Below are 141,566 nucleotides of genomic sequence, written 5' to 3'. Positions count from 1 at the left end.
GGAAACGATGTGGCCAAGAAATTTACCGGAGCTTACGCCGAAGGCGCATTTTTCGGCATTGAGACGGAGTTTGTGTTTTTTGAGAATTTCGAAGGTTTCGGCGAGGTGGGATAAATGATCGCTGGCAACCATGCTTTTGACTACCATGTCGTCAATGTAGGCCGTCATGGTGTCACCGAGCAAACGCTCAAACATCTTGGTTATCATTCGCTGAAAGGTGGCACCAGCATTTTTCAGGCTGAAGGGCATAACGAGATACCCAAAGATCCCGTGAGGGGTGATGAAGGCTGTATTTTCAACATCGCCTTCGCTCATGGCAATCTGATGGTAGCCCCGGTAGGCGTCCAGGAAGCTGAGTCGGGCGTGGCCGGCCGTGGTGTCGACGAGCTGGTCGATCCGAGGGAGGGGGAAGAACTCTTTCGGGCAAGCGTCATTGAGGTTGGAATAATCAACGCAGACTCGCCACTTACCATTTTTCTTTTTGACCACGACGGTGTTTGTTAACCATCTAGGGTATTGCACTTCTCGGATAGCCTTTGCATTTAGGAGCCAGTTGACTTCGTCTAAGACGGCCTCGGAGTGGATCGGGGAGGATCGCCGTGCTTTTTGCACAACGGGGCGTTTGACTTGGTCAATGTTGAGCTCATGGCAGATAAACGAGGAGTCGACCCCGAGCATTTCATATGGGGTCCATGCGAATACTTCAATGTTCCTTTTAAGGAAATCGAACGTCTCGCTCTGGTCGGAATCGCTGAGTGAGGAACCGATGAGAAAGAAACGAGAGCCATCTTCGGTGATTGGAAAGGTGACGAGGTCTTCTTCGGATTTCTCGTCGGCCGGTCTGCCGACGTCTTCTAGAACTGGGGCCTCGGGAACCTCGATGAGGTTGACCCGGGAGGTCTTCTTACTGCTTCGGACCGCGTTGACATAACATATTTTGGCTGCGGTTTGATCTCCCTATACGTCTTCTTGTCGCCCATTGGCGCCGATGAAACGGACCACCTGGTGATAAGTGGAGGCGATAGCCTTTAGCTTGTGTAGCCAGGTACGCCCAACGATTGCGTTGTATGGGCTAGGAACATTGACCACCACAAATTCCATGTCGAGGACCACCGAACCGGCACAAACGGGGAGAGTGATCATACCAAAGGGCCATGCCGGGGCTCCGCTGAACCCAATGAGGGGGACTTCAGAGGGACGGAGGTCGATATCCGAGAGTTTCAGGTCTTTAAATAGAGAGTAGTACATGACCTCGGCAGAGCTGCCTTGATCAACGAGGATGCGTCGGACGTTAAAGGTTTCGATACGCAGCGTGATCACGAGGGCGTCGTTATGAGGTAGTTGGACGCGGTTGAGGTCCTTTTCGGTAAAGGTGATGTTCCACTTGGAGCCGTCGTCTGTTTTTGGGCGCTTGGGCTCGAGAATAACTATCATGACGCACTTGGAGGAAGTGGCGTCATTCAGTTCGGCACGAAGGACGCAAGCGGCTTCGGAATTGAGAGGGCCATGAATAACATGGATCGTTTGAACTTCTTCTTCGGTGTTGCCTTCTATGCGCTGCGCCCGGGCCCTGGTTTTTTCGTGGTCAATGAGGTTACCAAGGTGACCCTCCGCGACAAGCTGCTCTATTAAGACTTAAAGGGTTTGCAAGTGGTGGTGAAGTGACCTTGTTCATTGTGGTAATTGCACCGAACGATAGGGTTTTTGATCTTCCCATTTTCGGTTCCAAGCTTCTGATTTGGAAAGGAGAAAAAGGGCTGATCCTTTACTTGGTCTATGATCCGGTAGATAGGAATGGTAAAGACGGTCTTTTCGGCGTTGAAATCATTTGGCTTTGGTCACTTCCTTGGGGACTGCTTAATGTTGTTGACCTGTTTCTTCGAGATCGAAACGGGTATGAGAGCAGGGGCGGGGACCGAAGCAGATGCTATTTTTGAACTTGTGGATTTCCCGATGCCCCTATCGGCCTTGGACTCAATGAGCTGGCACCAGACCTCGATACGGGTCATGAGGTCCTTCATGGAGCTGGGCTTGTGGCGGGCGAGATCGTCGTAGACTTGTTCGCCTTGGGAGGTTAGGCCGAGATGAGACCATCACAGCCTTCTATTTCGTTAAACAACTCCCAATAGCGACCGACGTACTATCGGAGTGTTTCGTCGTTTCGTTTTCGGAGAGCGAGGAGAGAATCGATTTCCTTCTCGTGCTTGTTACTCGTAACGAACCGAGCTATGAAGGCATCGCAAAGGGTGTCGAAAGAGGAAATCGACCATGCTGGGAGCTGGTTGAACCATGTGAGGCCCAGGTTGCCGAGACTTGCAGGGAAGACCTTACATAAGAAAGCATCGTCCGAAGGCTCGTTTCGGAGAAAAAGGGACATGACGAGCTTGTACTGTACCAGATGAGTGTATGCCTCGGTCTTGCCGTCGTACTTGGCAAACTTGGGCTGGGTAAATCCTTTCGGGGGGGTGACCGAGTCAATTTCTCTCGTGAAGGGAAAGGTCGTGAATCTTTCGAGTCTGGCATCGCAGTGAGGTCGGATCGAACGGTCGAAACCGTCTGGACGCTCGGGCGCGGTGCGCTTTTTCAGTGCAAGTTGATCCAGCCTCTCATACTCCTTTCTCTTCGGAATGATGCTTGATGACTTACGGGGGGAGCGCTCGTGGTTTCTTCGGCTATCCCAGGGGGAAGGCTCGAGGCGCTCTGTGACTGGGCTTCTGTTACGGGCTTCCTTGGTGGGCCTGGTGATGCTTGGGGTGGATTCACGCCGTTCCCTGCCGATCCGAACCGAATGAGTGGAAGAAGCAGAGACGCTTCCTGCTCCGAGTCTTTCGAAGGCGGATAACTTCCGACGAGGTTGATTAGGAGAACGAGAACGCTCTCTGTGCCTTGCTTCCCGGTTGGTTCGGCCGTCAAGTGGCTCCAAACGGTCTTTGACTGAGGGTCGGGGCCGGTGTTCCACCAGGCGGCCTCCTTCGCGGCTGCGGGAAGGGCTGTGATGGTGTCTTCTTCCGCCGCGGCTTCTAGAGGATTGAGATGGAGGGATCTGCAAGAGATGCTTTATCTCTACCAGCTCATCTCGAATGTGTTTGTCCCATTCTACAACCGTTGATAGGTCGTCGATTTTCCTTTCAAGGTGTCGGATGTAGGAGTGGAGCTCAGAGGATGGAGTGCCGTCTGGTGTTGAGGTTTCGGCTCCGATTCTGAGGGACAAATGAGCTTTTCCCTGGGCGTTGGCTCCGCCAGGGGTCAGGTCATGGCCTCCGAGAGGGCTGAATCCTAGGGTAGTGTCGCTACGGTGCGTTTCTTTGAGTTCCACCATATCTGGATGGCCTTTTGGAGAACGGGAGATGAACACTCAAGATGAGGCTAGGTCCCCAGCAGAGTCGCCAATTGTAAGGGTTCGATTTGACGGGACCTTGACCTGAATTAGTATTCCTCCTCCGTTGCTCCGTTCCCTTGACTCTGGACCTGTAATAAGTCACTAAGGCTAGAGTAGCCCAGTGACCCTCCGACGATCAAGTCAGATCTCAGGGGAAGTTATAGGTCTAGGGTTAGAGAAGAATGACATACCTCTCGAAGATGAGTATCCCTTTGTATTTATAGACCTAGGTTTGCTCGCCCTCCAAGCTAGCGCGTGGAAGATACGCTCGAGTAACCGCCTCGAGTGACGTCATATGTGACGACAGGAGCGAAACGGTTACGGAGCACATGATCAGATCTGGCCATAATGATTGCGTCTGCCACGTATCCCCTTTTGATCCCTTCTGGCATAACAAACTCTCCTTGCGCGAGCTCTGTGCGAACGTCTACGCAATTATATTGCGTGTTGCTGGCAATTTACCGAGGTTGGCACAGAAGGATCCTCTACCGAACGATTATCCGAACAATACGTCACGACCCATTTGTATTGAATTTCGGAATAGAATCCCTACCTAGACCTCGGTTCCCGGCGTCTGGCACGGTTACCGGGCTCGTGACCGAAGCCACCACATGAAATAAGCTGCTTATTTTTTAATAAAGTTTTTGGAACGGGTTAGTCCTCATAAGGTTAGACACCTTTTCAAAAGGGTCAACACCTTTTGGCACAGTAGGCGTCCCATGTCAGGCGAGTACAATAGCACAGACTCTCCCGTTTATAAGAAAAGCTATAATAGTGGATTGCATTGCAACTTATAACAAGTAGAATGTTATAGGTAAGGTGGGATATAAATTTGTTAGTACATCTCAAGTTATGCAAAAGTTAATTATTCAAAAGCGAAAACCGAAAAACATTTATTAAATTGTTTTTGGTCCGTACTCAAAAGCATAACTGTTCCAAATAATTTGACACAAATTCCGATAAAATTAAATTAATAACCTCAATAAATACTCCAACACGCTGCCTACTGCATGAGGTGGGTCTTCGTTCTACTAATACTTTGAAAAACGGATAACAAAAAGAAAAAGGAAAAGAGAAAACAAAAAGAACACGAATTTCTCTTTTCCGAAAAAAGAAACACTTTGATGGGTGACTTTTATCTGACGTGCTTTCGAAATTTTAGACAAAATGAATATGAGATTTTGATGTTTTTGTCATAATACGTGGGAAATTACCATTCCAAAAAGTAAGCATCAAACGATGTGGCCAACGTTGAATTCGTCGGTTATAAAGTGGACCAATTTTGGACATCACTCTCATCCCCCTAAATAAGCCACCACGCGTATGGTTGGACCATTATACAGATGGTACCTAACATGGACATTACCAAGGAACTAGGACAATCACATGAATCACACGCTATCATGCGGAGTAGAGACCTAAATGCCCATAATAACCTTGGTGATAAACAGTCAGTGGCGGAGTCGGGATTTAAATAGAGTTTATCAATGAGAGGCCACTAGTAATATTGTCGCATGTTGTTCATTGTACGAATAAAAATGTTAAAGCGTAAAGTTAGGTTTTGTGTAGGAAGCAGGTCGGCTCAGGAGGATGCTCCAAGAGGTTCAGGCTCTGGTTTCTGAGTTCTCCTTGGTGCAGGTCATTTTTTGCTATCGGGAGGCTAACGGGGTTGTTGATTTGTTAGCCAATAATGCAGTAGTCACTCGGGGTGTTTTTGCTTTATATCGCTCTGCTCCCGATTTTTTGTTCTCAGCTTTGTGTCATGATTAGAGAGGAACATTAGTTCCACGTTTTGTAAAAACCTATCACTCTTGTACTCCTTTTAATCTAATACAACCTCTGTTGTTGGCTTAAAAAAAAAAAAAAAGAAGCTAGGCTTTGTCTTGGATTTTATGTTCTGTTAAAAATATTAAAGGCTTGGTTCAAGTATCTCTTGGACTTTAAATGAAACTCATTGAGATATTTTTTTGATGATCTCAACCGTTAATTTTTGAATCGCTATTTTTTCATAATTTACTTAAAAATCAAGCAATTCGATTATGATGAACGCTTAATCGGCTTCTCCAAGTGTAAAATAAATTTTATTTTCGGAGTTGTGGCTGGCATGTGCCACGCCCGCTCCACATACCTCCAACCGTTGTTATAATCCTTAAGATTGTACAAACTATACATGGGAATTTTGTAACTTCTCATATGATTGATGCATATAAATAATAAAGCAATGTTCATCGTTCTATTGATGACCATTCTAAGTTTAATGTCATCTAATTATGCTTAAGTAATGATTATTAGATGGTAGTATGAGTCAGAATTCATGTGGTGGCCGACAACGATCGTGGATGACTTTAAACTTATTTTATCGGCTTATTTTAAATAATAGTAAGCCGACAACAACGATCGCGGGAGGGAAGGAAGTGTTCGGAGTTTACTTTTATTTTAAATAATAAATAAAGGGCTAGGAGTTTATTATATATTACTATATGAGGTAGAATGATCTCTTCTATCAATTGACGGAAAAAAAAGAAAAAGAAAAGTTAGATGAACTTAGCCAAAGATCCAATTAAGAGAGTCAGCTCCATTTTGCAATAATGGCAATTTTGTGGCAATTAATAGATCACGGGCATGGTTATAAGCTCGACTATGGCTATTGACGGGTTGTTAACGATTCGCTATCGTTTCTTGTGTGGGGCCCACCTCAAGTCAGACATATATATAATCCAAAGACGTTTATTTTGTACAGTAATTTTGATGTAAGTGATATTCTCGACAAATTCTAGAAAGTGACAGATTCCATCATCACTTAAGTGGGCCAATAAAAGCCCATTAAAGGTTTCAACTGGATGGTCCAGATGATGTAATTTCAAAGTGAGACTAGTTAAATGGAAGTTGAGAATCCTAGGCCTGGCACATGTTTTTAACTCCCATTCAAATGTTGAAATTTATCATTTACACCTTACGAATTCTACCTATCTATCACCGTTATCAAACGAAGTCTTTGTAGACAGAATCTTTTGGGGTTTGGATTTCCTTGGAATTTCTCATGTTCAATAGACTCCTTTTGTATAGTTGATGCCCGATGTTGATAAAAACATCCACCCCGATAAGTTTATCCTAAGGGGTGGGGAGAGTTTCGCTGAGACCCAGGGGTCTTAGCTTATTTGCCGAATAAGTAGTTCAGGCACTTGGGGGGAATCAAATACCAAGTTAGAGTGGAGCCGGATTAGCTTATCACCCTTCTCCCCCTTCCTTCTCCTTCCACGAGACGGATGGGGTCTGGCAAGTTTTTCTAGCGAGCCTTCCCGGCGGCTTTAGTGGGTCTATTGAGATTTGAATTCAGGCCCAAGAAGCCACCATACTTTGGCCTTGGACTCATTCATGAGTTTTGGTCCATGTTTGACATGGATGGATCAGCACTTCAAAGGGATATCTGGGGACGCTAGGCCCATTGTGGGATTTGTAGTTTCAGAGCACATTTTTCTGGGTTCTTCAAAAGGCTTCATGGAGACCCGATTAGAAATGAATTGAATTACTATCGTATCATTAAAGACCCTTACGGCCATGTCATCGACACCCGGAGGAAAATGAACCCTCTAAACTCTTTCTTGGATAGACGCAATAAATCTGAATCACCCGATTTTCTCTTTTCTAACTCGTTTTTTTTTTTTTCTTTTCTTTCCCAATTGAAAGATACTAACGCTATTAGGGTCCACAATGTTCACTACAAGTTACAGTGCATATGTGTGGTGAAGTCAAGGTTTTGACAATCAATGGATGAATCAATGGTTTAAGTACATACTCGTCTCGAAGCTACACAAAACTTAAGAGTTCAAATCCTCTGAACGTCTGTTCCCGGACATTTCCGGCTGTTAGATCAAGTTGGAATTTTGAGGAATGTGCACCAAGGAGAAAACTAGGTCCAGCTTTAGTGGCCAAAGAGCAGAAGAAATTTCAAAAAGAAATCTTCTGGAGGTTGAACTTGATTGAACGCCGCATGAGCCAGATAGACCAAGACTGCTGATTTATTAAAACAAACACTTATAGTATATACATCAACTAGATACCATAAGAGGAGAAAAGCTTCTTTTTTGAAATAAAAGACATTATGGTAGGACACTTCAAACTGGGTGAGAAATGGATAAACAGGATGGAAGGGTAGACCTTTTATGGGACCTTCATCAAGACCATACTTGAAAATATAGAGATGTTGAAGGTTTTGACACATTTGGACACATCTAGAAAGAATGGTTAACTCAAAAAGATGACACTGAAGGTGGACAGGGAGATTGACTGGGTGGAAACAGAAAATCATGGGAAAACAACCAGGAACAAAGGAATGTGGTTTTATTTTTGAAAACTGGCATTTATTTTTTATGTATTCATTATAAATACATAAAAAATGCATTTATAAATGCCATTATTTATTTATTTATAATTATTTATAATGGCAACATGCCCTACTGGCAACAGAAGATTAGACAAGTCACCACAGGTCCAGACGAAGACCTCCAATTTGCTTTTTGGACAACTCGCAGCAACAGATGTCTTCCTAATCCTGATGGTTCTATTACTTGGAGAAAGGAGTATCACACCATATTCCTTTCAGCATATCAAGAGTCCCCAAGCATTGAGATTCACAGTAGAAATTATCTGGTCATGACTCAAACAATGTGTTCACTCAATGGATTGACACCTGCAGAAGTTCCCTCATCTCTCCTCCATTATAAGTATGCAAACTGGAAATTCAATGATACTTATCCGGAAGAATGGCGCCAAAATATCCGTTATCTTTTGGAACAGTATTACTTGACTGACAGAGATGAAGAAAGTAATTCAGATGATCCAGAGTGACAAGGGTGAAAATTATTGGTGTTTACTGTTTGTTGTTGTATCATATTATTGGTGTATACTGTAATATAAAGTGTGGTAGTATTGTCCTCTTTCCGGAGATGGGTGAAAGTCTTGTAATAGTAATAAATGCCTGTAAGTCTGTAAACTAAGTCTTAGGTCTTAGGTAATAAATACTGTAACCTAAAGTCTTTGTAGTAAATGCATGCCCAGTAACAAAAACAGTAAAAAAATGGACGGGCACCAATTATATAAACTATGTGTAAGCCTCCTTACTCCGTCTATAAAAGGAGAGCTTCATCTTTGTAAAAATCAAGCTAATGAAAGCCAGTGTCTTCTTAATATATCATGCATGCCCAGTAACAAAAGTCCTATGCAGTAGAAAAATAGACGGGCACCAATTATGCAAACTCTGTGTAAGCCTCCTTATTCCGTCTATAAAAGGAGAGCTTCACTTCTGTAAAAATCAAGCTAATGAAAGCCAGTGTCTTTTTAATATATCCTGTGTCTTGTATTCTCTTCGATCCTAACCTACTTAGTGTTTGTACCCACTTGGTGTCTGTAAACTTGGTATCAGAGCAAGTTTACAGACACCAAGTGGGTACAAACACTAAGTAGGTTAGGATCGAAGAGAATACAAGACACATGATATATTAAGAAGATACTGGCTTTCATTAGCTTGATTTTTACAGAGGTGAAGATCTCCTTTTATAGACGGAGTAAGGAGGCTTACACATAGTTTACATAATTGGTGCCCGTCCATTTTTCTACTGCATAGGACTTTTGTTACTGGGCATGCATTTACTACAAAAACTTTAGGTTACAGTATTTATTACCTAAGACTTAGTTTACAGACTTACAGACATTTATTACTATTACAAGACTTTCACCCCTCTCCGAAAAGAGGACAATACTACCACACTTTATATTACAGTACACACCAATAATATGATACAACAACAAACAGTAAACACCAATAATTTTCACCCTTGTCACTCTGGATCATCTGAACTACTTTGTAACGCTCCGAATTTTGGGTACGTTAAATAAGTAATTTTATTGAAAATAAACTGAGTCTGGCTCTTTATTACAACAAAACTTAAAAGAAGTACTTTTATTACACAAGGAAAGGGAACTAAGGTTCCTAACTACATCTTCGTCTGCTCCTCCATCTGAGCCAGCTCTTCAGCTCCAAAGGCCTTCGATGTGTACAGCTTACCTTGTTCATCTACAAAGTCTGACACATTATACCAGCGTCGCCACCGATATAATATGTCAGGGTCACCAAAAGGCAACACCGTGAGCTACGAAAGCTCAATAGAAAAATCCTTACCCACTAACCCATAACTTAAAACAACAGGAAAATAATAATACATCGATTTCCACATGATACATATATACGCAGTTAATCATTGACACATCCACATTCATTAATCATCTATCGTTAGTGTCCAAAATTTTCGGGTTTCTCCTACGCGACTCATCGTAGATCGTGTCAACATTTTCACATACCAATTCATCTTTCAAAAATCATTTGTTTAACTCACACAATTTTGCATTGGCTCCGTACCGCGGATAACCAAGCTACACACCCAACCTCACAATGGTTCCGTTTTTCTCGGATCCCATTGGAACACACACAAAACACACTCCACACAATGGGCTACCACGTCCGGCCACATTGCGGTTTCCAAAACATTTCCTTTCAAACCAAAATTTATTTTTAACACACCCAATCTCGGTTCCGCCGCGCCGGTCTCCCGAGTATCCTCACAATGGTTCCGCCGCGCCGGGTTCCCATTGGCACACAATTGCATTGGCTCCTCTCCGCGGATAACCAAGCCATACTTCACCATGGTTCCGCCGGTCCGGGTTCCCATGGGAACGCACACAACCTCACAATGGTTCCGCTATTCCGGATCTCCATTGGAACACACACAACCTCACAATGGTTCCGCTTTTCCCGGATTCCCATTGGAACACACACAACCTCACAATGGTTTCGCTTTTCCCGGATTTCCATTGGAACACACACACACCTCACACAATGGGCAAGTCCGGCCACATTGCGGATTCCAAAACTTTTCACTCTTTTCAAATCTTTCTTTTATACACGCACACACACACAACTCACATAATGCCACCCAAAATCGGTCATTATGTAGTTTCAAAATATTTTCTCCTCGAAAAACATTTCCTTCCATTAACCACACCCTAGGTGTCATGTTTTTACTTTCTCGGTTTTCGTGTCTCGTTTACATGTAAAGACTCCGCGGTAGGACAAACGTAAGCAAGAATCATCCTAACAAGATCATCCAATTCCATATTACTCATCCCGCTCAATTACTACTTATAGCATAACGCCACATGTACGGACGCCCTTGGAGTGTATCACTTATGCTTATTCAAAGCACAACGCCACATGTACGGACGTCTTTGGAGTGAAATCACTTATGCTTTATCACATACCACAAGTAATACAAACAACTCATATACGCATACTCATAACTATCTTAAAGATCAAAATACGAATACTTCTAATCAAACAATAAGTACGTAAGGATGAACTACATATAATTAGCGGTTCAAAATAACAACGTTATACTTGAGACGGAAAGTAAATAAAGATAACCTACTTTATACTTGGGGTGGAAGGTAAGGAGATCCTACATTATACTTAGGAATAGGGATAAGGAATTCCTACCTTACTTCTTGGCGGTAGTCGGCTACGGAAGGTTAGTCGGCTACGGAAAGTACGTCGGTGGTCGGGCGGAGTAACTTCCTACGGTGGTCTCCGGTAGCTTCGGAAGAGAAAGGTTTCTCTCGAAACTTCTTCTTGACTAACACTACTCTACTTTATGGATCGAAGGGTGGTCGAGTGGCGGTTTAGTGGCGGCTTAGGTTGAGTTTCTTGAAGAACTCAAGAACAAAGTAAGAACAAAGAAAGAACACAATTTTTCTAGAGAGAGAAGTTGCTAGGTGAAGGTGTGAGTTGAATGAGAAGCATGGGGTGCTATTTATAGGCAAAATTCTTGGCTCTTCCTCTCTCTCTATGGCCGGCCCTCTCTCTCTCTAAATCCTCCATGGATTTGCTCCATTAAGTCATCAAATCACTTCACATGTCAAGCCATGCTTTGTCCAATCCAAATCTTAGGTATAAGGCTATGTAATCAACTAAGATCTTAGGCTTTTTAGGTGAATCTAGGTAATTATAATCTAGGTTTAGCTTGTAGTCAAGGTCTAATGCTAATAAAGGCTAGGATTGTGTCATAAAGGTCCATCATAGGTTGTCATTAGGCAAAATAGTCTTAGGCCTAATAAGGTAGCTTGCAAGGCTAGGTTTAGTCCTTGGATTTGATCTTTGGGAGATTTGTTGGAAGAAAGGGGACAATGGTAGAAGATTTGGGAACTAAACAATCCTAGAAGTACAATGGGGGAGTTATGTTTGGCTAGGAGAAAGATTCACCAAGGATGAAGAAAGATCAAGGAAGGATCATGAAAGTACAATCCCATCTTCTTCTATCTTTCCTCCTCCTCCTCCTCTCTCTCTCTCTCTCTCTCTCTCTCTCTCTCTCTCTCGGCATTCTCTCTATCCCTCTCTCTCAAGTACACACACATACATGTATATATATATATATATATATACACACACAAATGCAAGAAAGAATAAGAAAGGTACAAAGTACAAGATTTTCAAAATCAAATACCCATTAAAGAAATCCAATTAGGCACATGCCCCTTTAAATAAATAAACTAGTGTACTCTAGGAAGATCAACTCCCCAATAAATTAATCCAATTGGGTACAAAACCCTAATACAAAATAATAAAAGAGTACTTAGAAAAACTTAGGTTTTAAGGCTACTAAGTACTTACCAAATAAAATATGGTACTTCGTCACATGGGAATTTAGGAAAAATGACTATTTTAATGGACCCATGTACTAGTTGAAAGAATAATCCTTTTACCCAATGGATAATAAATCCCCTAACATTTATTGTCCAATGGATAATAGCTACTAGGAAACTTTTATAGTAAAATAATCAAAAAGTACTTTACAAAAGTCTATTTTTTTAAGATACTAGTACTTTGTTTAAATCTTTCATTAAACCCTTATAATATAAAAAATTGGGTTTCTATTATCCAATGAATAATAGTTCCCCTAACTTTTATTGTCCAAAGGACAAAGAATAAAGCCAAATTAATAAAAGGAAATAAATAAGTAATTTCTAGGGTTGAAAAGGTTGACTAGTCAAATCAACTTTATTGGAAGGTTCCCTAGTCACATCGGTACTTTATTTGGTCAAAAGACTCTATTATCCAAGGGTCACTAACTTCCCTAACGGTTATTACCCAATGGGTAATAATTTCCCTTGCGGTTAATAACCATTGGACAAAAGAGTACAAATACCTTTTCTTTTAAAATAAGATTTTGAAAGACTACATGTACTTTTATAATAAAAAGTTTATTATCCAATGGACAAAAATTACCCTTGTGGTTTTTAACCAATAGATATTGGAGGGGTGGGAGAATTCTCAATAAACAAAGAATAAATGTACTTTGCACATGTGTTTTTAAACCCATTAAAATACTATATCCTTGTACTTATCAAAATATTTTAAAGGAAAGCCTATTGTCCAATGGATAAAAATTACCCTAACCATTATGGTCCAATGGGTAAAGGCAAAGGTTCAAAAGGTCCAAAAGGTCCAAAAGGTTCAACTAGTAACTAGGTGAGTTGGTTGCTCGGTTCCTCCAAGCAGTCGGTTGGAAATTAACTATATTGGTCACGTAGGGTTTCTAGTCGAGAGTCAACCACTGACCAAAATCTAACTATAACGGAAATTAACAAGAAATCATATAGCCACTCAAGAGAAAATAAGTAATTCAAATAAAATTCAAATATTTAACGAAATTTTTACTGACCAAAATTCAGGGGCGTTACATACTTTCTTCATCTCTGTCAGTCAAGTAATACTGTTCCAAAAGATAGAGGATATTTTGGCGTCATTTTTCCGGATAAGTATCATTGAATTTCCAGTTTGCAGACTCATAATGGAGGAGAGATAAGGGAACTTCTGCAGGTGTCAATCCATTGAGTGAACACATTGTTTGAGTCATGACCAGATAATTTCCATTGTGGACTCAATGCTTGGGGACTCTTGATATGCTGAAAGGAATATGGTGTGATACTCCTTCTCCAAGTAATAGAACCATCAGGATTAGGAAGACATCTGTTGTTGCGAGTTGTCCAAAAAGCAAATTGGAGGTCTTCGTCTGGACCTGTGGTGACTTGTCTGATCTTCTGTTGCCAATAGGGTATGTTGCCAAAGAGCAGAAGAAATTTCAAAAAGAAATCTTCTGGAGGTTGAACTTGATTGAACGCCGCATGAGCCAGATAGACCAAGACTGCTGATTTATTAAAACAAACACTTATAGTATATACATCAACTAGATACCATAAGAGGAGAAAAGCTTCTTTTTTGAAATAAAAGACATTATGGTAGGACACTTCAAACTGGGTGAGAAATGGATAAACAGGATGGAAGGGTAGACCTTTTATGGGACCTTCATCAAGACCATACTTGAAAATATAGAGATGTTGAAGGTTTTGACACATTTGGACACATCTAGAAAGAATGGTTAACTCAAAAAGATGACACTGAAGGTGGACAGGGAGATTGACTGGGTGGAAACAGGAAATCATGGGAAAGCAACCAGAAACAAAGGAATGTGGTTTTATTTTTGAAAACTGGTTGATTTCTCTTTTGAGCCTTGACAAAAAAATTAGGGAGGACATTTGTTTTTCCTTTTATATGAACAGCATCAAAACTCCAATTGGAAAACCAATTTGCCCATCTGAGTAACTGTGCCTTTGGAAGATGCTTCTGTTTGAACTTGAGCATACTGGGGAAACTCATACCAAGGAGCCTTCTTTTTTCTTTTGTGGAGGTGAACTACAAAAGAGCCTTCGTTGCCATCCTTTGTTTTTTTTTTTAATCAGAAGGAAATGATTCGTGTTAGATAAAGCTCATCGGCACTTACAAAGGATTCCATGCAAAATACGAGGATAAAAATATAAACAACAAAGCACCAAAAATAAAAGGGCCATCTCCTCCGGCTAGACATGAGCCTCCTTAGATCACTGGATAAAGGCTTACATGCTGGCTTAATAGCTTTACTACTACTGATGGCGAAAGGGAGAAAAGTTGGGCTAGTTGCTGGAAAGGGAAAGAAAAAGGATCATTTGGAGAGAGAGAGAGAGAGAGAGAGAGAGAGAGAATTCCTCTTTTCCATCTGTTGAAGCAATGCTTTTGTGATACAAGACACTTGATTGCAGGAACACAAAAGAATTTGGGAAAGATTTGTATCCTAAAAGCATGTTTGAGTATCACGAGGGAAGCAATACTAGTTCAAAGGACCGGTAGAAATCTGTGAAGTTTCTTTAAAATGCTAAAAACAGCTGCCCATGCAAAACTAATGAATTCATTGTTTTCTTGTAGTATTATTTGTTGTACTTTTCATATTTTCCCTTTAAACCCTTCAGAAGCCATTATGCAACAGATTCAATGGAGTCATTCCTGAGCACACTTTCCAATTGGAAGCATAGCTTGGTAGGAAAAATAGAAGAAATAACATTTCCATAGTATTGTCAATTTATGCCATTCCATGAAGTTCTTATAGAGCTCCTTTCCTACAAAGCACGGAATGAAAGATTGTTCATCTGCGTTGCAACACTAGCATGTCAATAGTTCTGACTTTGGCATCCAGCCCGGGGCGAGCGGGACCCCGCTTGCCCGGGACAGCACCAATCCCCAGTTGCCATTCTAGATGCTCTGAAGTTTGAAAGAATGTGTCATATCCTATTTTGAATCACAAGGATATGCCTATACCTGTACTACTATTTTTTGAGGCAGCCAAAAATCAAAGACCATACAATTGGCTTTTCTTTATCCAGGTTATCCCCAAATTTTGGGGAAAGATTCTCCACATAAAAGGCAAACAGATTCAAATAAAAAAGTACAGAACCTTTGACTATTTAATCAAAGGTATATATGCCAGAAGTATTCACAACCACAAATAACCATTTTTGCCTGAAATTACATCACACATTCACACTTTCTTTCTGGCACCTAATCGAAACAATAGAAGCAACAATACCCACTTGAAAAATTACACTAAGAACTCAGGAAGCACATCCCAAGTATCCTGAAACAGGGCTGAGCGGATAAACAAGAAAGTACAAAGAAAACAAGGAAAGAACCGAAAAAAACAGAAAAAAGGATTTACGTAGCAAACAATATCAAGATCCTGTGAATATTCATCTCTTTGGCTGCGTAATTTCTTTCTGTATTTATCGGCCCTAATTGCCCATATTCACCTGCAATGATCCATCTTTCATCAATTTCAAACTCAGATTCTTGTACCGCTCACGTGAATATTGCCTTGATGCTTTTCTCCAATCTGTGCCGGCCTTCATCATCGTAGCAAACTCCTCATAACTTATACGTCCATCCTGCAAACACAAGAAACGGAATTAGGAATTGAACCAAACATTAAAAATCTTGCCACATCAAATGGAATCCATATAATATGCTAAAGTGGCAAGATCACAAGCAGTGGAGGCTTCTGAAGCATCTCACTTCACAATATTTTCCTACATTTTCATTACCTTCCCATGCTGTTCAGAAATCCAAAGCATAGCATAAAAGATCACTATGATATAACTCGACGTCTAATATCCAAACTTCTACTGTAATCCATGCTAAACCGGAAATCCAAAGTGAACACAAACAAAAACTAATACAACTAATACAGACCTTGTCAGTGTCCACATCCTGCATGATGGCATTGATGACTTCTTCATTGTTAGTCTCAACTTCATCAGCCAAGGCATCCGTTAGTTCCTCAATCTCTATATACCCACTTTGGTTTTTATCGAAGAATTCAAAGGCCTTGTGAAGGTGATCCTCGTTGCCCATCTTTCTGAGGTGAACAGAAATAGCCACAAACTCTCCATAGTCTAAATGTCCGTCCTTGTCTACATCACCCTATAAAACCAACATGAATAAATTCAGTGAAATGAAGAATTAACGATATATTACTAGAAGAATTGACTTCCAGTGTCTAAATAGTATGTTAACCACAGTTAGCAGCGGCCTTATGGTAATTGGTGGCTACCCCTTTATCAATAACGTCTGTACGTCGGTACAGTTTCACATTAGACTGCCCAAGACCACGGCATAGGGAGCCTCGGTCACAATTACAGTGGATTCTTAAATCTTCTAACATACTTCTAGACAATATGTAAATGCCTGGCCTGAATTAGAAACCTCTTCCACCTATTTTCTCATACAAATGGAGGAAGGTACTCACAGCTTCCATAAGAATCAGGAGATCTGAATCAGGAATCTGCTGGCCAAACTTCTGCAACCCAACTCTTAGCTCATCAATGTTGATCTTCCCTCTGTTGCTAGTATCCATCAATTGAAATCCCTCCTTTAACCCAGCTGCTTCCTCCACTGACAGATGCTCAGCAATCACCTGTTAATTGCCAAAGTATTTTCAGTACTGAAATGCATTTGCAGAACTGTGTACACACTAAGACCGACTGACGCTGACAAACAATCTTGAACGGCAAAGTAACCAAGACTAGGAGATATCTGCTTATTCAATTCAAGCACTGAAACATTACCTTAAGAGCTCGTTTCTTAAGTTTGTTCATCACAGAAAATTGCTTGAGCCTTGCTCTCACGGTTTCACCTAAAGAAACATTTGGAGCCTTTTTGGCATTTTGTAACCAAGGATGATCTGAAATTGAACAAGTGAGTCATGGTTTAGGTTTTTAAGAAAATGATACTACGCAATTTTTATTAAGGAGATTACTTATTTTGCTATGCATTGTTTACATAGAAAAAATCCACACGCTACCTAGCACTTGCTGAGCAGTAAGCCGGCGCTGAGGATCAGGGTCAAGCATCTTCTTTACAAGGTCTTTTGCATTGTCTGAAACTTTGGGCCATGGATCCCTTTTAAAATCTACAACGGAACGAATGATTGCTTGAGCAACTCCTTGTTCAGTCTCTGCACAGTTAAAAGAATAGGTTTTTAAACAACAAAGGAAACCAGAACAATTCCTCTAATGTTTCATATAACGGCATACTGCAGCATAAACATTCATGCAGCCAACATAAATAGATTCATAATGTTATGGAAAATTCCAGTTGTCATTCAAACAAAGTGTAGGGGTTTCTCTGATTCTAACACTGATAATATTTGCAACACTCGGGAAAAGTATAAATCCTCTTTTCCCCGAATATGTCCTCAAGCAATCCCATGGGGGTAAAAAGGAATATACCAATCAAAAGGAAGACCACTGGATGGAAAACACTTAAAAGAAGGAACACACTTCATTGCTTTGAACTACAGCAATGTATGCGTAATTTTGTCACACGACTTTTATAAAAAGGAACTCTACAATTTTCCTATTTTGCACATGAAGGCTACAACGAAAATGTATTTTTCAGGCTACGACCTCGAGAAAATGAAAAATTGTAGTCAAATATTTTGAAAACAAAGACTGACCTGCCCAAAAAGGAGGGACACCACAAAGTAAGATATAAAGGATTACTCCAGCGCTCCAGACATCTACTTCTGGACCGTAATTCCGTTTTAGCACTTCAGGAGCCATGTAATAAGGACTTCCCACAATTTCATTAAATATCTGACCTGTTCCAAATTCAACAAATTCAGCCATCATAAATGAAGATTAACTATGAAGTCTATGATGGTCAACAACCAAATGAAAGAAGTGAACGGGTATCGAAAGACATTACCAGGTTTAAAAAATACTGACAGCCCAAAATCAATTGCCTTAAGGGCAGCCGTTTCCTTCTTATTTGCAAACAAGAAGTTCTCAGGTTTGAGATCCCGATGCATGACCCCATGCTTGTGACACATCTGCAACACAACAAAAGGACTATAATTGCATTTCTAGAAGCATGTCCAAAAGTCAAATCATTCGAGGAATAGTAGAAGGAAAATGGAAACAATCTTTTCTGAAGCAAGAAGAAAAACTGGAAACAGCCAATAGAACAGTTGACTTCATTGAGACCAAAGCAATGCCATGAATAAAGCCCAAACCAAACAGTTAAAGGAAAACTAAAGACAATGAAGCAAAACCTATCAAAAGGAAGTTAACTACAATAGAATTGGAATTTGGAAAAGGTTGCATATTTTGCAACAAGGCCACAATTAACTGACTTTTCACAATCTATCATGGGAGATAGAAGTCTTGGCATGGAACTAAGACATGCTAAACTTTTGGGGTCACCCAAAATCAGCTGATAAGTTATTTTCATATGGGTAAACTGAAAAGCGAAAAATACCAGGTACAGACATTTACATCAACTAGGACTTGAATTCCCTCCATTCCAACAACTAACCCATAGAAGCCGGCAACACAATGTACCATCTTAGAAACCAAGGTCATCGGCAGGAAACAACTGAAACGAAATCAAAACTTCCAACATTGGCTGCAGACAGACGTGAACTTTTTGGGTTCTCAGTAAGGACTTCTATTGAATTCCCCTTTGCACATAAACAGACATATCCACTTAGGCGTGTATATTATCTCCAAGCTTATAATCATATAGAACTAACCATGATCCTCCAGTTGCAAATATGGAAACATACATCAAATAAGAAAAATTTAGGAAAATAGAATGCAGGTCGTAGCAATAATACTAAAACAAATACTGACTCCCATATAGACCAGAGTGATGAAAGATCCAGGCCGTCCAAAACCAATAACATGACATCAATAACTAAAGAAAGATCTTCACCTGAATAACTTCAACAATCGTCCGAGTCACAAAAGCAGCCGCCCTTTCGGTGTAATGCCCCCGTGCAACGATCCGATCGAACAGTTCCCCTCCCTCACAAAGCTCCATCACCAAGTGAACTGCATTATCATCCTCATAAGTGTCCTTCAAGGTCACGATATTTGGGTGCGTCGGCAAACACTTCATGATCTCAACCTCTCTCCTCACATCCTCTATATCCACTCTAGTCCTCAGCTTATTCTTCGATATTGATTTACAAGCAAACACTTCCCCAGAAGATCTATCAGTACACAAGTATGTGATCCCGAATTCGCCCCGGCCCAGCTCACGGCCCAGCTCGTAGGTCTGCTCAATTTCATGGCCAGTTGGTTCGTCCAATACATAGGTTTTGTATCCAACATTTCCAACTGGACGGGTCGCTATATAGTCAATAGCAAATGGGTTTGGTTTCTTTTTGCCCTTTTTCTTGTCTGAATCAAAAGATGGTGAAACACAACAATTACCCATCAATCAAAACCTTCAAATTCTTAACTTTCTTTGTTTGATGAATTTTCTTCCCAGATCAAAATCTGAACTACCAAACCCTTGTCTTTTTGACTAACAAATAGATGAAGATGTATCAAGCCCTAATCTTTTTTTCCAAGAAAACATAGAAATCAAGGAAAACAAAACCTGGGTTTTCTTCCAAATCAAAACTTGAGGTTTGACACACCAACCTTGAACTCTCAGATCTTTGGAACCCAATTGTAAATCTCGATGAGAGAGAGAGAGAGAGAGGCACGATTGCAAGATGTAGACTTCAGGCTGTCAATTGAGGAAATTGGCTACACAATGAATTGTGGGGAGGTTAAGAGGAGATTTTAAGGGAGGGAAAGAGAAGGGTTTGGAGAAGGGGACGAGAGGAGGAATATAAGCGTGTGAATCTCATCATGTAGACCACGGAGAGAGAGAGAGATGTGCAGAAAGGTCAAACCAATTCGTGGAGACTTCCCTCCTCTTCATTCTCTCTCCTCCAGAGAGAGAGAGAGAGAGAGAGAGAGAGAGACTTGTTCTATATGCTTTCTTCAGTTTCTTGTTGTTTACCAAAAATCAAAAATGGTTTTCCAAACGGGAAAATTTCAAAATGACACCTAAACTTCGCACCAAATGTTACAGAGACATTTAAATTTAAGTTTATTTCAATTAAATATCTATATTAACAAAATTCTCAAATTTAGACCCCCGCCGTTATATTCCGTCCAAAAAATTGACACCGCATCTCTTACCTGTTTACCTGGCCCCATTGCATATGTTTCCAACAGGGAACGATGCACTCAAGCCAAACTCCTCACTTTACCTCACGTTTCGGAAGGAAAATGATCTTAACCTAATTGATTTTCCTCCATTTCTCTCTCTACAAATTTGGCTATTGTTCTACCATCTCCCTCACTTCAACCCTAAACCTGAAGCCCTTCCTCCTCCCTTGTTCAACAGATGATGAAAAGAACTAAGGGCCAATTTGACTTTAAAAGCCAAATAGTAACTTATTTTTTGTCTATTCAAAATAATTCGCATTTGTTAGTTTTGCGTTAAACTTTTGTGACTTATTAATTCTTCTCGACGAAAGGAATCGGAGAAGTAAAATTTTTTATCGAAACTCAATTTTTTTTAAAAAGACAAAAATAAGTAAAATAAGTTGAGTTTCGTTCAAATTTTTTTACTTTTCTGATTCCTCTAGTCAAGACGAATCAATAAGTCATAAAAATAAGTCATAAAAATTTGACGCAAAACAAACAAATGCAAAAAAAAAAAAAAGTTGAATTAAGACAAAAAATAAGTTAACTTTTCAATTCAAACCCACCATGAGAGTTCTACCATGAAGACCTAGAGAAAATCCTAATTTTTTCTTCTTTTTGCTTGGGACCACAAGGAAAAGATAAAGTAATGGGTAAAGTGATGGATTTCTCTTGAGTGCATCGTTCCCTATTGGAAACATGTGCAATGAGGCAATTAATCGGGTTGTAGATGCCATGTCAACAATTTTTGGGACGGAGTATAACGGCGGGGTCTAAATTTGAGGATTTTGTTAGTATGGGAGTTTAATTGAAATAAACTTAAATTTAGATGTCTCTGTAATATTTGATACAAAATTCAAATGCCATTTTAAAATTTCCCCCAAGATGAATTATTAACTACTACTCCTTCCGTCTCTTTTTAAATGTCCTATTTCGTAACTCTAACTTATTAAAAAAAATCATCATTATACCTTTCACGTCAACTTTTTCCTTCACTTTCCCTACTTACCCATCATCATTACACTTTTTATTCACTAACTTTTCAAAATGGAATCTACTTTTAGGGACAAAATAGACAATATACCAATTTTTACCTACTAACTTTACCAAATGGACACTTATTAAGGAACAGCCCAAAATAAAATACTGAATTTTAATAAGGGGACGAAAGGAGTACTATATAATATATAGCACCCCTCCATTACAATGTACAGGCTGACCTTTTTGTAGCACGCGGTATAAAAATTGAATACACATATACCATGATAATTACAATGACAACACACCATATCAAATGCATAAGAGTTCGCAACAATCAAATCAATCCCATAAACAACCACCTAACATATATATATATATATATATATATATATATATATATATTGTCATTCGGTAAAAGAGATCATTTACATCACATATGAAATACAGAGACGAACTGGTTGAAGGGAAAATGATAGTCAATGACGTGTTTTGATAATTAATATCCGCCAAGCACATTTTCAACATTAACAATATTTTTAGCATGTATTTGGCGAGTATTAATTATCAAAACATGTCATTGGCTGTCATTTCCCTTTGGTTGAATTGTTGGTCTTGGTTATCTTGTAGACTCTCACAATTAATGTAGTATCCCAGAGTACGCAGAAAAAGCCCTCTAAGGGTAAAACACTCAAACGAAGGTAGAAATATTCGAACTTTTGACCTTCTAGTGATATACAAAAGTTCTAATCAATTGAGCTAGCCCTAATCGGTTCTACAACCTACCTATGATATACACTCATATGGGACAAAAATAAACCAACATATCTAGATGAGGGTTCTAGATGGGATACAAATAAAACTTGACTCTTTGACCTCTCAATGTATACAAAATTCTATGGGAGACCACTTAAGTTTTTATTTTTTGGCTGACAATTTATGCATCAGTGTGAGGTTAGAGGAGAGTTAGTGGGTTAATAAGCAAAGGGGATTCGACGCCTCTCCATAAATTTGACCCATAAATCTTTTTCTTGAAAGTCAAGGGGTACAACCAGATAAGCTTAAGAGCCAAATAAAAAAAGCAGGTTTAATACTAAAGAAAATTGAATTTTATGCTGCTTTATCAGACAATGTATGAAAGAGTTTTCATGTCCTTTGATCAGCATCTAACCCTTCTTTTTCTCTCCCTTTTATCACACATTTCAAATGGAGTATTAAAAAAGTTCGTTGGGGAAAAATCATTTAAAAAGGAACAATGGTAAAACTGGGAGTGCCGAGATCTCAGGGGTATAAATGCATTAAAAATAAAAAGTGGGGCCGATTTTGACTACTTCACACTATAAAGGGTCTCTATGGTGGGCTTCTAGAAGGTCGCCTTTGGCAGACACGGCCAAGCTGAACTCCTCCAAGTTACGCGTGCCACGTGTACTTCGAAATTCTTGTGAATCCAATTACGATAATGCCCTTATTAGTTCTTTCCCAAAAGTGTCAAAGAGGTTTCTTTTCTCCTACTCTCCGGTCCTCTTTTTAGAGTCCAGTATTCTATTTAGGGTTGTCCTTTAATAAGTGTCCATTTTGTAAAGTTAATGGGTAAAAATTGGTGAATTTTCCATTTTGCCCCTAAAATTAGATTCCATTTTGAAAAATTAATGAGTAAAAATATAATGATGATGTTTCCATAGAGGGTAAGGAGGAAAAGTGAAAGGTAAAAGTTGATGTGAAAGGTGTGATGATGATGTCTTTTTAATAAATTGAAATTACGAAACAGAACATATAAAAAAGGACGGAGGGAGTATAATAATATATATAAAAAAGATTTCTTTGACGCATGCTTCTAAAAGGCTTTGTTCTCTGTAGTTTTTTTGGGATTTTTCTTGTTTTGTTTTTCTTTAATTTTTTTTGTACTTTTTTGTTAGGTTTGCACCTAGCTTTTGTGGATTATCGATTTGTTTCGACGGAATGAGTCAAAAAATTCAAAAATTTTGACTTTTATCTAAATATTTTTAAAAATACCCAAAATAAAATCCCAAAAATCGACTTTTCATATGAGTCCACCAGGTGGACAGTGGGGTTTCCACCCTCATCTTTTGTCCCCTTTACACTTCCTCCCCGGAATTAATGATTAAGAAAGTGGAAATCATGAGAATTGGACACAAATATTGGTGGCTAAAATGATGACCCTGCATGATAATGAGAAAGAGGGATATCACAGGAAACGCATGTTTTTCTTTTCTTTTAAGGAATTTTTTTAACTCCCCTTTCTATTATAGGCACTTCTTTTTTCGCCAGAAATATACCTATGAAAGAGGGTAGTGTAAATTAATTATAAAAAAAATTAATTATAAAAAAGAGAGCAAATGACAAAAGGGAGTGCAAAAATCATTATACTCCTTTTATGATGAAGCAAGTAACATTTGACCAATGTAAAATGATTAGTCCAAACCTTGTGTAAAATCAGTTTAAGTAAGTCTAATCTTTCTTTTACTACTTTGGTGTCTTCGGTCATTTTGGGACATCGTAACTTTTGGTATAACAAAATCATTATGAGCATAACCAAAACCCATTACAAGCATAACAAGGCATAACTTATTGGGAATGACTTCGGTGTCCCCGGTCATTTTGGGGACATCGTAACTTTTGGCATAACAAAACCATTATGAGTATAACCAAAACTCATTACAAGCAAAACAGAACTATAGCAAGGCATAACCAAAACCATAGCAAGGCATTACTTATTTGTTATGCTTTGGTTGGATTTAGTTACGCCTTGATTGATTTTTTGGATATTCCTTGGTTATGCCTTGTGTTTAGTTATGCCTTGATTGGTTTTTTAGATATTCCTTGGTTGTGCCTTGTTTGGATTCTGTTATGCTTGTAATTGATTTTAGTTATGTTCCTAATGGTTAAATTATGCCAAAAATTACGATGTCCCTAAAATGACCGGGGACACCATAGCATCATTCCTAACTTAGTTATTATGCCTTGGTTGGGTTTTTGGATATTCCTTGGTTATGCCTTGTTTGGATTTTGTTATACTTGTAATGAGTTTTAGTTATGCTCATAATGTGAAGTTATGCCAAAAATTATGGTGTCCCCAAAATGACCGGAGACACCATAATTATTGACCCCTCGTATAAAGCTCTAATACACACCTCGTATAAATATTTCATTGACCCCTCAATGAAATATTACGGACGCATGTCGTATGCTAATGTGCACCATAGACATCATACTGAATTAGTAACGACGTACTGTGGATACTTAGACAGGTTAGTGGTACGTGAATGCGTGATGCGAAATCAAACGTCTAGTTCAACTACTCGAGCACGTACAAAAGAAGTGCCAAAAAGTCATAGAAAGAAATTACTTCACTAAACTCTCCTTTTTTATAACAAATCACATGATTCAAGAGCAACTCTGCTATGAGTAGAGACACTGATAGGGATCCTTGTAGAGACAAATCTAACTAATTACACTTTATGCCTTTATCTTTTCTACTGTTATAGTTTAGTTCTAATTCTGGAATGGTCTTGCTCTGTGATACTGGAATTCTGCTTCTGCTAATTGGTTTTCTAATTCCCTAAGTTTAACTTGTTCCTTTTCTATGAATCTGGTAAGAATGGTGCTATATCGTGGTCTGTGAGTATATATGGGTGTTTTTGAGAGTGTTCTTACTAAAAAATTTTGAAAACATATTTCTTCTTTTAATCTATTAATATGGATCAAAATAAGTTCTTTCTTGTTCATATATGTAAAGGTTGTGATCAAATATTTGTAAATCCTACTCGGTACTTACCACCACATGATCCAGATAACCTGTTTAAAATAAACTAGATATTGTAAGGGAAATAATATATCTGACTACCCATTAATTAATCTTTTCTTTTTATTATCACTTTATTTTATATGTCAAAACCTTTCCAAAGAAATTCCTTACTTTCCTTCTTAACCTACCTCCGAATACTATGATCCCTTAGCGCCACATCCTGGGCAAAACAGGGTTTTAGACTCAAGAAGGCTTTACGATTTAAAGGCCTGAAGGCATTACTTCTTTAAAATTTTGAATTTTAAAACGATGGTGATAATCAAAACTGGATTAAAACCTTTGGGTAATACAGACATATAACTCATACAATATTTATCTTATTTATGATCATAGGGGTTTTCCCTTTCGGGAGTCCCTAAAGAACAATGAAGAACTGGAAAATTGAAACTTACTTTATTACTGAAAGCTGCTGATTACAAAGACTCAATTGCTGAAGATTGACTCGACCAATTACAATTGCAACAAATGCTTACAGGTAGCAAGTGTTCAAATGCTAGGAGAGTCGTGCTTACAAACGAAAGACTCGATTCTATTTATAGACAGTCCTAAAGTTTTATGACTGGCAACCTATTAAGAAAAGTGATCCGGTTTTTCAAAGAGAATAGTAGATGCCGCGTGATCACTGGCCCGCATCGTCACATCTTTCAACTTTCTTTTTGAAAAAGAAGACCGATCCTCTATTATTACAAAGACTAGTGACCGAAAGTAGCTGGACTAACTACGTCTGTCTGGTGAAAGGTAGTTGAAAAAGCTGTCCGGCTGGTGGAGAGTGGTTGAAACTGTCTGTCAGTCTTTGCTTTCGGCAAATACTTCCAAATTACATAAAGTATCGACCCATGTGATGACAGGGTTGCTGTCTATCATGGTGGGATACCTTTTATCCTTCCATGGAATTATTGAGATTATGGATGGCTTCATCATCAAAATCATAATCTTCGTCTTCTCTATGATCCGATGGACTGGATAGATTTTCTCCCGATAATATGGCTCTTTGCTGTTCTTTCTGCTCTAAATAATATCTGACTAAATTATCATTTCCTGTTTCAAAATGAAATTTTAATTCTGAAATATGATCGTTGGACCTGATTTTTTGAAATAGGTCTTCACATACTAATGGTGCCTTTCCATAATCATATAGGCTGTCATAATGAAAACCTTCTGCTATAGTGAAGGCAATAGCATGTCTGATCTGTTTTCGAATAGAATTTGCTTCACAAACCCATGGAGCATCATTATCACAATGATAAATTCTTCTGAGGATTGTGTTTGCTGGATTGGTGTTGATATGAATGTTGTGGTAAGCGGGAATGAGTTGTCCAGTAGACGTCCATTCTGGAAGTTTTGATTCCACTACCGCTTCAACTGCTGTACCCTGTTCTGCCATGGAATTAAGAACGCATGCTGCAATTTTTCTTCCAAATCTGTTAGTATCTTCTGGGTCATGGAATATAATTTGTTGAATATATCCAAAATCCAAAAGAGTTACTTCTGTAATTTCCACCTCTTTATCTTTGAACTTAAGATAAAAGGGTTTGAATTGCTTCATGTCTATGTTGGCCATGGGAATGCTGTAAATGAGTTGACAAGTACAGGTCATCCTTTCCAAAGGTGTTTGAATGCAAGTTGGCTTGATCTCTGGACATGGAACAACATCTTTTTCTTGTAAATAAAGGGTTTTCCAGGAAATAGTGAGACCCGGAATACATCCTTCATTCTGGTTGATTTTGATCAGCTCTGAGAATAAGAATTCTTGGAAATGAGCTCTATCTTGTCTGGCTAAGTGTTGAATATGGTTAATGACGTCTGGGGGAAATTCTGAAAGAAAAGTAAATGCTTTTGGTTGCAAAAGCTCTATTGGATCATATTCCTTACTCCACTCACTCTTTTCTTTATCTTCCAGTGGGGAAGACTGCTTTCTCACTTTTACCAGTGGGGTAAAAGGGCTTCTGATCTTTTTGAGCTCCTTCTCTGATTCTAACAACTTCTTTTTGAGAGTTGTTAATTCTTCTTCAAGCCTTCGCTGGTTATTAATTAACTGTTGATTGGTTTGCTCAAACTCTTGGTTTTTCTTATTTAAAAGTCTAAAATTTCTAGTCATTGTTTCGCAATGACTACAAAATCTTATTTGCTGAGCAAATGGCTGGTTAGAAGGTAGTTGATTGAAAACCTGATTATTTTCAAAACCTGCAATCTCAAGGGCTGCTTGAGTATTTAGTCTTCTGGAAGACTCTGAAATATAAAAATTATTTCCAATGGCGCGATTTGCCCATTGATTTGCTTCTGCAAAAGTATGAAAACCTTTCCATGTTGAGGAAGGGATTCCATCTACTTGTTTTAAAACTTCTGGCCAATAGGAATAAATTCCTGAGACACGGCCTATAGCTACACAATAAAATGAAAATCTTTTTGTTGGGTTTGACCCATTTTGTTGATTAAAGAAAATATTTAAAGCATTTAAACAACCTAAAAATCTAGGAACATCTTTGTGAGAGTCCCAGAGATTATCTAAAAGACACTTCTGTTCCTCACTGATATTGTGGATGAGGTACCTGAATTTGGATCTGGATTGTTCAGGAAAGACTTTGAGAGTCACACTCCCAAAGGTTAAGAACTTCTGATCTGTTCTGGTTGAACTGGTTATATTGCTGGAAGATGCCATCTGAAAAATTGAGGATATTAGCATTTATTTCTCTAGATAAATAATCTACTAAAGTATTTTCTTTTCCTTTAATATGTTCAAATTCTACTGTGTAACCATTACCTGTTATTGTATCAATAAAGTTAAGCCATCTACGAGTGCTGATCTTTTTTTCATTGAGAAGCTTATGAAATTTAACAATTGCTTCACAATCAGTTCTGACTGTAAATGGTTTGAATAACCATAACTTAAAGCTATTAATAGCGTTAATAACTCCTAATATTTCACAATCTATACTGGCTAAATTTCCTTTTTCTTTGTATTTTCCACTGGAGTATCTGCAAATTTTTTCTGTGGATTTTGCTGAGTATTTGGTGGGTTTACTAAGGAGTATTGCTCCCCACCCCTTTTCACTTGCATCTACCTCTATTACTATGTAATCAGATTCTAATGGTAATTCTAATTCTGGTAAATTTCTACAAATTTCTTTGATTTTTCTGACAAGATCTACATCTTGCTGGTTGAAATATTTTTGACTTGTTGGGGTCGTTTTGCTATACAATGGTCCTATGATTTTGCTAAGATCTTTTATATATGGTCTAGCATAATTTAAAGTTCCTAAAAATGACTGGAGTTTCTTCTTATCTTCTATTTTATCTGGAAATTTCAAAATCTTTTGTGCTATGTGTGGTTGTAACTAGATTTTTCCTTTTCCTATCTTTACTCCTAAATATTCTATAAATTCCTTATTCAATTCCATTTTCTTTTTACTAATAATTAAACCGTTATCAATGAATAACTTGAAAGCTATCCTAAGATGCTTATAATGTTCATCCTGTGTTTTACTGAAAACAAGAATGTCATCAATGTAAACAAGAATAAAAGAATTATAATTTTTAAATATGCCATCCATTTTTCTTTGAAAAATACTGGGAGCTGTTTTTAAACCAAATGGCATGACAATCCATTCATAACATCCTTGAGGACATGTGAATGCTGTCCATGGTCTGCTGGGCTGATCTAACATGATCTGCCAAAATCCTGATTTACAATCAAATTTACTAAAGATTAAGGCATCCTGAATACTATTGATAAGCTGTTCTTTACTGGGTATATCATAACTATCTATCTGAATATTATCATTAAGGCGCTTATAGTTTATGACTATTCGTGCCTTATTTCTTTTGACTTCCGCATGGTTTCTTACCATGAAGGCTGCACTTCTGTGGGGACTAATACTTTCTGTTATTACCTTAAGATCTAATAATTCATTAATCTGTTTCTCAAATTCTTTTATATCTAAAGGACTGTATACTATTTTCTGGGTACTGATCTTAAAGTCTGGATTAATGATTTCTAAGTGTGCTAAGGTCTTGGTTTTATTCCAATGTTTGATTGGATTTTCTCCTAAAATCTGGGTTTCCTCTGCTAGTCTGATTAATTCGTCTAATAGATCTTTATCTGTTCTTTTTCTCTTTTTACGATCAAGAATCGATAGAGAATGTTCTATTTGATAAAAATCTATTATATCTTGGTCTATCTGGATTTACTGTTCTTCTAGCTGTTCTTCCATTAACCATTCGGATTCGACAGTATCATCTATGGTTTCTTCGTATAAATCTAGGTGTGTATCTGGAAATGGAGCTTCTGTTATTTTCTCTTTTACTATTCTATTTTCTTCTGCTATTTTTTCTATTTTGTCTATGGTTCCACCCCGCTTAGCTGACAACTCTGATTCTAAGGTCTGGGCATGAAATGTTTCTACCTGCAAACTTCGTTTATGAAACGTTACAAAGTGTTTGCTAAATGTGATGCTGCCATTCATGCTATCTATAAAGTTTAATCCTAAGATAAACTTATAACTGTGATTGATGTCACCTATCCATACCATGGGTAATGGGTAGGTATGCTGCTGTTGAAGTTTGTTGGTAAACCTAATACTGCTATTCATAAGACATGTGTCATAAATAATACTGGTGTTATTCATGAGGTCTGCTCTAGCTATGTAACCTGATTTGGTAAAATATTCAACTGGGATAAGGTCACGACTAATGTGACTCTTACTGGCTCCTGTATCTACCATGGCTTTGGTTTCTATGATTTTTCCTGGATTCTTTCCTTGAGCTGGTAATAAGATTTCACAATTTATTTCTATGAGACTATTTTCGCCTATTCTGTTGACCGACTCAACAATGTTGCAGTGATCTTCTAATATCTCGACTGATTTTAAGGGCTGGTTTTTCTCATGTATTTGACTTCTTAATCTACCATTTTCAATTCTATATGTCTCTAATTCTATAGATAAAATTTCTATTTTCTTTTCTAGCTCTCCCACTTTCTTCTCTAACTGGAATTTGGTTCTATCTAAATCTAACCTAACTGTGGCTGTTTCTAATTTGGCCTCTTGGAGTGCTAATTTTGAATTCTGGTTCAAAACTGGTTGCTGTATGCTACCACTTAAATCTATCAAATTTCTATCTATTTGATGGTTCTTCTTGAGACAAAATTTGCAAACATTTTTCTTACAATGTTCACATACACTTCTAAATAATCTAAAAGGATAACCATTGCATTCTGAGCAAGGTTCACTATCCTGGCCTATATTATGTTGCCACTGGTGTATACATTCTATACTACTTTTAATCATAAAAGTATATTCTGGTAGATAGCTGGGAAGTTCATCTTCTGAACTACTACTGCTACTATTGTTTTCTTCTAAGAAATTTATTTCCTCTGGTTCTGTACTGATCAAACTATATATTGATTCAGTATCACTATCTTCTAGTTTTATTTCTATAAACTCTATGTTATCAAAATCTTCTAATTCTGCCATAAGATTTGCCTTTTCTGCATTTCTCTGGTTTTTCCCTCTATTAGGGCATTTGTTAGCTAGATGATCTTCTGAGTCGCATATAAAGCACTTACATTTTCGGTTCTGAGTCGATTGGACTCTTTTCCTAAAATGTTTCTTAGGTTTTGGTTTAAACTGTCGTTTACTGGGTGCTTGTCTGTAGGATTGACTTTTCCTATATCTCTTCCTAGGATAATAACCATGTTTCTGGTAACCATAGTTATTTTTTCTTTCTGTCTGGGCAATCTTTCTATTGTACTTGCTAGCTTTCTTTTGATATTTATAAAATTTATTTTTCTTTTTCTTTCTCTTTTCTTTGTCATATCCATACTGTTGTGGAGTATATATGACTTGGCTACAGAAGTTTAACCTATTTTTCTTTATGCCTTTCTGGATTTCAAGTGTAGTGCACTTGTCTCTTAAAACTATGAAAACAAACTGAATTCTAGGGCCTATTCCTAGATGCTGGTTTTCATCTCCATTAGTAACCTTCCACTTTTCCCATATTTCTTCTCCTAATGGGCCTGGAAGTTTCCTAAAGAATTTGTCACTAATTTCTAAATCAAGTGCTCTTCCTGTCTGGGATGCAAGAGCTATAAAATCATTACAAAAACTGACTATATATTTCCATTTATGTAACTTAAGCTGTTCTAGCTGTCTCATAGCTACATTCTGGTAGGTGGTATTTCCTCTATTAGGATCTGCTCCTATGATTAAGGTTTTAACTAAACTGGTGAAATTGTAGACATTTGGTCCTTGGGCTACTAAAGCCGCGTATTGGGTTTCAAAGTCCCTTTTGTAGGCTTCTACAATTCCTTTTGCTGTGTCTCCTAAAAATGATTCACAATATGACCACATCTCTGCTGAAGAGTGCCAATCGGTCATTTCTAAAAGTTTTCTGACTAGGGCTTGTTCCCATCTGTCTATTACTCCGTACTGCTTTATGAAGCTGAGGATCAAATGCTGCAATGTCTAGCATTAATTCTGTTCCTGCTTGGGCCATAAGAGTTATGTCTCTATCTACTGGTAACCTTTTTCCATAGGTTCTGAATTCTAGTTCTTGGGCCGATGGCTCAAGTCTAGACCTACTAATTGGAATGTTTCCCATCTCATATACTTGATTTGGGAGTACTGGTGGTGTATTGTCATATGTTTCCATGTTGACTTCTACCATATGACTTTCTGTGTTTTCTACTTCTTCAACTGAAAGATTGTTTTTCCTACTGGTATCATATTCTAAGAATTTTTCTTCTAAGACAAATATATTATTTTGTATTAAATATTGTCTCTGAGAACTCTCATCTAATTCTGGATACTCGTATTCAAGTTTTTGGGTATAGTATCATTCCAAAATTTGGTAATCATAATAGTCTAAGTCTGGTCTATAGACTGGTTCTAAAAGTTCTTTTAACCTGATTATGTCAAATTCACTGAATTTAAATAATTGATCTAAGGTAAACTGAGGCTGTTCATATGCCATATAGATATGCTCTGTTTCTATATCTGACTGAATAGAGCTGCTTACATCTGAATGTCTACCTGCTGAGGTGTAATTGTTGAACCTGAGATTAACTTCTGCTGAGCTATTGGTGTAAAAACTATTATTACTAGGTTTAAGCTGTGTTTTTGGAACTAAATTCGTGACTTTCCATTCAAGTCCTGATAACATCTCTGAGTCTCGTTTTTTGGCTTCTATGACTTGAATACCTCTAGTTCCTAAAGCTTTCAGAGCTTGATCTGTTCTGAGCTTATATTTAGTGCTACTGTGATTGCTTAACTTTCCTACAAAGCTTACACATGCTAAAAGATTCTGTGCATCGGGAATCATATGATATCCTCTTGCCTTAATCCCTATTCTTATATGCTGGTAGAAATTCATCTAATGTTACCTGGAAATCTGGTGTGCAATAAACAATCTGGCAATTATTATTCATATCTAATTCCATACTACCTATTAGGGCTTGCTCCTGGTTTGTAAACCTATTATCAAAGATCATAACTAATACTTTGGTTCCTAGATCTTGTCTAGTTAATCCTTTGATTCCTATGGTAATTAATCCTAAATGTATAAGACCTAATCTTAGTTTCTTAAGTTTATTGAAGCTCTCCTGAGTAATCATTTCTAAAACTTCGGTCTGGTCTTCATTTATCACGCTAATTGGTTTTTCCTGATAGCTGGTATAAGTTCTAACTCCTCTATTGAAGAAATTCTGGGATTTGTATAATACTGCTGGATCTAATATCTCTAGACTGTGATTTCTAAATCTATCTAGCTGTATTTCTGGGTCTATGATTCCTTCTATTCTATTCTCTTCAACTGGCTGTTTTCCAAATACTCTGTTGAATAAGGGAATTCCACTAACCTTGGTTTTACTGCTGGATGCCATTACTGAATTCCTGAACACTGAGGAATTTCTGGTTTCTTTTTATTTAGATCTGGAGTGCCAAATATATTGTAATAAAAAGTATGATTCTGTAAAGATCTATTGGATCTTTTGGGTTCTAGATATCCGGTTGATGCTGAAATACTGATCTGGTTTATCTTGGAGGTTAAAGCTTCTAAAGCTTTTCCTTCCTGGAGTTTATCTACTCTAATGGATAACTGATCTATCTTATCTGATGTTTCTGCTAGTCTATGACTAAGGCTGATCAAAAGTTCAATAATTGTATTATTCTGCTTAATAATAGTCTCGTCTGTCTTTCCTGTTGGCTTAAAACTGGATAATCCGATAGGATCTGGTTGAACTTTTCCCGAATTTTCTAATGCTATTTTATAAAATAAACTATCACAACTATTCATTCTCCATTAGCTAATTGTTTAACTTCCACTAATAGAATCTCTATTTTCTGAAGTTTACTATCTAACTCTGTCTTGATCTGATCTGAATTCTGTTTAATCTTGTCTACTTCTATCTTAAGACTTTCAACTAAATTTCTAGTTTCTGTTTCAATATCTTTAGGTTGAGTAGTATCTAACTTACTGGTCAGATCTATAATATCCTGTTTGCAGGGTAATTTATCTGATGTTGCTAGCTGTTTTTCTTCTAGTTTACTAATTCTTCTGAGTATTTCTGAGTATTTCTGAGTGTAATTCTTTGAAATAATCTAAATTTTCTAACTGCTTGCAAGATCTGGATCTACTAATTCTATCCAAAATCTGAGTGGTTTGTTCAAGAGATTTTACTGAAAATTCTTCAAACTGGTTTCGGGTTACTATATTTCTTTTTACTTCTAAACTAACTTTCTTGTCTAGACTACAACTAAGTTGTTCTACTAACTGAAAACCTGCTTTGATTTGAGTGTACTGTCTAGACTGTTGAGATCTGATTTCACTTAAACTAGGACTAATTGCTTTTAAAAGTTCTTCAATCATAAAACTAAATTAATCGAAAGTAAATATCAAACTAAACAAAATCATGAATTAAACTAAACAACAATAATGATCGATTTCTGGCTACTTGAATTAACAAATAGTACTGTGGACTCTGATACCAATTTTAGGCTGGGGTACTGTGCAAATAAAAAGGCGAAAATAACAATAAGAAATAGAGAACTCTAAAGGGGTTCTAACTGTGAATATCTAAAAATTCTGGTGACTTCTATAAAAGGTACTGTAATTAATTTTGAATGTCTAAAAAGATCTGGACTAAAGTGTAATTTCTTATACTACTTTATACATAAGATCGGGATAGAAATCGGGATTCTGGTCGTAGCTGATAGCATTTCTGATTCAAGAGTGGGCTTGTGTTTCTTTGTTTTCCTACCTCCCATCTTAATTTTTGTCAATTTTATGCAGAGGGCTTTTGTGGTAAAATCACTTTCCTTTTGTAGGTTTTGGAAAGGGAAAATTTTAAAATGGCACATGAATTTTGCACCAAATGTTACAGAGACACATAAATTTAAGTTTCTTTCAATTAAATACCTGTACTAACAAAATCCCCAAATTTAGACCCCCGTCGTTATACTCCGTCCAAAAAATTGCTGACATGGCATCTCCAACCCGTTTAAATTGCCCCATTGCATATGTTTCCAATAGGGGACGATGCACCCAAGAGAAACCCATCACTTTACCCATTACTTCATCTTTTCCTTGTGGTCCCGAGCAGAAAGAAGAAAAAGTTAGAGTTTTCTCTAGGTCTTCATGGTAGAACTCTCACAGTGAGTTTGAATTGAAAAGTTAACTTATTTTTTCGTCTTAATTTCAATTTTCTTTTTGCATTTGTTTGTTTTGTGTCAAATTTTTATGACTTATTGATTCGTCTTGATTAGAGGAATAGGAAAATTAAAAAAATTTGATCGAAACTCAACTTATTTTTGTCTTTTTTAAAAAAATTGAGTTTTGATCAAAAATTTTACTTCTCCGATTCCTTTCGTCGAGAAGAATCAATAGATCACAAAAGTTTGACGCAAAATTAACAAATGCGAATTTTTTTGAATAGACAAAAAAATAAGTCACTATTTGGCTTTTAAAGCCAAATTGGCCTTCAGTTCTCTTCATCATCTGTTGAACAAGGGGAGGAGGAAGGGCTTCAGGTCTAGGGTTGAAGTGGGGGAGATGGTGGAACAATAGCCAGACTTCTAGAAAGAGAAATGGAGGAAAATCAATTAGGTTAAGGTCATTTTTCCTCCAAACGTGAGGTAAAGTGAGGGATTTGGATTGAGTGCATCGGTCTCTGTTGGAAACATGTGCAATGGGGCCACGTAAACGGGTAAGAAATGCGGCGTCAATTTTTTGGACGGAATATAATGGCGGGGTCTAAATTTGGAGATTTTGTTAGTACATGTATTTAATTGAAATAAACTAAAGTTCAGGTGTCTCTGTGACATTTGGTGCGAAGTTCAGGTGCCATTTTGAAATTTTCCTTTTGTCTTGGGAAATTTCACTAAATCAAATTTATGAATGCAATCGTTTTTTTTTTTTTTGAATCAGTCAATTCATTTCAAGCCCGAAGACAAAGATTACATCACAAAATACAGGAGTGTACCAAACTACCTACTCCGGGATTACAGAACACCCTGCAAAAGCAAATCAGCACTAGGTGCCGATATGAGAATCCCATTTGGGACTAGGCAGAAAAAAATCAAACAAAATCCCAATACAAATCAATAAACAATAATAACGGAGGTAATCAAAACAACAACAATTGTCTACTACTGGGGTCTCAATTAAATGCGGGACAACTAAGCCTCCTTGATCCCACGTGGGTGGGTGATGTTACTTTTCAAAATCCTGAGGTCAAGGTAGGGGTGTCAAACGGGTCGGGTCGACACGGCACGACACGGTTAAATGTGGCACGGGCACGGTCGTGCCCTGGCACGGCACGACACGGCATGGTTTTAGTGGGCACGCGGACTGGCACGGGGCACGGAAGTGGGCAGGCACGGGCATGGGCACGGCACGGAAGTTGACCTGGCACGGCACGGCACGACACGGTAGTTGAATGGGCACGGCACGACACGACAAGGTTCTAGCCGGGCACGGGCCCGACACGGTAGTTGAATGGGCACGGCACGACATGGTTTTGGCTGGGCATGACATAACACGGTTCTAGCCGGGCACAACACAAGGCACGGGAAAAAAGTTATTAATTTGACTTGTGACTCATGAATATAATGTGATTAAATGACAATAATTTTAATTACAAAACAAGGCATTTTAGTTTCATAATTTATAAAAAATAAGCTTTTAAATTAGAACAACTAAAAATAAATAAGGAAAAAAATAATTTTAAAGAAAAAAAACCTCCATGTGATTCAAACCCAAGTCCTATGGAACCTGAGTTTGAAGCACGGCCCGTTTGACACCTCTAAATGGGCACAACACGATTAAAAACGGCAATCAAGTAAAACGGGCATGTCACGAAGCACGACACAATTAAAAAATGGGCCAACATGGCACGTCACGATTTAAGTAAATGGGCCCAGCCGACACGATTGAAAATGGCACTATAAGATTAAAAAACGGGTCAGCACGGCACAACAAGATTTAAGTAAATGGGCCCAGCCCGGCACGACATGATTGAAAAACGGCACGACAAGACACGATTAAAAAACGGGTCGGCACAGCACGACACGATTAAGTAAATGGGCCCGGCCCGGCACGACACGACACGATTTAAGTAAATGGGCACGGCACGGCACGACACGATTTAAGTAAACCGGCACGGCACGGCACGACACGAAGCACGGTTGGCACGGAAGTTGCACGGCACGGCACGGCACGGCACGACACGCACGTTTGACACCTCTAGGTCAAGGGTTCAAGGCTTGGTAGGGGAGGAAGAGTAGAAGAAGCCAAAAAAAAATTAAATTAAATGTGGGACAAAACTTCGTGTGAATTGGCCGCACACAGAAAATTAGCACAATTCTGAGAAATTATTTAATACTTCGGAAGCAATATAACATATGGGACTCGGCTCGGCTTGGTGTGCACCATCCGGACACCAGTCTGCAATTTTGACTCTAAATTAAGTTTCTGCTTTACCCAGCCGGGCCAGCCCTGCTATTCGCAGGCAAGATTTGCACGAAATAACGCGAGGAAAAATGCGTTTGAGTCCATTTCAGGTTCCACAAAAATCTAGAAAAATATTCATAAATTTTTGAATATTATTTTACAAGGCCCTATAAAAAAATCAGCTCCAACAGTCATCGGTAAGTATTACTTTTGAATTCATATAGGCGAATTGAGCAATTTTGCCCTACGAATTCAAAAGTAATACTTACCGATGTCCGTTGGAGCTGATTTTTTACAGGGCCCCATAAAATAATATTCAAAAATTTATGGATATTTTTCTAGATTTTTGTGGAACCCGGAATGGGCCCAAACACGTTTTTCCTTGCGTAGTTCCTTGCGATTAGAATTTCCGTCTAGGATGGTGGTTAATTCCGTTCGGATGAGAGATACATGTTTTGGCTGATTTGGACTTGCAAAATACTCCCTTTGTTGGTTAGGACTTTGGGTGCAAGGAACTAAGTTTGGACAAGAAATATTAATGACTCTCTCAATTAGGATCATTGAAATATTCCTTCACTTTTAAGGTAGGTAAAAAAAAAAAAGGGACTCATCTTCATCGTTTTTTGGTTGTCCCCCTGTGGTGGGTTTGGGAAGATATTTGTGGTGTGGCTTTAGGTCACTTGGTGGAACTCCATTCCTTGTTGATTCCTTGGATCTTGTTATCTCTTGGATGAAACACTACTTTTGTGAGATTAATTTTGTAGAGAGAGCTTTGGTTGAGAGGTTTCAATTGGGTTCTGGTGAGACAACTTGTATTTTGGGTGGTAAGAGTTTGTTTATTTGTGAGAGTTTGCTTTTTGTCACCATTAATGTAGCTCTTCGAAACATTGTTCTTTTAATATTAGTGGAATCGTCTCTAGTTTGTCAGCCCTTTTAAACTAGGTCCCAACCAACCATAAGTCAAACCACATACATAATGGCATCACTTATGCGTTTTGTTTGTAATTTGGTTTCTAAGTACAAATTTTGCGTACGTTTGGTTTGGTACTTCTCCTCTACAATCATGACCATCAACTTTCCTTGAGTTGTGGTTGGTTCTTCAAGGCCCGCTGCACAATAATATTATGTTGGACATCAGAATACCAATAACATACTAGAAACAAATCACTTATCCTAGCTGAAATAACTGCCTTCTATTAGAATTGGGACTCTCCCTAAAGTCTCAAGTTCAAAATCGCCTTAAATTGGACTCTCCGTTAGTGGACAATGAGATTAGTCTCCAAAATTAGTTAAGTTGTGTGTAAACTGATCTGAACACCTGAATTATCCAAATTGGGTGGTCCAAAGACTCCAATGGCAATGGATGCTTAAAATAAATTTTTTTTTTTTTTTGATCCGCCGATGCTTAAAATAATTGATGCATCTACTTGACCATGTCGAAGAAATAATGGCTAGCTAGGACCAAGTACAACCAAGTCTATTATTGTTGCAATTTTGGCGCCATATAATCAGTCAATTTTGTTGTGGTTGGCAATTGGAACCATTCAATTATTCTTTACCCTATACGTATGTCATGCTCCATTAGTGTGCTTAAATATCTATCTCTCTGTCCATTTCCGTTGCAATGCAAAGTCAAAATGAAAATGACTTGGAATGGTCTAGTCGTTGTGCTGAGATCCAATTCAAGGACTTATCAACTAGTTCTATGACTCGAATCATTGCTCAAATTTTGATAGACTACTTACGACTCCATTAATGAAGCTTTTACTTAACTTTTTATTCAAACTTAAATATTGTACAGATAAAAGTTGGAGATACTTTAAAGCATCCGAGGTATTTCATTTTTCGAGAAATATATGTGGTATTGGTTTAGCTTACCATCAAGAGAATCTCTTGGTTATGCGCCTTGTATATGTATCGGCCAAGATAGCATGCTTCATGTTTTCGGCATCAATTAACAGAGTTAATTGAATTCTGTACAAGGAATTTCAAAAACATTATAAACGGAAGTGTTTAGTTTTTTATTGGATTAATGACAAGATTATTGAGAATGGGCAAATAATATGGAACAGAGGGACTAGTACATATATTTGAGCAGCTTCTTTACCCACTACTAATTGATTTTGAGTTAGATGTTTAAGGTTGTTTAATGATATCAGAGCGGTATTTCATCCGTGCAATAACAACATTATTGTCCGGTCATGATGTAGTAGTTTTTCTGATTTTTTTTGTAGACCTCTTAACGTTTGAGCCGACGGTCACACAAACAAAAAATAGTTAAAGTTCTTGGCGTGTGCCACTGAAGTTGTGTGTATCAAAGCTTCAGTGTTAGAGCGAACTCAAGGTGTCCGAGACGACATTTCTCCTGTACAGTAACAGATATTTCTTCAAGTGCTAACCAATTCATGACAGTCTATGTAGGTCACCTCTAGGGCTGTAAATGAACTGAGCCGTTCGTGAACTATTCGAGGCTCAACTCGGTAAAGGCTCGTTCGAGTTCGATTCGTCTACTAAATGAACCGAACCTGAACCTCAATTTTAGGCTCATTTCATAAATGAGCCGAACATGAACGCAACAGTATTCGGCTCGATTAGGCTCGCGAACCTGAAGTATATGTGTATCATGGGGATTTTATATAGTTGTATAGTAAAATTTTTAAAACTTGTACAAGTCTAAACGTTTACAATTACTAAAAATTTACTTATGTATATGTTTTTATCTTTTTATATGTATATGAACATATTTATGTACATAATGAAAATTTTATTTGCAGTTTTAGACCTGTATAAGAATATAAAAATATGATATTATTGAATCGTTAAGGCTCGTAAACAAGTTCGAGTTCGACCCAAACCTGGGCAAGCTCGGTTCGAGTTTGGCTCGTCATAATTTTCATTGAGTTCGGCTCGAGCTCGAGTTCGCTAAAAAACTTAACGAACGAATCTGAGTATTCTAATATTCGGCTCGATTCAGCTCGTTTACAGCCCTAGTCACCTCCCAATGGTAGTGCATCACCATGGAAAACTACTTCGTTGATTTAGAAGTGAAACCAACCCTTAGTTTCAGGTTCTTTACTGACCACTTGGTGGCATTCCAAAATAAATAAAGTCCTGACTTCTCTCCGGTCAACTACAGAGAGGACTACCACTAGATCACAGCCATCCATCTCGACAGTCAATGATTCTGCAATCAACTACACAGAAGACCTATGCCACTTGAATCTTGATCACAACCATCCATCTCAACAATCAATGATTCAGATTTACCTATAGGATAGTCTTTGCAAATCTGAACCACTGAAAATACTTTTGGACAGCTGGGATCACGCAAACGGCACTCTGCAATCCACGCAGTCTAAAACTGGACCGTAGACAAGCCATCTCCAATAAACAAAGCACTTTCCTTTGGAAATTTATGACGTATATTTTTACTCTTGCAGTATTTAACAATTATCGGATTTACTTCCAAGGCGTAATCGCCAATTAAGAAAAATCTAATGTACTAAATCAGAGAGCCATCATAGAAGGGAAAAAAATGTTCAAGACTAGCCTTGATTGTACAAATGCATGTGTACAGATACAAATAAATTGTAAATACAACAAAATATGTTGCAAATCTGCAGATGATAGTCTACTATCACCCAACAAATTATATACAAATCAATTATTGCTGTATCTCCTCCTTGTTTTCTCTCCTTTTCTTTGATATTGGATAAGCTTCCTGGTTCTGGTGAAGCCATCATCATCTCCATCTCTTGAGAAAACTCCAAGGTCCTGTTCCAGTCCCTATCCTGCAAATTTGAACGTACACATCGAGACCTACTAAATGAACGGTTCGGGATCATGAATTAGGACCGTGATGAGTTCCGTTTTGAGTCACACGTGAGGATCTTGAATCGCTAAGAGCAAAGCTTTGAATGCCGTTGGTAAATTCACACTATGCTTTCACTTCATTTTTGAAATCATATGTGTGCCATGAAGCACGAGTACTCCAGAAATGTCGCCGTACGCGTACCGGGTACAGGTACGGGTACGGCGTGGGTACAGCAAAAACGTACCGGGTACGGCAAAATTGTATCGGGTACTTTTTGGTAATTTTGGGCACGGTACGGGTACGGCAAGGGTACGTTTTAGCCCAAAATGAAATTTTTTCAAAATTTTTCAAAATTTCTGGGATTTTTTGTAAATAATTATAAAATGTGGGCTTATTGTGTAATTTATTTTTCATTTATAAACACAATTACACGGTAGAGATCTTGGAGATCGATCTAGGGCTCCAAATCGGAAAGAAAAATGTAAGTTCTCTCTCTCTTCGTCTCTCTCTCTCTCTGTCTCTCCTCTCCCTCTCTCTCTTTGTTTGTCTCTCTCTTCATCTCACTTCTCTTCGTCTCTCTCTGTATATTTTTTTTTATCGATCGAAATAATCTCTCTCTGTATATATGTACAAATATATGCATGTGTAATGTATATGTATATATGTATTTGAAATTTTGAATACTAATAGATATGTAGTAGAAATGTATATTTGTACTGATTTTACTTTTTGTTGGTAAAATGGGCTCATTTAATGCAATAAAAAATAGAAAAAAATTATATATATATTCGCCGTACACATACCCTACTTTTTTGGGGTTTTGCCGTTTCCCGTACCCGTACCGTGTACCGGTACCCGTGCTCCATAGTATGTGTGTCTGTGTGTGCGCGCGTGTGATCAACTATTTTAATAGGTGCAATATGTGCAATTTTCTAGCAAACCAATCCGATCTCGTTTTTGTATGCAACAAAAGGATGGTTTATATGAGAAACCATCCTTTTCGTGCATAATACAAATGTTTGCTCTCTCTCCTGTAGAAAGAATTGTTTCTCCCATATAGAACTATCAGCTCTTTCCAAAATAAAATCCGTGCTCTTAAAATGAGAAATTACCTCCAAAAGCCAGCTACTGCACGCAAAGTCATAAAGATGGATAGAGCAACCCATAACCCAACGAACCCATTAGTTGATGACAGTAAAAACACGCACAGGATGCTCACAAACGAGACCAAAACCTGCACAACAAGACGACATAAATAAATTTATCCTTGTGTGGTTATGAAGAAGGTGGACGAGGAAATATATCAACTTATGTACTATGATACAGGATAAGTAACAAGAATTCCCATATATATTTTCCTTCATCTTCAGAGCGGCCAAATGGAGCTCAACAGAATGCAAAAGATGAGATGTTAATGGAATAAAAAGAAACATAACGGCAAGCAGCCAAAGGGTTATAGACGTGCCATGGAGTAGGCTGAATAAACAAAATCAGATGCTCCAAAGTTGACTCCATCGAACACAAATGCCAAAGCATTGATGGGTTGGGTCCCTGCAACAAACTAAAGAATAGAAGGGAAAAAGAAATCAGTTCCAGATAAGCGTCTCCATTAAACTAATACTGATCTTGTAGTTTAGGGATAGAAAGAGAGAAAGAGAGATACCGGGATGCCTAAACTTAAGATTTGCCGAACATTGACGTCGTTGGTAAACAATCTGGACGCCAATTGTAATACAACAGCAACAAGGACAGATAGAACTAGCCCCAGAACCAAACCCAACTGCAGAGTCGAGCCATTAGCAGAGAGGAACATTAGAAAGAAAAGAAATGGAAAAAGAAATTGGAGTACCAACTGGATGAAAAGCAAAAGCAATACGGACCTGCAATACCCGAGATGCAGTTGCTGTGGCCTTGTCAAAATCCCTCTTTGCAAATGCACTTGCCAGAATAGCCTGAAAAAGAAAGAAAGAAAAAAAACTCAAAAGCCATTTCATTCCCAACCAGCGACTTCTGACAAGTCTTTCTTGATTTTCAGAGCAACAACCAGAACTACAGGTATGAAATGAAAAGTGTTTCTTATGATTAAACCCAACAGCCAACTTGAGCAATTTGCCATTATATGGGACACTTGCATTTCTATTTTCTCATTAACAAATCCATCTTTGTTTATGCCGCTAACTCGCCGGGACATCTCTGCAGCAGTCTCGGGAAAATTTTTGGGGAAAAGTGGCTAAATCAACTAGTCCTAACCAATTTGACAAAGACGAGAAAGCAGAAGGTCTGAACCCATGTAGATTTTATCTGCTGGTTGGGTTCGTATAGTATGGTTAGAGGCACGCTAGAAAAGTTAGCGTTCTATATCGATTTATTAACATTTTATTGCACTCTACGAAGTGGTTGATCAATGGTACCATAAGCATTAGAGGTAATTAGCCTGATTTCGCAGAAGTAGTATTGCAAGTAATAATGCTAACGCTTACAAGCCTGACTGTTCCATTTTCTAGGTCATAGAGCGGGGAGCTACAAAAATGACATGTTACTTGCTCTCTTATTCAAGAATATGGCCTAAAGTTGCAAATTCATAAACAATCTATGTATCCTGATTTCGTCATATTCATAAACTTGAGTGTGCACCAAATGACATTCCGAAGGAAGCTTATCAAGTATGATGACACTTTGAACAATAAACTTGCCCCCAACTTCAGAAAGTAGGCACAGGGAATACAAATTAGCACAGCGCCATAGCCCTTCATCCCAGATGAATGGTTCAACTCCAGAACTAGAACTTTGCATGAAAGAAAACCCCAATCTTAGAATGGGAACAAACAAACACAAGGTTTGAATGAATCCCCAATTATCTGAAATCTACACCCAAAAAGAATGTTGAAGAACCAAAGATTTGACTCCAACCAGGTACGTAATGAAAATAGAAAAACAAGAACAGATAATCTGTCTCAGTATGGGATCACTACTTTGAAAGTATCCATGATCAGGTTCTACATAAGAACTAAGAAAAAACTCATTATCTGATATTTTTGTGAGATAGAACTATTGCTCATTACTTTTTCATGACAACAACTGTTCCTTGCAAAAGTACACTTAGTTTCTTCCACTAAATCAAGTGAAGGACATGGCTTAAAGTACTGCCAAGGTAACTCAAAGGCTGTCACCAACTGTTAGTTCGGCTGTTAAAATGTTAGTCCTGCCAATGTGTGTGGGATGTCAAGAGTGTACACCAGAAACAGATACAGGTCAAAACTTTGGTATCAATGTGCACCACGGCTGCTGCATCTAATTTTGAAATGGGAAAATTGAGAATGAAAATAGAAAGTCACTTACTTGTCCCGCAACAGCCAACCCATCTGCAAGCAAAGAGGCGGCCAGCCAAACTTGCAAGCAAATCTGAAACGCAGCCATGGATGTTGATCCTAGCCTTGCAGCCATGGATGCCGCCAGAGTCACACAGAACGTTGCAGCTATTACCCTCAACAGTAACAGAAACCCTTATTCCAGTAGTTCAAAGAAAGATACCGGTCAACAGCAGGATTCATTCATGACATTAGAAAAAGAACAACATCATCAAAAGGAACTTATAGCAAACCAAAATCTGATGCATGAAAAACATCATCACTTGAAGGAAACTTGTGAAATTCGAGCAAAAACAATAATCTGAGGCATTAGAAGAAAAACCAGCAACTTGAGTAAATGCCATCTAGCAACGAGAAATGTCAAACCCAAACTAAAAAAGACTTTTTTCCCATATTAAACAAACATTTTTCTCGCAAAAATCAATTGTCCACAATTTCAGTACTCAAAGTTCTTATCATCGGCGATCAAGGTTTAAGATCAACATCATCAACTGCACATGGCCTATATTTTTCCAGAATATCTTCAACACAGAAAAAACGGTTTTGGCAGGTAAGTTGAAATTTAGTCATCAGAGATGAGTGATGTGAACACTTTAAAGTAACCAGCAACTCTCCACTAAATTCTGGACAATTATGATGCTCTTTTTTTTTTTTTTGAACGGCAATTATGATTCTCAATCGAGTAAAATCTGCAAGAAACAAAGTAAAAAATGATGTATTCATTAACCCCATATAATGCCATGTGTCCTGAGAGTGTTTATTGGTGTTACTAACACTATCCTGGAAGACTCGGATATGTTGAGACACTTTTCTTGCTATGAACAGGTGGGCAACTTTTACTGCTAAAACTAGTAAAGCAGATGGCGTAAAGGATTATAAAGAAAATGAAAAGAGAGAAACAAAGTACGAAGAAACTAAACTTAAACAATTATATAGTCCATGTGTGCCTTTACATGACATTCATATCAGTAATATTCACATCATTGAATCAGATTAGCTCTTAAATCTCTTTCCAGCACTGGGAGTCATTTGCAAAGGGAACCATTTAGTCACAAGTCGCTCCATGGTCCTAGATCTCTTGAATAAGTGGCCTTGTAATTTGTCTATTTTTGGTCATGAATGAAAAGAAGTTACTGTTCTACAAACGTTAGATGATTGATGAAATCAACGACATAAATGTGCCCGTAAAAAGATGGAGAAAGCACCAATTTAGGAAAAGGTAAGAGATGAGGATATAAGAAGGTTGATCCTCCACATGAGTAGAAATAACGGGAAGCCTATTATATGACAGTAATATATACTTCCAAAGCACTTATTCTGTAGTTGTACAATAAACCCTCACCATTTTTAAGGAACCGACCAAATTGTAGATCCTTGATTCTTGGGGGTAGGAGATCAACTTGTCCAATTAGTGTCCACAACAGTATAAGGGAGATTAAGTACCTGAAATTACCATGAAAATAAACGATGAGAAATGAAGACTCCAAGAGATGCAATGCCCTCAAGAAGATAATTTGGCAAAGAAGTAAAATTTGATAGATTGAAGATGAATGGCAAAAGATAGAACTTACTGGGAAATAACGTGTGCAATAGCTGCACCACTAACACCCATACGAAAGGTGAAGATAAAAATTGGATCCAAAATGATGTTTGCTGCATCTCCTATCACTGTGTTCAACCGTCAAAAGCGAAATGATGCAAGGGAAATTGTCCGCAAAGGTAGAAGATATGTTAATGTGCAAAAAGAAATAAAGGACTCTAATTGTTGTCAATATGACAAGTTTAGGGATCTTGGTTTCTGAGTGGTAGTTAATAAATTCACTAAAAGTGCTCACAGTGGAGCACAAACTCTAGCTAATACGGCATACACCGGTACAAGTTCGACTCCCTGCAATGGAGCAATGACCAGAAAAGACGATTTAACATAAACTACTTAAGACATGAAAGCCTGGAACTGATCATCTATGTGGAACAGCTATTGGCTGTTTTGAGGTGACAGTAATGGCAAACATGTTTTACAGTCGGATTAAATGACAGACATGTTTCAATTTTATATCCATGGGACATCCAATTACATCCTCAACTGATCATGAAAAAACTCTGCCGGCTGCCTAGACCCAAAAAACAATAGAAAGAGAAAGGTTTCATTACATGTCGCATATAAAGGAGTTTTTGTATCCTTAAATCCTCGAAAGACTCCTTGCATAGCCAAAGAGAGAAGAACCGCAGGAGCACCAAGAGACCTCAATGTCAAGTACTGTCTTGCTGGAGTTAGCATTGGAGAATCCTAAACAGACAAAAAGGACAAAATGTAAGCAGTTAGTTAATCTTCTTTCCAGTTTAGAAAAACAAAAATAATAGCGCTCCATGTTGTCATCACTTCATGTTTCTTTCTGAAACTAAATGCGAAATATTTCAAATTTTGTTGTCTTTCCCTCCCAGTTTCTGAATTCCAAACAAAGGCTTGGGTATTTTTTCCTGAAGTAATCACTAGGCCAGCTACTTGTACACGCCTATGATGGATGTACTAAACAAATACAGTAATAGAAAGGAAAAGAAAAAAGAGAAAAAAAGGAATGATAAACTACCACTCAGCTGAGAACAGTCATAGGGTTAACAGTGCTCGCTACTAGTCACGGCAATACGTTGGTGATGACAAAGGTTGAGGACCAACACTGCAGGATTCTTTTATTATTTAAAGAAGTCTGATGGCCCTATATGGTGGAGGAGCAAGCTAAAATCAAGGAATGTTGCATGTGCATATATTACTTTAAGGCCCTCAGCAAATCTCTACCTCTCAATCTTCATCTCATCTATGCACTTTTACTTATGTGCACTTTAAACCACCGAGCACTTTGGCGCCATATTAGCAATTATATAGCCACCAAATTTTGTCTGTCCAATTCACTCAGTAGTACTCAATTTCACAACATCAAGACCCTATTCCACAATTGATTCATCCCACTCTCATTCTACAGTCAAGGTCAATCTTATTTCATTATTCGTCACTTTCTTACTCCTAGTCCCCAGCAGTCCCGTGTTATCAAATCGGGATATGTATCATGTATCATTTTGTGGAACATATCAGGATATATAGTGTACCACAAGATGCGTTAACGAAAGATAATATACAATTAGAAATTAACTGTAACAAATAAAAAAAAGAACTTGGAGACACCCCAATTTGGCCTAACGATTATTTCAAGTCCCACCTTGGGGACCATCCCGATGATGAATGGATACAGTGATTGCTGATTAACTTCTCATAAACCCATGGACTTTTGGTGAGCACTTTTAGTCACTTAGAGGACCCAATTTAGAGCTATATAGCCTTTCAGACAGAAATACACCATCCTAGGAAAATTCATCTGTCGGCCGCAAGATCTATCTCACGGCCGCAACTTCATTCTTTCACCCGTGAAAACATGTTGTTTGAAAATCTCCCTGAGAGATTGATTCCTCGGCCACCAGATCCATTCCAGATCCATTCTTCGGCCACCAGATCCATTCCTCGGCCGCCAGATCGTCTTTTTCCAGAATTTTGAAATGTTCTGTCATTCGTTTGATCAACGCAACAAAACCCTAGTAGCCTTTTTTCGATTCTTCAGGGCTACGAAAAGAGATTCGAGCAGATATCTTCTAACCCTATACTACCTTATTGATTCACGCCATTTGATTGGCCGGAGTAAGTCATCCCATACTTATATAAAAAGGCCTTAGGGTTCCAAAATTAACAACTCAATACACCCTCTCACGAGCTAATACTCTGCAGAATCTATCTCTTATACTCTCTCTACAAAATCCCTAAACTCTTGTAGGCAGCCGCGATCCGATGATCAACCCCCGAAGTACAAATCCGAACCTTAGGGTTTCGAGAAAGAAGTTAGTCAATCATCCTTAATCCGAAGCAATCAAGCAACTAAGGGATCAAGGTGGTGAGGCCCAGGGGCCTATGGTTTGGTTCTTTTATGCTTTTGTACATTAATCGTAGTATTTTGATTTTCTGTTAATCGTTTAGTCCGGTGTGAGGAAGAACATCGGCTGGATCTTCGATCCTTCGGCCGGTACATCAATCCAGAAGGATTCCTCAGCCGAGGGATCCATTCTCTGGGACAACTTGTTTTCTGTTTTGATGCATGTTTTCATTATTGTTTTGGCTCATCTTATCAACTGTTAAAGGTTAATAATCAGATTACATGTTGAAGAGTTAAATAAAGCAAGTATACATCTTATGTCGAACGATTATGGACCAGTCTCACGACTGGGCAAAGAGGGGTGCCTAACACCTTCCCCTTATTGTACTTTTGGCTCCCGTACCCGGAATCTCTACTTGTTTTTCCTAGTTTTTATAAACTAGGTGGCGACTCTGTTTTGATGATAACTGTTATCGTGTGGTGATATTCCTAGCCATGGGAATATCCACGATCTTGGTTTATGAAGTGGAACTAAACAAGCATGATCAATCTGTATGGTGATGCCCCGTTTGGGAGGTGTCTACAGAACTACGCATACATTAAAAAAGAAGTTTCTAAGATGCAAAATTTCTAGTCTCCAAGTGGAGTCTATAACATTGAGGCATTCTACTACCTTAAAAATGGAAAGAAAATAAAAACTTATATGATTCATGCAAAACACAACCAAAGTATGGTTCTTTCTTCTATTTGAGTCCTAAGGGATTAAAGTGGGTTTCCTTCAAATGGTTTGAGTATCACCATAATACATCAAACGACTTAGACTGTGTTGGGGGTTTCTGCTTCTTAAAATAAGGTCCGACTTTTCTTCAATAAGGAATTGTAGGATACGTACGGAATCAAGATACGTGTATATATCATAGCATACGTCATCTCATCGTGACAATTCTATACACAAAGATACGGGATAGGATACGTATAGTTTTTCAAAGGAGACGATATGAATCGTAGGGTATGTATCCCGTATCGTAGGTTTTTAACAACAATGCCCCAGCAGTATAATCGGAATTAAAACTTGGGTTTCTTTGTATTTTATCTTTAGAAGCACAATTACACTGTAGACGTTATAGCGCCAAAAATGGATTCTAGACTTTTCATTGTATTCCTACCAGGAGTGCTATGTCCAGGACAAAATGACAACAGGAACAAAATATAAAGAATTCAAAATCAATTAGAGGCAATAAGCAACTTAACTCAAGTGAGTATAGTTTTATGAAATAACTCTCACTTACAGATTTTATGCCCATGTAACCCAACAATGGTTTTGCGGCAAAAATTAGGAATAAAGCTTGGATGAGGCCAAGCACAGCACCGATAATCAAAGCTGATGAAGCAGAAGGAATATGTCTTCTCTCATAGACTTTTGCTGTATTTCCAATATAACTACGATTAGTGGCTGGAGACTTGTCTGTATCTGGTTAATCACCAAAAAGCAAATTGCTGAAATCAGGAAAGTATCAAGTATGTTAACCTAAACGCTACAACCTTTATATTTGCATTCCCATAAGAAATCTATATATATTTGCATGACTAGTAGACCAATAAATAAACAAGGTAAGAGGAAAGAAGAGGAGAAGCATACCAACGTTTGGAACAAACTCTTCCTCTTCATCGTTTCCATCAAAACTCCTTTCCGTAATTTCAATATCACATGATTTATCAATTAGGCTTTCAGCTGCAGCATCTTCCTCGGCAACAAAAGACGTTGTAACACTAACAAGTGGAAAAATCGCAATCTTTGATACTTGATTAAAAATAGCAATAGCAACTCCAACGGCAGCTAGCTCCACAGGACCTACGAACAATGAAGTAGAACAAGAACCAGAACCAGAGAGTATATAAGATATGGGGCAATAAATAAACAGCTTCATTTCAATTATGTTGGACAAAACCTTTTTCCATTTTCGGTAACTAGGGTGGAAAAATCCTACATGGGTGAAAAAGAGTGAAAAATTCTGTTTTCATGATATATATTTTGCAAAGTCTTTCAATTTTGCAGTCCTAATTTTGTATCAATTTGCAACCCGAAACTCCAGTAGCAACATTGATGGGCAGTTGACTTTAAAATTGGACGATGTCCTCCAAACATCCGCGTAGCAGAGAATGGGTTTCAAGATTTGAATTCCCATTTCTCACATCCATTCTCATGTCATCTCATTCACCAATAACTCTAAATTAGTCTTGTTGTACGCTAGTAAGATGATAGACCGACGGAGAGAAATAACTTATTCATGATTTCACATTTATCGCCGTGGATACACGTACCTATATGGCCGATGAAAGCTGTGTCGATTAAGGAAGCTATGGGGTCTGCTGTTAACGCAAGCGCAGCTGGTAAAGCAATTGAGGCTATCTCCACACCTAGTTCATCCTTCTTGAAAACATCACTGAAGAAAATAAATTACAACTCCCCGTTAGCGAGCCAACACAAAAAGATCATTGAATCCCTCGTAAATTAATGGGGAAAAATACCAATTCCCAAACACCCAATTACAAACAGAAAACAGGCCATTTGGCACAAACAATTAGGCATCATGACCAAATCCCAAAAAATAAAAAGATTTAAAAGTAGTAACACTTTGAAATACATGAACCAAAGTTTTGGAATCAGAACCAATTTGAATATGCAACGTAAAGCCATGAACAAGTACCTGAAGTCTTTTAAGAAGACCTGTAGAGGCATCTTGGCAAAATTCTTTCTCAGATCAGAATAGCATCTACAACCATCAATATGAAGAACCCTCCTACACCCAGAAATCACAATCAAGATTACACAGCTTTAAGCCAAAAAAGCACCAAAAACTTCACAAATTAAGCTTTAAAAAACCTTCAAATTTTCACCAAGGCAAGAAAAGCTTGATTGAGGAACGTTGAAGAATATGAAAAAAAAGGCAACTAGTTTCAAGAAACTGGTCATCTCAAATTCTTCCCGGTAGGAAAAAGGAAAACAGAAAGAACCCAGAACTCTAATTTCAATAGCGAGTAGAATAATGGAAACCCAATTAATGTTTAAGGTAATCAAGATTCAAGAATGCTTAGCAGCAGAAAAGGAGAGAGTGAAGACATGGTATTCCAATTTTTTCCCAATAAAGAAGAGAGAAATGGAACGGTATAACTAACCATTTCTTGATTTCTTGACCGGCTTTTGATCACACGTTTAACCTCCCTCGGTTGTGAAGATCGCCAGTATTCCCCTCCCCTTGATTATAGTAGTAGTATTTTAGTAGACTATGTTGAATGTGACGTCGTTGACTCGGACTTCAAAAAGCTTGGCCGTGAAGTTGAACCCACCCAAATAAATGGTCCTCCTTGTGGGGAGTCTCTAGACCCAAATCCGAATGCAGGCGGGAGTGATTCAAAGGGAATACACTATTTACCAGTGAGTTTTTTTTTTTTTTTTTTGAAAATTTTTTTTTTGATCTGGTATTACCCATGAGTTTACGGACCAAAAACTAAATTAAAGGAATTGATAACTAGGGGATAATCTCATTTTGTTAAAGGTCAATTTTATGCTCGTGACAGTGTCAAAACATTATACCAGTAATGTTTTCATGATGATGTTACTGTACCGCGTTGTTTCGGCACAATCTCAAATCATGCTCATCCCTGTTTTTGGTATAGATAAATCGGCTTGGATGATGGGAGATGTGGCGAATTTGGCACCACGGAGGGCTCATGAAATTTTAGATAGGGGCGAGAAAAAACCGAGACACGATTCAGCTGCTCCTCTCCGGTATCAAGTCCTCTCCAGTTTGTATTTTTTCGGGCCATTCCGGGCTTATAATAATAATCGGAATCGTTCACATTGTAGATCTCGTCGAGAACTTTGGCTGTCATAAAAATCATGTCGATCGAATACCAGAGATACCCTATCGACACGTGTTTAGATTGAAGAAAACACACAAGTGTTGCTTTTTCACTTTGGATTCTGACCCATTTGTGTGTTTTTTCAATATAAACGCATGTCGATCAGGTATCAACCAATATCCGATTAACATGATTTTTAGTGTAGTATGAGATCTTGAAGATCTCTACAAAGTGAATGGTCCGATGATTATTGTAGATCTGTGACGGGCCCCAAAAAAATGCAAGGTGGGGAGCAGCCGGATCCTTCGGAAAATAGATAACCGTTTAAAATTGATCAATCTGAGGTCTTATCCTTGCGATTCCGGTTCAGAACAAGTCCAAACCTTTGGTATATTCAAATATATATTTCATGACATCCTAGGTTTGATGAATTATGATAAATCTAATAGTGCGCTCATTTCAATTGTTAGCAGCTTTGGTTTCATTCATTTCTTTTGATATAATCGTTGCCGGATGACGTTATGAAATGATATGATGACTTGTTAAAAATAAAAAAAAGTAGTGACTTTTGGTAATTTCATGGTTGACAATATTGTAGTTCTATATTCATATTCATTAATTTAAAAGACAAGTTATAATTTCTTATTTTTGTACAAATTTTGAATTTGCGTTGGCTACAATGGAATCATGGTTTAAATCAAAACAAGAACATGGTTAAAAACTTAAAATTAATGGTTCAGATTGGTTTGGTTTCACAAATTTTATGATGGTTCTCAAATTACTGCAATCGTTAACTATGATTTGTGTAATGACCCGCTCTCGTTCTGTACAATATTGCTCGCTTTGAACGCCAAACCGAAGTCCTAATGGGTTTTGACGCCGTCACGGCTTTAAAAGGCTTTGTACAAGGTAGGATGGCGATCTATTATTTATAGCACACGACTTACACTTTACCAAGCGATGTGGGACCACTCCTTGCTGACCCCTTTGGTCACCGATCAGACAGCCCCAACACAAGTCCCAATCGCCCTCAGGCTGGTTGACCACTACCTGAAACTTCAGGTGGGGCGTCACAGTTTGGTTATTGGTTTTTTTTTATGAAACCAGACCGATCTAGTCCGTGCTTGTAACGCTCCCAAATTTTGGGTACGTTAATGGGGCATTTATTACATAATAAAGAGAGTCTGGCTCATTATTACATCATAAATACATCATAAGTAAATGGTACATTTATTCAACAAGGAAGGAAATTAGGGTTCCTAATACTACTCTGCTTGCTCTTCCATCCTAGCAAGCACCTCTGCTCCAAAAGCTTCCACGGTGAACTGTTCGTCTTGAACATCTACAAGATCTGACACATTATATCAGCGTCGCCACCAATATAATATGTCAGGGTCACCAAAGGTAACACCATGAGCTACAAAAACTCAGCAGAACAATCTCATACCCGCTAACCCATAACTTACAAACAACAAGTTATACAATCATCGATTTCCACATGATACATGTATACATGGCTAACAACGACACATCCATATTCGTTAATCAACTATCGTTGGTGTCCAAGATTTTTCTGAGTTTCTCATACGTGACTCGTCGTAGACCATGTCATCATTTTCATATACCGTTCAACATTTCCAAAATTATTTTTGAACACACCCAATCTCGGTTCCGCCGTTCCGGGTTACCGAGTATCCTCACAATGGTTCCGCCGCACCGGGTTCCCATTGGCACACAATTGCATTGGCTCCTCTCCACGGATAACCAAGCCACAATTCAAAACCCTCGGTTCCGCCGCTCCGGGTTCCCGAGTATCTCCACAATGATTCCGCCGCTCCGGGTTCTCATTGGGTTTTCAAAAATTCATCCCTCGGTTCCGCCGCTCCGGGTTCCCGAGTATCTCCACAATGATTCCGCCGCTCTGGGTTCTCATTGTGTTTTTCACAAATCTTTCTTTTACACACGCACACACACAACTCATATTATGCAACCAAAACCGGTCATAATGTAGTTTCAAAATATTTCCTTCCTCGGAACACATTTTCCTTCATTGACTACACCCTAGGTGCCATGTTTCTACTTTCTCGATTCTTTGTGTCTCGTTACATGCATAGACTCTGCAGTAGGACAAAAGTATGCATGAATCCAACAAGATCAACCAACTCCATATCACACCACAAGTAATACAAGCAATTCATGTATGCATACTCATACTCCTTGAAATATCAAAATACGAATACTTCGATTCACATAGTAACGTTTTAACTTTCGAAAAATCGTTCTTTCTTAGAAATTCAAAACAACAACGTTATACTTGAGTGAGTAAATAAGTAAGTAGGATTTCCTTACCGTTCTTCTAGGCGGTAGTAACGGCTTACGGACGGTAATCGGTGGTCGGACGGAGTAACTTCCTACGGAATGCTCCCGATAGCTTCGAAAGAGAAAGGTTTCTCTCGAAACTTGACATTGACTAAACTACTTAAGCTTTTTGGATCGAAGGGTGGTCGGGTGATGGTTTAGTGGCGGTCTTGGATGAGTTTCTTGAAGAATACAAGAAAAACTCAAGAACAAGAAGAACAAAGGATTTCTAGAGAGAGAAGTTGAATAATGGAAAGGTATGAGTTGAATGAGAAACATGGGGTGCTATTTATAGCCAAAATCTTGGGCTCTCCCTCCCCTCTCATGGCCGGCCCTCTCTCTCTCCAAATCCTCCATGGATTTGCTCTATTAAGTTGTCAAATCACATCACATGTCAAGCCATGCCTTGTCCAATCATATCTTAGGTGTAAGGCTATAGAATCAAGTAAGATCTTAGGCTTTTTAGGTGAATCTAGGTAATTACAACCTAGGTCTAGCTTGTAGTCAAATCTTAGGCTAACAAAGGCTATGATTGTGTCATAATGGCCCATCAATAGGTTGTCATTAGGCAAATAGGCTTAGGGCTATTAAGTAGCTTGGAGTGTACTACACACTAGCACACACCTCACTTTGTCTTTCCTCTTCCAACCGGCCTCCCTCTCTCTCCCTCTCTCCCACGGCTCTCTCTCTCTTTCTCTCTCTCATGCTAGTATACACACACACACACATATATATATCTATATATGTGTATATAACCAAGTACAACTACAATTAAGTACTATATGAATCTTTCTAGATTGCAAGTACATGATTCCCTCATAAAAGAAATCAAATAAGCACATGTTTTTATTAAACTATAATATTAAAGTACAAAAGAATCTCAAGGTACAAGTTAAATCTTTTAATCTTTCAAGTACAAGTCAATTAAAGAATGACTAATGGTATTAACCAATGGGTAATAATTTCCCTAGCGGGTAAAGACTAATGGATAAAAGAAGTACAAGTACTTTTATACTTAAAATAAGATTTCTTAAAAGACTACATGTCCTATATGCACTTTAAACAAAATATAATAATGAAAATGTTATTAACCAATGGACAAAAGTTACCCTAACATTATGAACCAATGGATAAAGAATAAAGTAAGTTTGATGAGAAAGTTTGAAGTGACAAGGTTGGCTTCTAAGAAACAAGGTACAAGATTCCTTTATTATGACTAGTTAAATCAAATTTATTGGAAGATTCCCTAGTCACATCGGTACTTTATTGGTCAAAAGACTCTATTACCCAAGGATCACTAATTTTCCTAACGGTTATTACCCAATGGGTAAAGGATCCAAGGAACTAGGTAGCTGGTTTCTAACTAATCGGTTTAGAATCTAGTTCTATGTGCTCGGGAAACTACTTAGCCAATGGTTAAAATTTAGGGATGAAAATCTAATTATCACGAAATATCGGAAATATAGAAGGAATATAAAAAGTAAAAATAAAATTCAAATATTTAACGAAATTTTCATTGACCAAAATTTAGGGGCGTTACAATCTATCCCCCTTAAAACAATTTCGTCCCCGAAATTGGCGCGTGCTAGGTTTCGAATAGGTGAGGGGTAAGGTTAAGGAACGAATGAAACACCTAGGACAATTTGGCACTACATAGCTACAGCTTAGAGGCTTCGGCAAGTACTAGAAGTACAGCGTTTCAAGCATCCCTCATAATCCTTTGCATGTTTGTTTGATCGAATCACCTTCTTTTACAAGATGGAGGTTGAGTTGGTTCAGCCGTCGAATGACTCGCTATGTAGTACGCTCTTGATGAAGTTTCCATCCAACGCCAAATGCAAAACTTCTTCCAAATCATTATGCGGACTAGTATCCCACAAGCGTTCCTAGTACATCTTTGTTGAACCCTCATGCTTTTCGATATTAAACCTATTTCCAAAAATAGGAAACAATGGGTCCATAATCGTAAGGCATGAGTATTCCATCCTCATTCCGGGAATAAACGGATTTCAGCAGGCAATCCTTGCGGTACTCTATGAACTCGGATATTATGAACGAAGGCAGTGAAAAAACCTATGCAGTCACGGAAAGATAAACCTTCCTAACCTCTCACAGTCGAAGCGTGCCTTCTTTCTTCTTCTCGAACAATGCCGGTGCTTCCCATGGTGACGTACTCGGCCTAGTAAATCCTTTGTACATCAGCTCCTTCGATTGGGTCTTGAGCTCCTTGAGTTCAGCAGGGCCATTTGGTATGGCGCCATAGAGATTGGTTGTAGACACCCCATTCTGAACTGTCCAGATAACGTTATTTTTCGATCTTTTATTTCCCCAATGATGATTGAAGGTCGAGAACAGTCTGAGGATAAAGGTGTGTTTGAGCTTTGAGTGTCCCGAACCTCTTTCAAACCCACGTCAAACCCTTCAAACCAGAGCCAAACAGCCCCAGCAAAACCCAAACTGGCTTACGCCAGTAACCTGATGACGTACGCCAGTTTGCTGCCACGTGTCAGTCATCGACCGTTGACTTAGCTCTCACTGGCGCACGTCGGTCAGTATGTAGCGCACGCCAGTCAAATCCAGTCAAATCAACTTTATTCAGCCACATGGACGAGACTTTTGTGCCACCCTGACGTCGGCCACAGTCTCCCTGATGATTACTCTCGGCAGAGGCGTTCCCTCTCTCTCCTACACCCCCCCATCAAGGCAAGTCCCATGCATTTAATGCATGGGAGGCTCCATCCTTGTGCTAACCAGCCAAACAAGGCCCTAGATCAAACTGATCTTAGTCACTCCCCCTCTATAAATACCCCCCTTGCATTCATTTGCAAGGGGTTAGCTTCATTAAGAAGGAAAAGCTCTCTTCATCCCTCTCTTCTTGCTTTCTATCTCTCTTCTTCCATTGAAAGAGAAAGGAAAGCAACCTACTTCCATATACCCTACTGATATCCAGTCACCATACAGCATCCATCTTCAACCTTTAGGCTCAAAACCACCTTCAAACCTCAACACCAAAAAGGTATACCACCTTGTATTCCTTTCTGTTTTCAGCCCCTGAGGGGGACCAGCAAGGCCCAGGCTAGTAAATAATACTAGTCCTGGCCTTAAACTGGTAAAATACAACAATCGTATGAGGTGACACATGGCGCACGCCAGTAACCATATGCCGTACGCCAGTTATGGTAGAACGAGCACTACTGGTGTGGGGATCATGGATCACCATTTCTGTTATTTTATCTTTCTGTCAATCACCCTTGCATGCTAAAAAAAATCAGTTTACTGCTTTCTGTATCTGGAATTGCTTAGCTGTAGTAGTTACTGTTTGCTCCTTATCTGTTCAAAAAGGCCTCTGGGATCTTTCTGGTCATGTTTTAGAGCCCAGATGATGCAAAGCCAAGCACTGGATTAGGGTCAAACTAGCGCACAGTTGTCTACAACCGGCGTACGGCAGTTTTTCCTCAGGTCCAGTGGCTGGCCCTTGTATCTTAGCTGGATCTTGGCCTCTTTTATGTCCCCACTCTATTTAGGGGGTTCCCTGTCTATTTTTATGGCTCCAAGTCATTTCATCTGTCTGTAACTATGCATATTCTGCTCTGTTAACTGTGTGGTTTGTCCTGGGTGTGCGCTGGTCCTTTTCCAGAGCCCAGAGGATTGCAAACAAAGACTGTGAAACCTGGAGAATGGAGTACGCCAGTTAGGTTGTGGTGTGCACAGGTTGTATCTGCATGCACTGGTTCGGCCAGTGCATGCTGGTGCGAAGCCTGCTCATGTTCCTTCAGGGCAGCGTACTTCAAATTTAATCGGGTCGCCCAGTGCTTGTTTTCAATCTATATTTATCATTACAAGCAACCATTCATAAACATTTTGTCACATGAATACAACTTGTTACAGTTTCAATCCCCATTAACTGCTCCCCCGCCCTAACTGGCTAAAAATGATCAAATGAGAGAAAAATGCAAACATTCTATAAAATGCCCGAGTAGAGACCGATCTCCGGATTGGGCGAGAGGGATGCCATAAAACCCTTCCCCTCTCGTAACCTGGCTCCCGAACCTCAGATATCGAAGGTGACGACGGTCCAGTCTACAAGCCTTTTTCAAAATCAAATAAACGTGGCAAACGTTTTTGAGTTCGGTTCCTTGGGTGTTTTCACCGCTAAAACCCGAGTGGCGACTCTGAATCGAGGCATTTCGCCGCGCTTTCCGAAAAAGGGCCGTACCCAAATTTTATAAGCGAGAATTTCCGGGGCGCGTGCCCACATTGGTGCCATCCCCGGTTGGATTCTATAGAGAAGTCTATTTCTCTCTGGGGTGGTAAGCCAGGAAGTTCCTTAAAGAGAACATCGGCATATTTGCACACGACGCGTGGTAATCCCACTTCCATTCTATTGGCTTCTCCTTACTGGAAACTAGCAGCCATCCAAGTAGTGGATTCTGCCACCTTGATCTTTTCGTCGCCGAACTCGCTGTCCTTCTATCCCCCTTAAAAGGAATCGAGTCCCTCCTAGGGTATAAGCTGTCACCATCCTTTGATGGTAGTCTATGACTGCTCGATGCGCTGATCGCCAATCCAATCCTAGAATTACGTCGAGATTCGCCATGCCGATCATTCTAAGATTGCAGATCAGACGCAAGTCAGCTACTTGAGTTCGCACTCTCTACACACTAGACTAACAGCTATACTCCCCCCCCCCCCCAATGGCGATGTTATCTTAAAACACGCACTTAAGGGTCCTGTTTCCAGTGCTAAAGTAGTCACGCAGGCAGTAAATACAATGGAATGCGATGCTAAAGCTTGTACGTAGGTACTATCATAGCGTACCTTGGATTACAGAGGAATCCTGCTCTCGTTCCTCAGTCCGCAGCGCAAAGATACGCCCTCCGGTGCTTTGCTGGATTCCCATGGGCTGTTTTCCCTTGTTCTGCCCATTCTGCTGCTGCGATGGGCCTCTAGGGTTTTGCTTCACAAAATCGGCCTGTCCGGGTTGTTGAGCTTTCTGATTTCCAAAGCTTCCATTCCCTCCTCTTTGAAAATAGGGGCAGTCGCACTTATAGTGACCCATAACCTGACAGTTGAAACACTGAACTGTCGCTATGTCTCTACCACCTCTCTTTGGTTCGCCACTTTCAGGGTTAGCAGTTCTCCAGGGTCGATTGTTCTGAGACGGGGTAAAGGGTTTGGTGGAGTAGGGTCCACGGTTATCGCTGAGGGTTTGGGTGCGGATTGGTCCACCGGTGCTGCCGGTCGCCTTCCTCCAGCGGGTTTTAAAGTCTGCCTCCTCGCTCTCTAGCCGGAGCGCACACTTTACCACACCAGCATAAGTGGTAAATGCTTGAGCTACTACAGCCTTCCGAGCAGTCGTCAGTCCCCACTTGAATCTCCTAACCTTCCTGTCCTCGTTCGGGATGGAGTCTAGGGCGCAACGGGACAGTTCCTCAAATTTGGCCGCGTACTGGGTGACGGTCATGGTCCCTTGCTTCAAGTTCAGGAACTCTTGTTCCTTAGCTAGGCGAAAAGGCGTGGGAAAATACTTGTCGAGAAACAGGGTCTCGAACTCAGTAAAGGTCATGGTGGCAATGTCATGAGTCACCTTCATCAGGTCCCACCAATAGCGGGCTTCTCCCTTCAGCTGGTAAGTGGCTAAGGCCACACGATCTCCATCCTGGGTAATTCTGAGGGTTCTGAGGATCATCTTGACCTCATTCAGCCACGTCTCAGCTACGACGGGGTTGGTGTCTCCGTGAAAGGTCGGAGGTCGGCGTTTGCAGAATTCGTTCATCGCTCGGGCTCGGGTCATAGGTCCATCGTCATGGTTTTGGTTTTGGCGGTTGGCGTTCAGGGCGGTCACAAACGCTTGTACGATTTGGGCTAGGTCGGGGTTTACGTTAGAGGGTTCTCCGTTGTCGTGTCCTAGTCCACCTCGTCGACTCACCATCTACAAGTAATAATTGGAAGGGGAAGGTTTAGTCTACCGAATCGATTTCCCTTTTGTCAAAGGCGCTTCCTTCTAAAGGTCAAAAGTAGTTTAACAAAAAGTATGCAATGGTACTCTTTTAAAAATAAAGCAGATTTTTCATAGATAAGAATCATCATACAACATAAGCATAGAATTTTACTACAAGGCAAGTAGAGACACGAGATTTTTCCTAACACAAGTTGAAAATGATCCTAATCCTTAACATCCTACATCCCGAAGGATTACAATTGCACCTAGGTCGGCCTCAGATATGCCTAATTGGCGTCCTCTGCTTTTGGGGTTTCGTCCTCTTCGAGATTCTCTTCACCTAACAGGTTTTCCTCCTCGGTCACCTCATTGGCGTCCTTATCACCTTTGACTTCTTCCTCCATAACTCCAACCTCAAAGTTCTCCATCGGGGGTAAGGCACCAAAGAACTCATAGAAGGCATACATGATTGGGAACATTTCAGGAAACCAAGGGTCATCCTCCACGGGAATAGGGGTATTCTGCTGCACCCTCATGAAATCTCATTTTTCTGCGAGTATAGCATCAATGAAGTCGGGATTCTCCACTAGTTGAGTTGTCATAGCTTCTATGTCATCCTTGAGTTGGCGAGCTCCAACCAATAGGTTAACTAGGTGGTTCATCTACAAGGAAAGGTTTCAACCTCAATTAGTAACAGAGTTTCATTAACTCTAAAGAAAACTCTTAAGTTTCTAAGTCCCACATTCGATCCTTGATTTAAGTCATCATCCAATTGTTCGGGAATTTTCAGCTCGGCGGTACTGCCAATTTCCGCGCCTTACTTCAATCCGAGGATTGTTTTGACAGAATTCCACCCAATTTGGGACGGTAAACCTAAACTCAATTCACGTTTGTGCAACGGTCAATCTATCTCATGGTTCTATCCATTCTACCCATGGCCGAGTTTTGAACCTAAAGCTCTGATACCAAGTTGTAACGCCCCCAAATTTTGGGTACGTTAATGAGGCATTTATTACATAATAAAGAGAGTCTGGCTCATTATTACATCATAAATACATCATAAGTAAAGGGTACATTTATTCAACAAGGAAGGAAACTAGGGTTCCTAATACTACTCTGCTTGCTCTTCCATCCTAGCAAGCATCTCTGCTCCAAAAGCTTCCACGGTGAACTGTTCGTCTTGAACATCTACAAGGTCTGACACATTATACCAGCGTCGCCACCAATATAATATGTCAGGGTCACCAAAGGTAACACCATGAGCTACAAAAGCTCAGCAGAATAATCCCATACCCGCTAACCCATAACTTACAAACAACAGGTTATACAATCATCGATTTCCACATGATACATGTATACATAGCTAACAATGACACATCCATATTCGTTAATCAACTATCGTTGGTGTCCAAGATTTTTTTGAGTTTCTCCTACGTGACTCATCGTAGACCGTGTCATCATTTTCATATACCATTCAACATTTCCAAAATCATTTTTGAACACACCCAACCTCTGTTCCGCCGTTCCGGGTTACCGAGTATCCTCACAATGGTTCTGCCGCACCGGGTTCCCATTGGCACACAATTGCATTGGCTCCTCTCCACGGATAACCAAGCCACAATTCAAAACCCTCGGTTCAGCCGCTCCGGGTTCCCGAGTATCTCCACAATGATTTCGCCGCTCCGGGTTCTCATTGGGTTTTCGAAAATTCATCCCTCGATTCCGCTGCTCCGGGTTCCCAAGTATCTCCACAATGATTTCGCCGCTCCGGGTTCTCATTGGGTTTTTCACAAATCTTTTTTTTACACACGCACACACACAACTCACATTATGCAACCAAAATCGGTCATAATGTAGTTTCAAAATATTTCCTTCCTCGGAACACATTTTCCTTCATTGACCACACCCTAGGTGCCATGTTTCTACTTTCTCGGTTCTTGTGTCTCGTTACATGCATAGACTCTGCAGTAGGACAAAAGTATGCATGAATCCAACAAGATCAACCAACTCCATATCACACCACAAGTAATACAAGCAATTCATGTATGCATACTCATACTCTTTGAAATATCAAAATACGAATACTTCGATTCACATAGTAACGTTTTAACTTTCGAAAAACTATTCTTTCTTAGAAATTCAAAACAACAACGTTATACTTGAGTAAGTAAGTAAGTAAGTAAGGATTTCCTTACCGTTCTTCTAGGCGGTAGTAACGGCTTACGGACGGTAATCGGTGGTCGGACGGAGTAACTTCCTACGGAATGCTCCCGGTAGCTTCGAAAGAGAAAGGTTTCTTTCGAAACTTGACCTTGACTAAACTACTTAAGCTTTTTAGATTGAAGGGTGATTGGGTGGTGGTTTAGTGGCGATCTTGGATGAGTTTCTTGAAAAACACAAGAAAAACTCAAGAACAAGAAGAACAAAGGATTTCTAGAGAGAGAAGTTGAAGAATGAAAATGTGTGAGTTGAATGAGAAACATGGGGTGCTATTTATAGCCAAAATCTTGGGCTCTCCCTCCCCTCTCATGGCCGGCCCTCTCTCTCTCCAAATCCTCCATGGATTTGCTCTATTAAGTTGTCAAATCACATCACATGTCAAGCCATGCCTTGTCCAATCATATCTTAGGTGTAAGGCTATAGAATCAAGTAAGATCTTAGGCTTTTTAGGTGATCTAGATAATTACAACCTAGGTCTAGCTTGTAGTCAAATCTAAGGCTAACAAAGGCTATGATTGTGTCATAATGGCTTATCAATAGGTTGTCATTAGGCAAATAGGCTTAGGGCTATTAAGTAGCTTGGAGTGTACTACACACTAGCACACACTTCACTTTCTCTTTCCTCTCCCAACCGGCCTCCCCCTCTCTCTCTCTCTCTCTCTCTCTCTCTCTCTCCCACGGCTCTCTCTCTCATGCTAGTATACACACACACACACACACACACACACACACACATATATATATATATATATATGTGTGTGTGTGTGTGTGTATATAACCAAGTACAACTACAATTAAGTACTATATGAATCTTTCTAGATTGCAAGTACAAGATTACTTCATAAAAGAAATCAAATAAGCACATGTTTTTATTAAACTATAATATTAAAGTACAAAAGAATCTCAAGGTACAAGTTAAATCTTCTAATCTTTCAAGTATAAGTCAATTAAAGAATAACTAATGGTATTAACCAATGGGTAATAATTTCCCTAGTAGGTAAAGACCAATGGATAAAAGAAGTACAAGTACTTTTATACTTAAAATAAGATTTCTTAAAAGAACTACATGTCCTATATGCACTTTAAACAAAATATAACAATGAAAATGTTATTAACCAATGGACAAAAGTTACCCTAACATTATGGACCAATGGATAAAGAATAAAGTAAGTTTGATGAGAAAGTTTGAAGTGACAAGGTTGGCTTCTAGGAAACAAGGTACAAGATTCCTTTATTATGATTAGTTAAATCAAATTTATTGAAAGATTCCCTAGTCACATCGGTACTTTATTGGTCAAAAGACTCTATTACCCAAGGGTCACTAATTTCCCTAACGGTTATTACCCAATGGGTAAAGGATCCAAGGAACTAGGTAGCTGGTTTCTAACTAATCGGTTTAGAATCTAGTTCTATGTGCTCGGAAAACTACTTAGCCAATGGTTAAAATTTAGGGATGAAAATCTAATTATCACGAAATATCGGAAATATAGAAGGAATATAAAAAGTAAAAATAAAATTCAAATATTTAACGAAATTTTCATTGACCAAAATTCAGGGGCTTTACAATGCTTGCCCCTAATTTTTAAAGCAAAAAATAGCAACGAGTGGACTTGAATTTTGACAAAAAAATCGAGTTCAATTCCTGTCCAATTTTGTTACCGTCTAGTTAGGTCCAGTTTTGGGCTCATCCCGAGCCCACAACAATGATCGGAATCGTTCATTTTGTAGAGCTCGTCGAATATGTCATCAATGCCAAAAATTAGCTTGATCAAACATCAATAGGTACATGAACGAAATAGATTTGTACATGAAAAAAATGGGCAATTATTAATTTCAACTTAATTTTTGTCATGACTTTTTTCTTGTACAAATCTATTTCGTCCATGTACCTATTTATGTTCGGTCAAGCTAATTTTTGGCATGGATGACATATTCAACGAGTTTTACAAAATGAATGATTCCGATCATTGTTGTGGGCCCGGGATGGGCCCACAACGGCCCAAAACTGGACCAGACTAGACGGTAAAAAAGCTGGACGGGAATTGAACCCAAAAAAATCTACGAAATTATACTTTGGTAGCTTAAATGGCCTTGCTCGTATTAGTTATTGTTATATAGAGAGATGAATCTTGTTTGCTGATATGTTAATTATTTTTTGTAAACGGTAATTTTTTTTATTAACATTTGAAATTTTTACAAAAATTAATGGGAAATTTATAAAAATGGTTCCTCTAGTTTGCACGAGTTCTCATTTTCGTCCCTCTACTATTAATTGTATCAATTTTAACCCTATAGTTTTCATTCAATCTCAATTTCGTCCTTCTCCCTAACGCCATTCATGAAACAAACGGAATTAAAGGGCAAAATTGTCATTTTCTCTTACAGAGGGACCAAATTGAAATTTTATGCAAACCAGAGGGATTATTTTTAAAATTTTACATTTTACTTTCGTTTTTTGCAAATAAAATAAAAAATACCATAAGTAATATATTTGACAACTAAATTATTTTTTATTGGGTAATCAAACTATATTGAAAAATTTATATTTCATTACACATTACAAAAATATTAGAAAATGTACAAATCAACCCCTTAGCTAATGTCTTTGTATCATGTTCTTATAATCTTCTTATTTTTTCACCCAATAAAAAAAAATGTTTAAAATCCGTGTTTATTTGTTATATGAGTGATCTTATGAGTAAGTCCCAAAATAAATACACTTATAACCATATTTTAATGTATTTGATCTCTTAATATTTAATAGTGTTTCATTGCTTAATTAAACACAATTACAAGATTTCTAAATACTACTGAACAACTTTTTCTTTTTAATCATGCGACAAAAAAAATAACCATAGTGAAAATTCAATTGAAAAAAAATACAACACCAGGACAATTAACATAAGGGTTGTTTTTTGAATTTTTTCATATTTTTTGTGATGTATATAATAAAAACTTTAAAAAATTTCAACTTATTTTTTATTATTCAATATAAAATGAGATGAAAAATATATTATATATGATGTATTTTAAATTTATTTAAAAAAAAAAGTAAAAAATAAAATTATAGAAATAGTCCCTCTAGTTTGCATGAAATCTCAATTTAGTCCCTCTATGAGGAGAAATGACAATTTTGTCCTCCAATTTCGTTTGTTTCATTAACGCCGTAAGCGAGAGGGATGAAATTGAGACAGAATGCAAATTATAGGACTAAAAGTAACACAATTAATACTAGAGGGACGAAAATAAAAATTCATGCAAACTAGAGGGACCATTTATAAAAAATTTCCAAAATTAATTATTGATGATAGTAAAAATGCACATTACTGTATTACATTTCTATTTCTACTAGGAAAATTGGGTGTAATGTACGGGAAGAATTCATCTATTATCCAATTAATACAAGTACAAATTAAAAATAATACTGTATGATTTGAGAAACATATGGTATTATTTTCCAAATTGATCAACATGGCAAGTATGATTGTCATCATTATATGGACTGCAATGCACTTATATCGTCGACACCCTACACACGTGAGATTGAACAGTAAATGAAATCATCATTACGAAGATATGAGTAAGCATATAAAAGTCAAGTTTTGATTTTTTGATTTTTTGATTTTTTATTAGTACTATATATGTAGGTCTTATTTAACATCTAACTAAAAAAAAACAGCACGAATGACAGCAACAATTAAAAAAAAAATGATAAAGATCTTTTCAGAGGTTATGTGGTTGCTTTCTTCTTGTTTATTGCTATCATAAAAGTTGTGCTATGCACAAATTTGTTTTTGTTTTTTTTAATCATTTTAAAATGATGTGCTACTATATGCACAGGTTAATGACAATGTTTTATCACTATCAAAGTTGGAATAGAAAAGTAAATCAGATTAAATATATTTAAGATATTTACCAAATAATTAAAATGGTTTTTTTGGGGCTTTACCTTGAATATTTTTAAAAATATTTGGGTAAAAGGTATAAAAAAAAAAAACTTACTTTTCCGATTTCTTTCGTCAAAACAAATCAATAATTCACAAAATTTTGACGCAAAACTAAGAAATGCGATTTTTTTAAATAAGAACAAAAGCCCAAAAAGCTTAGCGGAATGTAGTCTAAGGGGCCATTTGGCAAAATAAGCCGAATGACTTATTTTTTTGTCCTTATTAAAAAAAATCACATTTGTTAGTTTTTTACCGTTTTTTTGAGAATTATTGCTTCTTCATAACGAGACAAATCTACAAAGGAAAAAATTACGATTAAAACCCAATTTTTTAAAATAAAGATAAAAATAAGTCAATAAGCCAATTTTTTTGTCTTTGTTCAAAAAAAATTGAGTTTTGTTCGTAATTTTTTTCTTTTTAAATTCATCTCATCATGAAGAAACAATAATCCTCGAAATATCGGTAAAAATCTAACAAAGACGATTTTTTTTTAAATAAGAACAAAAAAATAAGCCATTTGACTTATTTTGCCAAACAAGCCCTAAGTCTTACGCCCTATAAAATCTAAGGGAGTATGATGTAACTTTCTCAAACTGTTGGGATCGCTGTATTGTTGCCAAACGTCAGGGTGATCAGTGTAAATTGTCCAAAAAATTGGAGACCCGATCGCCCTGATTGAACAATCAACTCGACCCGTTTATGTACCCATCGCTCCAAAATCTCTCTCTCTCTCTCACTCTCTCTCTCTCGACCCAGGCGACTCATTCCGATCAGTGAGTGCACCCTTACACTACCATCTGCCTTGATTTTTGAACTCTTATAGGTTTCAATTCGCACAGGATTGACCGAATTCCCTTCTCTTTTCTTTTTCCCTGTAATATAATTTTGTTTTCTGGGTTTAATTGAAATGGGTTTTTTTTGGAAGCAGTTTAATTAATTTCATTGAGGGAAACAATACCGTGATGGGTTTCTCATTGGGATACAATTCCTTTGGGTCTCTGGTAGAATCCAAAATTTAGTATTTCCATTTTTTTAGTGGTAGTGTAACGCTGAATTTATTCGTTTTCGGGTTCCTTCTAGTTTTTCTGGATTTAGTATTTCCATGTTTCTCAATGAGAAATCCAAAATTTAGTATTTCCATGTTTCTCTGGCCCCACCGTCAACTAGCGGCGCCCAGTTAAAGCCGGAGGAAAGGCTCCTTATGAAAGTCATTTTCTTGGTGTGCTACAGTATCAAAAGCCTAATGAATTAGTTAGTTTTCTATGTCTCTAGTTCTGCAAGTTTAGCACGCCTTTAGTACTTGGTCATCAAGAATTCTTCCGGATTATATTGCTTAGTACTATTGGAAAGGGTTTAGGTTTAGAGGTTACGGTTTAGAGCATAAAGATCAGCATTATTTTTTTTTGGTAATAGTTCACTTATTGAACGTCTAAGTTGACAACTGGGCTAGCTCAGTTGGCCAGCTCTTTTGCATCTCACTAGGAGGTCAAGAGTTCTTTTCTTTGTATTTGTTGGGATTATTGTCTCCCTAATGGGGCTTGTGGTTGGGTTTGGTTTATAGTGATTGCAGAATTGTTTGGGATTGTTTCTCTTCCTTAATGGGGCTAGTAGTTGGGTTGGACTTATGGTGATTGTAGAGTTGTTTCCAGTTTCATGTAATTCTGATATTTGTATTTTCTAACCGTTTGAAAATAAAAATAAAAATCTAAGTTCGCAAGGCAGATAATTCTATTCTGGTGTCGATTTCCAGATTAGATTTTTCGATGTTTTAGCTTTAGTTTTCTTTATTTAGTCTCTGCTGATTCCATGTGTAATCCTTGTGATGTGTTGAAATTGTCGATGTATTTGCTTGTCCAGGTTTTACTTTGATGCTGCCCGCTAGCACTGCTGAGCATGGCCACTAACCCACTTAAAGGTAGAAATTTAGCAGCACAGGTTCTAGGACATAAAGGTCGTTAACCCTTTCTGCAAATTCAGATGAATTGAGTCCACTTCTGGCAATATGATCAATTGAAGCCCACTGATACAATGAAAGAATAAGTAGCACAAACAAATCTTTGGTTCCAGAAACTTCTGAAACTGTGGTTTTCATGGCTGCTTCTGTGTCAACTCTTCCATGGATTTGGGTCATTGAAGCTCTGGCAAGCTTCAAGCAACTGGATGCATCTATTCTGTTGGGTACTTGTTGGGTTTTGGTTAATGTCTTGTCTTTCCTTGGTACTAAGTATTTGGTTTCGATGTTAATGTTTCTTGTTTTATCAGATTTGGTTAAAAGGACTCCAGAAATCTCTGACGATTTGGGGGAAAATGCCAGAGAAATGGTCTCCTTAAGAATTTTGGAGAGTTTTTTTGATAGGCAATCTGGAAGCAAAAATGGTGGTTCCGCCGTAGAATCCAAAATGGAGCTGGATCCATCAAAGCAGTGTGAAGATGTACTTCGAGATATAGTGCATGAGGTAGTATCCCTTGTTGTTTATGTTATCTTCACTTTTTCGTGTTAAATTTTTGAGACAAATTGAGTATGGAACAACTGGATTGTTGAGTATTTCATGAGCTTAATTACGTTTCTCTTATATGAACAATTTGTTTATCCGGAATATAATATGCTTGTACTTGTCAGACGTCTGCTTCGAATCTGAGAATGGATGAACCAGAGATGTTGAAATGGGATGTCCAGACCTTTATTATGCATAAGAGAGCTTCCTTGCCAAAATGCACTTTACTACAGGTAGAAAGGAATCTGTTTCATTGATGCATAAATTTGAGAGAAGTAAAAGGAACATAAGAATTTTTATAGCTTATTTTGTTTTAGCGAAAAATCTATGAGTACCGACCATTGGGGGAGAGAAAACGTACCGACGGCCGCCGGCGGGCCGTCTCCGGCCACCGGACGGCCGATCCGAGCCGTTCAAAAATTCTAAAAAATAAAACCGAGGGGGTCAACGCGGGAATCAAGGGCATCCGAGGTGTTTAGGGTGCTTGATCAAAGCACCCTTTTTTCGTGTATATATGTACATATATACACGAAAAAAGGGTGCTTTGATCAAGCACCCTAAACACCTCGGATGCCCTTGATTCCCGCGTTGACCCCCTCGGTTTTATTTTTTAGAATTTTTGAACGGCTCGGATCGGCCGTCCGGTGGCCGGAGACGGCCCGCCGGCGGCCGTCGGTACGTTTTCCCTCCCCGTGGTCGGTACATATAGCAACACTCTTGTTTTAGTGATCTGGCCAATGGTGCTTTTGACGAAACAGCTGAAGAATGCAATTCTTGAAGGAAACCATCCAATTCTTGCATCCTTGACAGAAAGCAGTGGATTGTCACTTAGCAATCAGTCTGGAAACAGAATTCCCATGGATGATGGTGATCTCAATCCAGTTGCCAGAGGGAACTTAACCTCTCCAACCCCTGAAAATGTTGATGGCTTCTTGCAAGAAGATGCGGCTAACACCACTTTGTTATCTTCTAAGAGGAATAGAAGTGACTTAGATACTGAAGATCTGGCTGCAAAATCCTATGAGGATGGTATCAGTATGGACGATGGGTCTGACTCCCATTTGCATAATTCCAAGAAGCTTAAACAGGATGCCACTTTTACTGGCCAGGCTGTTGGTCAGAATTGTGTTCCTGCAATCGAAAATGAATTGTCCGATGATTTATTGAGAAGAAATGGACAACAGCTTATAAGGGATGGCTGTGACTTGGCCAAATCATCTCATGTAAGAGGGTCACAAGAAAGCACATTCTCAGAAGATTGTCATGATCACTATGTTGCATCAAAGAGGCATGGGCAAAGGGATGGTGAAGATGCTTCAGGATTACTGCTTAATTATCCACAAAATTCTTGTAATAATGAGGCAGTGCCTGAAGATTCACGTGGAGATGGAACGCAGCGGGACCTACCTGTTAATGAGGCCAAGGATAATGGCAAGCAATGTGCTGAAATGGGAACATCAACGGCCTCACCGTTGTATGAAACTCAACAGAATAATCATGGTGATGAATGCAGAGATAAGTGTGGAAATACCCAAATCAATACATCTAACTGTGTGCCGCTCTTAGATGGAACCCACCTAAAAGATATTCCTGATGATGCCAGAGATGAGAGGGAGCATAATCCTAGACGAGAAATGTCCAGCGATAGCGATGGCTATCAGGACGAGAAGATTGATGTTGCCCTGGAAAAACGTAAGTTCTTGAGCTCTCAATGCTCAATCAGTCAGGACTCTTTGGCAACAGCTGACTGTACAGAGCTTAATCTTTGTATGAAGTGTAATAAAGGTGGTCAGCTGTTGGTTTGCAGTGGAAGCGCTTGTCCGTTAGTGGTTCATCAGAGCTGCTTGGGCTCTGCACCCAGTTTTGATAACAGTGGGAAGTTTTACTGCCCTTTCTGTGCATATTCTCATGCAATTTCGGAGTACCTTGAAATCAAGAAAAAGGCTGCCTTAGCGAGGAACGAGCTTGCAGTTTTTATTGGATTGGAGAATGGACATCGGGTGGATAAACATACTAAGAGATTTCTGGTGCCCGAGCAAAATCAGTTCATTCTAGATGAGAATGCGAATGGAAACACTCAAGCTAACTGTAATGAAAACCATGTAAACAAAGTCAATAGTACTCAACATAGGGGAGATATAGATGATAAGAAACAAATGGAACCTTCGGTGTCAAAGGTTAATGATGGTCTACCTTGTCAAGAAGAAGGTGTGACCATAGCAGATGATGGAACACTAGGTGCTTTACCAGACGGAGAGAGAGAGGGAGGGAAATTGGGCCCACAGTGCCAATCTGGAAGTGCGTTAGAGGAACAACAGATTGAAGAAGGGAGTGGTTGCGATCGTGGCGATGATAATTCAACTTGCAGAGATAGAGAGAGTGGCCATGAGACCAAGGGCCATGGTGAAGATGAAATGCAAAAGGAAGTTTTACAACAACCTATTGCTAATCCAAACCGACGTGCTGCTCGTCTATCAAAAGTCGATGTAGGGGAAAGTTCTGAAGAAGAAAATGATAAGGCCACTTCTAATTACCGCATAGAACGCCGACGCCGTGACAAGCAAGAAAAGCAGTAGTAAGTTTTCTAGTATTGATTGATGAAAGGAGCGTTTTGTACCTGTATATCTATGCTGATGCAGAACAATTAAATTAAGTAGAAAAAATAGAGTGAAGAAAAAGAAAGAAACCCAGGCATCTGCACCTGAGGGCCATAATTCTTGGAATCCGCACCTAAAGGGAGTATAGGTGTCCACCCGAGATGATATAAAATTCTCCATTCATCAAAACCTGATTATTTCAATACAATGAGCCTATTTATAGGCAAACTCTTAACAATGGGAGCTACCAAAACGGACAACATGCAAAGCAAAATATAAATTAAATCCCAAAGCTAAACAACTGGAATTGCATACATAAAATATCCTCTAGGGTCAAACCCGAATAGCTTTGAAGGCTTCCGGCTTTGATTTGGGGGCATGATTCCACAATATAATATTTCTTGACTTCTCGATTTTTGGAGATATAGGGGGGTTGCTATTTTAGGGTTAAAGTTTTTGAGCCAGTCACTTTGTGCATATATTGCCAAAGGTTAGGTCTATCTCCGGTCCTCCTTGCCCATACCCCCCATCAATTGGGGATTACATGGGTACTGTTATGGTTGTTAAGCTGACTGTTTTCTCCATTGATCAACCAAACACTTAAGTCGTCTTCCTTTTCTTCTTAATTGACAATTTGCTGTTAAATGATTGATTTTTTTTTTTTTTTAAATTAACTTTTCTGGTAGAAGTTTAGCATGTTCTGCAACAGCTTGTTCTGTTCCATCCTCATGTATGCAGTTGGTCTTTTGAATAATCTGATATTCTGTTTGGAACTGAAATCATGATTGACGAGTGATAAAACATTTGTAGCACCTACCCAGCAATTCCTCAGTTGAGGCGAAAGAAAGTCTCATGGACATCCGCAGAGGAGGAGATACTAAAGGTACTTGCATTTTGCATTTATTTCTATGCAAGGGCACGACGTATGTATTTCTTTTGTCATCATAGGTTATTACTGCAGTAAATGTTGTCATATAGAACTTTGTGTATGTTGGACATTGCAATCATGTAATCTTCAAGAATGACTGAATGAGCGGAGGGAGGCTGAAACTTTCTTTGACCTCAGACTTTTCAAATATCATGGTTTTCTAGATAAAAATTGTGACATTTGCCTCTATCTGGAGCACCCAAATCTAAGTCGGAGTTAAAAATTGCACCAAAGCATTTCTTTCAGCCTTGCTATAATCCCCAGGATGACCATTTTTTGTTTCTGGATCTCTCTTCTTCTTTTTTTGATCGGTACCCAGTCCATCTTTGGCACAAGAAGAAATGCCACAGTACTCTTGGACCTTGTTAGAGCCTGGCCCACAACTGGTATAATCGTGTGAAAGTATTACCCAAGGTGATATATGAGCCTTGTTGGGCCTCTCCTCTCACTTCCAATTGACTTCGAGGCAGATATTTCATGCTTCAGGAGACCTATTGATTCTCAGCCTTGATAGCATCTGGAAGCACTTAAGTGCAAAGGAGTTAGTAAGGGAACTTTGCTTGAACGTAGAGTGAAAAAGTTGTGGGGCTGAAATTTTCCTCTACAACTGCCTCCAGTCCAATTGTGGGGCTGAATTTTTTCTGGGATCCCACATTTATGGCATTTAGCTTGGAGTAAATGAATCAGCACAATTTTCTGTTTTATTATTCTGGCACCTTTCTTTCTTTTACATACTAGTCTTGGAATATTCCTTTGCGTTTACTACCGTCACTACTATTGCAGGATGGTATGAGGAAATTTTCAAGCATTCATGACAGAAATATCCCATGGAAGAGGATTCTGGAGTTTGGAAGTGATGTGTTTCAGAAAGGTCGGACCACAATAGACCTCAAAGACAAATGGAGGAACATTTGCAAAGGAAGCCCGAAGTCAAAGTGAAGTTTTATCTGTTTCATCAGCTGCACTTGTCAATGTACTCTGGTTTTCGCTATGCCTTCCAAACTCCATTTTTATGGAAGTTACTTGTCTTTTTGCTTTCTGTACTTAAAACTCAAGTGGTAGGTAATCAAATCACAAGATGGAACATCATAATTCTGAATGGGTACAATATTCAAGTAAAATTATTCAGTGCCCATTGTGTCGGCTCACCAGACTTTGTGGTGAGCTCCACACAAATGTGTGGTGAGGAGGAAGTTGGAGCTCCCACCTACCATGCCCCAAGTGCACCGAATAATCTCTCAATACTCACTTTCGGATGACTACTTTTGTGGTGATAGATGGATCAGTAATGGTGCTTTCATTTTGCTTATTAGTTATCTTGGAAACAGTTGATTCAACTGAATCCAAGCAGTCTAAGGCAGACTGGCGTGTCAAAAATGGGTTGACTTCATTTCTCGCATTCTCGTGTCCATAACGTCACCATCATATCATATGTTTTCCCAATTTCTACTTTATAGCAAGGTGGTGAATACTAGACTGTATCGACTGGTGCAGGCTTGTACGTTTTGTTCGGGCCTAAAACCTGTATCACTAGCTCTCAGCTCCATATGTATGTCGTAGATGCAAGCCTCCCTCTCTCTCTCTCTCTCTCTCTCTCTCTCTCTCTCTCTCTCACTTGGCTCTGACGTGGAATTAGAGTTCTGACCCGTTTTATTTACAAGTAGAACTACACACCTCAAGTCCTTAAGGTAGTTCCAGTTCCACTTCTTTCACAATCACTAGCGTAGCATCCAAGTTCGTTTTGAGTTGATGGCTAAACAATTGCGTGAGCAGTGGAATAACACCACAAGGTATTCTCTTTATTATGTCTCGTAGAGGTAGAATTGACGCCCAGAAACAGTGGAATCAAAAGCAGGACACATAACAGTCCTTAGATAATAAACCTCTTCAACCACATTCAAATGTTCAGTCTGTTTTGCTGAAAACAGAATTAGAACAAGAATTTGTCTCGCATACTACCTAAAAGCTTGTTGTAAGTACGACTGAAAATGGTCTTACATGTGACCAAACTTGCTACGTTTTATGACTATGCACAGCTTAAAGTGATCAAATTTATAGGTTGCAGCTCCACTTCTAATAGTTGACCTCTAAATGGAAACATCCAATGGTCATAAAATTTGGGGGGCACAATGCACCAAAACCACCTTGGGAGGCATTGTAGCCAGACTTGAAAATAACTTCGACACGGCTAACCTTACCTTGAAAATATTAACTTTGACATGGTTAACCTTACCGAATTTTTTCCCCGTGAATGATTATATATCGGGACCTGAGAAATGAAAGTAGAAAATCATGCAAATGGGATCTGTGATGGGCTCAAGCGCGGTTGACAAAATTGTCCATTTTTCTCCCTTCCACAAAATGCCTTTTCAAAAAAAGGAAAAAGAATTTATAGAAGAGGTCAGTTTCCCCACTTTACAAAGCGAGTTCAAGTACAAGACAAATACGTAAGACAAAAAAAATATAGCGTGAAGTCCTGAACTCACCCGAGCTACTATTAAAATTTAAAATGAACAAATTATTTCTTCTGAACCAATTGTTAGGCTAAATTGGATCAAGCAATGAGTTAATTCAAGTAGTTGTCCAACTCTTGATTTCGTGTATCAGATTCAAAATATAAAGACAGTGATGGTTGTTTTCAGTTTTGATCAGGGGCGTGTAGGCTTTCGAGCTTTCTTTGTCGAGGTGATTTTGTTTTGCTCGGTTCATGCTGGGGTGGGAGGGTTTAGAGTCTTTAGACTATCCTGTTTTTATGTAAAGGAGATAGAGTGTGCTAAGGTTCGATTTTTGCCATCTGGCTTGGGTTTGGAGAGGAGATCTTTCTCTCCTTCCCCCATTATTCATTGTTGAGTTAATGAATACTTTTTGGCTGTTCAGAGAAAAAAAGAGGATGACTGAGATGGTATTAATGGATGCTTATGTTAAGTTCTTTTGTGTATTTTGGGATTTTTTCTTATGTGTCTACATTCTTAACTTACTAGCTAGTGCCATAGTTGTAGGTGTAGAGCAAACCTAGGTTGCAAAGCCGGGTAGCAATTCTTGTCATTAGTTTTCCTTTGGTCTACCTTGGTACTTGCTTTTTGAGTTATCGTAACCTTGCTAGTTTTTGTTCACGGTGCTATGGGGATGGGACATTAGAGAAAGGAGAAAGACGGCATGTTGTGTCGGCGTATCCGTGTCGTGTCGGCATATCCGCATTGTATTGGCGTATCCGCATCGTGTCGTGTCCTGTATTTGTATCGTGTTGTGCCGGCGTATCCGTATCGTGTCGTGTCGGCGTATTCGTATCGTGTTGTGTACTATAGCTATATCAGTATCTATCTTAGCCCATAAACATATAGCACTCCAAGGACGCATGTATTAAGTAATTAGAAGAGAAAAAAAAGAAGCTGAAATGTGATTTGTTCGACTTGAGGACAAATGCAACTCTGAAATATGATCTACTCGACCTTCCTTTTTTCATTTGTAATTTGCTAACAGTCACCACGGATATGTTCTTTACTTCGCATTACTTTCCATAGTCAAACTTGATTGTACTGAGTTTGCTTGAGTTTTCCATACTGATGGGGTAATGGATATATCTCAGTCTTTGGAAATTGGTGGGGTAATGGATATATGGACATGATTTGAGTTCAGAGTTTGGTCTTAATACATTCCAGAGCTCCCAATATAAGAACTCATCAACTGTGATACTAGGCAATCATAATTTCCCAGCCACCAGGGGCCAAACAACAAATTACTACTTCGTTCAGGCAGGACTTGTAATCCAGCAAAAGTTACTTCAAGTAACAGTTCACTATGCATTGATTGTACCGAGTTTGCTTGAGTTTTCCATGCAAAAGTTGCTGCCAAAAATACCCCATCAATTTCCAAAGACTGAGAAAGCAGCACATCAGGCAGTTCCACAAACCAAAACCTAATACACAAGCAAAGCCAAGACTCACAAACCAAAACCTCAGAAACAACCGAATAAAGCGAGGACTCACATCCACAATATGAGTCCACAAATTGCAATTACAAACACAATACTATGGCAATTATAGAAGAAAGAGATCTACAACAATTGCAACACCATGTCATATATGCTCCCAAGCTACACAAAATCATGGTTCCACCACCACACTACAACTTGATATTCCAAAAAGGGTAACAAGTTTCAACTTTTAACAACTACATATTGTCATAACATTACATTAGCAAATCATGACTGATATTAAGCAAATACATGACCAAGGAGAAAATGAATGACAATACAACACCACCACATTCTTTTCGTTTCACTTGAACTTCCAAGTTCCAACTTCATTTTTTGTTTCACTTGAACTTCCAGTAGCAAATTCCAACATTGGAGGAAATTGTACTTGCCCGGTTGGTGTTGTGTGCCGCACCCACATAATAGTCTTGTTTTCTTGCCATTTCTAGAACATGAAAGAATATTAATTTCAAAGCAACTTACACCAAAAACAAGTATAATAAAGGTGTGTGTGAGTGAGTGAGAGAGTATGAAAGAGCATTTGAAAGAAATAAGAAAGAAATCAATGCCCTTCTTGTTATATTCCCCAATCAATGTATATACATTCAGCAAATTATATTTCGCAATTCCCTACAGAGTGCAAGAGTCGTGCCACAAATATGCACTAGATGGATAGTCAAAGGAAAAAAGGTAGCTGCTCTCACATGGCAACATGCTGCCACAATACACAAAAGAATATTGAACACCATACATATAACGAAAGAAGATGAAATTTATGAAATCATTCTCTCAAACTACTAAATATGGTTACATCTCCAAAAACTATAACATCCCAGTAGCCAGCATTAGGACACGATACGATGCCATTAAGAGAGCACTTTTCCATCTTTTTGAATTTGCGAAGCAGGCACCATGACATCCCACCAACACTTGATTCCTCACTTAGAAGCAGTTCAGACACCTAGGAATAAGAACAATCGATCTTAGGCTTAGCCGGAATACTCATAAATTACATCCTCAAAAGTATCCAAAAAAATGGAAGGCTAAGATCAAACATCAATAGCCGGATGGTAGAGTAACCGGCATTAAGTTAAAGTTGTGCTCTTTAAGCAAGAATGGTAACCAGAGCCAAGGCCAGTGGCTCTTATCCAAGCTTATTCTTCTGGTGATGCAACTTAAAACTGGAAAACTCTATCCACGAACATATGGATTTGAGCCTGCTCGGATCATCTCAAAACAATATGTAAACACAGATACATCACTACATAAAGGCATTAAAATAACAAAATAGTAGCTCGTGAAAACAATTGCATATCCTATCAAAAGAGACTTGCACTTCTTCTTCTTCTTCTTCAGAAGAGACAATTGCATATCCTGAAAATAAAATTGTATCCACCCAAAAAGAAAAAAGAAACAAAACCCACAAAATTTGAAGGCTAAAACTACAAAGAACACTGAATGGAACCATCACTGAAACACACCACTCCAACCAAGCGGAGATTGGAGCCCGACTGGAGCGATATGAGCCAAAAACTACAGGCAGCAGTCCCATGAATGTTGTAGACCCAATTATTAACCAATCAACCAGACATCAAGAAACAACAAAGAACTTCAATGTTTAACCCCTCTTTTACGCACAGAGAACGACAACAACTCCATGTTTAAACACTTTGTGAACCAATGCCTTCAATCTAAACAAAATATTGCCCCACATTTTCACCCGCTCTAAAAGAGGGGATTAGCTCATCTCACAACCAAATTCATTCATATTACTCAAAATCTTCTATTTTATGGATTCATTTTGATTTAATAACACATCGACCTCCTAAAAAGCCCTAATTTTATGAAATCTGCCAAAAAAAAAATCCTAATTTAAAAATAAAATAACATCAAATGTAAATTAATGGAGAGGAAAGTGAGAGAGATACCTATGAGAGAGAAGAGATAGTGGAGGTGCGTTGGTTTGGGGTGCACATCGGTGGTGGTAGGGGCGCGTTTGAAAAAGACGTGGGAAGAGTTATAGAGATTAATTTGAGATACGAGCAAACTGACCCGAGACACCCTGTAAACCTTCTATTACGAAAAAAAAAATAATTATAATTGTTGTGGGCACACGCCCCTAAAAGTCTGATGTTTGTAAAATCGGGTGTACCCTTTTGGAAAGCGCGGCGAAACGCTCAATTCAGAGTCACTCAATTTAGCGCGGCGAACTTGAAACGTTTTTGTCACGTTGTTTGATTTTGAAAAGGCGTAGACTGGTCCGTCGTCACGTTGATATCTGAGGTTTGGGAGTCAGGTTACTAGAGAAGAAGGGTTTTAAGGCACCCCTCTCGCCCAATCTGGAGATCGGTCTCTACTCGGATATTTGTAAAACAATTGATTCTCTCTCATTAATCGATTTTTAGCCAATTACGGCAGGGAAACAATTAAAGGGGATTAAAATTGTAACATATTGACAGGATGTGATAAAATGGCATGCTCACTTTATTGAAACAATTAGTATATGATAAAAACAGACTCATGTGGGAGTTTTAAACATATTAGAAGTCACTGATTTGGAGTGACATGTGCAAGAAGAAATCAGCATGCACTATCACTACACGTTGTTTTAACTTGCGTACACCATTTCATAACTCGCGCATGCCAGTAAGCTTAAACCCACAGCTCTTTTTTTCAACCCTTTGGACTTTGGAAATGACCAGTGTACACCTAAAGCAAACCAAACAGTCTATATTACAGATAATATATAATTCTAAGCAGTTTGAAAGGGGCTGAGAGGCCAACAAAGGAATAGAACACTCCATAAACAATGTGGGGGATAAAACAAATGTCAAGGCCTAACTACCATACAATGGCCAGCCATTCGTCTGGGTTAGACTAGCATATGTGGGTAAACCACTGCGGTACACCAGCTTGAGCCACTTGTCTAGTGCTTGGCTTTGCACTTTTTGGGTTCTAAGACATGTTCAAGTTTCGTTCTAAAATCAATTCGATCCAAATCAATGTATTATAATCCCTTCCAAACACTTCTCTAAGTATATTAAGTGTTTTTAAGCCTAACCCAATGCCCTAAATGGACCCATGCATCAAAACCGTGACGAAAAGACAAAAAAACGAAACCTGCGTTCAACCTTGCAGCCGCAAGAACCAGAGCCAAGGTTGCGGTGGAGGCCCCAGCCGCATGGTTAACTGGTCCAACCTTGTGTTATGTACTGTTTTGGTTCGAAAGTGTTTTGCGACATCCCGAACACTATTTTTGACCCCCAAACTATTTTTTCTAGACTTTTCACATCTCAAAGATCATAACTTTTTAAGATCATATTTTTTTTATTTAATTATCTATTTACTAAATTATTTATTCGTTATCGATCAAAGTTTACAAACGAAAAATATTTGCGACCTTCCAAATAATATTTTTAACACCCAAACTATTTTTCCTTGATTCCTCACACCTCAAAGATGTTATCTTGTTAATTTCATATTTTTTTATTTAATTTACTATTTATCATTATTTTTACGGTGTTTCCAATTAAAATTACCTTACGACCTTATAAACCTTATTACAAATTCTCGACTAATTTTATTTAAACTCCCTACCTTCCAAAGATAAAATTTTGTTAACCTCGACCTATCTTATTTATTAAATAATTTATTATCCATTTATTTTACTTTTGACAACTTTTATTAATCTTTTTATTTAAAATAAATCCGCGACCCTCCGAATTCAACTTTTGGCACTCAACTGGTTGCGTAGGACCTTTAGGACTCTTATTTAGGTCATGATAAATATTTCAATATTTTTATCTAATTAATGTATTTAATTAGTTTTTAATTAATCTATTATCTTATAATTAATTAATAAGAGCCCAGAAAATTTTCCTTTTAATTTCTTTTAAAACGCTTACTTTATTATTGACATTGTGACTATACAAGATTAAGGGCAACGGCCCGTTCATAATAAGTTGCGTGATTACATTGTTTATTAATTGTTTTAATTACTATTGATTTGTTGTATATTGCATTGATACTTGATTTGAGTGCTAGATTGGACCTTAGAGACATGGGGTGGTATTGCGAAATAGAATTCATCTAGACGATGCTAGATAATGGATAAACTGAAAAGTTTTTATTTTTAGATTGCCTGCAGGTGGATTTTGGATGATTGTGATGAAAATAAAACTGGCGGGTGTCCAGTGATAAAACACCTGTGATAAATTGATGAAAATAAAACTGGCGGGTGTCCAGTGATAAATTGATAGACTGACGGGTGTCCAGTGATGATTGTGAAGTGATTTGTGAGGTGGTGTATAAGATAGGCGAACCCTAGTTGTGATTCAGGCATGATAAGCTTTCCTCTTGTTGTAGTTATTGGGATGCATACTCGGTACATAACTTAGATGTATCTGCGACAGCAAAGGGAAGTGATCTCATGGGACCGAGCATGGCTAGCGGTTGGGGAGGAAAGATCTCGCGGAGGGATCTTAGATCACACAAAGGAATAATGGATAGTAATAAATCAATTTATGTGGGAAATCTCTGTTTACTCCTTCGTACTATATTTATCCTGCTGCTTGCTATCTGTAAAGTAAGAGGGGTAGTTGGATTGGATTATACTACGGGGTGAACTATTTCACTCAGGTACGGATTGCCTGGCTTCTGTGCCAGATTTTGCAGAAAATCAGGTAGAGACACAGAATCCCGAAAGTGAGCAATTCTATGCAGAGGAGAATCCAGAGGTGGGAGTCGAGCCAGAATATGCTTGGGATCCGTATCAAACCTAGAAGACGGCTCGATTATTTTGTTTAGTTTATTACTACAAAGACTAATTTCAGTATTCCTACTATGGTTTGTAATAGATGAATCTTTAGGATGAATTATTCGGTTTGGATTTTGAATTTTAATTCAATAAATTTTTAGAAATCAATATTTAAAACCTCCGACTTTATTTTCAAAAATCGGGGCGTTACAACTTGGTATACCCCAGAGGTATTCCATAACAGCAAGTATAAATATTGAAGACTACAACTAGAAATTTTACCAAAGGAAAATAGTAAACTGGTTTTAACATGCTTCAAGGTGATGAATATTGAATGAAAGACATAAAATAGCTAGACATTGATCCCCACGTCAGTTCTGCATGTACTGCCATGACTGGCGTACGCGTACTGATTTTGAAACCTTGCTAGTTTTAGGGGCAGGACCGGTATTGATTACCAGCCTTACCCCCCCCGGGATCAGAACAGAGAGTTTTACCAAAGTATTATACCTTTGTTTTTGAGTTTAGAAGAGTTTGAGCTTGAGTAATGGCTTGAAGGATGAATGGAGAGTGTATGGGAATGTAGTGCAAGTATGGAAGTTGTGTTACTTTGTTAACACTTTTCTTTTGCAAGAAAGGGATGAACAAAAGGGAATAGGGTTCTTAGCACTTATCAAATTGGTAACCCTTTGGCATGAGGAGTATGGGAGGTATATATAGGGGATATATGGAGTGAGAGAGGGTCAGTAACCAACTAAAAGAGGCTGGTTTGCTTAGCAAATAAGTCTTCCTTCATTAAATGAGGGAAGAAAGGTGATGGGGGTTGTGTGAAAGAGGGAGAACATCCCCTGGATGAATAAACAGAGTCTTGGGGTGCTCCAAAAGTCTTGTGATCATGGTTGAATAAAGGTGATGGGACTAGGTTTGACCGGCATACGTTGGTGGGTGACTTGCGTGCGTGGGTCCAAGCCTGATCAACGGTCAAAGCTGATCAATGACTGACACGTGGCAAAGGACCAGTGTATGCGGGTAGGGTTTTGGCTGAGGTTTAAAGGGTTTAAAAAGGGTTTAGCTGCTCAAAGCTCAATCACATTAACATTCCCGGGGTGCTCTTGATCTGCTTCATCGTTGGGGAATCAAATACCGTAGATAAACTAATCTAGAAGTTCAAAATATGGTGTCTAAAATTGTGAGAATTGATTTTGGCACTCTATTTTTTTATAAATAAACTCCAGGGGTGCCGTAAGTGGTGGTGCGTCGAGAGAGAAGAGAGGATATCGTGTTGAGTGTAAATTTTATCTACCTTAGGTAGAAACCTCAAGTTTTCCACCACCAATTGTGGGCTCCACCATATGTATAGTGTAATAATGTGAACATTTTATTTTGTAAGGCTCGCAGAGTAGTATATTTTCACAAAAAATCAGTTTTATCGAACATGAATAGGATTAAAAAATTGACAGTAGATAAGTTTAAAGTCAAACTATCCATAACCGTCTATTTTATAAACTAAAATTTAATTTTTGACATACCTATCGATATTTGATAAATATAATTTTTTATCTCAATATATTATTATGTGGACCCTATAAGATGAACGATTCAAATTACTGAAAAAAAAATGCACGGTGGAGCCCGCAATGCATGGTGCCTAAGGTGGAAAGAATTTTAACTAAGATTTGGCTTTGTTCGGTTCCCATTTCATTTTAGTTTTAGTTTTGTTTTCAAATTATTACCGTACTTCTTTCTCCAATTATTACCCTATTTTTTCAATTATTTCTCATCTCTTTCTAATCATTACCCCTATTTTCAATCATTACCCTATTTCTCTCTCTACCCAGTATCAAAATTAAACTCCCAACCAAACAAAACCGATCTTTGGTGTTTTGAGAGAGAGAGAGGAGATTTTTTTTTTTTTTTTGATCCGAGAGAGAAGGGATCTCACCGATTCAAAATTTTGGAATTTTGGGGGTTTTCGTATTATTTGGGAACACAGCTCAGCTGGTGCGAGAAGTAGAGGAGCGGACCCTTTAACTTTCTGCTGATAGCAATTTTGGTTGCCAAAGGAGCTGTCAAGTGTCAATCCCAGCGATAAAAAACAAACCAAAATTACCGAAAACGATTACGGAGCGGGCGGCGATGGACGGCGGCGGATGGCGGCTAGGGTTAGGGGGGTTTGAGGGGGAATCGCCTCGTACTCCATTGTTCTGTACGTAATAAAATCATAGAAAAATCCCTAACCCTAACTCTAATGCAACTCCTCGACTGTTTACTTATCTTCTCCATGCCAACGAGCAGTGATTGGAGATAATGCAACTCTGCATCTCGAATCACTCGAGAAGTACCTTTTACCGATTTCTCAATCCCATTTTGCACATAGTAGACAAGGATCCAAAGACTCTGGCTGATATTGGTATTGCCTGTTTTTACAATCACGCTCCTCATTCAAATCACTCTGATGTTTGGTTTGTCAAGGTTGTTTCTACTCTTTGTATTCAATCCTCAACGACTTCTCTAAGTGGGTTTCATTCCGATTATCTCCGTAAAAATCTTAGCCCTTCTATTGCATTCGAAGTTATAAGACGCCTAAATGGTTACCACTGTAATGGGAAGCTAGCATTCGACTTCTTTCAGTTCACTAGGCTCAATTTGAATGTAACTCATTCGATTGCGACTTATAATGTGCTTCTAAGGTCTCTTTGTCAAATGGGTTTTCATGATTTGGCTAAATTGGTGTATGAATACATGAGGGCTGATGGGTACTTGCCTGATAGTTCAGTGTTAGGGTTATTGGTTTCGTCGTTTGCGCATGCGGGTAGCTTTGATTTTGCAAAAGAGTTACTTTCTCATGCTCAATTGGATAATGTTGAGATTCGTTCTTTTGTGTATAATAATCTTTTGACTCTATTGGTGAGGCGAAATCGGGTACAAGAGGCTGTTAGCTTCTTCGGGTGTATTTTAAAATCGCAGCGGTACTGTCCTGATACTTGCACATTCAATATTGCAATTCAAGGTCTGTGCAGAGTAGGAGAGGTGGAGAAGGCTTTTGAGCTATTCAATGATATGGGGAGTTTCAGTTGTTCGCCTGATGTTGTAACGTTCAATGCACTTATAAATGGGTTGTCTAGGGTTGGTGAGGCAGATAGAGGTCTTGAGTTATTGAGAGAAGTTCAGTCAGGGAATGTGTTTTCGCCAGACGTTGTAACTTATACGTCAGTGATATCAGGTTATTGTAAGTTAGGTAACATGGAGATGGCTTCAAGTATTTACGAGGAGATGATTAGTTCCGGGGTTAAACCAAGTTTGATTACTTTTAATGTCCTCATTGACGGTTTTGGCAAGAGTGGTGACATGTCATCGGCACGTAGTACTTATGAGAAGATGCTTTGTTGTGGTTGTCTTCCTGATGTTGTTACCTTCACATCTCTAATAGATGGTTATTGTCGGAGTGGGAAGGTGGACCAGGGATTGAGGCTTTTGGATGAAATGAATGGGAGAAACTTGGCTCCCAATGTATATACTTTTGCGATTCTTATCAATTCTTTGTGCAAGAAGAATAGAATAAATGAGGCTCGTGATCTATTGAGACAACTGAGACTGAGGGAAGATATTGATCCTAAACCCTTTATCTACAACCCTGTGATTGATGGACTTTGTAAGGCTGGTAATGTGGTTGAGGCAAATGTAGTTGTTGCAGAGATGGAGGCAAAGAAATGCAATCCTGATAAACTCACATACACCATTCTTATTATTGGGCATTGTATGAAAGGAAAAATGTCGGAAGCAATGACCATTTTTACCAAGATGTTGGAAGTTGGGTGTGCCCCAGATAGAATCACAGTAAATTCTTTCATATCTTGCCTTTTGAAGGCAGGGATGCCTAAAGAAGCCTATAGGATAAAGCAAGCTGCATGGGAGGGCTTGAACTTGGAGATGTCATCTTTGCAGAGAAATATTCCAATTAGGACAAACATGGACATTCCAGTCGCTGCTTAACTGAAATGGTTGATTATCTGATGCATCTGGTCTTGTGGATCCGGCGATTGCTAGAGGTCCTTCCACTGCTATGCTTCAAATAAGAACTATACCTCCAATGCATGGCGTCAAAGAGTTAGCAAGCGGTAAGTGTCTGGTAATTGTCTGTTTGTTGAGATCATAAGATTATCTTGTGAAATTCTCATTGTGGTGTTTTAGTTGCAAATATGCATGTGTTTTTTTTTTGTTGATGTTATGATTATGTGAGGCAAGGTAGTTCAACAGTCTCAAGTTTGATTAGGAAAGAATTAAGTTCTATTTAAGTAACCAATTGTTTAGGAAGAGGAGAAGGAAGTCAATGGATAACAAATATAGGCAAGAGGAAGAAATGGACGAAGGTACATATGGCGTCGAAAATGGTTTGGCTTACTCCTCCCAAGATAACCACACGAAATAATTCTTGTTGATTCAAAAATCCTTGCATTTTAAAAAAAAATTCTGGAGAAATCAACTAAACGTGTCTTACCTCGCAATGTTGATGCAAAGTGATCCACAACCCACCCTATGAAGAGTCGTTAACAAGCCCTAAACTTATACATAATCATTAAATGACTTTCATAGCATGTGCTATTTTTTCACTCATAGGAAAAAAAAACATGTGGATAAGTTACACTCATTTCACTGAAATCAAGAGAGTAATCTTTTTCCGCGTATGGGAATAAGTTTTCCAATCTGAATGAAAAAATCAAAGACGCTGTCTATTTATTGGAAATTATAATCGGATCTTTGTTAGATATATAGAAATCACCCCCACTGTTCAAGCTATGCTGGACAAAACTTACCACAAGGCGAAGATAATTTGCTTTATTCTCTTGCTTGAATAAGTCAAGTTAGGTAGTGAGGTACTGTATCCTTCAATCCCACACATTACATGCTTTAACTATGTTATTGCCTGTTGTAATTGATTATTTAAGTACGGCTGTCTTTTATTATCATGGTTTATGTTTCGCAGGAGCACCAAAATATTCAATGAAGAGTAAATTGTTTCCAGTTGAGTAGTACCATGACAATTTTTAATTTGGCTCTAAGTGCATGGCTTTATGTAACCATTTGGACCTTTGCATGATCATTTGAAGCTTCACATCACAAGCCTAGTCCACTGATGTAAATCTTGGAGTGGAAGTGCTGATCTCTTCCAGATTGGTTTGTTGTTGTTCATCATCATACTTATTGCATTGGACTATGTAGAAGTGGAATTTACACTGCAATACTATTGATTTAAAACACTTCAGTTGTTCATGTTTGGAGCCTGGAGGGATTGAAACGAGAACATTAATTTTACTTGAATTGGTAAAGTACCCATCAAAAGAAGAAATTTTTGATAGGTAACGTGGGATATATATTGGAAAGAAAAAGCACCAAGGGGTGCTGCCCATGTACTGACTTGGCCAGATTTACAAATAACCTGAAAAATCAATAAAGTTTATAGAGAATACTGAAATTCTTCCTCGAGCCAAGAATATAAGAGAGTTGGCGTCATTCCTATTTATTTACAATTTGATGATTTTATTTTAAGTTGATTGACATGAATTGATGGTGTCAATATCTCCTTCTGCTTTCTAGGTACACAATGAATGAATGTGGTTTCTGAATTCTTTGAGAAGAGCATTAAGGCCCTTGATATATGTAATGCAACTCGTGATGGGATTGAGAAAATATGACATGGCAGAAGCACTTGGAATTTGTTCTTTGTGCCTTGAATTCTCGTCAGAGGACTATTGGCAAAGGTCAGTCTTGTCGAGCAAGAAAAGCTTTAACGGATTTGGCACTTGTAATGTTAGATGAGAAGGAAACAGGTCTTTTGGGCGTCACAACACAAGCCAGGATCACCACCATCGCCAACTGGCCATTCACATTCTCTCTCTTGGAGCCTATCACGTTTTTGGTCTGCAGCCAAACAGCTCAATCTATTTCCAACAATTTGGTCCCTCTGTGCGGGAATGAGATTGCTGCTACCAGTGGGCTTGTGGTACACACTTTCTCGATGAACTTTGTGCTCATGTTTGTGTTGTAGACAATGGTTGCCACGATCCTGACAAGGGATCGCGGACTCCAAATGCACTTACCATTCTGCGGCAGTATTCATGGGGGAGTCTGTTGCTTTTGATTCATGATCGGTTTATGGACAAGTCTAAGAAGCACGAGCGTCAAAATTCCAATGGGTTGTTGAAGGAGATTTTATCAGATGGAGATATGCATTCGTCAGATGACATACTTGGTGCACTTAGAGATGGTGTCCATGCAATTTAACAGTATGAAACTTATAACTGATCCCATCAGAACCATTTTCTCATTTATAGAAGTGTAATGGGATTGAATTAGGTGTTTGGGCTCCTTTGTTAGGGCACGATATGTGAATTCAATCAAAAAATTTCCTTTTCTACCAATTATTCCAAACTCGAAATAATTTTGCATTAGGCCCCCTCTTTGTTAACTTCCCAATTTCTACTTTATAGCAAGGTTGTGAATACTAGACTGGATTGACTATTGTTCGGGCCTAAAACTGATATCAATAATTCTCAGTTCCGTATGTATGTCGGAGATGCAACTCTCTCTCTCTCTCTCTCTCTCTCTCTCTCTCTCTCTCTCTCCACAAGGGATTCTCTTATTATGTCTTGTAGAGGTAGAATTGACGCCCAGAAACAGTGGAATCGAAGGTAGGACAAATAACAGTACTTAGATCATAAACCTCGTTCAGATGGTAAGTCTGTTTTGCTGAAAACAGAATTAGAACAAGAATTTGTCTTGTGTACTGCCTAAAAGCTTGTTGTACTTGCGACTAAAAGTGGTCCTACATGTGACCAAACTTGTTACGTTTTATGACAACGCACAACTTATAGTGATCAAATTTATAGGTTGCAACTCAACAACTCAACTTCTAATAGTTTCTCTCTAAGTGGAAACATCCAAAGGTCACAAATTTTGGGGGGCACAATGCACCAAAACCACCTTGGGAGTTTGGGCATAGTAGCCGGACTTGAAAATATTAACTGCAACCGGCTAACCTTACCGAATCTTTTTTCCCGTGAATGATTATGTATCCGGATGAGAAATGAAAGGAGAAAATCATCTAAATGGGATCTGCGATGAGCTCAAGCGCCCTTGACAAAATTGTCCATTTTTCTCCCTTCCACAAAATGCCTTCTCAAAAAAAAAAAAAAAAAAGTGTGTAGGAATTGTTTGTAAATGTGAACCAATTAACTTCAGATCCAAATTTAATAAAACGGCTGACGTAGGAATTGTTTCCAATGTCACAGGAATTTTTTTTGTTCCACATTATTCATTTCCATACTCGGAAGCACTCAAATACTCACCATGCTCCTCAAAATACTCGATCAAACGCTTCAAGAACTTATCGCCGGTCACTGTTTCAGTGTCACAAACAAGACAACACTGCCTCCGTGCTCGCGTCACAGCAACATTCATTCGCCTCCGATCACTCAGAAACCCCACCTGAAAAATTTTATTAGCCTTATATTGTTACTGAATTTGTATCCTATAATTTTGATATGAAATTTTGAGTATTTCCCTGTCTAACGGAAAGCGAATTATCATGACTAATATAACAAGGATTACCTCTTTCTTTGAGTTTGATCGGACCATTGAAATGATAATGGCTTCCTTTTCCCGACCTTGGAAGCCGTCTACAGTTGATATCTCCACATCTTTTAGCTTGCCTTCCTTGCTTCTCATCATCTTCAGCAAGACAACCTACAATTAAGGTTGCAATATTCATAACAGGTTCCCTACTAATCAACCCTACAACGTGAAATATGGAAGTCAAAGGCATCAAATAGGAAAGGATCATTTGTGTGATCCAGATAATGCAAACTTTTTGCAAAGTGATGGGCTCTCAAGTGGTTACTAGTTTTATAGGAGTACTAGTTATTAGCTCCTAGTTCCTACTATGGTTACTAGTTTTCTTTTTTTGAAGCCAGACCCTGAATACCGACGAGTCACACACTAAGCAAGATAAATACATTGACTTGAAGCCTATAGTCAAACCTAATGAAGGTTATTTATCAAACCTGCGCTGCATAAGGAGTAATGATTCCAATATCAGAAGCTTGGACTCCACTCTCGACAAGTCTCTTTGCATGGGCAATAGCAACACCAGCTTCACCCTCGTTCATTGTGCTGTCTTCCTCATCTTTCTTCTCTTCCATGTCGCATCTGAAACAAATCTGAGTGAACTACTTAAAGCCATAACAGAGAGCAATTCGTGTCAAACTGGAGGGCCTAGGAAACGTTAGAGGACTGAAACACCATTCTCCTCTATGGCACTAGAGATGGTACTGTAACAGTTCGAATGATCTTCCACAGCTTTACACCTCTTATGAATAAGGTGTGTCCTTTTGATTAACTATTACCGATATGTTACGAGAGGATTTTGAGCATACAAAGCATATAAAACAAGTTTCAGTGAACCCAAGTGCTGCCATCCCAAGTGTCCCCCAGCATAAACCCATACTGGCTATGTTATATATAAGCCCTTGGTCACCCTCCCCATGCAAACCTATTTCCAGGCTGAGTCTACACAAGGGGTTGTGTCAATTTCTGTCATAGCTAGCATGACGTCACGAATTAGCTGCAGAGGAGGTGACTATAGGCTGGATTATAGTACACTGTTGTTGGGTATGGACATTGTGTCTTGTATTGGATACTAATAGTTGAAGTTACTGAGGTGGGGCAGATACTGTTCGCATTCTGTGGGAATTCTACTGAGAGTCATGAGCATCTATTTTTCACTTGTCCATACTCTGCTGGAGTTTGGACTGTGTTACTTCAGACAAATGGTGTTTCTTGAAGTCCTCTCTCCTCAATGGAAGAAGTTGACTGGGCTATGCAGCATAGTGGTGGGAGGAAGTTGCAGCATACCATTTGTAAGCTCTCATTGGCTGCAGTGCTTTACCTTCTCTGGATTGAAAGAAATAGAAGATGGTTTGGAAGCATATAAGAAAACTGATGAGAATAGTCTTATCTGCAATCAGTGGCAGATATTCCACGAAATGTTTAGCTCTTGATTTTTCTTCTTTAACTAGTAAGGCTAGATCAGTGTCTTCTTGTTTTGTTAATCTATAGAAGAGTGCACACTGCTGGATCGGTGCTCAGTGTTATTTTTGGGCAGGTTCCAAATGCTTCTCTACTTTGTTTGGCGTTATTTGTTATGGGGAATGCCCCTTTGCTCTTGTAGTCGTTTGTCTTAATAAAATTCAAGTTACCCACACAAAAAAAGTACAAGTTTAATTCAAGTTACCCAAAAAAAAAAAAAGTTCAAGTTTAGCCGCTGAAAAGTACAGGACTACCATTGGGAAGCCACAACGTTGGACCTGTAAGAGTGGTGCTACTGGACAATCCCAAGTGTCCCACATTGGTTCAACCCATAATTGGCTGTGGTGTATAAGCTCTTGGACACCCTCCCATTTATCAGATATTCAAGGATGAGTTCTACCCAAGGGTTGTATAACAGAGGCCATGTGCAAACAGCAAAAAATAACTGCATACCCAGCTATGTCTATAAGAATTAGAGTTGGTTCCGTCGAAGATGTCTTCGTTACACCCTCAAGGTCAGGCAGCATATGTGCAGCAACACTTGGATAAGCTTTTACCTGTAAAACACGAAACATCATGGAAACAATACTGGAAAATAAGCATCTTTGTTAATTTTCCGAGGAAAATGTTCATTCATTCATAATCAGTTAAGAATCTCCAGTAACTGATTCCACATAGGGGTATGATCTGGAGCACCTTATCATTGTAAAGCTCTTTAGATGACCAGTTCATTATGAGCTCATGCATGCGGTACTGAACAGTGAGCATAGACGTGACTTCATCCCCATACAAGTCTGTTAAGCGTTCAAAAAGGGTTATCCCTAAGCCCTTCTTCTCAGCTTCTGTGCTCTGAATGGTTGGAGGAAGCTGGAGGTGGTCTCCAGCGAGTATACATCTTGAGCCCTAAAACAGAACTCTAGTGAGAGGGTTTGTAACCTTGAAAGGAAATAATGCAATGCCTCGTTTTCATAAATTGGATACAGTTGGTCACTAGATTTAGCATGCAAAATGTCGCAAGATTGTTCTTTTTGGGTTCGTATTTTTCCTGCTAAATTTGGAAATCAAAAGTTCCAACACCAAGAGGAATTTGCATTTCGTGGAAAAAATTCAGATTTTCTTAATCTTTGTATGATTAACTTTTGGGGGTGGGAGGCCTCTGGATTTGACCTTTTTTTAAAGACAAGTCTCAACAAGCCATGGGTTCAAATCCATGATTCGGTTCTTTTACAAAGCAAGAACACATCCAAAGGAAGGGAGTTAGATCTCTATGTCCCTATTTACCTTTAGTAGAGCTATCCAGCATGCTATCTCCAGCGCCTGAGCAGCTTCATCAATGATCACCAAATCAAACGTCGTACCCTCCAATTTTCGGGACACTGCACCAGTCAATGTTGTCAACACCACATCTGCACTTTTGATTACATCTGCCACAGCTAGCATCTGTCTTTTACGCTCTTCTTTGGATAGAGACTTGAGCTCTTTCCTTATGTCCCTCTTTGTGTTTCTGTCTTTTGTCTTTAAAAGCTTCCCATTCAAAGCCTGCAGAAAGTCACTTACGGCAATGATATCAGGTAGCTCTCCTTCTTGGTCACTCAAAAGAATATCAATGTTAGCACATTATACGATCAAAACAAGATATCTCAGCCTTTCACCATCGGACACATAAAGCTTTTGCATCAAATGAACATTGAAAAGCAACAAAATACTGTCTATGACCGATAATAGTGGCGTAGACTGTAGAATGCATTTAGTAAAGAACAATAAAGAAATATAAAAGCAAATTACAAAAGGAAAAAAATTTAGGATTCCTGCAAGGAGAAATAATGGGTTTTGGGAAGATTAAGTTGCAATGCACTTCTCCAAACCTTTTACCTTCATTTCCTTGCGGATGTCGTTTGCAAGAGCACTATTATCCCCACGTAGAACCTACAACGAAACAAATTGAATGGTTAAGTGCAAGTTGTTCAAGCCCACCATGAGTAAGGCTCTTAAGTGCACAAATAACAATATTAACTTAGTTTTTCAGTTTGAGTAACCTATTGGATATGGGAAAGCAAGAACTGTGCTATATAGAGCATGAAGGATGAACTCTTTTCAGTTTAGATCCTATATCCCTCTGCTCAAACCAAGCACATTCATGTAATTCGTTGAAATGTGCTTTGTTGCTGTAAAAGGCTTCCCTTTGACAAGAAAGATTACATCAGCAGTGGAGTTTCAAGTGTGGTCACTGCATAGAGGTATTGTCCCAACAAAAATGAGAACATATTAACCTAATGTCGCCATTTTTTTACATCATTTTTTTTGTTTTCCTGTTGTTTTCCTTTCTGAGAGTCAACAGATCTATCTTATTTTAATACTAGTTTTTTCCCCCTACTTTCTTGAGGTAACTTTATAGTAGTATATCTTATAGAGGACATAGTATAACGTCTTGGCATTCCAAGTTATCCTTAATTCCATGATAATGGCAATTTAAAGCAACTTGTGGTCTTAAGACGTGTCTCTATTTTCCCGTCTTCGACAGCAAAATGGCTCGTCAAAATTAGATTTTGGTGGTCCCCCAATCACAAATAATAAAGCACCAAGAACGAATGACATTACCATTATTCTTACTTAATGATTACTGAAGACACACGCTAAAAACTTAATAAGAAATAAAACTGTATTATTAATGAAAGATTAAGTGTGGTATGCATGCATGTATGGATATAAAGCTGTGTTAGCAAAATTTCTGTCTTCCCTTAGCCAAAGGAACTGGTAGAAATCTGCTGTTGTGAAATAAACAGTAAAAAAAAATGCCACGGTTGCATTAATTGACCAAAATAAAAAGTCAGAATGTACAGCAAAACCATATTAGATGTGACAAATCCATGATCCCACATCTTCATGTCCAAATGTTTTTTCATGAATACGTGTATACCTGCGCATCAAGAGCACTATCCAAGACTTGAGGTAGCAAACGTGCTGGATGCCCCACTCTCACCAACTTCACTCTAATTAAAGACAAAGATACAGAAAAAGAGAAACGCAACTTAAGGAAAATATATTTTATGAAGAAATGAAGGTATATGATTAGACAAAAGCCATAACAAGCCCATCGCCAGAGGTAGGTAGGTTATCAAAGAAATCATTTTTCAATAGCGAAGGGTCCGTTAATACAAGGGAGGCCAGATTAAAGCAGTCGAATGCCATATTGTATCCAAGCCTATGGACCTAAATATTAATACCCAACTCAAAGAAAAACATACTAAGACTTCCATGCCAGTTGCACACACTAATTTTCACAATCCAGCTATGTCACTATGTGTATTTATGTCAAAATGTGAGACCTAGTCAGCTAGATAATTGCAATCCCTTCTACTGTTGGTTACGTGCCAAGAATATCATTAAAACGCCAAAAGAAATACCAATTACATAAATGCTTAAGCATGCAGGGTTCGGTTAACTTTGAATCGGCCAGGGTAAGATGATACAGATCGCTTTACAGTCCAGAAAATACTAATGAGGACAGCATTGGATGAACTTCCATCTAAGCTTCCTTTGCTGACACATGTACTCCTTTACATGAGAGCGCATCCAAAGGTATCAAAATGAAGAGTAGTTCGAGGATGAAAGCCAACCATTTTACCTGTGAGGAACGAGTCGCTCAACAATGTTGTCAACAGCAATATTTGAAGCAGCACAAGCAAGAATCTTTGATCCTCGTTTCACTTCTTGAAGGATAATTTCCACCACTGTCGTGGTCTTTCCAGTTCCAGGAGGCCCATGCAGCAAAAAAATGTTCTTCGATGACAGGGCCTTTGATATGGCATCTTTCTTGAAGGAGAAGAGAAACTGCTTTAGTGTGTGAAAAACGCAGCAGACATGGAGCCTAGTAAACAAATAAATCCACTGTTTAAGCTGGGACATTTACCCACATAGGCATGCACATATGGAAATATTAACTCCATATATGAAGCTGATTTCTGAACACGTAATACGACGATAAGAAAGGATAGAAAGCCCCAGAGTTCTTATGAAATGCACCATGTTGAACCAGAAAATTCTCAAAATGGAATTAATGTCAATGTTACTCAATTGGAAGAACAAAACACAGGATACACAACTGCCCAAGTTGTAGAGAAATAAACCAGAAACCATATAACAGTCACAAGCCACAGTGACTTCCTCAAATTGCAAAAGTTGATTTAAGAGGTGCATGTGTAGAGCATTTTCTCTTGTATCAATTGTCCCAAAAGCTTGGGCTGCTCTAAAATGGATCCAATACATATAATATATCAAGCTATCTAGCACCTTCTCATATGTGCAACCCATCTAGACAGTTGTAATGCACCCATTCATCTGCATGTTTGAAGAGAAGCAGAATGCAAGCAGAAGACGAAAGCATAAATTTATTTTAGATCACCTATTTCCCATCAACATAAGTTGTCAAGAAATAGGCTGAACAATGTATATCAAGTATCCAATACACTCAATACGTAATAGATCGTCCTAGCACCACCCATATTGATCCACTAGATCTTGTTTACTTGGAGAATAAAGAATGGGATACCATAAAGATCTAGAGACACCAGTACATAGTGAGGATTGGTCTTTGCGTTTGTCATATTGTGCAATTGGAAGGATCAATTAACATCTAGCATAGAAACTGTCTACCTGAGACTGTCCCTCGGCCCGTAGGTCCTGGCACAAGGTTAGAATTCTAGCTCTTCCAGAGTGGTATCTCACTAATGGCTCGGGCCCCCCCAGAAGGGGGCCTTCTTTGCCCTCCACCTAAGTTGCGCAGGAAAGGCCCAAAGCCAATCCCAGGGAACAATAAAAGCTTCATAGGGTCTTTTTGTCCTTGTGCAAGTAGTCCACATCTTCACAGACATGTCTATTTCACCGAGCCTCTCGTATTTTACTCCAGATTTGATCATAGACATGAGGTAGAGCCGCTGATAGCTGTTTGGGATTTTTGTTTATGCTCCACATTAGGTGACTGCACCTTTTTCCCTCCCTTTTAATAAATCCTTATTTATTGAGTAACTAAATAAATCCTCATTAGTTAACAAACATCAATTATGTAAAGAAAATGCATCGCAAAATAGACACATTGCCCCCAGTGTGAATAAGCTGCCACAATCTCCAACCTTGTCGCAAGAGAAAGGAGGAGTTAAACATGGAAGGTTTACATTCTAGTGCCTACAAAAAAAAAAAATTTCTTCGGTATTTTATCTTTGCACTTTTGTTAACAATTTGGTTGATATGTGCATAAAAAGTTGTACTTCAAATTCTAGAGCAACAAGTCTTATGCAGCCCCTCCTTGTGCATTCAAATAGCTTTGGCAAACAATCCCACTTTCCGAAGCTACCATAAATGCATAGCAAAATAGACACATTGTCCCCTGTGTGAATAAGCCACCGCAATCTCCAACCTTGCCGCAATAGAAAGGAGGTGTTAAACATGGGAGGTTTACATTCTAGTGCCTACACACACACACACACACAAAAAAAAAAAAACCTTGGTATTTTATCTTTGTACTTTTGTTAACAATTTGGTTGACATGTGTATAAAAAGTTGTGTTTGATTTAGAGATAACGTAAGTGGAGAGGAAAATTCCCATTAGGGTTGATTTCATTCAATGTAAGATATATATACAAGATGTATAATAATTACTCTACGGTCCTAGATACTTAAACTAATTACATGATAAGACACATAATTATACTAGATACAAATAAACCCATAATCTAACACTCCCCATCAAGTTGGTGCAAAGATATCAATCAAGCCCAACTTGAATAAAAGAGGATTAAAACTCTTGCTACCCAGCCCTTTTGTGAATATATCAGCTAACTGATCTCCAGATCTCACAAACAGCATACATATCAAACCCTCGTTCAACTTTTCCTTGATGAAGTGTCGATCAATCTCTATGTGCTTCGTTCTGTCATGTTGAACGGGATTATGAGCAATGTTGATGGCAGCTTTATTGTCGCAATAGAGTTTCATCGGAACACTGTCAGCACACCCCAAATCACGTAACAAAGTTTGGAGCCACAAGAGCTTGCAAACACCATGAGCCATAGCTCTATATTCAGCTTCTGCGCTAGACCTGACGACTACCGATTGCTTCTTACTTCGCTAGATAATCAGATTACCCCCAAGAAAAATGCAATAACTAGAAGTAGAGCGCCTATCATCTACAGAACCAGCCCAGTCAGCATCAGTGAATGCTTCCAATCACAAATGGCCATAATTAGAGAACAAAATTCCTTTTCCTGGAGCTGATTTTAGATACCTCAGAATACGATAAACTGCATTTAGATGTGAAGTACGATGATCATGCATAAACTGACTAACAACACCTACTGCATAAGTAACATCTGGTCGGGTGTGGGCCAAGTATATTAGTCGACCCACAAGACGCTGATACCTCTCCTTATCAGTACACTCCCCCACATCTCCACTAAGATGATGATTCGCCTCAATAGGAGAATCTGCAGGTCTACATCCCAACATACCTGTTTCTTCCAAAAGATCAAGTATATACTTGCGTTGGAAAATAAAGATACCTCTATCAGACCTCGCTATTTCCATTCCAAGGAAATATCTCAATGATCCCAAGTCCTTAATCTCGAACTCTTGAGCTAAACGAGACTTAAGATTATGAATCTCACTCACATCATTACCTGTCATTATTATGTCATCAACATAAACAATAAGGACGGCAATCTTACCATTACTTTGCCGGGTGAACATCGTATGATTTGCATGGCTCTGCTTGTAACCAAAACTCAACATAGCCTTAGAAAACCTGCCAAACCAGGCTCTAGGAGACTGCTTCAGCCCATAAAGTGCCTTCTTCAATCTACACACTTTTCTCTTACTTGCAGGAGAAGAGAAACCCGGTGGAATATCAATATAAACTTCCTCCTCTAAATCACCATGGAGGAATGCATTTTTCACATCAAACTGTTGAAGAGGCCAATTCAAGTGGACAGCACACGAGAGAAGAGCTTGCACCGAATTCATCTTCGCTACCGGAGCAAACGTCTCTTCATAGTCAATACCATAAGTTTGAGTAAAACCTCTGGCAACAAGCCTTGCCTTGTATCTTTCAATTGTACCATCAGCCTTTTGCTTAATAGTGAACACCCACTTACAGCCCACTGGTTTCTTTCCTTCTGGAAGTGACACTAGATCCCAGGTGCCATTCTTTTTCAAAGCTGTCATCTCTTCCACCATAGCTCATTTCCACTTAGGTATCCTAAATGCATCCTGCCAATTCTGTGGAATAGATATAGAGGAAAGAGAAGAGACAAAGGCATAATACGAAGGAGACAAACGGTCATAAGAAACAAACTGTGAGATAGGATGATGAGTACAAGATCTAACACCTTTTCGAATAGCAATAGGTAGATTGTCAGGATCCATAGGATGAGGTTCAATAAGAGAAGAATCATTACCAGAAGAATCAACTGAGGAATCTGGAACTGGAGTGGGTGATTGTGATTGACAAGGTGGTAACACACATGAAGACTTTCTACGTCTAGCATACCGCTGTAAGTTAGCTCCTTGCAGTCGTGCAGGTAGTTGTTCCTCAATGTCACCACCAATATCATGTGTTTCCCTTTCAACAGATACTGGTTCCCCCCTCCAGTGTTTTCCTTCTCCCCCTCACTATGATTATAAAAGGTAAACATCTCTTCCTCTTAGTGATTCTCCCCCTGAAGAGATGGTTTGGATGGAGAATAAAAAAACTCTGTTTCCCAAAAAGTAACATTCATAAAGACAAACATCTTCCTAGAATAAGGGTCATAACACTTATAGCCTTTCTGGGTAGGAGAGTACCCAACAAAAATACATTTATGAGCTTTATGTCCCAACTTGCCCCCAAAAGGTTTGGGGGCATGAACAAAACACACACAACCAAACACTCTAGGAGGAAGAGTCGTAACTCGACAACTGCTTGGCAAACACTCAATGGGTGTTTTAAAATTGAGGACACTGGATGTCATACGGTTGATAAGATACGTAGCCGTTAAAATAGCTTCTCCCCATAAGTATTTGGGAACATTCATAGTGAACAAAAGGGATCGAGCGACCTCAGCAAGATGACAATTTTTGCGTTCAGCGACTCCATTTTGTTGTGGAGTGTCAACGCAAGTCGTCTGAAAGATAATACCATTATCAGCGAGATATGTTCTAAAAATCTTATCAATATATTCAGTCCCATTATCACTCCGAAGAATTTTAATATGTGTATCAAACTGAGTGCACACCATCTTATGAAAAGATTTGAAATAGGAAAATACTTCATTTTTTGACTTGAGTAAGTACACTCATGTGGCACAAGAATAACAACCAATAAAAGTAACAAACCATTGATAGCCCTTTAAAGAAGTAATAGGAGAATGACCCCAAACATCAGAATGGATAACCATAAATGGAGTATCACTTCGTTTATTAATAGGTGCATAAAAAGAGCGTTTATGTTTTCCAAACTCACAAGCTTCACAAAAAAACTGATCCCTAGGACAATGTTTAACTAAAGTAGGAAAAAGTTTCTCCAATATCCCAAAAGAGAGATGACCTAATCTACGGTGCCACCGATGTAACAAAGAAAGAGTGGAACTCATATCTGCATGTAGAGCTTTTCCACATGACAAAGATGGCTGAGATGGATGAATTGCATGCTCGAGATAATAGATACCACCATGTGCTTTACCACTGCCAATCACCTTTCCCGTTTCCAGTTCCTGAAAGACAGTGAGTAGGAAAAAATGTCACAGAACAGTTTGCAGAATGGGTAAAACTACTAACTGAAAGAAGGTTAGTGGCAAAGTTTGGAATATGGAGAACTGAAGAGAGAGAGATCGAGGGAGAATAATGAACGGAACCTTTTCCTGAAATAGCAGAGAATGACCCATCGGCAATTCGCACCTTATCCTTACCAGAACAAGTAGAATAAGAGTAAAAAACAGAGGAGCAACCTGTCATATGATCTGAAGCACCAGAATCAATAATCCAAGGGATACCGGAGGAGGCTGTAAATGCACTAACTGGAATACCTGAATGAGCAAAATAGGATGCAGTAAGAGCTGCTGTAGAAGTAGGAGCTATAGTAGAGGAAGAGTCAGCCCGAGCCATAAGACGTCTGAGAGCTTGCATCTCCCTCTGAGAGAAACCACCAGTAGAATCAGAAGGTGATGGGACTCCTGTACTGGACCCAAAATCAGACAAGGTAGAAAACTCTGAAACATGTGCCTGAGCCTGAGAACGCCCAGGACCACGACCTTGGCCTCCACGTCCACTGCCTCGCCCACGAGAAGGACGACCATGTAACTTCCAACAAAAATCCTTGATATGTCCAGTGTTGTGGCAATGATCACACTGGAGTGACATACGGTCTATAGTCCCACTGCTAGTACCAGGCTGAGTCTTTCCACTGCCAGACCCAAACTGTCCCTGCGGAATAGCAACCAAGGCAGAACGATCAGAAGTAGGAGCTTGCAACATAGCACCCCTCCTGCTGAACAATGGCATAGGCCTCTCCCAAAGATGGAAACAGGACACGACCCAACACCTGCACTCTAATTGGATCATATTCCACATCTAGACCAGCAAGAAAGTCATACACACGCTCTTTCTCTATTCTTTTTAACCAAGCAGCAGCATCAACAGGGCAAACTGCTTGAAACCCCTGATAATAATCAAATTCTTGCCAGGCCCCACTAAGATCAGCAAAGTAAACAGCAACAGATCGATTGTGTTGATCCATAGTACGAAGTCTTTTCCGCAATTCAAAACACTGTGCATCATTACCTTGTTGAGAATAGGTTTGGGCTGCAGTAGTCCAAATCTGATGTGGAGTATCAAGGAGCAGGAAAGTATGACGAATATCAGCTCTCATAGAATTAAACAACCAAGTCATGACTAACGATTTCTGAGATTTAAACTTTTTCAGTTCAACCGCCTCAACAGGTGGAGTAACAGGGCCCTCAATGAATTCTAACATTCCTTTGGCCTCAATAGCCAAAGTAAAAGTACGAGACCAAATCAAATAATTGGTACCATCCAACTTAATGTGGCAAATATCTAGAGAATAGTTATCCATAGTCCCTACACGACTCAACTCATTATTTGTACTAACGGAAGCCTTTTGTTTATCCTTCGACATTTCAACAAGAGTTAATGGCAAAGTAAAAAATAGGTTGCTGGACTGAACAGAAGACAGACAACCCTTAGAAAGTCTCCAATAACTCCAAACAGTACAAAAATTAAGTTGACCTAGTCGTGGACTTGACCCAGTCCACAATACCTCACAGCACCTCACAACAGATGGCCAATACCAAAAAAATTAAACTGACCCAGTCCAAATAGAAGAGTCAGAGGAGGACCGATGATGGCTGGCGAGTGCAGATGCTGGCTGAGTTAACCTCGTCGGCGAATGGCGAGTGCCCGGTGCCTGTCGGAGGTCATAGAGAAGCTGTCCAAAACAAAAAAACAAAGGCCGAAGGTTGGGTGAAACAGAGATCTGGTTCTGAACTGCCCTGGAACTTCGAATTACCAACCCAGATAAGAGTCGCCGGGGGCTGATGAATCTCCAGCGAGGGACGTCGGAGGTTGGGTGTCGATCACGAAAGGCCAACGAGGGTCAACGATGGCTGTAATCAACTGGGTCTTCAACTCCGGCGTCGGACAGGTCTGTCGTTGACTCAACAGAGATGGGAGACGCTAGTTGGAGGCACAGTCGTGGGTGATCGACCAAACAGGAAGCCTTAGGTATCGTGGTCAGTGAAGGTTCGTGTGGTCTAGGTCTGGTATGTCGATCGGCAAAGAAAAAAACGTGACTGGTCGTCGAAATAGGTTACGCAGGTATATCGTTACCATGCTCTAATACCATGTTTGATTTAGAGATAACGTAAGTGGAGAGGAAAATTCCCATTAGGGTTGATTTCATTCAATGTAAGATATATATACAAGATGTATAATAATTACTCTACGGTCCTAGATACTTAAACTAATTACATGATAAGACACATAATTATACTAGATACAAATAAACCCATAATCTAACAAGTTGTACTTCAAATTCTAGAGCAACAAGTCTTATACAGCCCCTCCTTGTGCATTCAAATAGCTTTGGCACACAATCCCACTTCCCGAAGCTACCATAACACTTCCTTGTTGCCATCCATGTTGGCCAACGTAAGGGAACGAGTTTCCGTGGACATTGTTAGGTTTACTGTCATTTAGTGGAAGCAAAGTGGATACGTAATACACAGAAAGAGGAACTAAAAGCAGTTGCAATGCTCCATATTTCTGTCTAGTATGTTATTGAGCAATTCAATCTCCTCAACATCTGTTGTAATCAAACTTGACTTGTGAGTGTAACTATGGCGCTTTCTGAAAAGTTGCAAAAACCCAACTCTCACCAAGTAGGATTCGCTGGATATGTTACGGGTGGATAACAACTGCTCAAACAAGATGGATTTGAGTTAACGTGGCTCGCTTTCACCACCTTGGGATACAATCAATGCCAATTTGTGAAGATTCGTCAATCAACCACATACACACATACTGACTAACATGAACATGTCTGAATGCCAACCAATGGAAGCCATGTTGTAGCCATCATATAAAAATGTTAAAAACTGTCTGCATAAACATTTATGGAAGAAGATAAATTGGAAGCAACAAGTACAAAAAAATCTTCCACAGCCAAAGGAAATGGACAAATGGTGAGAGAGAAAAAGAAAACAAATATTTAATGAGAATTTAAAATATTTACATACTGCACATCAACATCCTGGTCTAAAATTAAGCCACATGAAATCAAAGATCCCCAGTCTTTAATAGGATGAGGAGGGGAACAAGTTATTTTTCCCATTGCAATATATTTTAAGAGTCCCAGCAAATTACCAGAGCCGTTAAATTTGTTTAAAACATATTTTTAAGAGCTCTCGTAACTAAACAACATATATATATATATATATATATATATATATATATATATATGCGCACACACAGAGAGAGAGAGAGAGAGAGAGAGAGAGAGAGAGAGAGAGAGAGGCAAACACCACATTTGCAAAAGAAAATGTGATAAAGTTAAGGACCTGAGAGTGATCAAGGTTGGGGTTAAATGGGGAGAAAGAAACATCCTTCTTTGACATTGTTGGCAGTCGCTCTCCAAATAACACAGGAACTAAATCAGCAGCAGGACCCTTCAGAACTCCTTTACTTAGTTGAATCAACGTGTCCTTCATCCTACGGTATGTCACCTACAGAAACAAATTAAATGTAAGTGATCCATTCTTCTTTCATCAAAATTACTTTGTGTCGTAGACCATCTAAAGTTATATCCTGATATTTTCAATTTTCATTGACCGAGGCAAAAATAAAATGAAATTTTTTTGGGGTAGATGAAGATTTTACTTAGAATGAGCATTGATAGCGACATAACACTACCTTCTTGCAATTGGCTGCATCAAACAAATGCTAAGTAAACAAACACTTTTTTACAAAATGAAAAACTGCAAAGTTTACCTCATTGGCCAGTTTCTCAAGACGTAAAGGACTATTTAAACCATCCTCCGGGATATCATCAAAAGCGATAGTAATTGATGTATCCTGTTTGATCAACCAACGAGATATCAGGTGACAGAACAAGTAGAAGATGATTACGTTCTTCATGAAAATAATATTCACCATAATCAATGCAACTAGCCATAATCGCACAATTACCTTCAGACGGTAAACCACGCCTTGACCAAGCGGAGGGGAGCCTAGATCAGCCTTGTTTGGTTTTAAAACAACAACGTCATGAGTTCCAAACTGAAAGGGGCAGAGAGAAACATTATTCACTTAAGAGGCAACCTTATAAACATCACCAATTTCAACATGGCCTGTCAATATACTCCAGCATACACTACAAGATGAGATGTAATAACCACGAGTATAAGTATAGTAAATTAGTAATGAGTGGATGCCAAAAATTCACCTTGTGTGCGGGAAGAACATCGCCTTTGTTGGACTGAAACTCAAGAAGAGTTTTACCCATTAATCCTGTCTACGATGAGGGGAAAAAAACAAAATTATAAGAAAATAACCAAATTATTTGAATAATTTAAACCAGCAGCAGCTAGAAGATATAGAACATGCTACCTGAGCATCTACACACTTCAAATTAAGAATGGTGGAGCCCTTCTTCTGAGCAGTATCCAAATTCCTTGTTGCACCTGACGTCATGGAAGCTGATATCTCAGCTTCCTGCAACAGTAATATGAAACTGAAACCCGTCAGTAACATCAAGAGGCGTTCTGTTTACAGAACTTGTTTTCTCCATTGTTGGACATAATTTGTAACCACGGCGTCAATCTTGACGTCGAATGGGAATGTGATTCCAAGGTTCGGATGAACTGAAAGATTCCGGATGAACGATCCCATCCGAAATCACATTCCCAAACTAAGTTAGAAAAAATCTAATCCCCGCCCTCCCATGATAGTCTTGGTTTTCAGGCACAAACCCAAATGGGAAAATGTTGAACTTGGATAGATTTTATAAACCAATGTTTCCGTTATTCATTAGTAGTCAGATTTCCATTTCTACTCAAGATTAGCAACCCAACAAGAGGGCAAAATGAGAAGAAACAAAACTCTAGCAAAAGGAACACAACAGAATGCAATTCTATGAAATACAAAACTGAAAGAGTTGAGAGCAAGCAAATATTGACAAGCGTAATGATTCAGAAGCCTAATCCAACAGATTATTATTCCTCAAATTTCCTATTGATTAGATAAGTGTTCTCCCAAAATAAGGACCAAATACATATGCACATATAAGGGGCGGGAAGAGAGAGAGAGAGAGAGAGAGAGAGAGAGAGAGAGAGAGGACCTTTTCCATATCGATTAAAGGGGCCATGATGGAGACGAACTGCTGCAGAGACATGGCTGAAGAGTTCTTACTGTTCTTAGCTTTCTCCATTTTTCTGTGTCTAGTTTCACGCGCACACAGAGGGGAAGAGAGATGAAAGTCGATGTGTAGCTGCTGGGTTTTGGAAGGTTTTCTGTTTCTATTTTCTCAGTTGGGGAAGACCTCTGGTACACAGCACTTATGTTTTGTAGCATACGCACCTTCTATATATTTCATTAAATTTGAAATAATCTAATCTTAATTATTTAATTTTTAATTAATGAAAATGGCTACCATTCTTCTATCACTCTCATGAGTTTTTCTCTCTCTTCTATCTGCTTTCACATGCGGTTCAACGTAAATTTGGGTCAGCTAGAATTGAGGTTTTTAAGAATATCCTTTTATTTTCTAAACCATTAAATTTAATTGATATTTTCTATTTTTTATTGCGGTAATTTATTGATTATTTTCATAATCTTTAATCATTATGAAAGTTGATATGAATACAAATCTTAAACTAACATTTTTTGCCAAACAATGTCAGTACCATATGACAGTAATTACAATCACTATATTTATGTTATCTAATTTCCACAATAATGAGCTAACATATGGGCTGTTTGATTTTATTAAGACGGGTTAAATGATCAAATTGGAGCAATTAGATGATTATGATGAAGCCATAAAATAATTTGAAACTAATCTAGTTAACCAAGAAATTTAGACTGTTTGCTACTATATATGATCAATTTTTTAATCCAATTTGATCAACATGACATTATTAGAACCACTCATGGGTTGTCAACATGGCGCAGGTCAAACCTGCGCTTGCAACTCAACAAGGTTTGATTCCCCCTGGAGACAAACCATGATTTACGTAGGGGTCATGGCGGTGGGTTATTGTTGTGCTAGTTTCTCCCAAGGTTTGGATTGCGCAGTCGAGTTCAATAGTGGCTCAGCTGCAAGGTTGTTCCTTGGTTACCAAAAAAAAAAACATGACATTATTAGACTTTAACGCATCCGGACGCACTAAATATCTTTGATTACTTGTCAGTATCCAATGATCTCTGATTTCGGTGATAATGGTGAATATCGTAAGACTTGATATCTTAATGGTTTAAATCAATCATTTGCACTTGGTAACGATACATTTAGAATTGGGCCTCAGTGCAGCCTTTATATGGAGAAAACTTAAGCCAGTGGAGATTTTTGTGTGGCTAGTCATGTAGGAAAAAATCCCTAGTGCTAGTGAATTGACCAAGAGGAATATAATCCATAATTGAGAAAACCATTTCGCACTTGTTATGTTCGAAATCAACACGCTTGGTGGATTCAGAATAGATACAGGGGAGTTGAAAATAGATGCTGGGACTGAACTGGGAGTCGCGCCCATTTGCAGCAGCAATATGGTCTATTAATACAGTTGACTATAAGGAGTGTATACAACCTTCAGCAGTGATTTAGTTCGGAGGTGTGGGGGCGGAGCCCCCACGGCACAAAGTGCCGCAGTTCGGGATGTGACTGTAGGAGCACACCGAACTGCAGCGAAAACGATATTTCAAGGACGACTTGGGGTGCAATTTATGTATAGGATCCAACCTATTTTACACAGCAGTTTTACGTAATTACGTTAACGAGTTTTTAGAGAAAAACAGAGAAGCGAGAGAAAACGCAAGTCTCAGAGAGATTGCGAGAAGACTTGTACTCTTGATTCGATTTCATAGTGAATTGGTGTGGCTCCCATGGTTTTTCCTCGCGTTGAGGTTTTTCACGTATATCTTGTGTTCTTTCTTTTCTTGTTTGTTACACGCTATTTCTGTTTGCTTGCGATTTTCTATGATCCTAGTTTTCAAGATTCTAGTTTTCAAGATTTGTAGAGTGTTGTGAGTTAAACAAGGAGTTCAATTCCTAACATTGACAAGGAATGGCATTCTCTTCAATGGGAGAGATCTTGAACGTGTGGATGGATATGATTGAAATCATTAAAACTAGAGTGGTTCTTTGTTTAAAACCCTTCAGAGGTTGTTGGTCCAGAATCTCGATGCCAACAAAATTTCAAACGGGGCTATTGTCGTCGCTGAGGATGAGAACAGGGCTTCGCGTTACCTGAAGTATTGTGCTTCAGTGAGGAACATACATGATGGTTGGTACTCGTAGTAACCATTCTCTTGCTGATTAGCTAAGCTAACTAACTAACAATCAAAAACCATTCTCTTGCTGAATAGCTAAGCTAACTAACTAACAATCAAAGGAAAATGTCTTCTGTTGATTTGGTGAAAACGTTTCCCATGCCAGCATTACTACCACAACACGGTACTGCCTCTACCTCTCAATGAATTGACAACCACCATCCTGCCACACACCACCGCTTGTGCTCCCACCTCTGCCACCATCACTACCGTAGTCTCCTGCACCATTGTTTGCAATGTGCAACCAATCATGAGAAACCATTGTTGGTTTTCGAGAAATACATTTCCTGAAACTAACAAATCGTAAAGATAGCATCACACTCCCATGTGTATTTAGCGATGTTCATAAAAAATAAAAAAAATAAAAAAAAGAAAAAAAAAAGAGAGAGGCTAAACAGCTAAACAATCCTCTTTTTTCCTCCCTTGGAACATACGTACTTGAAACAACCAATTATTACGTACTCTATATACTCCTTTGTTACGTAAGACATCCAGCTAGCTGGACCATATAAATTGTTTACATGCTGGAAGCATCTTCCTTTCTTGGAGAACAAGCATTACTCTCCTCTGCCCACAATCAAGATTTCGGATTTTCCTTCTTCCTTGGCATTGAGTGAAGAAATATAAAACACCTTCTTGCTGCTGCTGCTGCTGCTTATGGTGTATACTGTATTCATAGTACTATTGGAAGTGTATACTGTATTCATATTGTTACTCATACAATTGTATGCCCTCTTTTTTTTTCACAAAAAACCATATAAATAGACATTTCAAGGTAATAATTGATGCATTTTTTTTACATGTTTAGGCATTGGGTCGATCCATGGAAAATATTATGAAGAAAAATTGTTACTCGCTTGTTCAACTCCATCTGTTTTGATGAGTAAGAGGCAAGTACCGCTTACTGAGAAGAGACATGTTGACTAGATGCTCGTTTGATATTCTGGTAGTGTATTCCAACAACTAGCGATCTCTACTGGCAATTTCGGGTGAGCAATTGAGTAGCTTTAATCGAAAGAGAAATTAGTTGAGATGTCTACAGTACCTGATATACAACCAGCCATTACACAATTGTTTCAATTTGACGGAATAAAAATAGAAGGATGAAAGAACCAAAAAAGAAATGCTCTCATCTATATTAGACTTGTAGATGCTTGTAATGACATGGCAAATCCATTTCTAAGATATCCTATGGAGAGGGATGGGGGAGGTGGGAGTTGAACTCACCACCTTGGTGAAGGGAGGTGCCTATATGGGCGAGCAAAACCACGTGTGCTATCCTCACCTTCAGTCTCCAAAAAAACTGAAGTTACATGCCTATGCAGGGTTTATTCTTTTGTCATTAAGAGAGTGCAGGGGTCATACCTACTCATGATGATACTGCAATACTGGTTCACTTCTTCTGCCTCCAAGAAGAGTGTTCTTGATCACTTGCAACTGAGGAACCACCACATTTATGGCTAGTCGATCACTCAGCAGTTCTTCTGAATAGGTGACTCCAAGTTTAAGTATTGAAATCAAACACTCTAGAATCTTGTGATTGCTATCAGAACTCTGATTATGAGCATTGTTGATGCTTGTGCTCGCGTCCTGTTCCCTTTGTTGAAAGATCATTGGATCAACAATGCTTGGGATTTGTGCAGGCAAATCTACCTTAGCAAAGTTGTGGAGACTCAGACCATCACTGAAAATATTATCAGTAGGTCTCTTCCCTGTGAACATCTCCAATAATAGGATGCCATAACTGTACACATCACCAGATGGTGACACTTCATTTCCCATGCCATATTCTGGAGCAACATAACCAAGAGAGCCTTTTACTCCTATAGAACTGGATTGATTTGCAGAACAGTCCAAGGTTGATTCTAGAAGGAATCTTGCTAATCCAAAGTCACCTACGTGTCCTGTCATTTCATTGTCAAGAAGAACATTGCTCGGCTTCAGATCACAATGGACTATTGGTTCTGGGCAATGTTTGTGAAGATAATCAAGAGCAGAAGCAACATCAATAGCAATATTTAGCCTCTGAAGAAGGTTTAAATTCCTCAAGTTATTATGGACCTCATCGACATTCTCAATTGTATGCAACCACTCCTCTAGGCTCCCATTAACCATGAACTCATAAACAAGAGCTTTGAAATCATTACCATGATAGTCGATACTTGAGCATGCACTGAGAACCTTGACAAGATTTCGATGTTTGATGCTCCTCAAGGCCTTACACTCGGCGATGAAACTCTTGGAAGCTCCACGGAATCGAAGGTTTAATACCTTCACCGCTACAAGTTTTTGATCTTGATCAAGAATTCCTTTGTACACTGAACCAAAACTACCCATGCCAAGCAAGGCTATTCGGTCAGTTTCACGAGCTCAGAGCCCCGAAGGGATCGGTGGTTATTTTAGTCTTGAAGGCATGCAAGGCTAGTCGGTCAGTTTCGTTTCCCGCACTCATAGAGCTGGCTGCAGCATGTGGAACGCATAAACCCAAACACAAAATAACAACTGCATACATAGTGTAGTGGCCCGAATAAATGGGGCTCCGTACTGACTCCAAAGACATATCACCGAGCTCCGTACCGACCCTGGAAGCATATTACCGAGCTCCATATATACCGACCCTGGAAGCATACCACCGTGGGCTCCATATCGACCCCCGAAACGCAGCACCAAGGGCTCCCGAGCAAGCCCTGATAAGACACAGCATCGAGAATAATCCTCACAAAGGGCTGACCTGGCCATGTGCTCCGTAACCGCCTTATCCGGTGTGTTATCTATGATGTCACCCGAGGCGGTTACCCGAGCGTACCCTTCACGCGCTAGCTTGGAGGCCAAGCAAACCTAGGTCTATAAATACGAAGGGACTCTAACCTAAAGAGGTATGCCATTCTTCTCTAACCCTAGACCTATAACTTCCCCTGAGATCTGACTTGATCGTCGGAGGGTCACTGGGCTACTCTAGCCTTAGTGACTTATTGCAGGTCCAGAGGTAGGGGAACGGAGCAGCGGAGGAGGAATACTAATTCAAGTCATGGTCCCGTCAAATCGAACCCTTACAATTGGCGACTCTGCTAGGGACCTAGCCACCTTCTCAGTCATTCATCTCTTTCCCTTCCAAGAGCTTCGTTCAAGCTTCCTGAACCAGTTATGGTGGAAGTCGAAGACCCTCATCTCAACGAAACCACCCTTGGGCTCGGTCCTCTCGGAGACCACAACCTGGACTGCAGCAGAGCCAGCGCCCAGGGAAAGGCCCACATGTCCATCAGAGTCGGAACCGGAACCTCGACGCAGGACGCTAGGGGCAGTTTTGTATTTTGGCGATGTGCCGTGCTGGCGTCATGCTTCTTGCTTTTGACAGGAGACTGTAGAAATATCTAGCCTCTATGATGGACGCAGATGTTTCTAGGCAGTGAGAGGGGAGACTGTTCGTGGGGTTAGCGCGGAGCAAGCGGATCGATTTTTCTCCGGTGGTGTTCTGCTCTCAAACTCGTCCTCTCAGGTTAGGTTCGTTCACTTTTATGCGTGTGCCGTTTGCCTACTGTGCTGTTTGTGGATTTTCGCTCGTGGTTTTTTGTCCGGTTTCGCTCGTTCTGTGTTCTCTGTGAGCGTGATCGGTGGTTTCCCGCCCCCGGGTACGTTTTGCCAGAGGTTATTCGGTTCGTCATGGTATTTTATTTATTAAGTTCCCTTTTGTGTGCTTTTATTTTGTTGGGCGGAGGTTTGTGGGTTTCAAATTGTTCTTCGCAGGGTTTCATTTCATTCCGGGGCTATGCTCGTGTAGTTTTGTTTTTTTTCTCTTCTTGTTGAGTCGTAGTATTTGAGGATCCGATTTGTGTGGCTTTATTTTGGACGAGGCTTTGTCGAGTTAGAATTGTTGTTTACTTGTTTGAGCACATTGTGTGCAGCTTGTGTATGGCTCCAGTTGTTGTTTGCATTTTTTTAAAAGGTTGAATTCGGTGTCCAGATGTTGGCCGGCAGACTAATTATTGGGATCTATACTGCTTCCAACCTTTTTAGGTGCTGCTAAATATCTTTTGCGCATGGTCCCTATGAACACACAAAGATTTGTATTTGTTACCATTTGGATTCGGCAACTTCATGTTGCCGATCAAATTATGGTTGCTTATGACCTTCTGGATTCAGCATCTTCGTCTTGGTGACCAAATTATGGTTCCTTATGACCTTCTTAGGTACTCCTAGATAGTGTGCGCATTTTTGGGCGCCATACTCAGTGGAATAATTTTATATAATTCAGCTATTCTAAACTTGTTTATGTGCCAAACTTGTCTGCTAGCTTGATTGCTTTTGCATTCCTTTTTTGTGTTGTGCACGTACAGCGGAATAAATTTGTTTGCCTAATAATGATAATGATGTTACTCCATTTCTTTTCACATTCTTGGCTTTTAGCAATCCGCTTGATTTGCCTAAGATGGAGCATGATTGTCAGCTAAGTATTGTTCCTTTTTGTAGTTTGTAGTTAGCTTACGACTAGAATATGTCTTACTTTGTGCAGTGTGCCACTGTACAAAGAAGGACTAACTCTGTCAAACAAACCTTTTGTTCTACCTCGCAGAATAGTAGATGTTGCAGCAAATCTTTTGATGTGCATAATTTGCAGCTACCTCTACTCTTCTCACATTTGCTGTGCATAATTTGCAGCTACCTCTACTCTTCTCACTACAAAACTTTCCAAACCTGCTGACATATCTTTTGGCTCATGTTATGGAACATAAACTTGTATCAAACTCCCCTCTATATAATTAGCTACCGTATGACTTCAAAATATTGTAAATACATAAACACTGGTTCCAACAAATTACGCTCTCATAACACCACAACTTTTATCGCAGATAAACACATCTTCTCAATACCAGGCATAAGATACCTCATGCTGGCACGAGCCGCTCTCCTAATATGTTGAAAAGGAAGTTAAACGAAGGTCGGGGGTGTTTTCTATTTAATTCCAAATTCAAATGATTGGTAAGGGCCGGGGTTTGATTCTTTACAAAACTTGGGACAAATATATCATTCCTTAGTGTAATTTAACCCACAAACTTTAAAAGTTTACACCTTTACGTCCACCATTTTTTTAGGCCTTTTCTTTTGTACTTCCATTTTAAAATGGGCCCTAGTTTTGTTGGACATTTTCCTATTATACTGGTATATAAGGGCATAAAAAAATTTGGCATCCTAAAAAATTGGAGGCCCCAAGGCAAACTATAAGGGAGCGTGAAAGTTGGAGTTTGTAGTTGCCCCATCCGACATGGAATATTTCGAATCCCAAGCTTCCATCGTAGGACGGGATCATTACAAACACACAATTCGTACAATGATGCCTTGGTAGGACGGGTTCCAATAAATTCAACAGGACGGGGTCGTTACTTTGACAGGCTGCCATTATTGACTTCTCTCCCATGAGAAATTTCAAGCATGCATGTTGCCCAAGTCAGGTCTACCCTTGATTCAAAAAAAACGTCTAGTAAGGTCTTGGTAACAACAATCAACTGGTTAAACTCGATTTAATTAATTGTAAATCCAATCTTTCAAGCCTGGACATTTGAGTTGTCAAGAAAACATGTTAGTATCCACTTTGTATGGTTATTTTTAGATACGTTTAAAAGTGAAAGTCCACGCTTGATAGTTTAGATAGCCTCGTGTACATGGATTTTGATTGGGTACGTGAAATTTCGTGACAATTATAGCTCGTTTGGTAAAAGGATATAAGAAGGGGATATAGATTGCTCCCGGATGTGAAATTTTGTGACAATTGAGCTCTCAACAACCATTACTGATACCACTGGTTTAGTAAACATTATTTTACAATTTGTTTAGGGTAATGATTTTCAAGCTCCATGTATTTTTTTTTATCTTCTAGTGAAAAAAAATACGCTTAAAAAAAGTTTAAAAACAAAACAAAGAAGATAGTGCTATTTTATTATAATAAAAAAAAGCGCTGTGAAAATCATTTTATATGTTTATTAAGTACTAGTAGTATTGTATTTGCTGAGTGAGTGATTTGACTCGTATATATCACGAGTCTGGGACAAGTGCTCTGTCCCACGACATTAAAATGATAACCATATGATACGACCGGTCAATAATTCTTTGTTACTACTAGTATAAAATATCGGACTTTCTACATTACCGTTTATGGGCTTCCTTAATTTTTCAACAGACTGAAAATATTGCGGATATCTGTCTTCCAAGAGATGAAGGTAGATAGATAGATACAAGAGTTGCCACTCGTTCTTGTCGGAGGAAGACAATTCACCTGCTAGTTTTGCTCTGTCTTCTGGAAATGTAAGTTATTTCGCAGAAAGCGAGCGAGATATTACTCAACACATGTAAGTTGGTACAAACAAAACAAAATACTGATAACAAGATAAAAATAAATAAATTACCCAAAAAAAAAAAAGATGAAAAATTACTTCCCGCGATCCTAAATTCCTGCAGAAAATAGAGAAAAAATGGAGATTCGTACCAAATAAGGGAAATAAAGGAGAGAGGGAGAACATTGGAGCAAAAAAATTGAGAATGGCGGGAGGAGAGAACTTTCTCTAGAGTGCATCCTACCGCAAAAATCATTTTCCTGGCGGGGCCTAAAAAAGTTGTACTTAAAAAAACCTAATAAAAGACACATACAGGTTTTTTCCCCTTCAATTTCTCCACACTTTCACCCTCTTTTCCTTTGCAAAATTTCAAGATCCTTATGGAACTCGCCATATTGTGAAGCATTCGGGATACGGTGCCAATAGGTAAGAGAGCTTCAACATTCTATAATTAGTTGATGGAATTAAACATACTCTTCAGTGTTCGCGAGACACAGTGGAAGTTTAATTTCGGCGTCAGCAAAAGAGCGGTAGGATGATGGCTATGTATTGGTGAAGGCAGTACTCCCGACCAATACACGGCGTGGTCCATCTCCACAGCTATTCAAGTATCCGAAAAAGGAGGAAGGGTTCGCACAAACACTACCTGAAAAAAAGAGAGAAAAACGAACTTGACAAAGATCTGTTTTTTCCCTCAAAAAATCCCTTCAAAAAGGATCCAAGAACAACACTAAGGGCGCAGCGCCTTTGTAAGCCACAACATCCAACCAAAATTGCTTATAAATAGCCCATCACAGCTATGGGAAATCACAACACACCTATGAATCCAAGTATCCCAGATGGGGAGCAATAGTTGCTATGACAATGCATGTCAACTAACTAAAAGTCACTTGTTTATCCAAAGACTAATCCCGAACACAGAGGATGCATTTTCCCAGGCATTAGAATCCTCGTCTTACCATTGAGAAGAACGAAACCCCACAGGAAATCCAGAGGGAGAAATCAATACTATCATTTGAATATAAGAGCATCGCGGCCAGGCCCTATGCCAATGTAATGGATTGGAACTCCAACAAGTTCTTCTATCCTTTCCACGTATCTCTGTGCGGCTTTTGGAAGATCTGAGTACTTTCGGATCGAAGAGATATCACTCTGCCACCCCGGCAAAACTTCGTATTCCACCTGAAACACACAAGATAGACACAATTTCAAAAGCTGAATAATGGAGCACACTAAGAGGCAAAGTGATATATTGCGTATCTGATCCTTACAAAACTCAGGTATTGAGTTTTTCAATTACTTTTTCTAGTTCTTCAAAAAGAAATTTTTTTCGTCTAATTTTGGTTCCAAGCATTTGGAGTAAAAATGTATCGCATCACTAGGAAAAAAAAACTAAGCACTATCCTAATCTATATCACACACACACAATTAGAGAGAGAGAGAGAGAGAGAGAGAGAGAGAGAGAGAGAGAGGGGTGGGTTAATGGATCCCAAATATTGCAGAAGTATAGGATGTCAAACATCTGGTGAAAGTTATCACATTCAGGACAATCTTCCTATTCATCACATTTAGAAACATGACTATTTTGTTGACAAGGTTTGCAGGTGAAGACAAGATTTAGTTTATCAGTTTACGCAATTTGGCACCTATGAGTTCCTTTCTCAATAGCTTTTCCATCCTTGAAGAACGACTTCCAGCTATGTTTGGACTATAGACTTGAGTGCAGATATATCAAATGAAATATACTGCTACAGAAACTTAATAAATGAATAATTTACTATTTCTACATTTTTTTTTTAAAAAACTTTTCCATTCATAAATCTGTCGCAAAAATCCGCGAACCAAATCATAGCCCAAATGCATGAGAAGCAAAAAAGAACAAAAGTGGGGTGCTCTTTCATTTAGCCATCCAGTGTAATGTTTCAAGTCAGCGGGTACAATAATGAAACACTTTAAACCTCCATCGAATATCATCAAACAATTGCTCCTGGAAACTTGTGAAGTAAATATACAACTCCAAATAACTACATTGAGAAAGAAAAAATTACTTGCCTTCAATTGCTCAAGAACACGAAGATCAGCAGGGAATGAATCAATTGGTGTACCATCAAGGCACTTATAGGCTACACCCAATTGAATTTCATCAAACTCCGATAAAACATCAAGTTTTGTGAGATTTAGAGAAGAGAAGCCATTAATCTGAGAGCAGTACTTTAGAGCAACTACATCAAGCCAGCCACAGCGACGTGGACGCCCAGTAGTCGTACCAAACTCCTGCCCAGCAAACCTAAGAAGATCACCTCCTTTACCCAAGTTTTCTGTAGGGAAAGGACCCGAACCAACTCTTGTAGTGTATGCTTTAACCTGCACCAGAAACAGCAAGTAGGCACCATAAAAGGCCATGATAAACTACTTTCTGTGGCAAACACCGAGTTTTTATTTTTTTCTGATAAGTACAGCGTCCAACTATTTTGTACGTGATTAATATATTTTATCGCATTTACAGAGAAGTTGGAATCAAATTGCAGTAGTTGAAAACACTTGGGGGAAAAACACAAGTTCCTCTAGGTTGTATAGGGATCATGGACTTGTGGAGGGGTTTATTGAAGGAGGAAACAAGAAAAGAAAAGATGAACAGAAATTAGAGGGAGGAAGCTACACTAATGCCCTTGGTTTCCTCATCTTTTTGTTCTGATAACATATATGAATAACTAAGGCATTCCTTGGTTTCCCGAACATCTTCTGTCTCCGTTGCCCAGATGAATCCCTCCACAAGTCGATGACACATTTTTTCAAGCCATGACAAATGCTAACTGCATGTATTTTCTACTCATTTTGAAAAGAAGAAAACAGAGAAATTAAAGAACGACTAACTCACCACTCCAATTAGATCACCAACAACTCTAGGGGCAATGCCAAGACCAGTGCAGATTCCACCTGCTGAAGGGCTAGAGGAAGTTACAAAGGGGTACGTTCCAAAGTCAATGTCCAACATGGTTGCCTGACCACCTTCCACTAATATCTTTTTCTTTTGAGAAATTGATTCATTCATCACATGCACAGTATCGGCAATAAAGGGCTCCAACCTCTCAGCAAATCTCTTGTATTTTTCAATTTCTTCTCTGAGCATCAATGGGCTAACCTTGAAATCTTTGAATCTTGAAGCTGCATCTGACAACAAGACATCAAGCTTCTGACGGAAAGTGTCCATATGCCTAAGGTCACATACCCTAATGCCATTTCGGATCACTTTGCTAGAATAACACGGTCCAATGCCTCTCTTGGTGGTGCCAATAAAGGAATTTGCTAGCTCTGCCTCCCTAAACCCATCTACGACTTGGTGAAAATCAAATAACAAGTGAGCCCGATCAGATACCAGTATTCTTCCTTTGCAGGAGATCCCATTAGACTCAAGGCCATCAATTTCATCAAACAACCCTGGTAAATGCACCACGACCCCATTACCAATCACACACAGAGTTTCCTCATTGAGAATACCAGAAGGAACAAGATGAAGGGCAAACTTCTTGCCCTCTGCATTGTAAATAGTGTGCCCAGCATTAGCTCCACCCTGGCAAAAAGTTGCATTTAAAGCTTCATAATAAAATGATTGAAGTCGCAGACACCTGGCTGATTAGGAAACTCAAAATATTATTAGTGTCTTAGGCCAGCTAATGCAAAGCAAGTTCTTTTCTATTTTTTGAACATCTAATGCAAACCAAGTTCAGGTGAACATTACATTAACTCAAACAGGACAAAATCTTCCATTTTATTTCCTCTCCTCTTAAATCTCATAAAAGTAGATCCTTCACCTGCCACAATCAAAATAAACTTGAAGTCTTGAACCATTGCAGAATATATTCACTTTCAACTGTATTCAACATCTGATAATGACAAGAGAGTAGGAAAAATTTACAGCCAGGGGTTCATTAGAGAAACAGTTGCAAAATCGGGGATCTAAATTGTCTTTTGTTGACAAAAAAATCAGCTTTTACAGGTATGATTTCCACAAAAAGTTATCCAGAGATGTATCATACGAGCAAATGGTCGAGACATACCAGAACAAATGTTGATCTATTAGACTATTACCCTCACAATAAATTGACTTTGGCTCACATTACCAACCAAAATGAACAGAGTCATCATGCTTATGCAAATTTCTTGATGCCTTTTGGATCAACATATTGTGCTTTTTGGAAAGAAGTTCCAAACTAGTCAACCTTTATCACCACACTTACTATTCTACAAGATTTCATCTGAGAAGACCAGTAATTTCATAATACGATCAAAAGATCCATATCTGCATATTATCATCGATAGATCACTAGCCCTCAGTAGCGCTCCATGGATTCCCCTCTGCGAGTCCTCTACCTTTTATCCTTAGAGATAAAAATTGGATAAATCATTCATTACGTTTTATAAAACAATACCTGTCCATCTTCGAAATAATTACTAAGAGTGATGGTAATTTCCAGTTGAAATAATACATACTACGAAAGAAACTGCAGCTATAACCATGCAGTTTGTGATTGGGACTCTTGCTCATGTTACAACAGGATTAGTATACACTACCCCTCAAAGTATATGTTTTTCCTCTTTGAATAATACTATATTGTGTGGTGCAAGCCTAACTTATGAGGATGAAGCTTATTTACTTGTTTATCAATTTCACTTATTCGATTGGATCCTACGAAGCCTGTTCATGTACAACATGATTATCATAGAAAAGATTCTCTTCAAGTGAACTAGCGTATCCTTTGTATTAACTGCCAATTCAGCCACTAACACCACAAGAATATCAACACCACCAAAATAGCTTGCCTTTGTTATTCGAGACCTAATTTCAAAGCAGGCCCTAAGACTATACATCAAATTGGCCTTAGCTAACATCCAACAAAGTGGATATAAAAGGATATGTAATCAACAGTAGAGTTGAGATGAGCGACCGATATTAAGACGGACGTAGCCAATGCATCCAGTTTGGACAAAAGCTTCAAATTTTATTTGCTTAGCTTTCATTTTTTATTCTTTTTGATCACTTGGACCAATCTTCACTGAATTGACCACATTGTGAGATATTTATTCCCGCACCCAGTGTTATATACCTTCTATGTATAATAGCGTACATACACACACTGACACACAAATAGTCAAGTACAAAAACATACATAACCCCTTATTTCAATTAAAATTGGCAAAGCCAAACAAATCCTACATACAGATGTATCTATCTATACCATAATACTAAGCACGTATATCAAACACGGCACTTCTCCTTTTTGAAAAAAAATTAGAAAATCTCACAAAAATCCTCCTCAGCCTCTAGTATTCTATTTCCCTCTATTGGTTTTACACTTAAACCAGAAAAAGACTTTTAGTCTTACCCTCAAATTTTCCCTCACATTCAAACTTTCTCTTTCACTACAAGTTTCACATGTTAGACCGTGCATCAATGAGATGAGAGATAAACATAATCAAACTAATTGATTCTTTTCGTGCTACTGTTTGATATGACCGTTGCTGTTGTTTGTCCCTGAAGGCCCCATTCACTTGCATGGAAAGGATGGGAAAATCAACTTTCTCGTGACTTTTTGTGTGTTCAGTTATCAAGAAAGTTGTTGGACCCACATCAACTTTCTCAGTCGAAAACACTTTCCTGCAAAATAGATCCTGCCAAAAAGGAAGGAATTCTAGTTTTCCTGCAAGATCCCTAGACTTGTCAAGAGAACACATGCATGAAAATAAATTTCAATTTCCTTCACTTCACTCCACTTTTCTTGAGAATCTATTTCCCACGCAACATTTCTACAACTGAACAGAGCCTAAGGATTAGCCATGGCAAAGTGCCAGTGACAAACGACACCAAAGGCCATATCAAATTGTAATATGCATCACAATCATACTAACCAAAAAAAGAATATTGACTAAATAGCAGCGGAACTTTGAATAAGAACATAAATATATAAATTTAACCCGTAATCCTGTACATGTACCTGACAGCGAGCGACGATATCGAAGTGCTTGGCCAAGATATCGACTAATTTCCCTTTGCCTTCGTCGCCCCACTGACTACCCAGCACGCCCGAAACCTGACTCAGCGACCCGATTCGACTCAGCGCCTCGCTTGCCGGCTCGGCGGCCACGGCCGGCGACGAAGCAGCAGAAGAAGCGACGGAATTCAAAGCGGACGCCGGGAACTTGCGATTGTGAAGGGGAAGGGAGTGGGGCCCAGCACAAGTGGTGCCACTGTTTCCGCAGGTTGTTCTTAGGGTTCCGCCGTAGAAGCTCCTCTGTGGTGCTGCGAGTGGGCTTGATTCGAGCCTCAGCGATGAGATGTTCATGGCGGCGGATGCTTGTGCTCGGACCAAAACTAGAGAGAGGAGGGCTAGGAAGCTGCTTGTCCTCAGTCCATAGTTGGTTAGGTTTTTAATCGGGCTCCTCGCAAGTAGACGTCGAAGAGTATTGAATCTTAGAATCAGTGGCCTAATTTTTATTTTTATTTTTCCATATTTTATACTAAGCAGGAGTTAGCGGAATAGTTAGATTAATACCAGAGGACTCCAGTAACTTTCAACTGTCCCAAGGAGCTCGAACCTCTGCCTTCTGATGGAGGAGAGGGTAGGTTGCCAACTGCACTAGGCAGTGGAACTTTGAGCGCGTAAATTCAGACATTTTTTTAATTGGGTTTTGGGCAAGTAGGCGGTGAAATTGAGTTCCAAAATAAATTTCAAGCTGGTCTCACTTTTGTGGGTTTGTCCTGTTCCAACCTTTTCGACTTGTTCATTTGAAAGACTCAAAATTCATGCACGCGATCCTTAATAATTTCTCTCTCTTATTACACTTTAAAATTTCCTTTAAAACCCAAACGAACAGAGTTTTTTTGTCTTACCATTCCTTTATATGCCCTTTGCGTGTGGAGAATTTATTAAGCTGTGGTTGATGTTTTTTTTTTTTTTTTTGAACAGATGTGGTTGATGTTGATACATGCTAACGTGATTTAAATTTAATACCTTTTATTATATATATATATATATATATATTTATAGTTTTAGAATCTACTCGATGAGATCTACCAAACAAGACGCATATTGAATATGAAATTATGTGTAGAACAAATAATTTTTGAGAATATGAATTGTGTATTTTTTTTTTTTAGGTGTGAATTGTTTATTTATTTATTTGAATGGCAAAAAAAATTCATTAATTTTGAAATTGTTACTAGACTAATAGGAACAAGAAAACAACATCATGCTAAAATAGCAATCTTCTGCCCAATCCGAGACCCAAACCTAAAATTGGCAAGTAACCAATTAGGTGTGAATTGTTTATTATATACAGAAGAGTGTGAATTGTATATAACAGGGTGGGTGTAAATTATTTGTTATATATGAGGTGTGAATTATTGTGTATTTTTTAGATGTGAATTGTCTTTTATAGAGTGTGGATTGTGTGTTATAGAAGATGTGAGATGTGTATACAAAGAGGAGTTTAAGGAGTGTGAATTATCTATTATAGGAGGTGTAAATTGTAGTTTGTGGATGTAAATTGTACAACAGGGGGTGTGAATTGTCTTTTATAGAATGTGGATTGTGTGTTATAGAAGATGTGAGTTGTGTGTACAAAGAAGAGTTTAAGGAGTGTGAATTATCTATTATAGGAGGTGCAAAATTGTAGTTTGTGGATGTAAATTGTACAACAGGGGGTGTGAATTGTTATACAAGTGTGTGAATTGTGTACAACAAAAGTTAAGGGGGTATAAATTGTCTATTATAGGGTGTGAGTTGTGTATAACAAGGGATGTTAACTAACCACAAAGCTTAAAATTTTCCACGTTCAGGTCTTACCCTTAAACCAATCCATTGATTCATCTACCAAAATTGGTTTTGACATATTGGTTCTATGGAGATGATTGAATAGTCTTATCCCCCCACATTTCAACTGGCAAAGATAAGAAGAAGGTGTCTAATCTGATTAGTCTGGTTTTGTTACAAAAGTAATTTCGTTTGGCAACCAATTCAATTTTACTTACAGGACTAACGTATCTAAATATGAAGAACAGAAAAAACGAAACAGGAGAGAACATTAGAACTACGAAAACCTTCTATAAACGTCGAAAGCAAAAGAAAGGAAAGAAAGAAACAGGAGAGTACATTTCAACTAGGGAAATCTTCCCACTTAGTCCTATACTACGATCTCTTAATGAAGTATGAAAAGCGATCCCTTTCTCACCAAATCTCACCATTTTTGGTGAGATTCACATCCTTTCACTTCAAACCCGTAATTAGCGTTTATCACATGTCAGGATCCTATAACTTGCGTGGGGCCCCTCAGAAGTGTCCCTCAATGCAACATGCCAACCCATGGCCTTCCCAATTTCTTGAAGTTCATCCATTACACCAACAGAATCACGGATGTATACGTGTCCACCTGGTCTTAGAATCCGGTCCATTTCAAGCATGATGCTAGAGACATTGCATCTGAAATAGAAAATCGAGAAATTATGGGCTAAATACTAAATGGTTCGGAGATGTTACATTTGTGAAGTGGTGAATAAAAAAAAAACTAAAGCTAATGCATGATACTAATAGGGAGTAGACTGTACCTTTTTCGCTCAATAGAGAAGAGGCCAGCCGCATGCAATAGATCATAGGTTCTTGGGTATGTGTCAAATGGCTCACACCTAGGAAATACTTCTTATATTTAGTGAACTAAATAACACACAATCACAATATTATGGCTTAGTCAATCAACAACATTAGAATTAAGGATTCACAGCCAAATCAACAATGGAGGACAACCAAAACATGCCTATCTGTTTTTCCTTTAGCTTTTCATTTATTATAGTTGTTGTGTGTGCACGTGTGGTGGCGGAGTTTGTACCAGTCATGCAGAACTCCTAGAAGCCCCCGATCATAGATAACAGGTAATGTGTTTGGGCCACTAACAGGAACAACATTTAGAACCCAGCAATCAAGTTGATGTTCTATCAATGCTGCTGCAAATCTGCAAAAACAAATAAGTTGAGCACAAAAAATAAGATGACTTTACAGGAAAATCTAGGAATAGCACAATGTGACTGGACATTAATGTTGTATAGACAAATAGTTTGGTATACTCAAGAAGCAAGAACAAATCTCAGATAAAAATCCATTACCCTCCAAAACCGGCTCTCATGTCCAGCACATTTCTAAGTTTGTAGCTTTTCCAATGTAACACACGAACGTAACTTGCGATTATTTCACTCCAGTATTTTGATTCGGCACTGAAGAGCTCTCTTCTTGATATGTACGCATCCATTTGTACGCTCTGGAGTCTGTCAGGAGGATTATGAAGTCGTGCAGGCCATGTGGTAACATTTGATCCGGCCCCATCATCAGGTAGTCGAGTGATACATGCCTTCAGATCAACATACCTAAAAGCAAGAAAATAAATTAGGATCTTAGTCCATGGTTTGCAACAGACAGCAGATACATCATGTAGCACCTTCTTTCAAAATTTTCACAAGCTTTTTCTATTCTCAAAATATACTGGTCCATCAGAGTATAGGAATGTACCAACAAATACCAAGTCCCATTTCTAACATACACACCTACTCATAGAGGTTTCATCGACCAATTCCTCTTTATATGTCAAAAGTATAGCCTTAGCCTGCTTCACTTTCAGCTTTGTACTTCTTCCATACATGTTTCTTTAGTATACTGGTTCCTAATCCACCAAACAAATACATATCGAAACAGCTACAGCTATCAAATGGAAAAGGGTCACAATTGGTATCCGATAGATGGGAAAGTGTATCGCACATGGCAAGTTACTTGATCATCATTAAAGGGGATTGACCCCACCACCATAGGATATAAGCTTTTGCCCCGTGACATTGCCTTGGCGCTCTTTTGGCTAAGAGGCCTTCCAATGTCCCCGCCTGGGGACTAAACCTTGCCTCTCCTTGATTCCTGATTCATCTCTCATCACTCCGCTCAAGAATGACATGCCTTTAATATGTAGCATGCCTTGGGTTTTGCGCGTAAATGACAGAATGTCCCAACAACCCATGACCTGCATGCAGCATCATGAAGCATGGATTGGCGGCTAGAATTGATATATTGTTCAAGCTGCTTGGAACTTGGGTCCACTTTGACCATTTTAGACAAAAGAGAGACCTCGGCAATAAGACAAAGTTAACCAGTACATAGCATACCACGATAAGGTATACCTACCCACTACAACTCAATGACATAAACCCCAAGATCTAGCCGTGATGCTGTTGGCCAAAGGGTATGCCTACCTGTCTCCAAGCATGGGACACCATGGAAATGCTTGTTAGCCGGACCCATGGCCTACCCCTTCGTTTCACTGCCAAACAAGAATCAGAGAACCATCGCCGTCGCATGTTAGGAGATTTCTCCCTCACAACCGCTCTCTCAAAGGGTTACGAAACTCTAATGGTGTTGCATCACGCTGTACCTACATTGGTTCGCAGAGGGCTGCTGGTCTGCCTACATAAAAAACAACTGTCTACAAGTCATGAAATATGAACTATGGTTTCATAAGTTTCTCTTGGAAAACTGTGTATGAGCCCAGTGCCAACACCCACACTTGGGTTCAGAAGCAACCCTTCTTTTTCCTTACCTATGTATTCCTCTCAAACCTGGACAGGAACAGTTGGGCTTGAAGCATCAATTCCATAAACTATGAGGCAAGATAATATTAAGCCCATGATCGAGGCCAAGAGCTTAAGTTGTCTCAGTTTTAACTGCTTCTACAGATACACAAGACTGATCAATTTCTGATAGCAATGACAAGACAAGAAACTATAGTAGATCTAAACCTACACGTCAATTTAGAATGTGGACTAGTTGAATCACAAGCAGAAAAGTGGACTACTTGAATCACAAGCAGAAAAACAGAAATAGGATGGTAGATAATACCAAACATTGTCTGGGTCATCCTCTGAATCACACAGCGGAGGTTGGGTTCCTGCCTCGCGACTTAAATAGCAACTGTTGTTAGAGGGCTTCTGCCAAATTGCAATATAACCCTCCTTCTTTACAAGATTCCAACAAAGGCGACTGGTAAGATTAACCATTTCTGAAAACAAAGGAAGATAAATTGGCAAGTCACATCAAAGGCACATGTGGCATAACCAGTTGCAAATTGTTCAGTCGCCAATTTGGGGAGTTATAGTCAAATCTAAATTCAAGGAGTTTATGATGTTATCAGTCAAAATAATAGCATAAGGCACTTTGCAAGCAATTGGAAACGAATACAGTAATTGAATGGAAACTGAGGTACAATTGTGCATAGAAGGATACTAGAAAAGGGGTGCCCCTATTCCAAATTTAGAGTCAAACTCATAAAACTTTATTAAAAGCTCAAATATTCAGCATACAAATTGTGCAGGGTAATACCTTCCCATTGCTCTTCTAAGAGGGGTTCATGCTTATAAACAGGTTGTGCCGCCCAAGCAAAGTATCCTCCTGCCCTTAGTACCCTGTTGACCTCAAGCAGCAAGATTCCATCTTCATGACAATGAAAGAATGACAAAAGCCATGATAAGAATATGTCCCCTATTTGATCATCAACAGTACTTCATACAGTTTTTGCCAGAGTTCTTTACACAATAAAAGTTTAATTCGAATAACTAAACCACTGGTTGCTTCAATGGATTACCCAGACAAAAACGACATGCCACTTTGTAAATAAGGACGGCACGGAACAACTAGACTATGACTAAATTAACACAGAAATGATGATTGCACATTGTCCATGCACGTTTGCAGGTTGACGATCAAAGTATTTAATCGTCTTTGATACAACTTCAGATGGAAGCGTAATATAAGAAATTAGGCTACAACAAGAATTACATATACACAGTGATTTCCAAACTAAAATTCTTAATATATCGAGACAAAGCTAGGAAAAACTTCCATTACAGACCAAATTTGTGAACCTCCCACATTGGTTAATGATAACCTCCAAAACTAATGTATGAGCCTGAGCGGCCTCTCCAATCATTGCCAATAGGCCCAATACGCTTTTCATTATGATCCCTACGTTATGAATCCTTTATTTACCTCTCTACATGCGGGTTAGGGGTCGCATGTGCAGGGGAGTGTTGGAGCTTGCCCCACATTAGTTAATAATAGCCTTCGAAACTAATATATGAGCCAAGGCAGCATCTCCATTCAAGGCCAATTTGTTTTGAGTTTGATGCTTTAACATGGCCCGACGTAGGATGTTCTTTTTTTGGATGGCTCTCACAAGCTCATGAATCAGGGCATTGCAGACAAAATAATCGAACAAATGGAAACATTCACATGATATAATTCGTAACACAAAAACCTATTTGAAAATTATAATAATTTTCCATCAAGAATTTGGTGTGATGCAAATCCTAAGGTGATAACTGTCCACTTTGTGAAAAATTGACGGAACATAGAGCATTAGGACTTGTATCTGACATTCACTTAGCAATTTGTACAACGAGGCCGTAGTTGAGCATCAGGACTGACTAAAAACACCCAATCTATGAGCTTCCATCAATGAGTTAGTACAAGTCGGCTCCAGTATCTGTATACAAGTCAGTCCATTACCAATGTCGCTGGTACAACACATTAATGAGGAACTGACTTGGCAAGACAATCTTATTAAACCACTGGGAAATTCTGCAAGTAGGCTGTAACAGGTCAGTTTTTCCAAGATGTACTCTGGTGCTCGATTAGAAACTAAAATTCTTTTCTACAGTCCTATCAAACAAAGATAACGAGTAATTATGGGAGGGAAAAACATACCATCACGAGTCCAGTTAATTCTACATCTAGAACAATGTATCAAGTCAAAGGCCTGACTCGGATACAATAACCGCCGCGTTGCTAAAGCTGCCACCATTGCAGGTACTCCACGCTCAAGTGCGAATTGAACCTGATTCTCATGCACATCTTTCGGCGCTACAGACATTGTGAGCACATTCCGTGATAATAGATACGCACCAAAACTCGCAACACCGCAACCAACATCCATGGCAACTCGAGTATGCTGACCAAAAGCTATATCAGGGACCATCTACGCATCCAAATACGAAAATCACAATCAGAAAGACAAGAACCTCGAACGTTAACCAAACTACTAATTTCACTACCAAGTGGTATTGTAATAACTTAAGAACCTTCGAAATCTGATCCAAATACTGATCTGCCCCATGTATGAACTGTGTACCACCTCCAGGAAACTTGAATTTGTCTTTATCAATGGAAATCCAATTTTGACCCCCCTTATCTTCAACTAGACGTGCATGGGGAACATTGCTAAACCATACCTGCATTGAAGTGCATTTGCAATAACTTGCTTATAATCCATCCACTGCATGGTTTACCTCTACAGTGGTATCATCTCAATACTATCCATCACAATGAGAAAACAAGATTCTGAACTAAATTTTCAGCCAGTAATTTGGATTCCACCATAAAATTGCATATGTACTTCTCAAAATACTGTATTTTATGGAATTATTCCCTACGATAAACTGGAAAAGAGTATCAAATACAGCTAGGCAAGTGTTTGGTTGATTGGAATGAACAGAAATGGTCATTCCTCCGTAATTCTCATCGGATTTTTTCCCCAATTGTTGAAAAAACATACTTTACCCTATCCACGTCCCAACCAATCACAGTGGGTATCAAATCCCTCTCTATATGGTTACCACACAACAATTAATGCTGCTACACAACCACTAGGCCAACTGCCACACAATGTATACATATAACAAATGGAATCATCAATCACCAATCTAGGTGAATCCTCATACCTTCGAGGCCAAGAAATGACCATTTCGTCACATTCCGAATCTCTCTTCCAAAACCAAACACTACCTTAGGCCAGCAGATTAACACAACAAATACTACCTCATCACGACTTCTCGGCCAGGGGATCGGGGTTCTATAACCCTTAGGAGCCGGAACCAAGCAGTCCAACCCCTTCCCTTTCTCCGGACAATGCCGCTCGAACCTCTCCCCTCTCTCCGTTGACTCCAACCCCCGTATCGCCTCCACATTGTCCAAACATGGTATATACTCCCTCATGCTCTCGTTACACCGCCCAAACTTCTTAACCACCGCCCTACTCTCCTCCACCGCCTCTGTCGTGTTTTCACTCCCCCAATCCTCCGCAATGCCCGGGTCAAAGTCCCCAATTTCGAAATTGTCCGTCATCGTCCCATTCTCGTCCACGATCCCAAACCTCTGCACTTCCGGCGGCGGAGGCGGGGGAAGCGGTTCGGGATCCGACGGCGGTGGAATTGAAGCTAGGGTTTGGGTTTGGGTAGTGGTGTTGGCGATGAGGGAGGAGATGTCAAAGGATTTGTTGTGGTTTGGGGAGAGAGAGACGGTGGGGGTGGTTTGGGAGGAGGTGAGAGGGTTTTGGCGTGAGTTGAAGAAGATGAGCTGCTGGTAGCCATCGGACCAGTGCTTGCCGAAGTAGAAGAAAGCGAGGGATATGAAGAGGAAAGCCGAGATCTTTATGAACGTGGAGGATTTGAAGAAGTCTCCGTTGGTGAAGAAGGCTTTCATTCTTTGATACTGCCTCAAATCTAATCTCCCTTTGTATATACAAAACTATGTATGTAGGCCTCGTTTGATTCGTCTTCCTCTCTCAAACGCCTTGAAAAGAAGTTATCAAAGATCATTGACAATTGAAAAGGAAAATCGTCCACCTGGATTTTATGATAAACCATAAGTTAATGACCGCAGCAAGGTAAAATAAAACGTGACAAATAGATTCAGAAATATGCATACCTAGACCACAGTTTGTTTTGTCAAACGGCGACCACGATACATTCATCGATCGCAGAAAAGGATGGGGAGGAGATGAAGTGGATCCGGAGAAGAAGTGATAAAACAAACATAACAAAATTAAGCCTTTGGCCAACGATAGCAATGTCAAAGCAAAAAAAGAATTTATAGAGGTTTGCTCCATAAGCATGTCCAAACAATATTATTGGTACTCATGAAATGAAACTAATAACCTCCAAACCTTTTTTGGTACCAAGTACCTAAATAAGAAGTATGTGTGTCTCGTATTCCTCTCTCAAACACCTTGAAAAGAAGTTAGCAAAGATCATTGACTCCCGTTTTGGGATGAGGGCATGGTGGTTCAGTGTGGCGTCAATATTTTTAAATGGTTATTCATAGAACCACAAAACATTTAATGTTCAAATCAGTTTCAAGTATCTCAAGTGGTTTGTAGAAAAAGTACCTCATGAAATAATATGCATCTTTTCCCCACCACCAATCTCCATGATTTAAGCTCCCTGCATTCTCATAAAAAACTGCACCCAGATATATAAAGAAGATTAAGAACAAACCAAACCAAAACAGAACTCAACATTCAAGAATGATGGGAATCCATAGAACTTGATTATAAATAACTGCACTCAGATTATATGTTCTTGATTCAACATCCCCGTCACTTGAAAATAGTATACAGAACTAAAGAAGGTGAAGATTTGCTTCGGCCAAATAAACAACCAATGCATAATCGAAAAGCTCGCTGAAGCTATACTCAAGATTGGACCCATCCAGTGTTTAAAGGGCAAAAGTCGCACCGAGGCGCCAAGGTCCCCTGGAGCTTAAGCGCAAGCAATTTGTTATTTTTATTTTGCTCGGCAGCGGGGCGCAATTGTGTTCAACTACTTTCATTTTGGTTTGTAGTGTGTGACTGTTCCATTGTTGTTTGGGGATAAAGAAAATTTGTCCAAAAAAAAAAACATACATTATTGTCTAGCTCTTGGGTCCAGTCGGATTAAAACAGATTCAGCATCATTCCTCTTCTTTTTTTCATTTGCTAAGCCAAGTACAATGGGAAAGAGCAAGGCAAGAACACAAAACGAAAAAAATTGGACAGAGCTAGACAATAAAAGAACCACACACACACACACACACACACAAATTGATTTGACCGAGAAGCAAAAACAGAGCTGGACAGAGCAACCGGGAAAGAACAGGGCAACCGGCAACAACAAAAGAGCCACACGCACAACAAAAAAAAAATGCAGACGAGGACAGGGCTGGAAACAGGCCGAAACAGAAGAAGGAGGAGGAGGAGGAGGAGGAGAAGAAGCAGCTTAACTGGAAACAGAAGAGGAGGAGTGCAGATCTCCCAGTTGTTGTCGATCGAGAAGGAGAAGAAGCTTGGGGGCTGTCGCTTGACTCGCTTTTGCCCTCTTCCGTTCTTAAAAATTTTGAAGCAATTATTTGTAATTTTCAAATTTAAAAATAATAAATTTACTGAAATAATTTTTTGTACGATATAAATCTTGTTTGATAGATTTCAATGAGATATTTTGAACGGTGCAAAAAAAAATTTGTAAATACATTATTTTGAAACTTGAAAATTATAAATAAATACTTACGGAATATTTTTTAGCGGAACAAGACAGATTTCTCAAAAAATAAGTACTTATTTGATCTGTGCTCTAGGGTTCAAATTGATTTATAACTCAACTTTTTATACTTTTTCAACTTAAATTGTTACTATTTCTTAAAATATTTGAATAAAAGTAATTTTTTTACCTTTTTAAATTGTTACTATTTCTTAAAATATTTGAATAAAAGTAATTTTTTTACCTTTTTAATTTGTCTCGTCAAGACGAATCAATAATTCACAAAAGTTTAGAACAAAACTAATAACGTGGAAAATTTTGAATAAGGAGAGAATGTGCACTTTTTAAAAAAATAATAAAAAATGTTAGTAGAACGGGATCTAAAAAAGGGCAACTAAAGAACAATGAAAATCTACTAAAAAAGCCTAAAAGGTCAAGTCAAGAACCAAAAGAAACATAAAAGAGACAAAGGTTTAAGAAGTCCAAAAACGGGACGATTAGGGTGCACACTAGCATATGTTATGCACCCATAATATTTACTACGCATAACATTTATTACCATTTAGAGGAATAACATTTACCAGTTAGAGATATCATTTGTTCAAAATAGACGTAACATATATAATTATGCGAGATGTCCCACAAAACGAGCCTAAATCGGCGAAATAAGTCAAAGCGCGTTCAACACGAAGCCAGGTTGAGCCTGGACTGTAAAGAACATAAGCCCAAATTTCTCTTCATCGGGCTAAGCCCAGGCTCAGATGGCATACAATCATCCAAAACAAGGTTCAAAACAAAATATTTCGATTTCTCCTTCCAGTAGGCAAATATGATATTCGTCATCCGGATCATATTCCAAATATTCCATTCACAGGAAAGCCAACGCAAGTACATCCAACACATTCGCAGTGGTCCGTCGATACATTGATTTTCAATTTAACGTTCGCACGTAAATAACTTCGATACGAAAATTTTGTCATCTATTTGAAGATACGACGGAGAAATCAAAAAGGAAATTGCTGTCTGATTTTTCTCTTTTTCCAGTCTATATAAAACACACAAGTTCATCATGCCACGTCTATATGAATTTTTCGAAACTAAGATATCAACACTTTCCTATACTTCTCTTTGGCAAAAACTGGGTAGCTACCCCTTCAGAAACATGGCTTCCATATGGACGCTACCCTGTATTATAGGAACTGTACAATGGTTGCTACAGCTTACCAAATTCCGTACCTAAATTTCAATCGTAGGTCTTCTATCCACTCAAGAGCACCGCGGAAACAAACAATTGGAAACATTCCGGAATGCACATGTAATCTGCATTTTCCTGTCAAGGGGGCAAAGGCGTCTGCTTCTTCCTATCAAACCGCTCCCAAGTCATTGTAAAGCTAGTATTTATGGTATTATGGTACAACTCTTCAATCAGTTCTTCATCATGCATTCTTGTGGTAACCCAAACTCCTTGTTAGTACGAGCAAGTTGTCGCCTCCAAGGGTCACTGTGTAACTTGTAGTGTAAAACCTTTTCAAAAATAAATTGACAGTTCAAATTCCGTCAGTTAAGATTTAAGCACAAACAAATTCCACAGAGACAGGCCAAACATACCCTCCAGGAGAGAAGGAGTCGATTAAAGTATCTAAGACAAGGGCGTATGTGTTATTTTTGGAAATGACGTGCTATGATTTTCATCTATGGAGAGTGCCAAAATGAAGAAAAGAGGATGGTTAAAAATATGCGTGCTCCATCAAATTTGATACTCCTATCTTTGTAGAAGATAAGTCATAAGAAGATAAGTTCATCGTATGTTTTGAAACAATACACCCTGCATTGATATACACAAGTTAGGCCAAAGTAACATTGTGAATAACTTTTTCTTTCTTTAATAGTACAATGTCAATGTCATGAATTGAAGTTTTCATATTTGCATCCAACAAAAAGTACTCGGATATTCAACCAAAAAAGGAGGCAAGAAATTAGAGTGACGGGTGAAACATATTTGCATCCAACAAATGGTACTTGGATATGCAACAAAAAAAGGAGGCAAGAAATTAGAGTGACGGGTGAAACTCTCTTTTTATAAAAGGATGACCATGTATATCAACGTCTACCAAACAAATTCTGTAAATCGGGTGCCTAGCCAAACCAACTTCTAAGCATATCATGTGACGTCCAGCAAATCAAATAGCCGGAATCACATCACACAAACATTTTGCTTTTTCTTATGAATTCGCCACAAGTTATCCCTATTAGTAAACGAACTAGAGAATCTTGTTTTCTTCCAACTTCTTTATGGACATTTCTAATTGACCTTCCAAGTACAACCAGACCTAATAGGGCTTGAAAGGCTAAACTCAGGGTGCTCTTTCATCTGAAGTCATAAACCCTAAGATTACGAAAGAAAAAGCACTCCATTAATCTAATATCATAGGAATTACTGTCACTCCATTAAATAAAAAAATTCATGATATTCCTTCTTTTCACTGTCTCCTCAACCAAATGTATAAAAAAACTCTTAGTGTAAATAACGTGCAATTCTGGGTATGAAAAGAATTTTGTGTACCTGTATCACAGTGGCAATAACATCATCTTCACCTAGCTGCAAGAACTCCACAGCCCAATCGTCCACCTGTCCAAATGCAGCTTTCTGACGCTCAGCCTCAAGCAAAAACGAATCACGATATAAGAACCTCTGCCAAATCTTCTGTACATTTGCCAGCCTGAATTCTATTTCTGTTTCATTGAATCCCTTCACGAAGCAAAACTCAAGTTTCAAAAAAATTCTGCCATCTTTGAACAAGAAGTCAATTCATTTCTGTTACTTCAGTAAACCAATAAGTTACCCTGAGAATTTTTATCAACTCTGGAATTTCATCTTCGCCTATCCGCACAGCAAAACTTTCATAGTTGAGGACATTCTCATATGGAAGGTAGATCCCATCCTAAATATGGAAACCAATTGAAAAAAAGTTAAGGTTGGTCTAGAGATCCAGATTGTCACAGACTGCCAACAGGGAGATTTGAAAACATAAATAACTTGACAGTGCTTGAGTTCTTTCTTTTGCGTTTTGAAAAGTGGAGGAAATAAGGAACAATATCCTCCATTCGAAATTGGCAGAAGGCTCCAAATGGTCTTTCAAACCAAAATTATGACACAAATATCAATTTTGACAAGCTCAAAGTTGACACAGAAACAAAGCGGAGGATCATACAACCTGAATGACAACAGGAATGCAGCCTTGTAACATACTGTCTTCCATACGACCACTCCAACCATCTCCAGGCATAACCCCACAAAAGACAGAATTGCCCAAAGCCTCGTGATAATTATCAGAACGTAGCGGGGTCACAATCACATCTTCAGCATGCTGTTTCCCAAGTTTCCCTTCCTTGTTAGGAGTTGATCCAAACTCTTCTGCCACTTTCTGTCTGATACCCATACTATACCTGAATAATGCATACATTCATTATACACGTCAAAGCACAGACGGAAAGAATATTTTGCACAACTTGGTCCCAAGAATAAAAATAGTATGTGTGGTTTTCAACCAGTTCTCCATTTTATGGCTCCTAGGAACCCTTTGGCTTACTTACGTGTCTTCTGGTCTTCCGTGTTCATAAGCTGATCCTAGATTTCCATTGAAGTAAAACAACGTGTTCCGTTTCTCACGGGACCTGCAGAAGTAACACTCATGTAAACATTTATTCTGACATATGCTTTGGGAATAGTACAGTTGGCTAAAACTTTAGCACTCCCCCATTCCCATATTGTTAGTCACTTTTGTGAATTTCCACTTTTGAAGGCGACATGTTAATTGCATTCAAATGCAAGTTAAGAAACAGTAATTTCTAACATTTTTCCTTTATTCTCAATTTTGAAGATATTTATAGCCATCTGAAGGATAGTTTTGGAAAATTAAAGTCAGGACAGTACCCAATTAACCCATCCCATATGGTGAGACACCAACTAGTGGGTGTAGTAAGCGGGCATGCTTCTTCTTTTTTTCTTCCAACTACACAAGTAGAACTAACATTTGGGCATCCAAAAGAGAAATGGAACAACAATGCGGGATGGAGGGAGCGAGCATTTTAAGTATCCAACTCAAAACTAAATGGCAACCAGTGGAGAGGCCCCCCAGCCCCATATACTAGATCTTCAGAGGTGGTAACTAACATAAATAACATCTTTCATCAGGTACACACCTAGCCCAAAGTTTTGAGCTCAGGGCATCTACATCAGGTCTTTTCCATGCAGGAAGGACAAGATCTTTATCCGGGTCAAAGCAGGGATGGTTGCCTCTTCTGTCAGAAGAGATTTGGTCCCAGTTGTCAGCCCAATATGCGGTTGTCGAGTGGTTATGCTTTGAGTTTGTATTTCCCCAGTGGACCAACATCATGCTATTCCATATCTCCTTGGGAGCATAGCATGCACCTTCATCCCAAGAAAAGGACTGTCTTGAGATATAAAAGCAAAAATATTAGCATACCCACAAAGTGCCATCATATGTACCAAAAGAAAAACCGTCAGCAATAGTTCCTACACTGACAATAAAAAAAAATTTAGCCAAAATACTCATACCCAAATGTGGTCTCTTCCTGATGAGCGGTTCCAGAAGGGATATTGCTCCACAATGTGATCATGTGCCTTCTTATAAAACTCGAGAGTTAGAGAGCTCCTTAGCCCCATGTGTTTCTGGAATTTAACGAGTTATATTTTGCAGTTACCAGATGAAGCCAAATAGGGGGAGACAGAATGATGCACACGGCAACTAATAACAGCATGGTAGTGTCCGTGCATGAATTCACGAGGGAAAAACTGCAGGCTTACGAATGCATTATTTCTAAAAGTCACTTGTATTTGACTCAAGTTCAAATCAAGAAAGATTCTCATGGATGAATCGTGCCACAATATCAGATAAAATAAGGAATCGACTGTAGTCGTCACCACACTCTATAATAATAAGTGATAACAAGATGAGGGGAACCCATCTGAGATAACTAATGAACCAGAAAGGTGAGAAACAATTGAATGTAGAGTAGTTCAAATGACTAGAGGGAAGCCAAAGACAGGTAGGAAAAGATGCTGGGACCCAAACAAGATAGACTAGATTAAACAAACTCAGTGGTGAAAAAGGACTCGTGAAGCCAATGAGGCAAGATGAGTTTCAACGAGCAGTGTTAATAAAAAGGTTCTAGAGGGCAGACAAAGGTTTTAGGGAAAAACAGGAGCTGCTATGGCAAGACTAAAAATTTCATGTTTTAGTGAGAAGAGATACATGCACTTCTTCAAGACAACGAGCCGGACACAAAACTACACCCCTCTCAAAAGGAGTGGGTCCCAATTCAGATCTGTCTTAAAAGTGTGCACCTAGCAGTGCTGGTTTTGGCACCATGATATTGATTGGTTTCAAGAATGTAGCAAGATTCATACATATATAAATCAGATAAGGAACGTAAATCAGCCAATTGGTCACAAGCATTATACAAAAGGGCATAAGAAGTACCTCCATGCTCAAGTGGGGTGCATCATCAGCACGGGTTATAATGCATGAATCAAGAACGGGAACAAAGAAAAAGTCAGCTTCTTCGCCATTCAATGTTCGATGATGACTAGCTAGGATACTCTCATAAAATGCCATCTGCAAATAAATAGCACCATAAGACCACAAAACATTAGCTATTCCACTATTTCAACAGAGGTTGAAAAAAACTTAAGTTGATGTGGTTCTTGGTTCAAGTAATACCTGTGACCCATACAACTGATCGGTCCACAATGTAGCGTTCTTCTCGTCATATATTCTGTTTACACACTCAAACTTGAAATGCCGCCCCTTCAATAGTCAATAAATTAATGAAAAACCATAAGGAACTCAACCTTCCCATGCATCATGAACCACTAGTTGTATTCATACTGACCTCAAGCAGAAGACTACCGAACTCTGGAGGCAAGTCATAAACATACACAAGGGGCCTTTTCTTTTCAACCATGGCAGTGAGACCGACAAGACTCCCAACATATTTTGTAGTATTAGGAATGTTAATCTGAGCTGGTCGAAGCCATTGAGGCCACTCTCTTATGGACGGCAAAACAGATGGAATACTGCAATCTATTCCGTACCATCCATTTTCACACTTAGGAAAGTACGTCAAGAAAAAGCTAAGTGGTCAGAAAAAGTCAAGGACTCAAGAATGGTGTATGAAAATGCATATTCCCAAATAAAATTTATGAAACTGATTCAGTACACAGATTCACAATAGAATAACTTGATGTAATGGACACGATCTCACAATTTAATACACAAAACCAGCTAATAATTGAGCTTATTGTAGGTTGAAGAATTTTAGGAAAAGAGGTTCCGACTTCTTACAGGTCTTGGTAAATTAGTCGTTATTGTAAAGATAGCCATGGATAAGCCCTAAAAATTGTGATTCAGACTCTCTTTGTTACTAAAACTTTTGTACAGCTGTTACCAAAGTGTAGTACCTCGTTCTTCTTTTTGGACAAGTAACAACGTCTGGTAGCTTAGTTTGATGGTAACCACTCGGAAGCTTGGTTCAATGGAGAACACTTGGGTTTGGTTCAGAAATGCTACTTGTGCAACTACTGGCAGAGGTTGTGTCTCGGAGCAATTCAGCCGTCAAATGAGGAAAAGCTCAAACATACACACGAAGTGTATGGAGTAACTAGAAAGTCTATATGTAAAATAAACAAATTACTTGTCTTGAGAACAATCGACAATTCCCTTCTTGTAGTATCCATGCTCCATGGCCTAGAGGTCTCTTTGATATTCGTAGCAAAGAAAGATCTCTTTGTTTGGGGAAAAAAATAATAGGCTTTTGTTGTGTACATGCATGTATGAACCTCTTATGGCAACTTTCAGAGTTTACATTCACTTTGGAAATACCAATGAACAAGTTACGTAAGTAATGTTTTGTCTAGAAAGATTTTTGTGGATAAGTTTAGATCCTGTGCATGCTAATCGAATGAAGTCCATCATTACTACCTGACAAAATCCACCGCGACAATGTCCATGGCCAGAGCATTGGTTAATACATGTGCAAAGCACAGGCACCTCACAAAATCGCCCCCACAAACCATCATATTTGCAATCACATTCCTTTTTGAATTGAATCTTGGAAGCATATGCATCAGCTGGATCTACGTTACACCACCCAGGTTTGCTACCATTTGTTGTCATAACATTATCCAGGTCATTTTTTGTCCAGTCAGTCAATTTGGGACCCTCGGGTACAGAAGGTAAGCTGAGAACAGATATGATGTCGTCAACTTGTTAACAGTAGGATCATACTTTACACAGATGAGTCTATTAGGATGAAAGTGTGCTTACTTTATTTTAAACCCGCATGCCTCAGCAACAGGTCGGTTTGGGTATTTAGTGCCTTCCCCACAGAAACACATTGCTCTTGTTGTGTCACAATAAGCCGGGCATATCGAGACGACCCAATGCCCATATGGTAGGTCCTCTGATCCTGGAAAATTGCACTCCAGGTGCAATCTTTCAGAGCACCCTTCCCCTGCTCCATTAAAGATATCCGATAAGCTAATTATACAACTCAACAGAAAAGTAGCATTAGAGAAAATTCTGGTTACTTCGCATAATAAACCACATCATATTATTTGTGAGAAAAGCAAAGACAGAGAGTACACTATTCCAAGATTAACAATGATGACCATACAAACAGCTATGTTGGCCATGACAAAGAGGTTACTCTAGGACTTCTGAAGGAAATGAGGCGAAAAGAAATGTAGAAGCTGAACGATTGAGCAAAAAATGGGTTCCTTAATTATACAGCACCATGCATGCAAAGTTGCTTTCTAACTGGATGAACGAAACTAAAGAACGAAAAGGTTTCAGGCCTGATACTGCCCAATTGGCTCTTCTTATTGTAACAGACAAAGCTCATAACCTTGGGCAATGGAATAAAAGTGGTACTTAATACACTTAACCTAAAAGTTTCCACTGATTAATATTTGTAAAACTACCATCAGCTATGAATTGAAACTAACCGCCACCTTAAAAGCAACTTCAAAGAAGTTTAGAAATTCTAGAGTACTGCCAAATAAAGCAAGTTATGTTGAGGAAGCTCTCTTAAATTCGTTACTCTTCAAAAGGTGACCATTTAGTTTGTTCTTAGAGATGACTGCGGTTCATTCTCGAAACACATCTAATGGATAGTGTTCAGAGTCTTATAGTATTACATATGTGGACCAAATATCCATAAGCAAAATTCCATGCTTCTACTTGAGTAAAAAAAAATCAAAACAATGTAATGGGAAGAAGTTAAGATAAATAACACCAACCGCTGAATCCGTGAAAGCATCGACATAGACCCAGTTCAAGATTGCAAATGCCTTGACCACTACAGTCATTTTTGCAGCTCTTGCCCCCTATATTCTGCCAAGAGATCAACTCACTATTAGTAACAAGGGTTTCCGTTTCACAAGTCGATCCAACTCCAACTCGAACCTAAATTTTAGAAGATACTCAAAATTTACTGAGGCAGATGAGCTTATGGGTGTGAAGAATCAAACTACATCCGTCAACATTAGGAATTAAAAGAGAATAAAATGAAAACACGATGAGTTTTCACAGATCCCATATTCAATAGTAATATTTTAACGCCCTCACAATAGAAAGTAAAAAGAAAGTCAATCTTAAATAATCACAACATCCACTTCCACTACCTCAACAACTTTGACTGCTGTTGTAATTGGATTACAACCAGATAACCACCGGCCAATATCAGCTTTCCAGGGAGCACTATGGTAAACCACTGCCTTATGCAAGTCAGCCGGAAATTGTACATCGAAGTTAAGAACGGGCTGTGAACTTTGCAGAACATTGCCTTTGCTTCCGTTTATTGATTCATCTAGTGGGATGCAGGCATTTTGAGCATGCTTAGCGCGCAAGTAATCAAATGAAGGAACCACAGGAAACAAGAATAGATGAACTACTGAAACTAATGCCAAAATGGAAGCAACAGATGCAACCAGAGACCATGAGCACTTCCGTTTCTGAAATGAAAACATAATTCCCGAATGCTCCTCCTTAGAAAACACCATATAGATCTTGAACCCCCTTAATAAACTCAATACAGACCTTGAAATTCAGACGAACCAATCTCTTTCTCTTCACCCCTCAAGATAAGTGCTGTAAATTCAAAAATCTCATACAACCTTCCAGACACACACCTAGCAATGAAAAAATAACAATAAAAATAAATAAACAAACAGAATACAGGCATATAATTTTATCAGAAAACCTAAATACATGAGTACTCACCCACCCACAGACATGCGCGCGTACAAAACATACATAAACATGAAACCATAGCCCATCAAAATTAACCATAAAACTAGTTGAGCCTAAGAACTTCTCAAGGATGTCCGAATGATTAATCCTCCTGCATTTCCTCTCGTCACTTCCAGTGGGCAACAACGAAAAAAATAATTCACAGTAATACTCACTTTTCTTAAAGCGTGTCATCATTTACCATATGAAAAAATAAAGCACTTCCATGCATTATGTTTTCTTATTTTTTTGCACCAATTTATATAACTAATCGAGATCTCTATAAATTGCTTCATAAAATGTCAAAAAATTATCACGGATGTACTTTATTTTTTGATTCAAAAAATGGCACGACTTTCAGAAAAGATCAAACGAAATGGGACGGAGGTAGTAGCATATATGTTATGATAATGATGATGATATTTGTTGTTGATAAAGAAATCTTTGGCTACTGTAACCCATAAAAAAGCCTATTTTTTGGATGTACTTTGTTTTTTGATTCAAAAAATGGCACGACTTTCATAAAAGATCAAACGAAATGGGATAGAGGTAGTAGCATACATGTTACGATAATGATGATGATGTTTTTTTTTAATAAAGAAATCTTTGGCTACGGTAACCGACAAAAAGCCGTAAATTGTTCTCCAAAAAGGTGATCAAGGAAAAAAAAGAAAGAAAGAATAACTCGTTGGAGGTAGAAGAACCAATTATCATAGCTGATCCAAACAACTAATATCCAATTGAGAGCATTCAAAGTTTCAACATTTTTCACATTCACTAAAAGAGACAAATGAGATGAACCAGTCTACCCACACAGACAAAAGTGCATAGATTGTGCACAGATTTTTTTATGTGGCCCACTACGGGTTCCACACAAATGATTCGAGCCGTTCATTAAATGTAAAACACTTTTTCAAGGGTCCCTATGAAAAATCAGCTCAATCCGATACTTATAAGTTCTCGACCCATTCATCTAACTTTTCATTAAGATTTCAAAAAAATGAAAAGTTAAATAATTGGATCTAACACCTATAAGTATCATATTAAGATGATTTTTCACGGAGACCCTTGAAAATTTGTTTTACATTCAATGAACGGCTTGGATCATTTGTGTAGGACCCGTGGTGGGCCTCACAAAAAAATCTGTGCATATAATGTCTACGTGGACAGATTTTCTGAAATGAGATAGAGAATTCTTGGTGGCAAACGCCACCACTAATCCCATATTTGTCTCATGTGCATCACCACCCAACAAACAGATATGCTCAATTCCTCAATCTTATTTTGCATTCATGTGAACAGAAACAGAAACAGAATTATCTCATAACATCAATAAATTGCAGTAAGTCAACAAACAGGTAGTAAAATCCAATTCAGAGCAAGTAATTAGCCGCAATTAGATTGAAGACTGACCTTCTTAACCGATCTGAGATTGTAGGGTTTGTAATTGAAGCACCTAAAACATGGAATAGAAGCAAATGGAAGTCAACCCAAAACTTACATCGCATAGTAACATATAAATACACAACTATGCCGGCCGAGAGAGAGAGATTACCAAGTGGGAGCTTGTTACCGGCTTCCAGCCCAACACAGAAATAAATAATTGAGTTCAAATGTGAAACTGAGAACTAGATACACGTATATATATACAATTGACAGGAGAGAGAGAGAGAGAGAGAGGGGTCAATATAAAAGCCGCCAAGGATCTCGCTGTAAGAGTTTGAACACTGATAGTGGGAAGTACTTCGAGAGTTTGAGCCGGATTCTGCTGGGAAAATGACGAAAGGTACCCCTAATCTTCCCACTGAATTCTGCTGCATACAACGACAAAGCACACCTTCTCAACTGCTAACCGCCGTTTTTTGTTGGGGGTAATTTTGCCATTTCAACACTTCAATCCATATAACTCCTGGTTCTGACGACGGTCAGTTGTTTTTGTTTAATTCTGTACAATTTTTTGGGATAACCGGATGTGGAGGCCAGCTTTCGCGCACATCAATTGATTCCGCGGCTCTAAAGTTAACAACCAAGCAAACCTCCAGCGGCCCGGCCCCAAGGTTTGAAATATTTGGTCTTTGTGAAATTCGAACTTGCAAACTCTTAGAGGCAAAACTCTATAGTTGATTTATCATACTTACTCGATCAAACCTTTGGTCCCCTCTCTCCCCTAATGCGGTGGCGGTGGCGGCCGCCTTGGAGGGCTTTACTCTTAATGAGTATTTTCTCAATTTTAATAATCTCTCATGTTCAGTGAGGATAGTTTCTCTATCGATCTTAGAACTGAGAGTTTCTGTGTGTTGTTCATTCTTTTGCATCTATCTCGGCTTCTTCTTCATCATCAAGGTGCAACTTCGGGTTTCGACAATAGTGGTGGCGATGGTGGTCCGATTATAAATCCAATCGGTTGCATTGGTTTCCCCATTGATTCACATTTTGGGTTGCAAAAGATGTTGCCCCATGGAAGTGGAAGTTGTCATTGAAGATATATATTCGCCGAGGAATTGATCGGTAGAATTTATGATTTTATTTTATACTTTGACAACTTCGTGTTTGCGAGGTTCTGGTATTCGTATTTGAAAAGCTAGACCTCCTGATTAGTTATTAGATTCATTATGTAACAATAATTATCCTCCTAGATGTACTGTTATGTTTTTTATTACTCCCAGGGAAAGTATCCTACCAATTCTGAAACCCCCCCCCCAAAAAAAAAAAAAAAAACTTTTTGGGGTTTAATTAATTAAATTTGTACTACTCATTGACTCAAAGTTAATTTGTATAAAATCGAATTAAGTTCAAATTTTTATTTAAATCAAAAACGGCTTATAAAAAAAATTTGAATATTGAAGACCATTTTGAGTTTTCTCAGTTGTAACTATCATGCATAGTTTTTTTGGACCCGGGGTGCTGTAGTACACCCCCGCACTACATGTGTAGTGCATTCAATCTGGCCATCAATCTCGGCAATGGCAGCTCGGATTTTCATTTGAATAATGGACGGGTAAAATTTGTAGGAGCTTGGACTAAATCCAAGCCGTCCATGCTGAGATGGATGGTTGGATCGGCATCACTACACAGTGTAATGCGACAGGTGCATTACAGCCCCTCCCATTCCGTTTTTTTC

General features: G+C 38.8%; 12 protein-coding genes and 1 long non-coding RNA gene across 31 annotated transcripts; 3 read left to right on the top strand and 10 right to left on the bottom strand.

The window, feature by feature from the left end:
* Window positions 1-15,230: 15,230 nt before the first annotated feature.
* On the bottom strand, window positions 15,231-20,153 carry LOC131322133 (calcium-dependent protein kinase 8-like). The gene is made up of 8 exons (XM_058353322.1): window positions 19,068-20,153; window positions 18,060-18,183; window positions 17,809-17,952; window positions 17,155-17,307; window positions 16,919-17,034; window positions 16,600-16,767; window positions 16,044-16,274; window positions 15,231-15,739 (listed from the first exon to the last, which is right to left on the bottom strand). Exons 1-8 carry the CDS (start codon window positions 19,572-19,574, stop codon window positions 15,587-15,589), a joined length of 1,596 nt encoding a protein of 531 aa, XP_058209305.1. The 5' UTR covers window positions 19,575-20,153; the 3' UTR covers window positions 15,231-15,586.
* Window positions 20,154-40,611: 20,458 nt separating this feature from the next.
* On the bottom strand, window positions 40,612-51,673 carry LOC131322702 (protein DETOXIFICATION 42-like). 4 transcript variants are annotated; one of them, XM_058354123.1, is made up of 14 exons: window positions 51,362-51,673; window positions 50,893-50,985; window positions 50,507-50,628; window positions 49,824-50,036; window positions 49,474-49,655; window positions 46,422-46,557; window positions 45,842-45,938; window positions 45,613-45,713; window positions 44,242-44,405; window positions 42,783-42,854; window positions 42,566-42,682; window positions 42,368-42,463; window positions 42,015-42,136; window positions 40,612-40,879 (listed from the first exon to the last, which is right to left on the bottom strand). In XM_058354123.1, the coding sequence occupies exons 2-14, from the start codon at window positions 50,922-50,924 to the stop codon at window positions 40,831-40,833; spliced, it is 1,503 nt and encodes a 500-aa protein (XP_058210106.1). In that variant the 5' UTR covers window positions 50,925-50,985; window positions 51,362-51,673; the 3' UTR covers window positions 40,612-40,830. The 4 variants fall into 4 exon arrangements, with proteins under 4 accessions (XP_058210106.1, XP_058210107.1, XP_058210108.1 ...); XM_058354124.1 differs by having other exon boundaries at window positions 49,474-49,607; window positions 51,362-51,517; XM_058354125.1 differs by lacking the exon at window positions 51,362-51,673 and adding an exon at window positions 51,069-51,349 and having other exon boundaries at window positions 49,474-49,607.
* On the bottom strand, window positions 50,942-60,338 carry LOC131323719 (uncharacterized). Its single transcript, XM_058355564.1, has 3 exons — window positions 60,102-60,338; window positions 59,225-60,032; window positions 50,942-50,985 (listed from the first exon to the last, which is right to left on the bottom strand). The coding sequence occupies exons 1-3, from the start codon at window positions 60,336-60,338 to the stop codon at window positions 50,942-50,944; spliced, it is 1,089 nt and encodes a 362-aa protein (XP_058211547.1).
* Window positions 60,339-67,124: 6,786 nt separating this feature from the next.
* Window positions 67,125-73,626, top strand: LOC131322342 (uncharacterized). Its single transcript, XM_058353644.1, has 7 exons — window positions 67,125-67,287; window positions 68,372-68,692; window positions 68,777-68,970; window positions 69,135-69,242; window positions 69,768-71,584; window positions 72,417-72,489; window positions 73,318-73,626. Exons 2-7 carry the CDS (start codon window positions 68,605-68,607, stop codon window positions 73,471-73,473), a joined length of 2,436 nt encoding a protein of 811 aa, XP_058209627.1. The 5' UTR covers window positions 67,125-67,287; window positions 68,372-68,604; the 3' UTR covers window positions 73,474-73,626.
* On the bottom strand, window positions 70,512-73,311 carry LOC131322343 (uncharacterized). Its single transcript, XR_009198814.1, has 2 exons — window positions 71,995-73,311; window positions 70,512-71,907 (listed from the first exon to the last, which is right to left on the bottom strand). It is a non-coding gene; the product is annotated as an uncharacterized LOC131322343 (long non-coding RNA).
* A 9,728-nt stretch (window positions 73,627-83,354) lies between the features above and the next one.
* On the top strand, window positions 83,355-87,682 carry LOC131321720 (pentatricopeptide repeat-containing protein At2g06000-like). 2 transcript variants are annotated; one of them, XM_058352627.1, is made up of 2 exons: window positions 83,355-85,381; window positions 86,859-87,682. In XM_058352627.1, the coding sequence occupies exon 1, from the start codon at window positions 83,571-83,573 to the stop codon at window positions 85,254-85,256; it is 1,686 nt and encodes a 561-aa protein (XP_058208610.1). In that variant the 5' UTR covers window positions 83,355-83,570; the 3' UTR covers window positions 85,257-85,381; window positions 86,859-87,682. The 2 variants fall into 2 exon arrangements, with proteins under 2 accessions (XP_058208610.1, XP_058208611.1); XM_058352628.1 differs by having other exon boundaries at window positions 83,361-86,438.
* LOC131323718 (uncharacterized) lies at window positions 86,953-87,545 on the top strand. The gene is made up of 2 exons (XM_058355563.1): window positions 86,953-87,253; window positions 87,310-87,545. Exons 1-2 carry the CDS (start codon window positions 86,953-86,955, stop codon window positions 87,543-87,545), a joined length of 537 nt encoding a protein of 178 aa, XP_058211546.1.
* A 781-nt stretch (window positions 87,683-88,463) lies between the features above and the next one.
* On the bottom strand, window positions 88,464-104,425 carry LOC131321719 (uncharacterized). 4 transcript variants are annotated; one of them, XM_058352623.1, is made up of 16 exons: window positions 104,227-104,422; window positions 103,497-103,601; window positions 103,333-103,401; window positions 103,077-103,166; window positions 102,879-102,962; window positions 102,449-102,613; window positions 94,258-94,309; window positions 93,973-94,156; window positions 93,265-93,337; window positions 92,220-92,273; window positions 91,629-91,886; window positions 91,044-91,250; window positions 90,801-90,904; window positions 89,324-89,468; window positions 88,872-89,006; window positions 88,464-88,748 (listed from the first exon to the last, which is right to left on the bottom strand). In XM_058352623.1, exons 1-16 carry the CDS (start codon window positions 104,314-104,316, stop codon window positions 88,572-88,574), a joined length of 1,992 nt encoding a protein of 663 aa, XP_058208606.1. In that variant the 5' UTR covers window positions 104,317-104,422; the 3' UTR covers window positions 88,464-88,571. The 4 variants fall into 4 exon arrangements, with proteins under 4 accessions (XP_058208606.1, XP_058208609.1, XP_058208607.1 ...); XM_058352626.1 differs by lacking the exon at window positions 91,044-91,250 and having other exon boundaries at window positions 104,227-104,425; XM_058352624.1 differs by lacking the exon at window positions 94,258-94,309 and having other exon boundaries at window positions 93,973-94,178.
* On the bottom strand, window positions 98,842-100,102 carry LOC131321722 (uncharacterized). Of its 2 annotated transcripts, none has more exons than XR_009198616.1 (2): window positions 99,230-99,367; window positions 98,842-99,088 (listed from the first exon to the last, which is right to left on the bottom strand). XR_009198616.1 is itself a non-coding variant. In XM_058352629.1 (2 exons), exons 1-2 carry the CDS (start codon window positions 99,942-99,944, stop codon window positions 99,054-99,056), a joined length of 579 nt encoding a protein of 192 aa, XP_058208612.1. In that variant the 5' UTR covers window positions 99,945-100,102; the 3' UTR covers window positions 98,846-99,053. The 2 variants fall into 2 exon arrangements, 1 of the variants encoding a protein (XP_058208612.1); XM_058352629.1 differs by lacking the exon at window positions 99,230-99,367 and adding an exon at window positions 99,401-100,102 and having other exon boundaries at window positions 98,846-99,088.
* A 2,919-nt stretch (window positions 104,426-107,344) lies between the features above and the next one.
* On the bottom strand, window positions 107,345-108,773 carry LOC131322643 (probable LRR receptor-like serine/threonine-protein kinase At3g47570). Its single transcript, XM_058354039.1, has one exon. The coding sequence runs from the start codon at window positions 108,768-108,770 to the stop codon at window positions 107,799-107,801; it is 972 nt and encodes a 323-aa protein (XP_058210022.1). The 5' UTR covers window positions 108,771-108,773; the 3' UTR covers window positions 107,345-107,798.
* Window positions 108,774-113,430: 4,657 nt separating this feature from the next.
* LOC131322206 (adenylosuccinate synthetase, chloroplastic) lies at window positions 113,431-119,361 on the bottom strand. The gene is made up of 4 exons (XM_058353446.1): window positions 118,753-119,361; window positions 115,638-116,330; window positions 114,812-115,123; window positions 113,431-113,941 (listed from the first exon to the last, which is right to left on the bottom strand). The coding sequence occupies exons 1-4, from the start codon at window positions 119,098-119,100 to the stop codon at window positions 113,771-113,773; spliced, it is 1,524 nt and encodes a 507-aa protein (XP_058209429.1). The 5' UTR covers window positions 119,101-119,361; the 3' UTR covers window positions 113,431-113,770.
* A 1,346-nt stretch (window positions 119,362-120,707) lies between these two features.
* Window positions 120,708-129,000, bottom strand: LOC131322596 (probable methyltransferase PMT11). Of its 8 annotated transcripts, none has more exons than XM_058353968.1 (11): window positions 128,879-129,000; window positions 128,006-128,078; window positions 126,658-127,463; window positions 125,922-126,071; window positions 125,548-125,818; window positions 124,165-124,275; window positions 123,685-123,844; window positions 121,914-122,171; window positions 121,640-121,762; window positions 121,362-121,439; window positions 120,708-121,236 (listed from the first exon to the last, which is right to left on the bottom strand). In XM_058353968.1, the coding sequence occupies exons 3-11, from the start codon at window positions 127,318-127,320 to the stop codon at window positions 121,041-121,043; spliced, it is 2,010 nt and encodes a 669-aa protein (XP_058209951.1). In that variant the 5' UTR covers window positions 127,321-127,463; window positions 128,006-128,078; window positions 128,879-129,000; the 3' UTR covers window positions 120,708-121,040. The 8 variants fall into 8 exon arrangements, with proteins under 8 accessions (XP_058209951.1, XP_058209946.1, XP_058209945.1 ...); XM_058353963.1 differs by having other exon boundaries at window positions 126,658-127,410; window positions 128,879-128,972; XM_058353962.1 differs by having other exon boundaries at window positions 128,006-128,060; window positions 128,879-128,958.
* Window positions 129,001-129,962: 962 nt separating this feature from the next.
* On the bottom strand, window positions 129,963-140,183 carry LOC131322685 (uncharacterized). Of its 4 annotated transcripts, none has more exons than XM_058354098.1 (16): window positions 140,001-140,183; window positions 139,859-139,901; window positions 137,839-138,345; window positions 137,455-137,548; window positions 136,481-136,667; window positions 136,136-136,394; window positions 135,048-135,263; window positions 134,876-134,962; window positions 134,636-134,770; window positions 133,711-133,824; window positions 133,335-133,582; window positions 132,726-132,806; window positions 132,347-132,578; window positions 131,975-132,073; window positions 131,695-131,880; window positions 129,963-130,655 (listed from the first exon to the last, which is right to left on the bottom strand). In XM_058354098.1, exons 3-16 carry the CDS (start codon window positions 138,214-138,216, stop codon window positions 130,557-130,559), a joined length of 2,415 nt encoding a protein of 804 aa, XP_058210081.1. In that variant the 5' UTR covers window positions 138,217-138,345; window positions 139,859-139,901; window positions 140,001-140,183; the 3' UTR covers window positions 129,963-130,556. The 4 variants fall into 4 exon arrangements, with proteins under 4 accessions (XP_058210081.1, XP_058210084.1, XP_058210083.1 ...); XM_058354101.1 differs by having other exon boundaries at window positions 137,839-138,304; XM_058354100.1 differs by lacking the exon at window positions 140,001-140,183 and having other exon boundaries at window positions 137,839-138,304; window positions 139,859-139,994.
* Window positions 140,184-141,566: the final 1,383 nt, after the last annotated feature.

Source organism: Rhododendron vialii, chromosome 4a, assembly GCF_030253575.1.
Source record: "Rhododendron vialii isolate Sample 1 chromosome 4a, ASM3025357v1".
NCBI classification, from domain to species: Eukaryota; Viridiplantae; Streptophyta; class Magnoliopsida; order Ericales; family Ericaceae; genus Rhododendron; species Rhododendron vialii.
Note: the sequence above shows the minus strand (reverse complement) of the source record. Positions and strands in the feature narration are given on the sequence as shown.

Bases quoted from the DNA above. Each gene is read 5' to 3' on its own strand.
- LOC131322342 (XM_058353644.1), top strand. From the start codon at position 68,605: ATGGCTGCTTCTGTGTCAACTCTTCCATGGATTTGGGTCATTGAAGCT. The intron at 71,585-72,416 runs GTAAGTTTTCTA...AAACATTTGTAG, and splicing joins GACAAGCAAGAAAAGCAGTA to CACCTACCCAGCAATTCCTC. The intron at 72,490-73,317 runs GTACTTGCATTT...CTACTATTGCAG, and splicing joins CAGAGGAGGAGATACTAAAG to GATGGTATGAGGAAATTTTC.
- LOC131322133 (XM_058353322.1), bottom strand. From the start codon at position 19,574: ATGGGTAATTGTTGTGTTTCACCATCTTTTGATTCAGACAAGAAAAAG. The intron at 17,308-17,808 runs GTCAGTCTTTGT...TTAACTGTGCAG, and splicing joins TGTCCCTCCTTTTTGGGCAG to AGACTGAACAAGGAGTTGCT. The intron at 16,768-16,918 runs GTAATGTTTCAG...GGCAATTAACAG, and splicing joins TTAAGAAACGAGCTCTTAAG to GTGATTGCTGAGCATCTGTC.
- LOC131321720 (XM_058352627.1), top strand. From the start codon at position 83,571: ATGCAACTCTGCATCTCGAATCACTCGAGAAGTACCTTTTACCGATTT.
- LOC131322643 (XM_058354039.1), bottom strand. From the start codon at position 108,770: ATGGGTAGTTTTGGTTCAGTGTACAAAGGAATTCTTGATCAAGATCAA.
- LOC131322596 (XM_058353968.1), bottom strand. From the start codon at position 127,320: ATGAAAGCCTTCTTCACCAACGGAGACTTCTTCAAATCCTCCACGTTC. The intron at 123,845-124,164 runs GTATTACCCTGC...CTTTGTTTTCAG, and splicing joins CTTAGAAGAGCAATGGGAAG to AAATGGTTAATCTTACCAGT. The intron at 121,763-121,913 runs GTAATGGATTTT...TTGTTTTTGCAG, and splicing joins ATGAGAGCCGGTTTTGGAGG to ATTTGCAGCAGCATTGATAG.
- LOC131322685 (XM_058354098.1), bottom strand. From the start codon at position 138,216: ATGGTGTTTTCTAAGGAGGAGCATTCGGGAATTATGTTTTCATTTCAG. The intron at 136,668-137,454 runs GTTGGTGTTATT...TTAATGGAGCAG, and splicing joins ATGCTTTCACGGATTCAGCG to GGGAAGGGTGCTCTGAAAGA. The intron at 130,656-131,694 runs GTACACAAAATT...ATTTTTGAAAAG, and splicing joins TTATTGCCACTGTGATACAG to GTTTTACACTACAAGTTACA.
- LOC131321722 (XM_058352629.1), bottom strand. From the start codon at position 99,944: ATGTGGAATATGATCCAATTAGAGTGCAGGTGTTGGGTCGTGTCCTGT. The intron at 99,089-99,400 runs GTATTCCAGTTA...ACTGTCTTTCAG, and splicing joins ATCCTATTTTGCTCATTCAG to GAACTGGAAACGGGAAAGGT.
- LOC131323718 (XM_058355563.1), top strand. From the start codon at position 86,953: ATGACATGGCAGAAGCACTTGGAATTTGTTCTTTGTGCCTTGAATTCT. The intron at 87,254-87,309 runs GTGGGCTTGTGG...TTTGTGTTGTAG, and splicing joins GAATGAGATTGCTGCTACCA to ACAATGGTTGCCACGATCCT.
- LOC131323719 (XM_058355564.1), bottom strand. From the start codon at position 60,338: ATGGTGAGTCGACGAGGTGGACTAGGACACGACAACGGAGAACCCTCT. The intron at 60,033-60,101 runs GTCAAGATGATC...GCCACTTACCAG, and splicing joins CTGAGACGTGGCTGAATGAG to CTGAAGGGAGAAGCCCGCTA. The intron at 50,986-59,224 runs GTACGCTATGAT...TTCTGGGTGTAG, and splicing joins GGATTCCTCTGTAATCCAAG to GAGGGTTCTTCATATTGATG.
- LOC131322702 (XM_058354123.1), bottom strand. From the start codon at position 50,924: ATGCCTCTACAGGTCTTCTTAAAAGACTTCAG. The intron at 49,656-49,823 runs GTATGCTTCTCC...GTGATTAACCAG, and splicing joins AGAGTTTGTTCCAAACGTTG to ATACAGACAAGTCTCCAGCC. The intron at 40,880-42,014 runs GTAATTTCTCAT...TCAAATTTGCAG, and splicing joins GCAGTAGCTGGCTTTTGGAG to GATAGGGACTGGAACAGGAC.
- LOC131321719 (XM_058352623.1), bottom strand. From the start codon at position 104,316: ATGGAGAAAGCTAAGAACAGTAAGAACTCTTCAGCCATGTCTCTGCAG. The intron at 103,602-104,226 runs GTCCTCTCTCTC...TTACTGTTGCAG, and splicing joins CTTTAATCGATATGGAAAAG to GAAGCTGAGATATCAGCTTC. The intron at 103,402-103,496 runs GTAGCATGTTCT...CCCTCATCGTAG, and splicing joins TGAAGTGTGTAGATGCTCAG to ACAGGATTAATGGGTAAAAC.
- LOC131322206 (XM_058353446.1), bottom strand. From the start codon at position 119,100: ATGAACATCTCATCGCTGAGGCTCGAATCAAGCCCACTCGCAGCACCA. The intron at 116,331-118,752 runs GTACATGTACAG...ACTTTTTGCCAG, and splicing joins ATATCGTCGCTCGCTGTCAG to GGTGGAGCTAATGCTGGGCA. The intron at 115,124-115,637 runs GTGAGTTAGTCG...TTTCTGGTGCAG, and splicing joins TTGGTGATCTAATTGGAGTG to GTTAAAGCATACACTACAAG.